The sequence below is a fragment of the Phalangium opilio genome, unplaced genomic scaffold, assembly GCF_054372755.1.
Source record: "Phalangium opilio isolate 3A_F unplaced genomic scaffold, DU_Popi_V2 ptg000063l_1, whole genome shotgun sequence".
Lineage (NCBI taxonomy): Eukaryota > Metazoa > Arthropoda > Arachnida > Opiliones > Phalangiidae > Phalangium > Phalangium opilio.
Window position 1 is genome coordinate 7,260,074 of NW_028324180.1, and position 144,179 is coordinate 7,404,252.

Consider the following 144,179-nt stretch of genomic DNA (forward strand, 5'->3'; position numbering starts at 1 on the left):
TGCAACATTTGAAGATTTTCGGCGACAAAGCTTTGCTGTTGGACGAAAATAAAAGGAAGGGGAAATTTGCAGCCAGGAGCAAAGAATGCGTTTTCATCGGCTATTCTGAAGTCTCGAAGGCCTATCGACTATGGTTCCGTCCGAGAAGCAAATTTACCGAAGTCGAAATGTCAAGTTCCTGGGAGAATTTAATAAACAAGGCGGATATGATGATTTCGTCACTCCAGAAGTCAACCTAAAATACGGAAGCAAAGCTAAAGGCGAAATCGAAGTCCCGGCCACTACACACGCTGTAAAACCGCCAGGAAGAGAAGAATTCAAAGAAGTCAAAAAGGAGTTCAAAGATGAAACCCCGGAAGAACCTAATGCCCAGGAAAACGAGGACGTCTTCGAAGAACCCTCAGAAACCCTCGTTCTGAAGAAAGGTCCTGGCAGACCGAAGTAAATAAGAACTGGAGCACCCGGACGACCGAAGAAAAGGTTCAACATGATTCCGAACGCCTCAGATGAGTCTACTGAAGAGGCTACTGACGAGCAAGAAACCCTGTCCGATGAGTCAGCAAACCTAGCCATCTTATCAGAACCTTTGTCCTTGAAGCAAGCCCTGGCTTCTCCGTACGCAAACGATTGGAAGAAAGCAGTAACGGAAGAGTTCGTTTCGCTTATCAAGTGCGAAACCTGGGACATCGTTGAATGTCCGGTAAACCAGAAGGTCCTTGGAAATCGTCTCGTCTTCCGAACGAAATACTTACCCAGCGGAGAAGTAGAGAAGAGGAAAGCCAGGCTCGTAGCGAAAGGTTTTGCCCAGAGACCGACTACCAAGAGACATTCGCACCCGTCATTAGATCCAGCTCCATAAGACTGCTTATGGCCCTTGCTGTGGAAATCGGTTTGGAAGTCCACCAAATGGATGTCGTCACGGCTTATCTTAATGGCGAACTCGAGGAGGAAATATATATGGTCGTCCCGGAAGGATTAACAGAATCCCTCGAAGAAATCGTCAAGTCAACCCGGTTCGACAAGTCTATCATTGCCAGAGCAAAGAAATGGGCCAGCGACCTGGAAGAAGAGGGACATAAAGTCTGTCGCATCAAGAAATCCCTCTACGGCTTAAAACAATCGGGCCGCCAATGGTACAAGAAGTTACATCAAAGACTTTCGGAAATTGGAATGACACCATTGAAGAGCGACCCCTGCTTATACGTTTTACGAGTCGCGGAAGATGTTATGATCATTGGAGTCTATGTAGATGATCTGATCCTTGCAAGCAACAACCCGGATTGGATGACTGATGTAAAGCTTGAACTTGGGAGAAAATTCGATATGAAGGACCTGGGGCCAATCCATCACTGTCTCGGAATGGAATTTCACCAAGATCTAAAACAAAATACCATCCGGATTTCCCAAGCGAAATATGCAGAAACGGTCCTGGAACGTTTCAACATGCAAGATTCCAAAACAATAGCGACTCCAATGGATGCCAACAACAAGTTGCAAAGTCCAGAACACCCAGTAGCAGAAGAGATCAGTCGTATCCCGTATCAATCTCTGGTCGGCTCTCTCATGTACCTGGTAGTGTCATCACGACCGGATATGGCGTATTCAGTCAGCGCATTGAGCCAGTTCAACACAAGTTATGACGAAACTCATTGGATTGCCGGGAAAAGAGTTCTGAGATACCTGAAGGGAACTCTTCATCATGGGTTGCTTTATCGGAAGACCGGATTGCCAATCCAGGGTTTCGTTGATGCAGACTACGGAGGCTGTCCGAAAGATAGGAAGTCATTTACTGGATATGTCTTCAAACTAGCCGGCGCTGCAGTATCCTGGGAAGCCCGGAAACAGCGAACTGTTGCCTTGTCCAGTACAGAAGCAGAATATATGGCAATGTCCGACGCAACCAAAGAAGCCATATATCTCAAAGGACTTCTCAACGAACTTGGAGTATCAGTTCCGGCGATCGAGCTGTACAACGACAACCAGGGTGCCCAGAAACTCGTTCAGAATCCTGTTTTCCATGCCAGAACGAAGCACATTGATATCCGGCACCACTTCATTCGAGACACCTACGACCAGGGACATATAGCCTTGCGGTATCAACCAACAGAGGAAATGCCAGCTGACATCTGTACGAAGAGCCTGTTCCGTCCGAAGCATCTCCTCTGCGTCAAAGCCCTTGGACTGGAAATAATTAAATGACCACCCCCTGGATAGAAGATTGAAACCACCGATATTAAGAGGGACTGTTGTAAATTAGAGATAATACCGGTTGTTTTTTATCTATATCCAGATTCTATTTTCTATACTTATGTTTTTTATGCATCGCGGTCATTCTTGTAATCTTTATTTTTTATCGCGATGCCTTAACTATATAACCGGATAACATTCCGATAACGTTTGTCAGTTCTCAAAGTCAGTTCACAGTTGATCAGTTCCCAGTTATCGGTTGTTAGTAGCGTTCCCGGAAATTAACTTAAATGTTTTAATTAACTTAATAAAGAGTTTATAACCAGTTAATCCCAGAGTCGTTCTTGCGTCAAATAACAACAGTGCTGAATTGCAGAGGTATTTGAAAGCAGATGTGGTGCCACCCCACACTGACATAATGCAATGGTGGAAGGTAACGTGGGTGTGACTTACTAATGACCATTAGTCAATGTTAAACCATTCAACCACTTACTGGTCCATGAGATTGAGTACCAGTAGGTTGGAAAGATGGCCAGGGATTTTCTTGCTATACAGGGGTCATCTGTACCTCCGGAGAGAATCTTTTCCGAAGGAAGTGATTTGGTACGAGCAAAGCGTTGCTCCTTGAAGCCGGAAACTATTTGTGCGGCGATGTGTCTGAAGGAATGGTGGACGACGATTGACCAGGCGGCAATCTAGTCTAAATCACTACTTCGTTTCATTTTGTTTTGTTACGCCTTCTTAATAAAGATGTCATAAATTGAGTGGTTGTGAAAAGTTCTTATCGTATGCGAAGATTTATCGAAACACAATTAGTCTTGACTAATTAACTATAGAGTTCATGTTTAAGTAGAAAGTGTGTACAAAATTAGTATCTAAAACTACAAAACCGCTACCTGTTACATAAAAAAAATATCTGAGCATAGATCGGTCAGATACCACAAGGGTGTTGACTAACATCCTTCTTATCAGATCGGATTTTATAACTGAAAGTGAATATGACTTTCAATGAACTGTTGACAATTTTACGGAACAGATATCGCTATCAGATGTCATAAATGATGAAACAGATCAAAATTTTAAGCACTAGACACAATCTCAACTATTTCAGTTTTCAATGTACATTGAACTTTTGGAAAATATTTGAATGTTTTATAAAATTATGAGAGTATGCAATATTGCACGTCGCAATCCAGAATGGTCTAAGAAGCCTTCGAAAATCTATGCAACTTTGGTTTTGTTGTATCAGGGGTGGTCCCGACTCGGACACATTCTCAACTATTTCAGTTTTCAATAAACATTGAACTTTAGGAAAATATTTCAATGTTACATAATATTAAGAAGGTATGCAATACTGCCCGTAACACTCAAGAATGGTCTAAGAAGCCTCCGAAAATCTTTGCAACTTTGGTTTTTTCCTATCAGTGGTGGTCCCGACTCGGACACATTTTCAACTATTTCGGTTTACAATGTACATTGATCTTTTGCAAAATATTTATGTGTTATATAAAATTAAGAGGAATACAGTTACAGATACATATATTGCACGTCGCGCTCAAGAATGGTCCAAGAAGCCTTCGAAAAACTATGCAACTTTAGTTTTGTTCTATCAGAGATGGTAACGACTCGGACACATTCTCAACTATTTCAGTTTTCAATAAATATTGAACTTTTGGAAAATATTTCAATGTTATACAAAATTAAGAGGGTATGCAATATTGCACGTCGCACTCAAGAATGGTCTAAGAAGCGTTTGAAAATCTATGCAACTTTGGTTATGTTAAGTCAAAGGTGGTCCCGACTCGGAAACACTCTCAACTTTTTCAGTTTTCACTTAACATTAAAATTTTGGAAAATATTTGAATTGTATATAAAATTAAGAGGGTATGCAATAATGCACGTCGCACTCAAGAATGGTCTAGGAAGCCTTCAAAAACCTATGCAACTTTGGTTTTGTTGTATCAGAGGTGGTCTCGACTCGGAAACATTCTCAACTATTTCAGTTTTCAATAAACATTGAACTTTTGGAAAATATTTTAATGTTATATAAAATTAAGAGGGTATGCAATATTGCACGTCTCACTCAAGAATGGTCTAAGAAGCCTTCGAAAATCTATGCAACTTTAGTTTTGTTCTATCAGAGATAAAACGACTCGGACACACTCTCTACTATTTCAGTTTTCAATGTACATTGAACTATTGGAAAGTATTTGAATGTTATATAAAATTATATACCAGGACCGTCCTTAATAATTAGTCCTAAATGACACAAAACCTGGGAAACATCTCGAAAATGATTTAAATTATTACATTGTTCAGCTTAGCATTGAAAGTTGAATATCTTAAATCTGGAACATACGATCTTCATTTAGTTTAAATATGTTAATAGCCTTATAAAACATTGTCAGAAACCATCTAGCGTATACCAGGACCGTCCTTTATAATAAGTCATAAATGAAACGAAACCTGGGAAACATCTCGAAAATGATTTAAATTATTACATTGTTCATTTTAGCTTTGAAAGTCGAATATCTTAAATCTGGCACATACGATCTTCATTTAGTTTAAATATGTAATTAGCCTTATAAAACACTATCAGACACCATCTAACGTATACCAGGACCGTCCTTTATAATTAGTCATAAATGAAACGAAACCTGGGAAACATGTCGAAAATGATTTAAATTATTACATTGGTCAAATTAGCTTTGAAAGTTGAATATCTTAAATCTGGCACATACGATCTTCATTTAGTTTAAATATGTTAATAGCCCTATAAAATACTATGATAAACCATCTAGCGTATAGCGTGAACTTCCATATAAATTAGTCATAAATGAAACAAAACCTGGGAAACATCTCGAAAATGATTTAAATTATTATATGGTTCAACTGAGCTTTGAAAGTTGAATATCTTAAATCTGGCCCATACGATCTTCATTTAGTTTAAATATGTAATTAGCCTTATAAAATACTATGATAAACCATCTAGCGTATAGCGTGAACTTCCATATAAATTAGTCATAAATGAAAGGAAACCTGAGAAGAATCTCGAAAATGATTTAAATTATTACATTGTTCATTTTAGCTTTGAAAGTTGAATATCTTAAATCTGGCACATACGATCTTCATTTAGTTGAAATATGTAATTAGCCTTATAAAACACTATCAGAAACCATCTAACGTATACCAGGACCGTCCTTTATAATAAGTCATAAATGAAACGAAACCTGGGAAACATCTCGAAAATGATTTAAATTATTACATTGTTCAGCTTAGCATTGAAAGTTGAATATCTTAAATCTAGCACATGCGATCTTCATTTAGTTTAAATATGTTATTAGCCCTATAAAACGGTATCAGAAAACATCTAGCGTACACCAGGACCGTCCTTAACAATAAGTTATAAATGAAACAAAACCTGGGAAACATCTCGAAAATGATTTAAATTATTACATTGTTCAACTTAGCTTTGAAAGTTGAATATCTTAAATCTGGCACATACGATCTTCATTTAGTTGAAATATGTAATTAGCCTTATAAAACACTATCAGACACCATCTAACGTTTACCAGGACCGTACTTTATAGTTAGTCATAAATGAAACGAAACCTGGGAAACATCTCGAAAATGATTTAAATTATTATATTGTTCAACTTAGCTTTGAAAGTTGAATATCTTAAATCTGGCACGTACGATCTTCATTTAGTTTAAATATGTTAATAGCCCTATAAAATACTATGATAAACCATCTAGCGCATAGCGTGAACTTCCATATAAATTAGTCATAAATGAAACAAAACCTGGGAAACATCTCGAAAATGATTTAAATTATTATATGGTTCAACTTAGCTTTGAAAGTTGAATATACGATCTTCATTTAGTTTAAATATGTAATTAGCCTTATAGAACACTATCAGAAACCGTCTAGCGTATACTGGGAACGGCCTTTTAAACTAGTCATAAATGAAACGAAACCTGGGAAACATCTCGAACATGATTTTAATTATTACATTGTTCAACTTAGCTTTGAAAGTTGAATATCTTAAATCTGGCTTATACGATCTTCATTTAGTTTAAATATGTAATTAGCCTTATAAAACCACTATCAGAAACCGTCTAGCGTATACCATGAACTTCCATATAAATTAGTCATATGTGAAAGGAAACCTGAGGAGAGTCTCGAAAATGATTTAAATTATTACATTGTCCAACTTAGCTTTGAAAGTTGAATATCTTAAATCTGGCATATACGATCTTCATTTAAATTAAATATGTAATTAGCCTTATAGAACACTATCAGAAACCGTCTAGCGTATACTGGGAACGGCTTTTTAAACTAGTCATAAATGAAACGAAACCTGGGAAACATCTCGAAAATGATTTAAATTATTACATTGTTCAGCTTAGCATTGAAAGTTGAATATCTTAAATCTAGCACATGCGATCTTCATTTAGTTTAAATATGTTATTAGCCCTATAAAACGGTATCAGAAAACATCTAGCGTACACCAGGACCGTCCTTAACAATAAGTTATAAATGAAACAAAACCTGGGAAACATCTCGAAAATGATTTAAATTATTACATTGTTCAACTTAGCTTTGAAAGTTGAATATCTTAAATCTGGCACATACGATCTTCATTTAGTTGAAATATGTAATTAGCCTTATAAAACACTATCAGACACCATCTAACGTTTACCAGGACCGTACTTTATAGTTAGTCATAAATGAAACAAAACCTGGGAAACATCTCGAAAATGATTTAAATTATTACATTGTTCAACTTAGCTTTGAAAGTTGAATATCTTAAATCTGGCACATACGATCTTCATTTAGTTGAAATATGTAATTAGCCTTATAAAACACTATCAGACACCATCTAACGTTTACCAGGACCGTACTTTATAGTTAGTCATAAATGAAACGAAACCTGGGAAACATCTCGAAAATGATTTAAATTATTATATTTTTCAACTTAGCTTTGAAAGTTGAATATCTTAAATCTGGCACATACGATCTTCATTTAGTTTAAATATGTTAATAGCCCTATAAAATACTATGATAAACCATCTAGCGTAAAGCGTGAACTTCCATATAAATTAGTCATATGTGAAAGGAAACCTGAGGAGAATCTCGAAAATGATTTAAATTATTACATTGTCCAACTTAGCTTTGAAAGTTGAATATCTTAAATCTGGCACATACGATCTTCATTTAAATTAAATATGTAATTAGCCTTATAGAACACTATCAGAAACCGTCTAGCGTATACTGGGAACGGCTTTTTAAACTAGTCATAAATGAAACGAAACCTGGGAAACATCTCGAAAATGATTTAAATTATTACATTGTTCAACTTAGCTTTGAAAGTTGAATATCTTAAATCTGGCACATACGATCTTCATTTAGTTTAAATATGTAATTAGCCTTATAAAATACTATGATAAACCATCTAGCGTATAGCGTGAACTTCCATATAAATTAGTCATAAATGAAACAAAACCTGGGAAACATCTCGAAAATGATTTAAATTATTACATTGTTCATTTTAGCTTTGAAAGTTGAATATCTTAAATCTGGCACATACGATCTTCATTTAAATTAAATATGTAATTAGCCTTATAGAACACTATCAGAAACCGTCTAGCGTATACTGGGAACGGCTTTTTAAACTAGTCATAAATGAAACGAAACCTGGGAAACATCTCGAAAATGATTTAAATTATTACATTGTTCAACTTAGCTTTGAAAGTTGAATATCTTAAATCTGGCACATACGATCTTCATTTAGTTTAAATATGTAATTAGCCTTATAAAATACTATGATAAACCATCTAGCGTATAGCGTGAACTTCCATATAAATTAGTCATAAATGAAACAAAACCTGGGAAACATCTCGAAAATGATTTAAATTATTACATTGTTCATTTTAGCTTTGAAAGTTGAATATCTTAAATCTGGCACATACGATCTTCATTTAAATTAAATATGTAATTAGCCTTATAGAGCACTATCAGAAACCGTCTAGCGTATACTGGGAACGGCTTTTTAAACTAGTCATAAATGAAACGAAACCTGGGAAACATCTCGAAAATGATTTAAATTATTACATTGTTCAACTTAGCTTTGAAAGTTGAATATCTTAAATCTGGCACATACGATCTTCATTTAGTTGAAATATGTAATTAGCCTTATAAAACACTATCAGACACCATCTAACGTTTACCAGGACCGTACTTTATAGTTAGTCATAAATGAAACGAAACCTGGGAAACATCTCGAAAATGATTTAAATTATTACATTGTTCAACTTAGCTTTGAAAGTTGAATATCTTAAATCTGGCACATACGATCTTCATTTAGTTGAAATATGTAATTAGCCTTATAAAACACTATCAGACACCATCTAACGTTTACCAGGACCGTACTTTATAGTTAGTCATAAATGAAACGAAACCTGGGAAACATCTCGAAAATGATTTAAATTATTATATTTTTCAACTTAGCTTTGAAAGTTGAATATCTTAAATCTGGCACATACGATCTCCATTTAGTTTAAATATGTTAATAGCCCTATAAAATACTATGATAAACCATCTAGCGTAAAGCGTGAACTTCCATATAAATTAGTCATATGTGAAAGGAAACCTGAGGAGAATCTCGAAAATGATTTAAATTATTACATTGTCCAACTTAGCTTTGAAAGTTGAATATCTTAAATCTGGCACATACGATCTTCATTTAAATTAAATATGTAATTAGCCTTATAGAACACTATCAGAAACCATCTAACGTATACCAGGACCGTCCTTTATAATAAGTCATAAATGAAACGAAACCTGGGAAACATCTCGAAAATGATTTAAATTATTACATTGTTCAGCTTAGCATTGAAAGTTGAATATCTTAAATCTAGCACATGCGATCTTCATTTAGTTTAAATATGTTATTAGCCCTATAAAACGGTATCAGAAAACATCTAGCGTACACCAGGACCGTCCTTAACAATAAGTTATAAATGAAACAAAACCTGGGAAACATCTCGAAAATGATTTAAATTATTACATTGTTCAACTTAGCTTTGAAAGTTGAATATCTTAAATCTGGCACATACGATCTTCATTTAGTTGAAATATGTAATTAGCCTTATAAAACACTATCAGACACCATCTAACGTTTACCAGGACCGTACTTTATAGTTAGTCATAAATGAAACGAAACCTGGGAAACATCTCGAAAATGATTTAAATTATTATATTGTTCAACTTAGCTTTGAAAGTTGAATATCTTAAATCTGGCACGTACGATCTTCATTTAGTTTAAATATGTTAATAGCCCTATAAAATACTATGATAAACCATCTAGCGCATAGCGTGAACTTCCATATAAATTAGTCATAAATGAAACAAAACCTGGGAAACATCTCGAAAATGATTTAAATTATTATATGGTTCAACTTAGCTTTGAAAGTTGAATATACGATCTTCATTTAGTTTAAATATGTAATTAGCCTTATAGAACACTATCAGAAACCGTCTAGCGTATACTGGGAACGGCCTTTTAAACTAGTCATAAATGAAACGAAACCTGGGAAACATCTCGAACATGATTTTAATTATTACATTGTTCAACTTAGCTTTGAAAGTTGAATATCTTAAATCTGGCACATACGATCTTCATTTAGTTTAAATATGTAATTAGCCTTATAAAACCACTATCAGAAACCGTCTAGCGTATACCATGAACTTCCATATAAATTAGTCATATGTGAAAGGAAACCTGAGGAGAATCTCGAAAATGATTTAAATTATTACATTGTCCAACTTAGCTTTGAAAGTTGAATATCTTAAATCTGGCATATACGATCTTCATTTAAATTAAATATGTAATTAGCCTTATAGAACACTATCAGAAACCGTCTAGCGTATACTGGGAACGGCTTTTTAAACTAGTCATAAATGAAACGAAACCTGGGAAACATCTCGAAAATGATTTAAATTATTACATTGTTCAGCTTAGCATTGAAAGTTGAATATCTTAAATCTAGCACATGCGATCTTCATTTAGTTTAAATATGTTATTAGCCCTATAAAACGGTATCAGAAAACATCTAGCGTACACCAGGACCGTCCTTAACAATAAGTTATAAATGAAACAAAACCTGGGAAACATCTCGAAAATGATTTAAATTATTACATTGTTCAACTTAGCTTTGAAAGTTGAATATCTTAAATCTGGCACATACGATCTTCATTTAGTTGAAATATGTAATTAGCCTTATAAAACACTATCAGACACCATCTAACGTTTACCAGGACCGTACTTTATAGTTAGTCATAAATGAAACAAAACCTGGGAAACATCTCGAAAATGATTTAAATTATTACATTGTTCAACTTAGCTTTGAAAGTTGAATATCTTAAATCTGGCACATACGATCTTCATTTAGTTGAAATATGTAATTAGCCTTATAAAACACTATCAGACACCATCTAACGTTTACCAGGACCGTACTTTATAGTTAGTCATAAATGAAACGAAACCTGGGAAACATCTCGAAAATGATTTAAATTATTATATTTTTCAACTTAGCTTTGAAAGTTGAATATCTTAAATCTGGCACATACGATCTTCATTTAGTTTAAATATGTTAATAGCCCTATAAAATACTATGATAAACCATCTAGCGTAAAGCGTGAACTTCCATATAAATTAGTCATATGTGAAAGGAAACCTGAGGAGAATCTCGAAAATGATTTAAATTATTACATTGTCCAACTTAGCTTTGAAAGTTGAATATCTTAAATCTGGCACATACGATCTTCATTTAAATTAAATATGTAATTAGCCTTATAGAACACTATCAGAAACCGTCTAGCGTATACTGGGAACGGCTTTTTAAACTAGTCATAAATGAAACGAAACCTGGGAAACATCTCGAAAATGATTTAAATTATTACATTGTTCAACTTAGCTTTGAAAGTTGAATATCTTAAATCTGGCACATACGATCTTCATTTAGTTTAAATATGTAATTAGCCTTATAAAATACTATGATAAACCATCTAGCGTATAGCGTGAACTTCCATATAAATTAGTCATAAATGAAACAAAACCTGGGAAACATCTCGAAAATGATTTAAATTATTACATTGTTCATTTTAGCTTTGAAAGTTGAATATCTTAAATCTGGCACATACGATCTTCATTTAAATTAAATATGTAATTAGCCTTATAGAGCACTATCAGAAACCGTCTAGCGTATACTGGGAACGGCTTTTTAAACTAGTCATAAATGAAACGAAACCTGGGAAACATCTCGAAAATGATTTAAATTATTACATTGTTCAACTTAGCTTTGAAAGTTGAATATCTTAAATCTGGCACATACGATCTTCATTTAGTTGAAATATGTAATTAGCCTTATAAAACACTATCAGACACCATCTAACGTTTACCAGGACCGTACTTTATAGTTAGTCATAAATGAAACGAAACCTGGGAAACATCTCGAAAATGATTTAAATTATTACATTGTTCAACTTAGCTTTGAAAGTTGAATATCTTAAATCTGGCACATACGATCTTCATTTAGTTGAAATATGTAATTAGCCTTATAAAACACTATCAGACACCATCTAACGTTTACCAGGACCGTACTTTATAGTTAGTCATAAATGAAACGAAACCTGGGAAACATCTCGAAAATGATTTAAATTATTATATTTTTCAACTTAGCTTTGAAAGTTGAATATCTTAAATCTGGCACATACGATCTCCATTTAGTTTAAATATGTTAATAGCCCTATAAAATACTATGATAAACCATCTAGCGTAAAGCGTGAACTTCCATATAAATTAGTCATATGTGAAAGGAAACCTGAGGAGAATCTCGAAAATGATTTAAATTATTACATTGTCCAACTTAGCTTTGAAAGTTGAATATCTTAAATCTGGCACATACGATCTTCATTTAAATTAAATATGTAATTAGCCTTATAGAACACTATCAGAAACCATCTAACGTATACCAGGACCGTCCTTTATAATAAGTCATAAATGAAACGAAACCTGGGAAACATCTCGAAAATGATTTAAATTATTACATTGTTCAGCTTAGCATTGAAAGTTGAATATCTTAAATCTAGCACATGCGATCTTCATTTAGTTTAAATATGTTATTAGCCCTATAAAACGGTATCAGAAAACATCTAGCGTACACCAGGACCGTCCTTAACAATAAGTTATAAATGAAACAAAACCTGGGAAACATCTCGAAAATGATTTAAATTATTACATTGTTCAACTTAGCTTTGAAAGTTGAATATCTTAAATCTGGCACATACGATCTTCATTTAGTTGAAATATGTAATTAGCCTTATAAAACACTATCAGACACCATCTAACGTTTACCAGGACCGTACTTTATAGTTAGTCATAAATGAAACGAAACCTGGGAAACATCTCGAAAATGATTTAAATTATTATATTGTTCAACTTAGCTTTGAAAGTTGAATATCTTAAATCTGGCACGTACGATCTTCATTTAGTTTAAATATGTTAATAGCCCTATAAAATACTATGATAAACCATCTAGCGCATAGCGTGAACTTCCATATAAATTAGTCATAAATGAAACAAAACCTGGGAAACATCTCGAAAATGATTTAAATTATTATATGGTTCAACTTAGCTTTGAAAGTTGAATATACGATCTTCATTTAGTTTAAATATGTAATTAGCCTTATAGAACACTATCAGAAACCGTCTAGCGTATACTGGGAACGGCCTTTTAAACTAGTCATAAATGAAACGAAACCTGGGAAACATCTCGAACATGATTTTAATTATTACATTGTTCAACTTAGCTTTGAAAGTTGAATATCTTAAAGCTGGCACATACGATCTTCATTTAGTTTAAATATGTAATTAGCCTTATAAAACCACTATCAGAAACCGTCTAGCGTATACCATGAACTTCCATATAAATTAGTCATATGTGAAAGGAAACCTGAGGAGAATCTCGAAAATGATTTAAATTATTACATTGTCCAACTTAGCTTTGAAAGTTGAATATCTTAAATCTGGCATATACGATCTTCATTTAAATTAAATATGTAATTAGCCTTATAGAACACTATCAGAAACCGTCTAGCGTATACTGGGAACGGCTTTTTAAACTAGTCATAAATGAAACGAAACCTGGGAAACATCTCGAAAATGATTTAAATTATTACATTGTTCAGCTTAGCATTGAAAGTTGAATATCTTAAATCTAGCACATGCGATCTTCATTTAGTTTAAATATGTTATTAGCCCTATAAAACGGTATCAGAAAACATCTAGCGTACACCAGGACCGTCCTTAACAATAAGTTATAAATGAAACAAAACCTGGGAAACATCTCGAAAATGATTTAAATTATTACATTGTTCAACTTAGCTTTGAAAGTTGAATATCTTAAATCTGGCACATACGATCTTCATTTAGTTGAAATATGTAATTAGCCTTATAAAACACTATCAGACACCATCTAACGTTTACCAGGACCGTACTTTATAGTTAGTCATAAATGAAACAAAACCTGGGAAACATCTCGAAAATGATTTAAATTATTACATTGTTCAACTTAGCTTTGAAAGTTGAATATCTTAAATCTGGCACATACGATCTTCATTTAGTTGAAATATGTAATTAGCCTTATAAAACACTATCAGACACCATCTAACGTTTACCAGGACCGTACTTTATAGTTAGTCATAAATGAAACGAAACCTGGGAAACATCTCGAAAATGATTTAAATTATTATATTTTTCAACTTAGCTTTGAAAGTTGAATATCTTAAATCTGGCTCATACGATCTTCATTTAGTTTAAATATGTTAATAGCCCTATAAAATACTATGATAAACCATCTAGCGTAAAGCGTGAACTTCCATATAAATTAGTCATATGTGAAAGGAAACCTGAGGAGAATCTCGAAAATGATTTAAATTATTACATTGTCCAACTTAGCTTTGAAAGTTGAATATCTTAAATCTGGCACATACGATCTTCATTTAAATTAAATATGTAATTAGCCTTATAGAACACTATCAGAAACCGTCTAGCGTATACTGGGAACGGCTTTTTAAACTAGTCATAAATGAAACGAAACCTGGGAAACATCTCGAAAATGATTTAAATTATTACATTGTTCAACTTAGCTTTGAAAGTTGAATATCTTAAATCTGGCACATACGATCTTCATTTAGTTGAAATATGTAATTAGCCTTATAAAACACTATCAGACACCATCTAACGTTTACCAGGACCGTACTTTATAGTTAGTCATAAATGAAACGAAACCTGGGAAACATCTCGAAAATGATTTAAATTATTACATTGTTCAACTTAGCTTTGAAAGTTGAATATCTTAAATCTGGCACATACGATCTTCATTTAGTTGAAATATGTAATTAGCCTTATAAAACACTATCAGACACCATCTAACGTTTACCAGGACCGTACTTTATAGTTAGTCATAAATGAAACGAAACCTGGGAAACATCTCGAAAATGATTTAAATTATTATATTTTTCAACTTAGCTTTGAAAGTTGAATATCTTAAATCTGGCACATACGATCTCCATTTAGTTTAAATATGTTAATAGCCCTATAAAATACTATGATAAACCATCTAGCGTAAAGCGTGAACTTCCATATAAATTAGTCATATGTGAAAGGAAACCTGAGGAGAATCTCGAAAATGATTTAAATTATTACATTGTCCAACTTAGCTTTGAAAGTTGAATATCTTAAATCTGGCACATACGATCTTCATTTAAATTAAATATGTAATTAGCCTTATAGAACACTATCAGAAACCGTCTAGCGTATACTGGGAACGGCTTTTTAAACTAGTCATAAATGAAACGAAACCTGGGAAACATCTCGAAAATGATTTAAATTATTACATTGTTCAACTTAGCTTTGAAAGTTGAATATCTTAAATCTGGCACATACGATCTTCATTTAGTTTAAATATGTAATTAGCCTTATAAAATACTATGATAAACCATCTAGCGTATAGCGTGAACTTCCATATAAATTAGTCATAAATGAAACAAAACCTGGGAAACATCTCGAAAATGATTTAAATTATTACATTGTTCATTTTAGCTTTGAAAGTTGAATATCTTAAATCTGGCACATACGATCTTCATTTAAATTAAATATGTAATTAGCCTAATAGAGCACTATCAGAAACCATCTAACGTTTACCAGGACCGTACTTTATAGTTAGTCATAAATGAAACGAAACCTGGGAAACATATCGAAAATGATTTAAATTATTATATTGTTCAACTTAGCTTTGAAAGTTGAATATCTTAAATCTGGCACATACGATCTTCATTTAGTTTAAATATGTTAATAGCCCAATAAAATACTATTATAAACCATCTAGCGTATAGCGTGAACTTCCATATAAATTAGTCATAAATGAAACAAAACCTGGGAAACATCTCGAAAATGATTTAAATTACTATATGGTTCAACTTAGCTTTGAAAGTTGAATATACGATCTTCATTTAGTTTAAATATGTAATTAGCCTTATAGAACACTATCAGAAACCGTCTAGCGTATACTGGGAACGGCCTTTTAAACTAGTCATAAATGAAACGAAACCTGGGAAACATCTCGAACATGATTTTAATTATTACATTGTTCAACTTAGCTTTGAAAGTTGAATATCTTAAATCTGGCACATACGATCTTCATTTAGTTGAAATATGTAATTAGCCTTATAAAACACTATCAGACACCATCTAACGTTTACCAGGACCGTACTTTATAGTTAGTCATAAATGAAACGAAACCTGGGAAACATCTCGAAAATGATTTAAATTATTATATTGTTCAACTTAGCTTTGAAAGTTGAATATCTTAAATCTGGCACGTACGATCTTCATTTAGTTTAAATATGTTAATAGCCCTATAAAATACTATGATAAACCATCTAGCGTATAGCGTGAACTTCCATATAAATTAGTCATAAATGAAACAAAACCTGGGAAACATCTCGAAAATGATTTAAATTATTATATGGTTCAACTTAGCTTTGAAAGTTGAATATACGATCTTCATTTAGTTTAAATATGTAATTAGCCTTATAGAACACTATCAGAAACCGTCTAGCGTATACTGGGAACGGCCTTTTAAACTAGTCATAAATGAAACGAAACCTGGGAAACATCTCGAACATGATTTTAATTATTACATTGTTCAACTTAGCTTTGAAAGTTGAATATCTTAAATCTGGCACATACGATCTTCATTTAGTTGAAATATGTAATTAGCCTTATAAAACACTATCAGACACCATCTAACGTTTACCAGGACCGTACTTTATAGTTAGTCATAAATGAAACAAAACCTGGGAAACATCTCGAAAATGATTTAAATTATTACATTGTCCAACTTAGCTTTGAAAGTTGAATATCTTAAATCTGGCACATACGATCTTCATTTAAATTAAATATGTAATTAGCCTTATAGAATACTATCAGAAACCGTCTAGCGTATACTGGGAACGGCTTTTTAAACTAGTCATAAATGAAACGAAACCTGGGAAACATCTCGAAAATGATTTAAATTATTACATTGTTCAACTTAGCTTTGAAAGTTGAATATCTTAAATCTGGCACATACGATCTTCATTTAGTTGAAATATGTAATTAGCCTTATAAAACACTATCAGACACCATCTAACGTTTACCAGGACCGTACTTTATAGTTAGTCATAAATGAAACGAAACCTGGGAAACATCTCGAAAATGATTTAAATTATTACATTGTTCAACTTAGCTTTGAAAGTTGAATATCTTAAATCTGGCACATACGATCTTCATTTAGTTGAAATATGTAATTAGCCTTATAAAACACTATCAGACACCATCTAACGTTTACCAGGACCGTACTTTATAGTTAGTCATAAATGAAACGAAACCTGGGAAACATCTCGAAAATGATTTAAATTATTATATTTTTCAACTTAGCTTTGAAAGTTGAATATCTTAAATCTGGCACATACGATCTCCATTTAGTTTAAATATGTTAATAGCCCTATAAAATACTATGATAAACCATCTAGCGTAAAGCGTGAACTTCCATATAAATTAGTCATATGTGAAAGGAAACCTGAGGAGAATCTCGAAAATGATTTAAATTATTACATTGTCCAACTTAGCTTTGAAAGTTGAATATCTTAAATCTGGCACATACGATCTTCATTTAAATTAAATATGTAATTAGCCTTATAGAACACTATCAGAAACCGTCTAGCGTATACTGGGAACGGCTTTTTAAACTAGTCATAAATGAAACGAAACCTGGGAAACATCTCGAAAATGATTTAAATTATTACATTGTTCAACTTAGCTTTGAAAGTTGAATATCTTAAATCTGGCACATACGATCTTCATTTAGTTTAAATATGTAATTAGCCTTATAAAATACTATGATAAACCATCTAGCGTATAGCGTGAACTTCCATATAAATTAGTCATAAATGAAACAAAACCTGGGAAACATCTCGAAAATGATTTAAATTATTACATTGTTCATTTTAGCTTTGAAAGTTGAATATCTTAAATCTGGCACATACGATCTTCATTTAAATTAAATATGTAATTAGCCTAATAGAGCACTATCAGAAACCATCTAACGTTTACCAGGACCGTACTTTATAGTTAGTCATAAATGAAACGAAACCTGGGAAACATATCGAAAATGATTTAAATTATTATATTGTTCAACTTAGCTTTGAAAGTTGAAGATCTTAAATCTGGCACATACGATCTTCATTTAGTTTAAATATGTTAATAGCCCAATAAAATACTATTATAAACCATCTAGCGTATAGCGTGAACTTCCATATAAATTAGTCATAAATGAAACAAAACCTGGGAAACATCTCGAAAATGATTTAAATTACTATATGGTTCAACTTAGCTTTGAAAGTTGAATATACGATCTTCATTTAGTTTAAATATGTAATTAGCCTTATAGAACACTATCAGAAACCGTCTAGCGTATACTGGGAACGGCCTTTTAAACTAGTCATAAATGAAACGAAACCTGGGAAACATCTCGAACATGATTTTAATTATTACATTGTTCAACTTAGCTTTGAAAGTTGAATATCTTAAATCTGGCACATACGATCTTCATTTAGTTGAAATATGTAATTAGCCTTATAAAACACTATCAGACACCATCTAACGTTTACCAGGACCGTACTTTATAGTTAGTCATAAATGAAACGAAACCTGGGAAACATCTCGAAAATGATTTAAATTATTATATTGTTCAACTTAGCTTTGAAAGTTGAATATCTTAAATCTGGCACGTACGATCTTCATTTAGTTTAAATATGTTAATAGCCCTATAAAATACTATGATAAACCATCTAGCGTATAGCGTGAACTTCCATATAAATTAGTCATAAATGAAACAAAACCTGGGAAACATCTCGAAAATGATTTAAATTATTATATGGTTCAACTTAGCTTTGAAAGTTGAATATACGATCTTCATTTAGTTTAAATATGTAATTAGCCTTATAGAACACTATCAGAAACCGTCTAGCGTATACTGGGAACGGCCTTTTAAACTAGTCATAAATGAAACGAAACCTGGGAAACATCTCGAACATGATTTTAATTATTACATTGTTCAACTTAGCTTTGAAAGTTGAATATCTTAAATCTGGCACATACGATCTTCATTTAGTTGAAATATGTAATTAGCCTTATAAAACACTATCAGACACCATCTAACGTTTACCAGGACCGTACTTTATAGTTAGTCATAAATGAAACAAAACCTGGGAAACATCTCGAAAATGATTTAAATTATTACATTGTCCAACTTAGCTTTGAAAGTTGAATATCTTAAATCTGGCACATACGATCTTCATTTAAATTAAATATGTAATTAGCCTTATAGAATACTATCAGAAACCGTCTAGCGTATACTGGGAACGGCTTTTTAAACTAGTCATAAATGAAACGAAACCTGGGAAACATCTCGAAAATGATTTAAATTATTACATTGTTCAACTTAGCTTTGAAAGTTGAATATCTTAAATCTGGCACATACGATCTTCATTTAGTTTAAATATGTAATTAGCCTTATAAAATACTATGATAAACCATCTAGCGTATAGCGTGAACTTCCATATAAATTAGTCATAAATGAAACAAAACCTGGGAAACATCTCGAAAATGATTTAAATTATTACATTGTTCATTTTAGCTTTGAAAGTTGAATATCTTAAATCTGGCACATACGATCTTCATTTAAATTAAATATGTAATTAGCCTAATAGAGCACTATCAGAAACCATCTAACGTTTACCAGGACCGTACTTTATAGTTAGTCATAAATGAAACGAAACCTGGGAAACATCTCGAAAATGATTTAAATTATTATATTGTTCAACTTAGCTTTGAAAGTTGAATATCTTAAATCTGGCACATACGATCTTCATTTAGTTTAAATATGTTAATAGCCCAATAAAATACTATGATAAACCATCTAGCGTATAGCGTGAACTTCCATATAAATTAGTCATAAATGAAACAAAACCTGGGAAACATCTCGAAAATGATTTAAATTATTATATGGTTCAACTTAGCTTTGAAAGTTGAACATACGATCTTCATTTAGTTTAAATATGTAATTAGCCTTATAGAACACTATCAGAAACCGTCTAGCGTATACTGGGAACGGCCTTTTAAACTAGTCATAAATGAAACGAAACCTGGGAAACATCTCGAACATGATTTTAATTATTACATTGTTCAACTTAGCTTTGAAAGTTGAATATCTTAAATCTGGCACATACGATCTTCATTTAGTTGAAATATGTAATTAGCCTTATAAAACACTATCAGACACCATCTAACGTTTACCAGGACCGTACTTTATAGTTAGTCATAAATGAAACGAAACCTGGGAAACATCTCGAAAATGATTTAAATTATTATATTGTTCAACTTAGCTTTGAAAGTTGAATATCTTAAATCTGGCACGTACGATCTTCATTTAGTTTAAATATGTTAATAGCCCTATAAAATACTATGATAAACCATCTAGCGTATAGCGTGAACTTCCATATAAATTAGTCATAAATGAAACAAAACCTGGGAAACATCTCGAAAATGATTTAAATTATTATATGGTTCAACTTAGCTTTGAAAGTTGAATATACGATCTTCATTTAGTTTAAATATGTAATTAGCCTTATAGAACACTATCAGAAACCGTCTAGCGTATACTGGGAACGGCCTTTTAAACTAGTCATAAATGAAACGAAACCTGGGAAACATCTCGAACATGATTTTAATTATTACATTGTTCAACTTAGCTTTGAAAGTTGAATATCTTAAATCTGGCACATACGATCTTCATTTAGTTGAAATATGTAATTAGCCTTATAAAACACTATCAGACACCATCTAACGTTTACCAGGACCGTACTTTATAGTTAGTCATAAATGAAACAAAACCTGGGAAACATCTCGAAAATGATTTAAATTATTACATTGTCCAACTTAGCTTTGAAAGTTGAATATCTTAAATCTGGCACATACGATCTTCATTTAAATTAAATATGTAATTAGCCTTATAGAATACTATCAGAAACCGTCTAGCGTATACTGGGAACGGCTTTTTAAACTAGTCATAAATGAAACGAAACCTGGGAAACATCTCGAAAATGATTTAAATTATTACATTGTTCAACTTAGCTTTGAAAGTTGAATATCTTAAATCTGGCACATACGATCTTCATTTAGTTTAAATATGTAATTAGCCTTATAAAATACTATGATAAACCATCTAGCGTATAGCGTGAACTTCCATATAAATTAGTCATAAATGAAACAAAACCTGGGAAACATCTCGAAAATGATTTAAATTATTACATTGTTCATTTTAGCTTTGAAAGTTGAATATCTTAAATCTGGCACATACGATCTTCATTTAAATTAAATATGTAATTAGCCTAATAGAGCACTATCAGAAACCATCTAACGTTTACCAGGACCGTACTTTATAGTTAGTCATAAATGAAACGAAACCTGGGAAACATCTCGAAAATGATTTAAATTATTATATTGTTCAACTTAGCTTTGAAAGTTGAATATCTTAAATCTGGCACATACGATCTTCATTTAGTTTAAATATGTTAATAGCCCAATAAAATACTATGATAAACCATCTAGCGTATAGCGTGAACTTCCATATAAATTAGTCATAAATGAAACAAAACCTGGGAAACATCTCGAAAATGATTTAAATTATTATATGGTTCAACTTAGCTTTGAAAGTTGAACATACGATCTTCATTTAGTTTAAATATGTAATTAGCCTTATAGAACACTATCAGAAACCGTCTAGCGTATACTGGGAACGGCCTTTTAAACTAGTCATAAATGAAACGAAACCTGGGAAACATCTCGAACATGATTTTAATTATTACATTGTTCAACTTAGCTTTGAAAGTTGAATATCTTAAATCTGGCACATACGATCTTCATTTAGTTGAAATATGTAATTAGCCTTATAAAACACTATCAGACACCATCTAACGTTTACCAGGACCGTACTTTATAGTTAGTCATAAATGAAACAAAACCTGGGAAACATCTCGAAAATGATTTAAATTATTACATTGTTCAACTTAGCTTTGAAAGTTGAATATCTTAAATCTGGCACATACGATCTTCATTTAGTTGAAATATGTAATTAGCCTTATAAAACACTATCAGACACCATCTAACGTTTACCAGGACCGTACTTTATAGTTAGTCATAAATGAAACGAAACCTGGGAAACATCTCGAAAATGATTTAAATTATTATATTTTTCAACTTAGCTTTGAAAGTTGAATATCTTAAATCTGGCACATACGATCTTCATTTAGTTTAAATATGTTAATAGCCCTATAAAATACTATGATAAACCATCTAGCGTAAAGCGTGAACTTCCATATAAATTAGTTATATGTGAAAGGAAACCTGAGGAGAATCTCGAAAATGATTTAAATTATTACATTGTCCAACTTAGCTTTGAAAGTTGAATATATTAAATCTGGCACATACGATCTTCATTTAAATTAAATATGTAATTAGCCATATAGAACACTATCAGAAACCGTCTAGCGTATACTGGGAACGGCTTTTTAAACTAGTCATAAATGAAACGAAACCAGGGAAACATCTCGAAAATGATTTAAATTATTACATTGTTCAACTTAGCTTTGAAAGTTGAATATCTTAAATCTGGCACATACGATCTTCATTTAGTTTAAATATGTAATTAGCCTTATAAAATACTATGATAAACCATCTAGCGTATAGCGTGAACTTCCATATAAATTAGTCATAAATGAAACAAAACCTGGGAAACATCTCGAAAATGATTTAAATTATTACATTGTTCATTTTAGCTTTGAAAGTTGAATATCTTAAATCTGGCACATACGATCTTCATTTAAATTAAATATGTAATTAGCCTTATAGAGCACTATCAGAAACCGTCTAGCGTATACTGGGAACGGCTTTTTAAACTAGTCATAAATGAAACGAAACCTGGGAAACATCTCGAAAATGATTTAAATTATTACATTGTTCAACTTAGCTTTGAAAGTTGAATATCTTAAATCTGGCACATACGATCTTCATTTAGTTGAAATATGTAATTAGCCTTATAAAACACTATCACACACCATCTAACGTTTACCAGGACCGTACTTTATAGTTAGTCATAAATGAAACGAAACCTGGGAAACATCTCGAAAATGATTTAAATTATTATATTGTTCAACTTAGCTTTGAAAGTTGAATATCTTAAATCTGGCACATACGATCTTCATTTAAATTAAATATGTAATTAGCCTTATAGAACACTATCAGAAACCGTCTAGCGTATACTGGGAACGGCTTTTTAAACTAGTCATAAATCAAACGAAACCTGGGAAACATCTCGAAAATGATTTAAATTATTACATTGTTCAACTTAGCTTTGAAAGTTGAATATCTTAAATCTGGCACATACGATCTTCATTTAAGTTAAATATGTAATTAGCCTTATAGAACACTATCAGAAACCGTCTAGCGTATACTGGGAACGGCTTTTTAAACTAGTCATAAATGAAACGAAACCTGGGAAACATCTCGAAAATGATTTAAATTATTACATTGTTCAACTTAGCTTTGAAAGTTGAATATCTTAAATCTGGCATATACGATCTTCATTTAGTTGAAATATGTAATTAGCCTTATAAAACACTATCAGACACCATCTAACGTTTACCAGGACCGTACTTTATAGTTAGTCATAAATGAAACGAAACCTGGGAAACATCTCGAAAATGATTTAAATTATTACATTGTTCAACTTAGCTTTGAAAGTTGAATATCTTAAATCTGGCACATACGATCTTCATTTAGTTGAAATATGTAATTAGCCTTATAAAACACTATCAGACACCATCTAACGTTTACCAGGACCGTACTTTATAGTTAGTCATAAATGAAACGAAACCTGGGAAACATCTCGAAAATGATTTAAATTATTATATTTTACAACTTAGCTTTGAAAGTTGAATATCTTAAATCTGGCACATACGATCTTCATTTAGTTTAAATATGTTAATAGCCCTATAAAATACTATGATAAACCATCTAGCGTAAAGCGTGAACTTCCATATAAATTAGTTATATGTGAAAGGAAACCTGAGGAGAATCTCGAAAATGATTTAAATTATTACATTGTCCAACTTAGCTTTGAAAGTTGAATATATTAAATCTGGCACATACGATCTTCATTTAAATTAAATATGTAATTAGCCATATAGAACACTATCAGAAACCGTCTAGCGTATACTGGGAACGGCTTTTTAAACTAGTCATAAATGAAACGAAACCTGGGAAACATCTCGAAAATGATTTAAATTATTACATTGTTCAACTTAGCTTTGAAAGTTGAATATCTTAAATCTGGCACATACGATCTTCATTTAGTTTAAATATGTAATTAGCCTTATAAAATACTATGATAAACCATCTAGCGTATAGCGTGAACTTCCATATAAATTAGTCATAAATGAAACAAAACCTGGGAAACATCTCGAAAATGATTTAAATTATTACATTGTTCATTTTAGCTTTGAAAGTTGAATATCTTAAATCTGGCACATACGATCTTCATTTAAATTAAATATGTAATTAGCCTTATAGAGCACTATCAGAAACCGTCTAGCGTATACTGGGAACGGCTTTTTAAACTAGTCATAAATGAAACGAAACCTGGGAAACATCTCGAAAATGATTTAAATTATTACATTGTTCAACTTAGCTTTGAAAGTTGAATATCTTAAATCTGGCACATACGATCTTCATTTAGTTGAAATATGTAATTAGCCTTATAAAACACTATCACACACCATCTAACGTTTACCAGGACCGTACTTTATAGTTAGTCATAAATGAAACGAAACCTGGGAAACATCTCGAAAATGATTTAAATTATTATATTGTTCAACTTAGCTTTGAAAGTTGAATATCTTAAATCTGGCACATACGATCTTCATTTAAATTAAATATGTAATTAGCCTTATAGAACACTATCAGAAACCGTCTAGCGTATACTGGGAACGGCTTTTTAAACTAGTCATAAATCAAACGAAACCTGGGAAACATCTCGAAAATGATTTAAATTATTACATTGTTCAACTTAGCTTTGAAAGTTGAATATCTTAAATCTGGCACATACGATCTTCATTTAAGTTAAATATGTAATTAGCCTTATAGAACACTATCAGAAACCGTCTAGCGTATACTGGGAACGGCTTTTTAAACTAGTCATAAATGAAACGAAACCTGGGAAACATCTCGAAAATGATTTAAATTATTACATTGTTCAACTTAGCTTTGAAAGTTGAATATCTTAAATCTGGCATATACGATCTTCATTTAGTTGAAATATGTAATTAGCCTTATAAAACACTATCAGACACCATCTAACGTTTACCAGGACCGTACTTTATAGTTAGTCATAAATGAAACGAAACCTGGGAAACATCTCGAAAATGATTTAAATTATTATATTTTTCAACTTAGCTTTGAAAGTTGAATATCTTAAATCTGGCACATACGATCTTCATTTAGTTTAAATATGTTAATAGCCCTATAAAATACTATGATAAACCATCTAGCGTAAAGCGTGAACTTCCATATAAATTAGTCATATGTGAAAGGAAACCTGAGGAGAATCTCGAAAATGATTTAAATTATTACATTGTCCAACTTAGCTTTGAAAGTTGAATATCTTAAATCTGGCACATACGATCTTCATTTAAATTAAATATGTAATTAGCCTTATAGAACACTATCAGAAACCGTCTAGCGTATACTGGGAACGGCTTTTTAAACTAGTCATAAATCAAACGAAACCTGGGAAACATCTCGAAAATGATTTAAATTATTACATTGTTCAACTTAGCTTTGAAAGTTGAATATCTTAAATCTGGCACATACGATCTTCATTTAAGTTAAATATGTAATTAGCCTTATAGAACACTATCAGAAACCGTCTAGCGTATACTGGGAACGGCTTTTTAAACTAGTCATAAATGAAACGAAACCTGGGAAACATCTCGAAAATGATTTAAATTATTACATTGTTCAACTTAGCTTTGAAAGTTGAATATCTTAAATCTGGCACATACGATCTTCATTTAGTTGAAATATGTAATTAGCCTTATAAAACACTATCAGACACCATCTAACGTTTACCAGGACCGTACTTTATAGTTAGTCATAAATGAAACGAAACCTGGGAAACATCTCGAAAATGATTTAAATTATTATATTTTTCAACTTAGCTTTGAAAGTTGAATATCTTAAATCTGGCACATACGATCTTCATTTAGTTTAAATATGTTAATAGCCCTATAAAATACTATGATAAACCATCTAGCGTAAAGCGTGAACTTCCATATAAATTAGTCATATGTGAAAGGAAACCTGAGGAGAATCTCGAAAATGATTTAAATTATTACATTGTCCAACTTAGCTTTGAAAGTTGAATATCTTAAATCTGGCACATACGATCTTCATTTAAATTAAATATGTAATTAGCCTTATAGAACACTATCAGAAACCGTCTAGCGTATACTGGGAACGGCTTTTTAAAGTAGTCATAAATGAAACGAAACCTGGGAAACATCTCGAAAATGATTTAAATTATTACATTGTTCAGCTTAGCATTGAAAGTTGAATATCTTAAATCTAGCACATGCGATCTTCATTTAGTTTAAATATGTTATTAGCCCTATAAAACGGTATCAGAAAACATCTAGCGTACACCAGGACCGTCCTTAACAATAAGTTATAAATGAAACAAAACCTGGGAAACATCTCGAAAATGATTTAAATTATTACATTGTTCAACTTAGCTTTGAAAGTTGAATATCTTAAATCTGGCACATACGATCTTCATTTAGTTGAAATATGTAATTAGCCTTATAAAACACTATCAGACACCATCTAACGTTTACCAGGACCGTACTTTATAGTTAGTCATAAATGAAACGAAACCTGGGAAACATCTCGAAAATGATTTAAATTATTATATTTTTCAACTTAGCTTTGAAAGTTGAATATCTTAAATCTGGCACATACGATCTTCATTTAAATTAAATATGTAATTAGCCATATAGAACACTATCAGAAACCGTCTAGCGTATACTGGGAACGGCTTTTTAAACTAGTCATAAATGAAACGAAACCTGGGAAACATCTCGAAAATGATTTAAATTATTACATTGTTCAACTTAGCTTTGAAAGTTGAATATCTTAAATCTGGCACATACGATCTTCATTTAGTTTAAATATGTAATTAGCCTTATAAAATACTATGATAAACCATCTAGCGTATAGCGTGAACTTCCATATAAATTAGTCATAAATGAAACAAAACCTGGGAAACATCTCGAAAATGATTTAAATTATTACATTGTTCATTTTAGCTTTGAAAGTTGAATATCTTAAATCTGGCACATACGATCTTCATTTAAATTAAATATGTAATTAGCCTTATAGAGCACTATCAGAAACCGTCTAGCGTATACTGGGAACGGCTTTTTAAACTAGTCATAAATGAAACGAAACCTGGGAAACATCTCGAAAATGATTTAAATTATTACATTGTTCAACTTAGCTTTGAAAGTTGAATATCTTAAATCTGGCACATACGATCTTCATTTAGTTGAAATATGTAATTAGCCTTATAAAACACTATCACACACCATCTAACGTTTACCAGGACCGTACTTTATAGTTAGTCATAAATGAAACGAAACCTGGGAAACATCTCGAAAATGATTTAAATTATTATATTGTTCAACTTAGCTTTGAAAGTTGAATATCTTAAATCTGGCACATACGATCTTCATTTAAATTAAATATGTAATTAGCCTTATAGAACACTATCAGAAACCGTCTAGCGTATACTGGGAACGGCTTTTTAAACTAGTCATAAATCAAACGAAACCTGGGAAACATCTCGAAAATGATTTAAATTATTACATTGTTCAACTTAGCTTTGAAAGTTGAATATCTTAAATCTGGCACATACGATCTTCATTTAAGTTAAATATGTAATTAGCCTTATAGAACACTATCAGAAACCGTCTAGCGTATACTGGGAACGGCTTTTTAAACTAGTCATAAATGAAACGAAACCTGGGAAACATCTCGAAAATGATTTAAATTATTACATTGTTCAACTTAGCTTTGAAAGTTGAATATCTTAAATCTGGCATATACGATCTTCATTTAGTTGAAATATGTAATTAGCCTTATAAAACACTATCAGACACCATCTAACGTTTACCAGGACCGTACTTTATAGTTAGTCATAAATGAAACGAAACCTGGGAAACATCTCGAAAATGATTTAAATTATTATATTTTTCAACTTAGCTTTGAAAGTTGAATATCTTAAATCTGGCACATACGATCTTCATTTAGTTTAAATATGTTAATAGCCCTATAAAATACTATGATAAACCATCTAGCGTAAAGCGTGAACTTCCATATAAATTAGTCATATGTGAAAGGAAACCTGAGGAGAATCTCGAAAATGATTTAAATTATTACATTGTCCAACTTAGCTTTGAAAGTTGAATATCTTAAATCTGGCACATACGATCTTCATTTAAATTAAATATGTAATTAGCCTTATAGAACACTATCAGAAACCGTCTAGCGTATACTGGGAACGGCTTTTTAAACTAGTCATAAATCAAACGAAACCTGGGAAACATCTCGAAAATGATTTAAATTATTACATTGTTCAACTTAGCTTTGAAAGTTGAATATCTTAAATCTGGCACATACGATCTTCATTTAAGTTAAATATGTAATTAGCCTTATAGAACACTATCAGAAACCGTCTAGCGTATACTGGGAACGGCTTTTTAAACTAGTCATAAATGAAACGAAACCTGGGAAACATCTCGAAAATGATTTAAATTATTACATTGTTCAACTTAGCTTTGAAAGTTGAATATCTTAAATCTGGCACATACGATCTTCATTTAGTTGAAATATGTAATTAGCCTTATAAAACACTATCAGACACCATCTAACGTTTACCAGGACCGTACTTTATAGTTAGTCATAAATGAAACGAAACCTGGGAAACATCTCGAAAATGATTTAAATTATTATATTTTTCAACTTAGCTTTGAAAGTTGAATATCTTAAATCTGGCACATACGATCTTCATTTAGTTTAAATATGTTAATAGCCCTATAAAATACTATGATAAACCATCTAGCGTAAAGCGTGAACTTCCATATAAATTAGTCATATGTGAAAGGAAACCTGAGGAGAATCTCGAAAATGATTTAAATTATTACATTGTCCAACTTAGCTTTGAAAGTTGAATATCTTAAATCTGGCACATACGATCTTCATTTAAATTAAATATGTAATTAGCCTTATAGAACACTATCAGAAACCGTCTAGCGTATACTGGGAACGGCTTTTTAAAGTAGTCATAAATGAAACGAAACCTGGGAAACATCTCGAAAATGATTTAAATTATTACATTGTTCAGCTTAGCATTGAAAGTTGAATATCTTAAATCTAGCACATGCGATCTTCATTTAGTTTAAATATGTTATTAGCCCTATAAAACGGTATCAGAAAACATCTAGCGTACACCAGGACCGTCCTTAACAATAAGTTATAAATGAAACAAAACCTGGGAAACATCTCGAAAATGATTTAAATTATTACATTGTTCAACTTAGCTTTGAAAGTTGAATATCTTAAATCTGGCACATACGATCTTCATTTAGTTGAAATATGTAATTAGCCTTATAAAACACTATCAGACACCATCTAACGTTTACCAGGACCGTACTTTATAGTTAGTCATAAATGAAACGAAACCTGGGAAACATCTCGAAAATGATTTAAATTATTATATTTTTCAACTTAGCTTTGAAAGTTGAATATCTTAAATCTGGCACATACGATCTTCATTTAGTTTAAATATGTTAATAGCCCTATAAAATACTATGATAAACCATCTAGCGTAAAGCGTGAACTTCCATATAAATTAGTCATATGTGAAAGGAAACCTGAGGAGAATCTCGAAAATGATTTAAATTATTACATTGTCCAACTTAGCTTTGAAAGTTGAATATCTTAAATCTGGCACATACGATCTTCATTTAAATTAAATGTGTAATTAGCCTTATAGAACACTATCAGAAACCGTCTAGCGTATACTGGGAACGGCTTTTTAAACTAGTCATAAATGAAACGAAACCTGGGAAACATCTCGAAAATGATTTAAATTATTACATTGTTCAACTTAGCTTTGAAAGTTGAATATCTTAAATCTGGCACATACGATCTTCATTTAGTTTAAATATGTAATTAGCCTTATAAAATACTATGATAAACCATCTAGCGTATAGCGTGAACTTCCATATAAATTAGTCATAAATGAAACAAAACCTGGGAAACATCTCGAAAATGATTTAAATTATTACATTGTTCATTTTAGCTTTGAAAGTTGAATATCTTAAATCTGGCACATACGATCTTCATTTAAATTAAATATGTAATTAGCCTTATAGAGCACTATCAGAAACCATCTAACGTTTACCAGGACCGTACTTTATAGTTAGTCATAAATGAAACGAAACCTGGGAAACATCTCGAAAATGATTTAAATTATTATATTGTTCAACTTAGCTTTGAAAGTTGAATATCTTAAATCTGGCACATACGATCTTCATTTAGTTTAAATATGTTAATAGCCCAATAAAATACTATGATAAACCATCTAGCGTATAGCGTGAACTTCCATATAAATTAGTCATAAATGAAACAAAACCTGGGAAACATCTCGAAAATGATTTAAATTATTATATGATTCAACTTAGCTTTGAAAGTTGAATATACGATCTTCATTTAGTTTAAATATGTAATTAGCCTTATAGAACACTATCAGAAACCGTCTAGCGTATACTGGGAACGGCCTTTTAAACTAGTCATAAATGAAACGAAACCTGGGAAACATCTCGAACATGATTTTAATTATTACATTGTTCAACTTAGCTTTGAAAGTTGAATATCTTAAATCTGGCACATACGATCTTCATTTAGTTTAAATATGTAATTAGCCTTATAAAACACTATCAGAAACCGTCTAGCGTATACCATGAACTTCCATATAAATTAGTCATAAATGAAACAAAACCTGGGAAACATCTCGAAAATGATTTAAATTATTACATTGTTCATTTTAGCATTGAAAGTTGAATATCTTAAATCTGGCACATACGATCTTCATTTAAATTAAATATGTAATTAGCCTTATAGAGCACTATCAGAAACCGTCTAGCGTATACTGGGAACGGCTTTTTAAACTAGTCATAAATGAAACGAAACCTGGGAAACATCTCGAAAATGATTTAAATTATTACATTGTTCAACTTAGCTTTGAAAGTTGAATATCTTAAATCTGGCACATACGATCTTCATTTAGTTGAAATATGTAATTAGCCTTATAAAACACTATCAGACACCATCTAACGTTTACCAGGACCGTACTTTATAGTTAGTCATAAATGAAACGAAACCTGGGAAACATCTCGAAAATGATTTAAATTATTATATTGTTCAACTTAGCTTTGAAAGTTGAATATCTTAAATCTGGCACATACGATCTTCATTTAGTTTAAATATGTTAATAGCCCTATAAAATACTATGATAAACCATCTAGCGTTTAGCGTGAACTTCCATATAAATTAGTCATAAATGTAACAAAACCTGGGAAACATCTCGAAAATGATTTAAATTATTACATTGTTCATTTTAGCTTTGAAAGTTGAATATCTTAAATCTGGCACATACGATCTTCATTTAAATTAAATATGTAATTAGCCTTATAGAACACTATCAGAAACCGTCTAGCGTATACTGGGAACGGCTTTTTAAACTAGTCATAAATGAAACGAAACCTGGGAAACATCTCGAAAATGATTTAAATTATTACATTGTTCAACTTAGCTTTGAAAGTTGAATATCTTAAATCTGGCACATACGATCTTCATTTAAGTTAAATATGTAATTAGCCTTATAGAACACTATCAGAAACCGTCTAGCGTATACTGGGAACGGCTTTTTAAACTAGTCATAAATGAAACGAAACCTGGGAAACATCTCGAAAATGAATTAAATTATTACATTGTTCAGCTTAGCATTGAAAGTTGAATATCTTAAATCTAGCACATGCGATCTTCATTTAGTTTAAATATGTTATTAGCCCTATAAAACGGTATCAGAAAACATCTAGCGTACACCAGGACCGTCCTTAACAATAAGTTATAAATGAAACAAAACCTGGGAAACATCTCGAAAATGATTTAAATTATTACATTGTTCAACTTAGCTTTGAAAGTTGAATATCTTAAATCTGGCACATACGATCTTCATTTAGTTGAAATATGTAATTAGCCTTATAAAACACTATCAGACACCATCTAACGTTTACCAGGACCGCACTTTATAGTTAGTCATAAATGAAACGAAACCTGGGAAACATCTCGAAAATGATTTAAATTATTATATTTTTCAACTTAGCTTTGAAAGTTGAATATCTTAAATCTGGCACATACGATCTTCATTTAGTTTAAATATGTTAATAGCCCTATAAAATACTATGATAAACCATCTAGCGTAAAGCGTGAACTTCCATATAAATTAGTCATATGTGAAAGGAAACCTGAGGAGAATCTCGAAAATGATTTAAATTATTACATTGTCCAACTTAGCTTTGAAAGTTGAATATCTTAAATCTGGCACATACGATCTTCATTTAAATTAAATATGTAATTAGCCATATAGAACACTATCAGAAACCGTCTAGCGTATACTGGGAACGGCTTTTTAAACTAGTCATAAATGAAACGAAACCTGGGAAACATCTCGAAAATGATTTAAATTATTACATTGTTCAACTTAGCTTTGAAAGTTGAATATCTTAAATCTGGCACATACGATCTTCATTTAGTTTAAATATGTAATTAGCCTTATAAAATACTATGATAAACCATCTAGCGTATAGCGTGAACTTCCATATAAATTAGTCATAAATGAAACAAAACCTGGGAAACATCTCGAAAATGATTTAAATTATTACATTGTTCATTTTAGCTTTGAAAGTTGAATATCTTAAATCTGGCACATACGATCTTCATTTAAATTAAATATGTAATTAGCCTTATAGAGCACTATCAGAAACCGTCTAGCGTATACTGGGAACGGCTTTTTAAACTAGTCATAAATGAAACGAAACCTGGGAAACATCTCGAAAATGATTTAAATTATTACATTGTTCAACTTAGCTTTGAAAGTTGAATATCTTAAATCTGGCACATACGATCTTCATTTAGTTGAAATATGTAATTAGCCTTATAAAACACTATCAGACACCATCTAACGTTTACCAGGACCGTACTTTATAGTTAGTCATAAATGAAACGAAACCTGGGAAACATCTCGAAAATGATTTAAATTATTATATTGTTCAACTTAGCTTTGAAAGTTGAATATCTTAAATCTGGCACATACGATCTTCATTTAGTTTAAATATGTTAATAGCCCAATAAAATACTATGATAAACCATCTAGCGTATAGCGTGAACTTCCATATAAATTAGTCATAAATGAAACAAAACCTGGGAAACATCTCGAAAATGATTTAAATTATTATATGATTCAACTTAGCTTTGAAAGTTGAATATACGATCTTCATTTAGTTTAAATATGTAATTAGCCTTATAGAACACTATCAGAAACCGTCTAGCGTATACTGGGAACGGCCTTTTAAACTAGTCATAAATGAAACGAAACCTGGGAAACATCTCGAACATGATTTTAATTATTACATTGTTCAACTTAGCTTTGAAAGTTGAATATCTTAAATCTGGCACATACGATCTTCATTTAGTTTAAATATGTAATTAGCCTTATAAAACACTATCAGAAACCGTCTAGCGTATACCATGAACTTCCATATAAATTAGTCATAAATGAAACAAAACCTGGGAAACATCTCGAAAATGATTTAAATTATTACATTGTTCATTTTAGCATTGAAAGTTGAATATCTTAAATCTGGCACATACGATCTTCATTTAAATTAAATATGTAATTAGCCTTATAGAGCACTATCAGAAACCGTCTAGCGTATACTGGGAACGGCTTTTTAAACTAGTCATAAATGAAACGAAACCTGGGAAACATCTCGAAAATGATTTAAATTATTACATTGTTCAACTTAGCTTTGAAAGTTGAATATCTTAAATCTGGCACATACGATCTTCATTTAGTTGAAATATGTAATTAGCCTTATAAAACACTATCAGACACCATCTAACGTTTACCAGGACCGTACTTTATAGTTAGTCATAAATGAAACGAAACCTGGGAAACATCTCGAAAATGATTTAAATTATTATATTGTTCAACTTAGCTTTGAAAGTTGAATATCTTAAATCTGGCACATACGATCTTCATTTAGTTTAAATATGTTAATAGCCCTATAAAATACTATGATAAACCATCTAGCGTTTAGCGTGAACTTCCATATAAATTAGTCATAAATGTAACAAAACCTGGGAAACATCTCGAAAATGATTTAAATTATTACATTGTTCATTTTAGCTTTGAAAGTTGAATATCTTAAATCTGGCACATACGATCTTCATTTAAATTAAATATGTAATTAGCCTTATAGAACACTATCAGAAACCGTCTAGCGTATACTGGGAACGGCTTTTTAAACTAGTCATAAATGAAACGAAACCTGGGAAACATCTCGAAAATGATTTAAATTATTACATTGTTCAACTTAGCTTTGAAAGTTGAATATCTTAAATCTGGCACATACGATCTTCATTTAAGTTAAATATGTAATTAGCCTTATAGAACACTATCAGAAACCGTCTAGCGTATACTGGGAACGGCTTTTTAAACTAGTCATAAATGAAACGAAACCTGGGAAACATCTCGAAAATGAATTAAATTATTACATTGTTCAGCTTAGCATTGAAAGTTGAATATCTTAAATCTAGCACATGCGATCTTCATTTAGTTTAAATATGTTATTAGCCCTATAAAACGGTATCAGAAAACATCTAGCGTACACCAGGACCGTCCTTAACAATAAGTTATAAATGAAACAAAACCTGGGAAACATCTCGAAAATGATTTAAATTATTACATTGTTCAACTTAGCTTTGAAAGTTGAATATCTTAAATCTGGCACATACGATCTTCATTTAGTTGAAATATGTAATTAGCCTTATAAAACACTATCAGACACCATCTAACGTTTACCAGGACCGCACTTTATAGTTAGTCATAAATGAAACGAAACCTGGGAAACATCTCGAAAATGATTTAAATTATTATATTTTTCAACTTAGCTTTGAAAGTTGAATATCTTAAATCTGGCACATACGATCTTCATTTAGTTTAAATATGTTAATAGCCCTATAAAATACTATGATAAACCATCTAGCGTAAAGCGTGAACTTCCATATAAATTAGTCATATGTGAAAGGAAACCTGAGGAGAATCTCGAAAATGATTTAAATTATTACATTGTCCAACTTAGCTTTGAAAGTTGAATATCTTAAATCTGGCACATACGATCTTCATTTAAATTAAATATGTAATTAGCCATATAGAACACTATCAGAAACCGTCTAGCGTATACTGGGAACGGCTTTTTAAACTAGTCATAAATGAAACGAAACCTGGGAAACATCTCGAAAATGATTTAAATTATTACATTGTTCAACTTAGCTTTGAAAGTTGAATATCTTAAATCTGGCACATACGATCTTCATTTAGTTTAAATATGTAATTAGCCTTATAAAATACTATGATAAACCATCTAGCGTATAGCGTGAACTTCCATATAAATTAGTCATAAATGAAACAAAACCTGGGAAACATCTCGAAAATGATTTAAATTATTACATTGTTCATTTTAGCTTTGAAAGTTGAATATCTTAAATCTGGCACATACGATCTTCATTTAAATTAAATATGTAATTAGCCTTATAGAGCACTATCAGAAACCGTCTAGCGTATACTGGGAACGGCTTTTTAAACTAGTCATAAATGAAACGAAACCTGGGAAACATCTCGAAAATGATTTAAATTATTACATTGTTCAACTTAGCTTTGAAAGTTGAATATCTTAAATCTGGCACATACGATCTTCATTTAGTTGAAATATGTAATTAGCCTTATAAAACACTATCAGACACCATCTAACGTTTACCAGGACCGTACTTTATAGTTAGTCATAAATGAAACGAAACCTGGGAAACATCTCGAAAATGATTTAAATTATTATATTGTTCAACTTAGCTTTGAAAGTTGAATATCTTAAATCTGGCACATACGATCTTCATTTAGTTTAAATATGTTAATAGCCCAATAAAATACTATGATAAACCATCTAGCGTATAGCGTGAACTTCCATATAAATTAGTCATAAATGAAACAAAACCTGGGAAACATCTCGAAAATGATTTAAATTATTATATGATTCAACTTAGCTTTGAAAGTTGAATATACGATCTTCATTTAGTTTAAATATGTAATTAGCCTTATAGAACACTATCAGAAACCGTCTAGCGTATACTGGGAACGGCCTTTTAAACTAGTCATAAATGAAACGAAACCTGGGAAACATCTCGAACATGATTTTAATTATTACATTGTTCAACTTAGCTTTGAAAGTTGAATATCTTAAATCTGGCACATACGATCTTCATTTAGTTTAAATATGTAATTAGCCTTATAAAACACTATCAGAAACCGTCTAGCGTATACCATGAACTTCCATATAAATTAGTCATAAATGAAACAAAACCTGGGAAACATCTCGAAAATGATTTAAATTATTACATTGTTCATTTTAGCATTGAAAGTTGAATATCTTAAATCTGGCACATACGATCTTCATTTAAATTAAATATGTAATTAGCCTTATAGAGCACTATCAGAAACCGTCTAGCGTATACTGGGAACGGCTTTTTAAACTAGTCATAAATGAAACGAAACCTGGGAAACATCTCGAAAATGATTTAAATTATTACATTGTTCAACTTAGCTTTGAAAGTTGAATATCTTAAATCTGGCACATACGATCTTCATTTAGTTGAAATATGTAATTAGCCTTATAAAACACTATCAGACACCATCTAACGTTTACCAGGACCGTACTTTATAGTTAGTCATAAATGAAACGAAACCTGGGAAACATCTCGAAAATGATTTAAATTATTATATTGTTCAACTTAGCTTTGAAAGTTGAATATCTTAAATCTGGCACATACGATCTTCATTTAGTTTAAATATGTTAATAGCCCAATAAAATACTATGATAAACCATCTAGCGTATAGCGTGAACTTCCATATAAATTAGTCATAAATGAAACAAAACCTGGGAAACATCTCGAAAATGATTTAAATTATTATATTTTTCAACTTAGCTTTGAAAGTTGAATATCTTAAATCTAGCACATACGATCTTCATTTAGTTTAAATATGTTAATAGCCCTATAAAATACTATGATAAACCATCTAGCGTAAAGCGTGAACTTCCATATAAATTAGTCATATGTGAAAGGAAACCTGAGGAGAATCTCGAAAATGATTTAAATTATTACATTGTCCAACTTAGCTTTGAAAGTTGAATATCTTAAATCTGGCACATACGATCTTCATTTAAATTAAATATGTAATTAGCCTTATAGAACACTATCAGAAACCGTCTAGCGTATACTGGGAACGGCTTTTCAAACTAGTCATAAATGAAACGAAACCTGGGAAACATCTCGAAAATGATTTAAATTATTACATTGTTCAACTTAGCTTTGAAAGTTGAATATCTTAAATCTGGCACATACGATCTTCATTTAGTTTAAATATGTAATTAGCCTTATAAAATACTATGATAAACCATCTAGCGTATAGCGTGAACTTCCATATAAATTAGTCATAAATGAAACAAAACCTGGGAAACATCTCGAAAATGATTTAAATTATTACATTGTTCATTTTAGCTTTGAAAGTTGAATATCTTAAATCTGGCACATACGATCTTCATTTAAATTAAATATGTAATTAGCCTTATAGAGCACTATCAGAAACCATCTAACGTTTACCAGGACCGTACTTTATAGTTAGTCATAAATGAAACGAAACCTGGGAAACATCTCGAAAATGATTTAAATTATTATATTGTTCAACTTAGCTTTGAAAGTTGAATATCTTAAATCTGGCACATACGATCTTCATTTAGTTTAAATATGTTAATAGCCCAATAAAATACTATGATAAACCATCTAGCGTATAGCGTGAACTTCCATATAAATTAGTCATAAATGAAACAAAACCTGGGAAACATCTCGAAAATGATTTAAATTATTATATGATTCAACTTAGCTTTGAAAGTTGAATATACGATCTTCATTTAGTTTAAATATGTAATTAGCCTTATAGAACACTATCAGAAACCGTCTAGCGTATACTGGGAACGGCCTTTTAAACTAGTCATAAATGAAACGAAACCTGGGAAACATCTCGAACATGATTTTAATTATTACATTGTTCAACTTAGCTTTGAAAGTTGAATATCTTAAATCTGGCACATACGATCTTCATTTAGTTTAAATATGTAATTAGCCTTATAAAACACTATCAGAAACCGTCTATCGTATACCATGAACTTCCATATAAATTAGTCATAAATGAAACAAAACCTGGGAAACATCTCGAAAATGATTTAAATTATTACATTGTTCATTTTAGCATTGAAAGTTGAATATCTTAAATCTGGCACATACGATCTTCATTTAAATTAAATATGTAATTAGCCTTATAGAGCACTATCAGAAACCGTCTAGCGTATACTGGGAACGGCTTTTTAAACTAGTCATAAATGAAACGAAACCTGGGAAACATCTCGAAAATGATTTAAATTATTACATTGTTCAACTTAGCTTTGAAAGTTGAATATCTTAAATCTGGCACATACGATCTTCATTTAGTTGAAATATGTAATTAGCCTTATAAAACACTATCAGACACCATCTAACGTTTACCAGGACCGTACTTTATAGTTAGTCATAAATGAAACGAAACCTGGGAAACATCTCGAAAATGATTTAAATTATTATATTGTTCAACTTAGCTTTGAAAGTTGAATATCTTAAATCTGGCACATACGATCTTCATTTAGTTCAAATATGTTAATAGCCCAATAAAATACTATGATAAACCATCTAGCGTATAGCGTGAACTTCCATATAAATTAGTCATAAATGAAACAAAACCTGGGAAACATCTCGAAAATGATTTAAATTATTATATGATTCAACTTAGCTTTGAAAGTTGAATATACGATCTTCATTTAGTTTAAATATGTAATTAGCCTTATAGAACACTATCAGAAACCGTCTAGCGTATACTGGGAACGGCCTTTTAAACTAGTCATAAATGAAACGAAACCTGGGAAACATCTCGAACATGATTTTAAATTATTACATTGTTCAACTTAGCTTTGAAAGTTGAATATCTTAAATCTGGCACATACGATCTTCATTTAAATTAAATATGTAATTAGCCTTATAGAACACTATCAGAAACCGTCTAGCGTATACTGGGAACGGCTTTTTAAACTAGTCATAAATGAAACGAAACCTGGGAAACATCTCGAAAATGATTTAAATTATTACATTGTTCAGCTTAGCATTGAAAGTTGAATATCTTAAATCTAGCACATGCGATCTTCATTTAGTTTAAATATGTTATTAGCCCTATAAAACGGTATCAGAAAACATCTAGCGTACACCAGGACCGTCCTTAACAATAAGTTATAAATGAAACAAAACCTGGGAAACATCTCGAAAATGATTTAAATTATTACATTGTTCAACTTAGCTTTGAAAGTTGAATATCTTAAATCTGGCACATACGATCTTCAATTAGTTTAAATATGTAATTAGCCTTATAAAATACTATGATAAACCATCTAGCGTATAGCGTGAACTTCCATATAAATTAGTCATAAATGAAACAAAACCTGGGAATCATCTCGAAAATGATTTAAATTATTACATTGTTCATTTTAGCTTTGAAAGTTGAATATCTTAAATCTGGCACATACGATCTTCATTTAAATTAAATATGTAATTAGCCTTATAGAACACTATCAGAAACCGTCTAGCGTATACTGGGAACGGCTTTTTAAACTAGTCATAAATGAAACGAAACCTGGGAAACATCTCGAAAATGATTTAAATTATTACATTGTTCAGCTTAGCATTGAAAGTTGAATATCTTAAATCTAGCACATGCGATCTTCATTTAGTTTAAATATGTTATTAGCCCTATAAAACGGTATCAGAAAACATCTAGCGTACACCAGGACCGTCCTTAACAATAAGTTATAAATGAAACAAAACCTGGGAAACATCTCGAAAATGATTTAAATTATTACATTGTTCAACTTAGCTTTGAAAGTTGAATATCTTAAATCTGGCACATACGATCTTCATTTAGTTGAAATATGTAATTAGCCTTATAAAACACTATCAGACACCATCTAACGTTTACCAGGACCGTACTTTATAGTTAGTCATAAATGAAACGAAACCTGGGAAACATCTCGAAAATGATTTAAATTATTATATTTTTCAACTTAGCTTTGAAAGTTGAATATCTTAAATCTGGCACATACGATCTTCATTTAGTTTAAATATGTTAATAGCCCTATAAAATACTATGATAAACCATCTAGCGTAAAGCGTGAACTTCCATATAAATTAGTCATATGTGAAAGGAAACCTGAGGAGAATCTCGAAAATGATTTAAATTATTACATTGTCCAACTTAGCTTTGAAAGTTGAATATCTTAAATCTGGCACATACGATCTTCATTTAAATTAAATATGTAATTAGCCTTATAGAACACTATCAGAAACCGTCTAGCGTATACTGGGAACGGCTTTTTAAACTAGTCATAAATGAAACGAAACCTGGGAAACATCTCGAAAATGATTTAAATTATTACATTGTTCAACTTAGCTTTGAAAGTTGAATATCTTAAATCTGGCACATACGATCTTCAATTAGTTTAAATATGTAATTAGCCTTATAAAATACTATGATAAACCATCTAGCGTATAGCGTGAACTTCCATATAAATTAGTCATAAATGAAACAAAACCTGGGAAACATCTCGAAAATGATTTAAATTATTACATTGTTCATTTTAGCTTTGAAAGTTGAATATCTTAAATCTGGCACATACGATCTTCATTTAAATTAAATATGTAATTAGCCTTATAGAACACTATCAGAAACCGTCTAGCGTATACTGGGAACGGCTTTTTAAACTAGTCATAAATGAAACGAAACCTGGGAAACATCTCGAAAATGATTTAAATTATTACATTGTTCAACTTAGCTTTGAAAGTTGAATATCTTAAATCTGGCACATACGATCTTCATTTAGTTGAAATATGTAATTAGCCTTATAAAACACTATCAGACACCATCTAACGTTTACCAGGACCGTACTTTAAAGTTAGTCATAAATGAAACGAAACCTGGGAAACATCTCGAAAATGATTTAAATTATTATATTGTTCAACTTAGCTTTGAAAGTTGAATATCTTAAATCTGGCACATACGATCTTCATTTAGTTTAAATATGTTAATAGCCCAATAAAATACTATGATAAACCATCTAGCGTATAGCGTGAACTTCCATATAAATTAGTCATAAATGAAACAAAACCTGGGAAACATCTCGAAAATGATTTAAATTATAATATGATTCAACTTAGCTTTGAAAGTTGAATATACGATCTTCATTTAGTTTAAATATGTAATTAGCCTTATAGAACACTATCAGAAACCGTCTAGCGTATACTGGGAACGGCTTTTTAAACTAGTCATAAATGAAACGAAACCTGGGAAACATCTCGAAAATGATTTAAATTATTACATTGTTCAACTTAGCTTTGAAAGTTGAATATCTTAAATCTGGCACATACGATCTTCATTTAGTTGAAATATGTAATTAGCCTTATAAAACACTATCAGACACCATCTAACGTTTACCAGGACCGTACTTTATAGTTAGTCATAAATGAAACGAAACCTGGGAAACATCTCGAAAATGATTTAAATTATTACATTGTTCAGCTTAGCATTGAAAGTTGAATATCTTAAATCTAGCACATGCGATCTTCATTTAGTTTAAATATGTTATTAGCCCTATAAAACGGTATCAGAAAACATCTAGCGTACACCAGGACCGTCCTTAACAATAAGTTATAAATGAAACAAAACCTGGGAAACATCTCGAAAATGATTTAAATTATTACATTGTTCAACTTAGCTTTGAAAGTTGAATATCTTAAATCTGGCACATACGATCTTCAATTAGTTTAAATATGTAATTAGCCTTATAAAATACTATGATAAACCATCTAGCGTATAGCGTGAACTTCCATATAAATTAGTCATAAATGAAACAAAACCTGGGAATCATCTCGAAAATGATTTAAATTATTACATTGTTCATTTTAGCTTTGAAAGTTGAATATCTTAAATCTGGCACATACGATCTTCATTTAAATTAAATATGTAATTAGCCTTATAGAACACTATCAGAAACCGTCTAGCGTATACTGGGAACGGCTTTTTAAACTAGTCATAAATGAAACGAAACCTGGGAAACATCTCGAAAATGATTTAAATTATTACATTGTTCAGCTTAGCATTGAAAGTTGAATATCTTAAATCTAGCACATGCGATCTTCATTTAGTTTAAATATGTTATTAGCCCTATAAAACGGTATCAGAAAACATCTAGCGTACACCAGGACCGTCCTTAACAATAAGTTATAAATGAAACAAAACCTGGGAAACATCTCGAAAATGATTTAAATTATTACATTGTTCAACTTAGCTTTGAAAGTTGAATATCTTAAATCTGGCACATACGATCTTCATTTAGTTGAAATATGTAATTAGCCTTATAAAACACTATCAGACACCATCTAACGTTTACCAGGACCGTACTTTATAATTAGTCATAAATGAAACGAAACCTGGGAAACATCTCGAAAATGATTTAAATTATTATATTTTTCAACTTAGCTTTGAAAGTTGAATATCTTAAATCTGGCACATACGATCTTCATTTAGTTTAAATATGTTAATAGCCCTATAAAATACTATGATAAACCATCTAGCGTAAAGCGTGAACTTCCATATAAATTAGTCATATGTGAAAGGAAACCTGAGGAGAATCTCGAAAATGATTTAAATTATTACATTGTCCAACTTAGCTTTGAAAGTTGAATATCTTAAATCTGGCACATACGATCTTCATTTAAATTAAATATGTAATTAGCCTTATAGAACACTATCAGAAACCGTCTATGGTATACTGGGAACGGCTTTTTAAACTAGTCATAAATGAAACGAAACCTGGGAAACATCTCGAAAATGATTTAAATTATTACATTGTTCAACTTAGCTTTGAAAGTTGAATATCTTAAATCTGGCACATACGATCTTCATTTAGTTTAAATATGTTAATAGCCCAATAAAATACTATGATAAACCATCTAGCGTATAGCGTGAACTTCCATATAAATTAGTCATAAATGAAACAAAACCTGGGAAACATCTCGAAAATGATTTAAATTATTATATGATTCAACTTAGCTTTGAAAGTTGAATATACGATCTTCATTTAGTTTAAATATGTAATTAGCCTTATAGAACACTATCAGAAACCGTCTAGCGTATACTGGGAACGGCCTTTTAAACTAGTCATAAATGAAACGAAACCTGGGAAACATCTCGAACATGATTTTAATTATTACATTGTTCAACTTAGCTTTGAAAGTTGAATATCTTAAATCTGGCACATACGATCTTCATTTAGTTTAAATATGTAATTAGCCTTATAAAACACTATCAGAAACCGTCTATCGTATACCATGAACTTCCATATAAATTAGTCATAAATGAAACAAAACCTGGGAAACATCTCGAAAATGATTTAAATTATAACATTGTTCATTTTAGCATTGAAAGTTGAATATCTTAAATCTGGCACATACGATCTTCATTTAAATTAAATATGTAATTAGCCTTATAGAGCACTATCAGAAACCGTCTAGCGTATACTGGGAACGGCTTTTTAAACTAGTCATAAATGAAACGAAACCTGGGAAACATATCGAAAATGATTTAAATTATTACATTGTTCAACTTAGCTTTGAAAGTTGAATATCTTAAATCTGGCACATACGATCTTCATTTAGTTGAAATATGTAATTAGCCTTATAAAACACTATCAGACACCATCTAACGTTTACCAGGACCGTACTTTATAGTTAGTCATAAATGAAACGAAACCTGGGAAACATCTCGAAAATGATTTAAATTATTATATTGTTCAACTTAGCTTTGAAAGTTGAATATCTTAAATCTGGCACATACGATCTTCATTTAGTTCAAATATGTTAATAGCCCAATAAAATACTATGATAAACCATCTAGCGTATAGCGTGAACTTCCATATAAATTAGTCATAAATGAAACAAAACCTGGGAAACATCTCGAAAATGATTTTAATTATTATATGATTCAACTTAGCTTTGAAAGTTGAATATACGATCTTCATTTAGTTTAAATATGTAATTAGCCTTATAGAACACTATCAGAAACCGTCTAGCGTATACTGGGAACGGCCTTTTAAACTAGTCATAAATGAAACGAAACCTGGGAAACATCTCGAACATGATTTTAAATTATTACATTGTTCAACTTAGCTTTGAAAGTTGAATATCTTAAATCTGGCACATACGATCTTCATTTAAATTAAATATGTAATTAGCCTTATAGAACACTATCAGAAACCGTCTAGCGTATACTGGGAACGGCTTTTTAAACTAGTCATAAATGAAACGAAACCTGGGAAACATCTCGAAAATGATTTAAATTATTACATTGTTCAGCTTAGCATTGAAAGTTGAATATCTTAAATCTAGCACATGCGATCTTCATTTAGTTTAAATATGTTATTAGCCCTATAAAACGGTATCAGAAAACATCTAGCGTACACCAGGACCGTCCTTAACAATAAGTTATAAATGAAACAAAACCTGGGAAACATCTCGAAAATGATTTAAATTATTACATTGTTCAACTTAGCTTTGAAAGTTGAATATCTTAAATCTGGCACATACGATCTTCAATTAGTTTAAATATGTAATTAGCCTTATAAAATACTATGATAAACCATCTAGCGTATAGCGTGAACTTCCATATAAATTAGTCATAAATGAAACAAAACCTGGGAATCATCTCGAAAATGATTTAAATTATTACATTGTTCATTTTAGCTTTGAAAGTTGAATATCTTAAATCTGGCACATACGATCTTCATTTAAATTAAATATGTAATTAGCCTTATAGAACACTATCAGAAACCGTCTAGCGTATACTGGGAACGGCTTTTTAAACTAGTCATAAATGAAACGAAACCTGGGAAACATCTCGAAAATGATTTAAATTATTACATTGTTCAGCTTAGCATTGAAAGTTGAATATCTTAAATCTAGCACATGCGATCTTCATTTAGTTTAAATATGTTATTAGCCCTATAAAACGGTATCAGAAAACATCTAGCGTACACCAGGACCGTCCTTAACAATAAGTTATAAATGAAACAAAACCTGGGAAACATCTCGAAAATGATTTAAATTATTACATTGTTCAACTTAGCTTTGAAAGTTGAATATCTTAAATCTGGCACATACGATCTTCATTTAGTTGAAATATGTAATTAGCCTTATAAAACACTATCAGACACCATCTAACGTTTACCAGGACCGTACTTTATAGTTAGTCATAAATGAAATGAAACCTGGGAAACATCTCGAAAATGATTTAAATTATTATATTTTTCAACTTAGCTTTGAAAGTTGAATATCTTAAATCTGGCACATACGATCTTCATTTAGTTTAAATATGTTAATAGCCCTATAAAATACTATGATAAACCATCTAGCGTAAAGCGTGAACTTCCATATAAATTAGTCATATGTGAAAGGAAACCTGAGGAGAATCTCGAAAATGATTTAAATTATTACATTGTCCAACTTAGCTTTGAAAGTTGAATATCTTAAATCTGGCACATACGATCTTCATTTAAATTAAATATGTAATTAGCCTTATAGAACACTATCAGAAACCGTCTAGCGTATACTGGGAACGGCTTTTTAAACTAGTCATAAATGAAACGAAACCTGGGAAACATCTCGAAAATGATTTAAATTATTACATTGTTCAACTTAGCTTTGAAAGTTGAATATCTTAAATCTGGCACATACGATCTTCAATTAGTTTAAATATGTAATTAGCCTTATAAAATACTATGATAAACCATCTAGCGTATAGCGTGAACTTCCATATAAATTAGTCATAAATGAAACAAAACCTGGGAAACATCTCGAAAATGATTTAAATTATTACATTGTTCATTTTAGCTTTGAAAGTTGAATATCTTAAATCTGGCACATACGATCTTCATTTAAATTAAATATGTAATTAGCCTTATAGAACACTATCAGAAACCGTCTAGCGTATACTGGGAACGGCTTTTTAAACTAGTCATAAATGAAACGAAACCTGGGAAACATCTCGAAAATGATTTAAATTATTACATTGTTCAACTTAGCTTTGAAAGTTGAATATCTTAAATCTGGCACATACGATCTTCATTTAGTTGAAATATGTAATTAGCCTTATAAAACACTATCAGACACCATCTAACGTTTACCAGGACCGTACTTTAAAGTTAGTCATAAATGAAACGAAACCTGGGAAACATCTCGAAAATGATTTAAATTATTATATTGTTCAACTTAGCTTTGAAAGTTGAATATCTTAAATCTGGCACATACGATCTTCATTTAGTTTAAATATGTTAATAGCCCAATAAAATACTATGATAAACCATCTAGCGTATAGCGTGAACTTCCATATAAATTAGTCATAAATGAAACAAAACCTGGGAAACATCTCGAAAATGATTTAAATTATAATATGATTCAACTTAGCTTTGAAAGTTGAATATACGATCTTCATTTAGTTTAAATATGTAATTAGCCTTATAGAACACTATCAGAAACCGTCTAGCGTATACTGGGAACGGCTTTTTAAACTAGTCATAAATGAAACGAAACCTGGGAAACATCTCGAAAATGATTTAAATTATTACATTGTTCAACTTAGCTTTGAAAGTTGAATATCTTAAATCTGGCACATACGATCTTCATTTAGTTGAAATATGTAATTAGCCTTATAAAACACTATCAGACACCATCTAACGTTTACCAGGACCGTACTTTATAGTTAGTCATAAATGAAACGAAACCTGGGAAACATCTCGAAAATGATTTAAATTATTACATTGTTCAGCTTAGCATTGAAAGTTGAATATCTTAAATCTAGCACATGCGATCTTCATTTAGTTTAAATATGTTATTAGCCCTATAAAACGGTATCAGAAAACATCTAGCGTACACCAGGACCGTCCTTAACAATAAGTTATAAATGAAACAAAACCTGGGAAACATCTCGAAAATGATTTAAATTATTACATTGTTCAACTTAGCTTTGAAAGTTGAATATCTTAAATCTGGCACATACGATCTTCAATTAGTTTAAATATGTAATTAGCCTTATAAAATACTATGATAAACCATCTAGCGTATAGCGTGAACTTCCATATAAATTAGTCATAAATGAAACAAAACCTGGGAATCATCTCGAAAATGATTTAAATTATTACATTGTTCATTTTAGCTTTGAAAGTTGAATATCTTAAATCTGGCACATACGATCTTCATTTAAATTAAATATGTAATTAGCCTTATAGAACACTATCAGAAACCGTCTAGCGTATACTGGGAACGGCTTTTTAAACTAGTCATAAATGAAACGAAACCTGGGAAACATCTCGAAAATGATTTAAATTATTACATTGTTCAGCTTAGCATTGAAAGTTGAATATCTTAAATCTAGCACATGCGATCTTCATTTAGTTTAAATATGTTATTAGCCCTATAAAACGGTATCAGAAAACATCTAGCGTACACCAGGACCGTCCTTAACAATAAGTTATAAATGAAACAAAACCTGGGAAACATCTCGAAAATGATTTAAATTATTACATTGTTCAACTTAGCTTTGAAAGTTGAATATCTTAAATCTGGCACATACGATCTTCATTTAGTTGAAATATGTAATTAGCCTTATAAAACACTATCAGACACCATCTAACGTTTACCAGGACCGTACTTTATAATTAGTCATAAATGAAACGAAACCTGGGAAACATCTCGAAAATGATTTAAATTATTATATTTTTCAACTTAGCTTTGAAAGTTGAATATCTTAAATCTGGCACATACGATCTTCATTTAGTTTAAATATGTTAATAGCCCTATAAAATACTATGATAAACCATCTAGCGTAAAGCGTGAACTTCCATATAAATTAGTCATATGTGAAAGGAAACCTGAGGAGAATCTCGAAAATGATTTAAATTATTACATTGTCCAACTTAGCTTTGAAAGTTGAATATCTTAAATCTGGCACATACGATCTTCATTTAAATTAAATATGTAATTAGCCTTATAGAACACTATCAGAAACCGTCTATGGTATACTGGGAACGGCTTTTTAAACTAGTCATAAATGAAACGAAACCTGGGAAACATCTCGAAAATGATTTAAATTATTACATTGTTCAACTTAGCTTTGAAAGTTGAATATCTTAAATCTGGCACATACGATCTTCATTTAGTTTAAATATGTTAATAGCCCAATAAAATACTATGATAAACCATCTAGCGTATAGCGTGAACTTCCATATAAATTAGTCATAAATGAAACAAAACCTGGGAAACATCTCGAAAATGATTTAAATTATTATATGATTCAACTTAGCTTTGAAAGTTGAATATACGATCTTCATTTAGTTTAAATATGTAATTAGCCTTATAGAACACTATCAGAAACCGTCTAGCGTATACTGGGAACGGCCTTTTAAACTAGTCATAAATGAAACGAAACCTGGGAAACATCTCGAACATGATTTTAATTATTACATTGTTCAACTTAGCTTTGAAAGTTGAATATCTTAAATCTGGCACATACGATCTTCATTTAGTTTAAATATGTAATTAGCCTTATAAAACACTATCAGAAACCGTCTATCGTATACCATGAACTTCCATATAAATTAGTCATAAATGAAACAAAACCTGGGAAACATCTCGAAAATGATTTAAATTATTACATTGTTCATTTTAGCATTGAAAGTTGAATATCTTAAATCTGGCACATACGATCTTCATTTAAATTAAATATGTAATTAGCCTTATAGAGCACTATCAGAAACCGTCTAGCGTATACTGGGAACGGCTTTTTAAACTAGTCATAAATGAAACGAAACCTGGGAAACATATCGAAAATGATTTAAATTATTACATTGTTCAACTTAGCTTTGAAAGTTGAATATCTTAAATCTGGCACATACGATCTTCATTTAGTTGAAATATGTAATTAGCCTTATAAAACACTATCAGACACCATCTAACGTTTACCAGGACCGTACTTTATAGTTAGTCATAAATGAAACGAAACCTGGGAAACATCTCGAAAATGATTTAAATTATTATATTGTTCAACTTAGCTTTGAAAGTTGAATATCTTAAATCTGGCACATACGATCTTCATTTAGTTCAAATATGTTAATAGCCCAATAAAATACTATGATAAACCATCTAGCGTATAGCGTGAACTTCCATATAAATTAGTCATAAATGAAACAAAACCTGGGAAACATCTCGAAAATGATTTAAATTATTATATGATTCAACTTAGCTTTGAAAGTTGAATATACGATCTTCATTTAGTTTAAATATGTAATTAGCCTTATAGAACACTATCAGAAACCGTCTAGCGTATACTGGGAACGGCCTTTTAAACTAGTCATAAATGAAACGAAACCTGGGAAACATCTCGAACATGATTTTAAATTATTACATTGTTCAACTTAGCTTTGAAAGTTGAATATCTTAAATCTGGCACATACGATCTTCATTTAAATTAAATATGTAATTAGCCTTATAGAACACTATCAGAAACCGTCTAGCGTATACTGGGAACGGCTTTTTAAACTAGTCATAAATGAAACGAAACCTGGGAAACATCTCGAAAATGATTTAAATTATTACATTGTTCAGCTTAGCATTGAAAGTTGAATATCTTAAATCTAGCACATGCGATCTTCATTTAGTTTAAATATGTTATTAGCCCTATAAAACGGTATCAGAAAACATCTAGCGTACACCAGGACCGTCCTTAACAATAAGTTATAAATGAAACAAAACCTGGGAAACATCTCGAAAATGATTTAAATTATTACATTGTTCAACTTAGCTTTGAAAGTTGAATATCTTAAATCTGGCACATACGATCTTCAATTAGTTTAAATATGTAATTAGCCTTATAAAATACTATGATAAACCATCTAGCGTATAGCGTGAACTTCCATATAAATTAGTCATAAATGAAACAAAACCTGGGAATCATCTCGAAAATGATTTAAATTATTACATTGTTCATTTTAGCTTTGAAAGTTGAATATCTTAAATCTGGCACATACGATCTTCATTTAAATTAAATATGTAATTAGCCTTATAGAACACTATCAGAAACCGTCTAGCGTATACTGGGAACGGCTTTTTAAACTAGTCATAAATGAAACGAAACCTGGGAAACATCTCGAAAATGATTTAAATTATTACATTGTTCAGCTTAGCATTGAAAGTTGAATATCTTAAATCTAGCACATGCGATCTTCATTTAGTTTAAATATGTTATTAGCCCTATAAAACGGTATCAGAAAACATCTAGCGTACACCAGGACCGTCCTTAACAATAAGTTATAAATGAAACAAAACCTGGGAAACATCTCGAAAATGATTTAAATTATTACATTGTTCAACTTAGCTTTGAAAGTTGAATATCTTAAATCTGGCACATACGATCTTCATTTAGTTGAAATATGTAATTAGCCTTATAAAACACTATCAGACACCATCTAACGTTTACCAGGACCGTACTTTATAGTTAGTCATAAATGAAACGAAACCTGGGAAACATCTCGAAAATGATTTAAATTATTATATTTTTCAACTTAGCTTTGAAAGTTGAATATCTTAAATCTGGCACATACGATCTTCATTTAGTTTAAATATGTTAATAGCCCTATAAAATACTATGATAAACCATCTAGCGTAAAGCGTGAACTTCCATATAAATTAGTCATATGTGAAAGGAAACCTGAGGAGAATCTCGAAAATGATTTAAATTATTACATTGTCCAACTTAGCTTTGAAAGTTGAATATCTTAAATCTGGCACATACGATCTTCATTTAAATTAAATATGTAATTAGCCTTATAGAACACTATCAGAAACCGTCTAGCGTATACTGGGAACGGCTTTTTAAACTAGTCATAAATGAAACGAAACCTGGGAAACATCTCGAAAATGATTTAAATTATTACATTGTTCAACTTAGCTTTGAAAGTTGAATATCTTAAATCTGGCACATACGATCTTCAATTAGTTTAAATATGTAATTAGCCTTATAAAATACTATGATAAACCATCTAGCGTATAGCGTGAACTTCCATATAAATTAGTCATAAATGAAACAAAACCTGGGAAACATCTCGAAAATGATTTAAATTATTACATTGTTCATTTTAGCTTTGAAAGTTGAATATCTTAAATCTGGCACATACGATCTTCATTTAAATTAAATATGTAATTAGCCTTATAGAACACTATCAGAAACCGTCTAGCGTATACTGGGAACGGCTTTTTAAACTAGTCATAAATGAAACGAAACCTGGGAAACATCTCGAAAATGATTTAAATTATTACATTGTTCAACTTAGCTTTGAAAGTTGAATATCTTAAATCTGGCACATACGATCTTCATTTAGTTGAAATATGTAATTAGCCTTATAAAACACTATCAGACACCATCTAACGTTTACCAGGACCGTACTTTAAAGTTAGTCATAAATGAAACGAAACCTGGGAAACATCTCGAAAATGATTTAAATTATTATATTGTTCAACTTAGCTTTGAAAGTTGAATATCTTAAATCTGGCACATACGATCTTCATTTAGTTTAAATATGTTAATAGCCCAATAAAATACTATGATAAACCATCTAGCGTATAGCGTGAACTTCCATATAAATTAGTCATAAATGAAACAAAACCTGGGAAACATCTCGAAAATGATTTAAATTATAATATGATTCAACTTAGCTTTGAAAGTTGAATATACGATCTTCATTTAGTTTAAATATGTAATTAGCCTTATAGAACACTATCAGAAACCGTCTAGCGTATACTGGGAACGGCTTTTTAAACTAGTCATAAATGAAACGAAACCTGGGAAACATCTCGAAAATGATTTAAATTATTACATTGTTCAACTTAGCTTTGAAAGTTGAATATCTTAAATCTGGCACATACGATCTTCATTTAGTTGAAATATGTAATTAGCCTTATAAAACACTATCAGACACCATCTAACGTTTACCAGGACCGTACTTTATAGTTAGTCATAAATGAAACGAAACCTGGGAAACATCTCGAAAATGATTTAAATTATTATATTGTTCAACTTAGCTTTGAAAGTTGAATATCTTAAATCTGGCACATACGATCTTCATTTAGTTTAAATATGTTAATAGCCCAATAAAATACTATGATAAACCATCTAGCGTATAGCGTGAACTTCCATATAAATTAGTCATAAATGAAACAAAACCTGGGAAACATCTCGAAAATGATTTAAATTATTATATGATTCAACTTAGCTTTGAAAGTTGAATATACGATCTTCATTTAGTTTAAATATGTAATTAGCCTTATAGAACACTATCAGAAACCGTCTAGCGTATACTGGGAACGGCCTTTTAAACTAGTCATAAATGAAACGAAACCTGGGAAACATCTCGAACATGATTTTAAATTATTACATTGTTCAACTTAGCTTTGAAAGTTGAATATCTTAAATCTGGCACATACGATCTTCATTTAAATTAAATATGTAATTAGCCTTATAGAACACTATCAGAAACCGTCTAGCGTATACTGGGAACGGCTTTTTAAACTAGTCATAAATGAAACGAAACCTGGGAAACATCTCGAAAATGATTTAAATTATTACATTGTTCAGCTTAGCATTGAAAGTTGAATATCTTAAATCTAGCACATGCGATCTTCATTTAGTTTAAATATGTTATTAGCCCTATAAAACGGTATCAGAAAACATCTAGCGTACACCAGGACCGTCCTTAACAATAAGTTATAAATGAAACAAAACCTGGGAAACATCTCGAAAATGATTTAAATTATTACATTGTTCAACTTAGCTTTGAAAGTTGAATATCTTAAATCTGGCACATACGATCTTCAATTAGTTTAAATATGTAATTAGCCTTATAAAATACTATGATAAACCATCTAGCGTATAGCGTGAACTTCCATATAAATTAGTCATAAATGAAACAAAACCTGGGAAACATCTCGAAAATGATTTAAATTATTACATTGTTCATTTTAGCTTTGAAAGTTGAATATCTTAAATCTGGCACATACGATCTTCATTTAAATTAAATATGTAATTAGCCTTATAGAACACTATCAGAAACCGTCTAGCGTATACTGGGAACGGCTTTTTAAACTAGTCATAAATGAAACGAAACCTGGGAAACATCTCGAAAATGATTTAAATTATTACATTGTTCAACTTAGCTTTGAAAGTTGAATATCTTAAATCTGGCACATACGATCTTCATTTAGTTGAAATATGTAATTAGCCTTATAAAACACTATCAGACACCATCTAACGTTTACCAGGACCGTACTTTAAAGTTAGTCATAAATGAAACGAAACCTGGGAAACATCTCGAAAATGATTTAAATTATTATATTGTTCAACTTAGCTTTGAAAGTTGAATATCTTAAATCTGGCACATACGATCTTCATTTAGTTTAAATATGTTAATAGCCCAATAAAATACTATGATAAACCATCTAGCGTATAGCGTGAACTTCCATATAAATTAGTCATAAATGAAACAAAACCTGGGAAACATCTCGAAAATGATTTAAATTATAATATGATTCAACTTAGCTTTGAAAGTTGAATATACGATCTTCATTTAGTTTAAATATGTAATTAGCCTTATAGAACACTATCAGAAACCGTCTAGCGTATACTGGGAACGGCCTTTTAAACTAGTCATAAATGAAACGAAACCTGGGAAACATCTCGAACATGATTTTAATTATTACATTGTTCAACTTAGCTTTGAAAGTTGAATATCTTAAATCTGGCACATACGATCTTCAATTAGTTTAAATATGTAATTAGCCTTATAAAATACTATGATAAACCATCTAGCGTATAGCGTGAACTTCCATATAAATTAGTCATAAATGAAACAAAACCTGGGAAACATCTCGAAAATGATTTAAATTATTACATTGTTCATTTTAGCTTTGAAAGTTGAATATCTTAAATCAGGCACATACGATCTTCATTTAAATTAAATATGTAATTAGCCTTATAGAACACTATCAGAAACCGCCTAGCGTATACTGGGAACGGCTTTTTAAACTAGTCATAAATGAAACGAAACCTGGGAAACATCTTGAAAATGATTTAAATTATTACATTGTTCAACTTAGCTTTGAAAGTTGAATATCTTAAATCTGGCACATACGATCTTCATTTAGTTGAAATATGTAATTAGCCTTATAAAACACTATCAGACACCATCTAACGTTTACCAGGACCGTACTTTATAGTTAGTCATAAATGAAACGAAACCTGGGAAACATCTCGAAAATGATTTAAATTATTATATTGTTCAACTTAGCTTTGAAAGTTGAATATCTTAAATCTGGCACATACGATCTTCATTTAGTTTAAATATGTTAATAGCCCAATAAAATACTATGATAAACCATCTAGCGTATAGCGTGAACTTCCATACAAATTAGTCATAAATGAAACAAAACCTGGGAAACATCTCGAAAATGATTTAAATTATTATATGATTCAACTTAGCTTTGAAAGTTGAATATACGATCTTCATTTAGTTTAAATATGTAATTAGCCTTATAGAACACTATCAAAAACCATTCTAGCGTATACTGGGAACGGCTTTTTAAACTAGTCATAAATGAAACGAAACCTGGGAAACATCTCGAAAATGATTTAAATTATTACATTGTTCAACTTAGCTTTGAAAGTTGAATATCTTAAATCTGGCACATACGATCTTCATTTAGTTTAAATATGTAATTAGCCTTATAAAACACTATCAGAAACCATCTAGCGTATACCATGAACTTCCATATAAATTAGTCATAAATGAAACGAAACCTGGGAAACATCTCGAACATGATTTTAATTATTACATTGTTCAACTTAGCTTTGAAAGTTGAATATCTTAAATCTGGCACATACGATCTTCATTTAGTTTAAATATGTAATTAGCCTTATAAAACACTATCAGAAACCATCTAGCGTATACCATGAACTTCCATATAAATTAGTCATAAATGAAACGAAACCTGGGAAACATCTCGAAAATGATTTAAATTATTACATTGTTCAACTTAGCTTTGAAAGTTGAATATCTTAAATCTGGCACATACGATCTTCATTTAAATTAAATATGTAATTAGCCTTATAGAACACTATCAGAAACCGTCTAGCTTATACTGGGAACGGCTTTTTATACTAGTCATAAATGAAACGAAACCTGGGAAACATCTCGAAAATGATTTAAATTATTACATTGTTCAGCTTAGCATTGAAAGTTGAATATCTTAAATCTAGCACATGCGATCTTCATTTAGTTTAAATATGTTATTAGCCCTATAAAACGGTATCAGAAAACATCTAGCGTACACCAGGACCGTCCTCAACAATAAGTTATAAATGAAACAAAACCTGGGAAACATCTCGAAAATGATTTAAATTATTACATTGTTCAACTTAGCTTTGAAAGTTGAATATCTTAAATCTGGCACATACGATCTTCAATTAGTTTAAATATGTAATTAGCCTTATAAAATACTATGATAAACCATCTAGCGTATAGCGTGAACTTCCATATAAATTAGTCATAAATGAAACAAAACCTGGGAAACATCTCGAAAATGATTTAAATTATTACATTGTTCATTTTAGCTTTGAAAGTTGAATATCTTAAATCTGGCACATACGATCTTCATTTAAATTAAATATGTAATTAGCCTTATAGAACACTATCAGAAACCGTCTAGCGTATACTGGGAACGGCTTTTTAAACTAGTCATAAATGAAACGAAACCTGGGAAACATCTCGAAAATGATTTAAATTATTACATTGTTCAACTTAGCTTTGAAAGTTGAATATCTTAAATCTGGCACATACGATCTTCATTTAGTTGAAATATGTAATTAGCCTTATAAAACACTATCAGACACCATCTAACGTTTACCAGGACCGTACTTTATAGTTAGTCATAAATGAAACGAAACCTGGGAAACATCTCGAAAATGATTTAAATTATTATATTGTTCAACTTAGCGTTGAAAGTTGAATATCTTAAATCTGGCACATACGATCTTCATTTAGTTTAAATATGTTAATAGCCCAATAAAATACTATGATAAACCATCTAGCGTATAGCGTGAACTTCCATATAAATTAGTCATAAATGAAACAAAACCTGGGAAACATCTCGAAAATGATTTAAATTATTATATGATTCAACTTAGCTTTGAAAGTTGAATATACGATCTTCATTTAGTTTAAATATGTAATTAGCCTTATAGAACACTATCAGAAACCGTCTAGCGTATACTGGGAACGGCTTTTTAAACTAGTCATAAATGAAACGAAACCTGGGAAATATCTCGAAAATGATTTAAATTATTACATTGTTCAACTTAGCTTTGAAAGTTGAATATCTTAAATCTGGCACATACGATCTTCATTTAAATTAAATATGTAATTAGCCTTATAGAACACTATCAGAAACCGTCTAGCGTATACTGGGAACGGCTTTTTAAACTAGTCATAAATGAAACGAAACCTGGGAAACATCTCGAAAATGATTTAAATTATTACATTGTTCAGCTTAGCATTGAAAGTTGAATATCTTAAATCTAGCACATGCGATCTTCATTTAGTTTAAATATGTTATTAGCCCTATAAAACGGTATCAGAAAACATCTAGCGTACACCAGGACCGTCCTTAACAATAAGTTATAAATGAAACAAAACCTGGGAAACATCTCGAAAATGATTTAAATTATTACATTGTTCAACTTAGCTTTGAAAGTTGAATATCTTAAATCTGGCACATACGATCTTCAGTTAGTTTAAATATGTAATTAGCCTTATAAAATACTATGATAAACCATCTAGCGTATAGCGTGAACTTCCATATAAATTAGTCATAAATGAAACAAAACCTGGGAAACATCTCGAAAATGATTTAAATTATTACATTGTTCAACTTAGCTTTGAAAGTTGAATATCTTAAATCTGGCACATACGATCTTCATTTAGTTGAAATATGTAATTAGCCTTATAAAACACTATCAGACACCATCTAACGTTTACCAGGACCGTACTTTATAGTTAGTCATAAATGAAACGAAACCTGGGAAACATCTCGAAAATGATTTAAATTATTATATTGTTCAACTTAGCTTTGAAAGTTGAATATCTTAAATCTGGCACATACGATCTTCATTTAGTTCAAATATGTTAATAGCCCAATAAAATACTATGATAAACCATCTAGCGTATAGCGTGAACTTCCATATAAATTAGTCATAAATGAAACAAAACCTGGGAAACATCTCGAAAATGATTTAAATTATTATATGATTCAACTTAGCTTTGAAAGTTGAATATACGATCTTCATTTAGTTTAAATATGTAATTAGCCTTATAGAACACTATCAGAAACCGTCTAGCGTATACTGGGAACGGCCTTTTAAACTAGTCATAAATGAAACGAAACCTGGGAAACATCTCGAACATGATTTTAAATTATTACATTGTTCAACTTAGCTTTGAAAGTTGAATATCTTAAATCTGGCACATACGATCTTCATTTAAATTAAATATGTAATTAGCCTTATAGAACACTATCAGAAACCGTCTAGCGTATACTGGGAACGGCTTTTTAAACTAGTCATAAATGAAACGAAACCTGGGAAACATCTCGAAAATGATTTAAATTATTACATTGTTCAGCTTAGCATTGAAAGTTGAATATCTTAAATCTAGCACATGCGATCTTCATTTAGTTTAAATATGTTATTAGCCCTATAAAACGGTATCAGAAAACATCTAGCGTACACCAGGACCGTCCTTAACAATAAGTTATAAATGAAACAAAACCTGGGAAACATCTCGAAAATGATTTAAATTATTACATTGTTCAACTTAGCTTTGAAAGTTGAATATCTTAAATCTGGCACATACGATCTTCAATTAGTTTAAATATGTAATTAGCCTTATAAAATACTATGATAAACCATCTAGCGTATAGCGTGAACTTCCATATAAATTAGTCATAAATGAAACAAAACCTGGGAATCATCTCGAAAATGATTTAAATTATTACATTGTTCATTTTAGCTTTGAAAGTTGAATATCTTAAATCTGGCACATACGATCTTCATTTAAATTAAATATGTAATTAGCCTTATAGAACACTATCAGAAACCGTCTAGCGTATACTGGGAACGGCTTTTTAAACTAGTCATAAATGAAACGAAACCTGGGAAACATCTCGAAAATGATTTAAATTATTACATTGTTCAGCTTAGCATTGAAAGTTGAATATCTTAAATCTAGCACATGCGATCTTCATTTAGTTTAAATATGTTATTAGCCCTATAAAACGGTATCAGAAAACATCTAGCGTACACCAGGACCGTCCTTAACAATAAGTTATAAATGAAACAAAACCTGGGAAACATCTCGAAAATGATTTAAATTATTACATTGTTCAACTTAGCTTTGAAAGTTGAATATCTTAAATCTGGCACATACGATCTTCATTTAGTTGAAATATGTAATTAGCCTTATAAAACACTATCAGACACCATCTAACGTTTACCAGGACCGTACTTTATAGTTAGTCATAAATGAAACGAAACCTGGGAAACATCTCGAAAATGATTTAAATTATTATATTTTTCAACTTAGCTTTGAAAGTTGAATATCTTAAATCTGGCACATACGATCTTCATTTAGTTTAAATATGTTAATAGCCCTATAAAATACTATGATAAACCATCTAGCGTAAAGCGTGAACTTCCATATAAATTAGTCATATGTGAAAGGAAACCTGAGGAGAATCTCGAAAATGATCTAAATTATTACATTGTCCAACTTAGCTTTGAAAGTTGAATATCTTAAATCTGGCACATACGATCTTCATTTAAATTAAATATGTAATTAGCCTTATAGAACACTATCAGAAACCGTCTAGCGTATACTGGGAACGGCTTTTTAAACTAGTCATAAATGAAACGAAACCTGGGAAACATCTCGAAAATGATTTAAATTATTACATTGTTCAACTTAGCTTTGAAAGTTGAATATCTTAAATCTGGCACATACGATCTTCAATTAGTTTAAATATGTAATTAGCCTTATAAAATACTATGATAAACCATCTAGCGTATAGCGTGAACTTCCATATAAATTAGTCATAAATGAAACAAAACCTGGGAAACATCTCGAAAATGATTTAAATTATTACATTGTTCATTTTAGCTCTGAAAGTTGAATATCTTAAATCTGGCACATACGATCTTCATTTAAATTAAATATGTAATTAGCCTTATAGAACACTATCAGAAACCGTCTAGCGTATACTGGGAACGGCTTTTTAAACTAGTCATAAATGAAACGAAACCTGGGAAACATCTCGAAAATGATTTAAATTATTACATTGTTCAACTTAGCTTTGAAAGTTGAATATCTTAAATCTGGCACATACGATCTTCATTTAGTTGAAATATGTAATTAGCCTTATAAAACACTATCAGACACCATCTAACGTTTACCAGGACCGTACTTTAAAGTTAGTCATAAATGAAACGAAACCTGGGAAACATCTCGAAAATGATTTAAATTATTATATTGTTCAACTTAGCTTTGAAAGTTGAATATCTTAAATCTGGCACATACGATCTTCATTTAGTTTAAATATGTTAATAGCCCAATAAAATACTATGATAAACCATCTAGCGTATAGCGTGAACTTCCATATAAATTAGTCATAAATGAAACAAAACCTGGGAAACATCTCGAAAATGATTTAAATTATAATATGATTCAACTTAGCTTTGAAAGTTGAATATACGATCTTCATTTAGTTTAAATATGTAATTAGCCTTATAGAACACTATCAGAAACCGTCTAGCGTATACTGGGAACGGCTTTTTAAACTAGTCATAAATGAAACGAAACCTGGGAAACATCTCGAAAATGATTTAAATTATTACATTGTTCAACTTAGCTTTGAAAGTTGAATATCTTAAATCTGGCACATACGATCTTCATTTAGTTGAAATATGTAATTAGCCTTATAAAACACTATCAGACACCATCTAACGTTTACCAGGACCGTACTTTATAGTTAGTCATAAATGAAACGAAACCTGGGAAACATCTCGAAAATGATTTAAATTATTATATTGTTCAACTTAGCTTTGAAAGTTGAATATCTTAAATCTGGCACATACGATCTTCATTTAGTTTAAATATGTTAATAGCCCAATAAAATACTATGATAAACCATCTAGCGTATAGCGTGAACTTCCATATAAATTAGTCATAAATGAAACAAAACCTGGGAAACATCTCGAAAATGATTTAAATTATTATATGATTCAACTTAGCTTTGAAAGTTGAATATACGATCTTCATTTAGTTTAAATATGTAATTAGCCTTATAGAACACTATCAGAAACCGTCTAGCGTATACTGGGAACGGCCTTTTAAACTAGTCATAAATGAAACGAAACCTGGGAAACATCTCGAACATGACTTTAAATTATTACATTGTTCAACTTAGCTTTGAAAGTTGAATATCTTAAATCTGGCACATACGATCTTCATTTAAATTAAATATGTAATTAGCCTTATAGAACACTATCAGAAACCGTCTAGCGTATACTGGGAACGGCTTTTTAAACTAGTCATAAATGAAACGAAACCTGGGAAACATCTCGAAAATGATTTAAATTATTACATTGTTCAGCTTAGCATTGAAAGTTGAATATCTTAAATCTAGCACATGCGATCTTCATTTAGTTTAAATATGTTATTAGCCCTATAAAACGGTATCAGAAAACATCTAGCGTACACCAGGACCGTCCTTAACAATAAGTTATAAATGAAACAAAACCTGGGAAACATTTCGAAAATGATTTAAATTATTACATTGTTCAACTTAGCTTTGAAAGTTGAATATCTTAAATCTGGCACATACGATCTTCAATTAGTTTAAATATGTAATTAGCCTTATAAAATACTATGATAAACCATCTAGCGTATAGCGTGAACTTCCATATAAATTAGTCATAAATGAAACAAAACCTGGGAATCATCTCGAAAATGATTTAAATTATTACATTGTTCATTTTAGCTTTGAAAGTTGAATATCTTAAATCTGGCACATACGATCTTCATTTAAATTAAATATGTAATTAGCCTTATAGAACACTATCAGAAACCGTCTAGCGTATACTGGGAACGGCTTTTTAAACTAGTCATAAATGAAACGAAACCTGGGAAACATCTCGAAAATGATTTAAATTATTACATTGTTCAGCTTAGCATTGAAAGTTGAATATCTTAAATCTAGCACATGCGATCTTCATTTAGTTTAAATATGTTATTAGCCCTATAAAACGGTATCAGAAAACATCTAGCGTACACCAGGACCGTCCTTAACAATAAGTTATAAATGAAACAAAACCTGGGAAACATCTCGAAAATGATTTAAATTATTACATTGTTCAACTTAGCTTTGAAAGTTGAATATCTTAAATCTGGCACATACGATCTTCAATTAGTTTAAATATGTAATTAGCCTTATAAAATACTATGATAAACCATCTAGCGTATAGCGTGAACTTCCATATAAATTAGTCATAAATGAAACAAAACCTGGGAATCATCTCGAAAATGATTTAAATTATTACATTGTTCATTTTAGCTTTGAAAGTTGAATATCTTAAATCTGGCACATACGATCTTCATTTAAATTAAATATGTAATTAGCCTTATAGAACACTATCAGAAACCGTCTAGCGTATACTGGGAACGGCTTTTTAAACTAGTCATAAATGAAACGAAACCTGGGAAACATCTCGAAAATGATTTAAATTATTACATTGTTCAGCTTAGCATTGAAAGTTGAATATCTTAAATCTAGCACATGCGATCTTCATTTAGTTTAAATATGTTATTAGCCCTATAAAACGGTATCAGAAAACATCTAGCGTACACCAGGACCGTCCTTAACAATAAGTTATAAATGAAACAAAACCTGGGAAACATCTCGAAAATGATTTAAATTATTACATTGTTCAACTTAGCTTTGAAAGTTGAATATCTTAAATCTGGCACATACGATCTTCATTTAGTTGAAATATGTAATTAGCCTTATAAAACACTATCAGACACCATCTAACGTTTACCAGGACCGTACTTTATAGTTAGTCATAAATGAAACGAAACCTGGGAAACATCTCGAAAATGATTTAAATTATTATATTTTTCAACTTAGCTTTGAAAGTTGAATATCTTAAATCTGGCACATACGATCTTCATTTAGTTTAAATATGTTAATAGCCCTATAAAATACTATGATAAACCATCTAGCGTAAAGCGTGAACTTCCATATAAATTAGTCATATGTGAAAGGAAACCTGAGGAGAATCTCGAAAATGATTTAAATTATTACATTGTCCAACTTAGCTTTGAAAGTTGAATATCTTAAATCTGGCACATACGATCTTCATTTAAATTAAATATGTAATTAGCCTTATAGAACACTATCAGAAACCGTCTAGCGTATACTGGGAACGGCTTTTTAAACTAGTCATAAATGAAACGAAACCTGGGAAACATCTCGAAAATGATTTAAATTATTACATTGTTCAACTTAGCTTTGAAAGTTGAATATCTTAAATCTGGCACATACGATCTTCAATTAGTTTAAATATGTAATTAGCCTTATAAAATACTATGATAAACCATCTAGCGTATAGCGTGAACTTCCATATAACTTAGTCATAAATGAAACAAAACCTGGGAAACATCTCGAAAATGATTTAAATTATTACATTGTTCATTTTAGCTCTGAAAGTTGAATATCTTAAATCTGGCACATACGATCTTCATTTAAATTAAATATGTAATTAGCCTTATAGAACACTATCAGAAACCGTCTAGCGTATACTGGGAACGGCTTTTTAAACTAGTCATAAATGAAACGAAACCTGGGAAACATCTCGAAAATGATTTAAATTATTACATTGTTCAACTTAGCTTTGAAAGTTGAATATCTTAAATCTGGCACATACGATCTTCATTTAGTTGAAATATGTAATTAGCCTTATAAAACACTATCAGACACCATCTAACGTTTACCAGGACCGTACTTTAAAGTTAGTCATAAATGAAACGAAACCTGGGAAACATCTCGAAAATGATTTAAATTATTATATTGTTCAACTTAGCTTTGAAAGTTGAATATCTTAAATCTGGCACATACGATCTTCATTTAGTTTAAATATGTTAATAGCCCAATAAAATACTATGATAAACCATCTAGCGTATAGCGTGAACTTCCATATAAATTAGTCATAAATGAAACAAAACCTGGGAAACATCTCGAAAATGATTTAAATTATAATATGATTCAACTTAGCTTTGAAAGTTGAATATACGATCTTCATTTAGTTTAAATATGTAATTAGCCTTATAGAACACTATCAGAAACCGTCTAGCGTATACTGGGAACGGCTTTTTAAACTAGTCATAAATGAAACGAAACCTGGGAAACATCTCGAAAATGATTTAAATTATTACATTGTTCAACTTAGCTTTGAAAGTTGAATATCTTAAATCTGGCACATACGATCTTCATTTAGTTGAAATATGTAATTAGCCTTATAAAACACTATCAGACACCATCTAACGTTTACCAGGACCGTACTTTATAGTTAGTCATAAATGAAACGAAACCTGGGAAACATCTCGAAAATGATTTAAATTATTATATTGTTCAACTTAGCTTTGAAAGTTGAATATCTTAAATCTGGCACATACGATCTTCATTTAGTTTAAATATGTTAATAGCCCAATAAAATACTATGATAAACCATCTAGCGTATAGCGTGAACTTCCATATAAATTAGTCATAAATGAAACAAAACCTGGGAAACATCTCGAAAATGATTTAAATTATTATATGATTCAACTTAGCTTTGAAAGTTGAATATACGATCTTCATTTAGTTTAAATATGTAATTAGCCTTATAGAACACTATCAGAAACCGTCTAGCGTATACTGGGAACGGCCTTTTAAACTAGTCATAAATGAAACGAAACCTGGGAAACATCTCGAACATGACTTTAAATTATTACATTGTTCAACTTAGCTTTGAAAGTTGAATATCTTAAATCTGGCACATACGATCTTCATTTAAATTAAATATGTAATTAGCCTTATAGAACACTATCAGAAACCGTCTAGCGTATACTGGGAACGGCTTTTTAAACTAGTCATAAATGAAACGAAACCTGGGAAACATCTCGAAAATGATTTAAATTATTACATTGTTCAGCTTAGCATTGAAAGTTGAATATCTTAAATCTAGCACATGCGATCTTCATTTAGTTTAAATATGTTATTAGCCCTATAAAACGGTATCAGAAAACATCTAGCGTACACCAGGACCGTCCTTAACAATAAGTTATAAATGAAACAAAACCTGGGAAACATTTCGAAAATGATTTAAATTATTACATTGTTCAACTTAGCTTTGAAAGTTGAATATCTTAAATCTGGCACATACGATCTTCAATTAGTTTAAATATGTAATTAGCCTTATAAAATACTATGATAAACCATCTAGCGTATAGCGTGAACTTCCATATAAATTAGTCATAAATGAAACAAAACCTGGGAATCATCTCGAAAATGATTTAAATTATTACATTGTTCATTTTAGCTTTGAAAGTTGAATATCTTAAATCTGGCACATACGATCTTCATTTAAATTAAATATGTAATTAGCCTTATAGAACACTATCAGAAACCGTCTAGCGTATACTGGGAACGGCTTTTTAAACTAGTCATAAATGAAACGAAACCTGGGAAACATCTCGAAAATGATTTAAATTATTACATTGTTCAGCTTAGCATTGAAAGTTGAATATCTTAAATCTAGCACATGCGATCTTCATTTAGTTTAAATATGTTATTAGCCCTATAAAACGGTATCAGAAAACATCTAGCGTACACCAGGACCGTCCTTAACAATAAGTTATAAATGAAACAAAACCTGGGAAACATCTCGAAAATGATTTAAATTATTACATTGTTCAACTTAGCTTTGAAAGTTGAATATCTTAAATCTGGCACATACGATCTTCATTTAGTTGAAATATGTAATTAGCCTTATAAAACACTATCAGACACCATCTAACGTTTACCAGGACCGTACTTTAAAGTTAGTCATAAATGAAACGAAACCTGGGAAACATCTCGAAAATGATTTAATTATTATATTGTTCAACTTAGCTTTGAAAGTTGAATATCATAAATCTGGCACATACGATCTTCATTTAGTTTAAATATGTTAATAGCCCAATAAAATACTATGATAAACCATCTAGCGTATAGCGTGAACTTCCATATAAATTAGTCATAAATGAAACAAAACCTGGGAAACATCTCGAAAATGATTTAAATTATTACATTGTTCAACTTAGCTTTGAAAGTTGAATATCTTAAATCTGGCACATACGATCTTCATTTAGTTGAAATATGTAATTAGCCTTATAAAACACTATCAGACACCATCTAACGTTTACCAGGACCGTACTTTATAGTTAGTCATAAATGAAACGAAACCTGGGAAACATCTCGAAAATGATTTAAATTATTATATTGTTCAACTTAGCTTTGAAAGTTGAATATCTTAAATCTGGCACATACGATCTTCATTTAGTTCAAATATGTTAATAGCCCAATAAAATACTATGATAAACCATCTAGCGTATAGCGTGAACTTCCATATAAATTAGTCATAAATGAAACAAAACCTGGGAAACATCTCGAAAATGATTTAAAATATTATATGATTCAACTTAGCTTTGAAAGTTGAATATACGATCTTCATTTAGTTTAAATATGTAATTAGCCTTATAGAACACTATCAGAAACCGTCTAGCGTATACTGGGAACGGCCTTTTAAACTAGTCATAAATGAAACGAAACCTGGGAAACATCTCGAACATGATTTTAAATTATTACATTGTTCAACTTAGCTTTGAAAGTTGAATATCTTAAATCTGGCACATACGATCTTCATTTAAATTAAATATGTAATTAGCCTTATAGAACACTATCAGAAACCGTCTAGCGTATACTGGGAACGGCTTTTTAAACTAGTCATAAATGAAACGAAACCTGGGAAACATCTCGAAAATGATTTAAATTATTACATTGTTCAGCTTAGCATTGAAAGTTGAATATCTTAAATCTAGCACATGCGATCTTCATTTAGTTTAAATATGTTATTAGCCCTATAAAACGGTATCAGAAAACATCTAGCGTACACCAGGACCGTCCTTAACAATAAGTTATAAATGAAACAAAACCTGGGAAACATTTCGAAAATGATTTAAATTATTACATTGTTCAACTTAGCTTTGAAAGTTGAATATCTTAAATCTGGCACATACGATCTTCAATTAGTTTAAATATGTAATTAGCCTTATAAAATACTATGATAAACCATCTAGCGTATAGCGTGAACTTCCATATAAATTAGTCATAAATGAAACAAAACCTGGGAATCATCTCGAAAATGATTTAAATTATTACATTGTTCATTTTAGCTTTGAAAGTTGAATATCTTAAATCTGGCACATACGATCTTCATTTAAATTAAATATGTAATTAGCCTTATAGAACACTATCAGAAACCGTCTAGCGTATACTGGGAACGGCTTTTTAAACTAGTCATAAATGAAACGAAACCTGGGAAACATCTCGAAAATGATTTAAATTATTACATTGTTCAGCTTAGCATTGAAAGTTGAATATCTTAAATCTAGCACATGCGATCTTCATTTAGTTTAAATATGTTATTAGCCCTATAAAACGGTATCAGAAAACATCTAGCGTACACCAGGACCGTCCTTAACAATAAGTTATAAATGAAACAAAACCTGGGAAACATCTCGAAAATGATTTAAATTATTACATTGTTCAACTTAGCTTTGAAAGTTGAATATCTTAAATCTGGCACATACGATCTTCATTTAGTTGAAATATGTAATTAGCCTTATAAAACACTATCAGACACCATCTAACGTTTACCAGGACCGTACTTTAAAGTTAGTCATAAATGAAACGAAACCTGGGAAACATCTCGAAAATGATTTAAATTATTATATTGTTCAACTTAGCTTTGAAAGTTGAATATCATAAATCTGGCACATACGATCTTCATTTAGTTTAAATATGTTAATAGCCCAATAAAATACTATGATAAACCATCTAGCGTATAGCGTGAACTTCCATATAAATTAGTCATAAATGAAACAAAACCTGGGAAACATCTCGAAAATGATTTAAATTATTACATTGTTCAACTTAGCTTTGAAAGTTGAATATCTTAAATCTGGCACATACGATCTTCATTTAGTTGAAATATGTAATTAGCCTTATAAAACACTATCAGACACCATCTAACGTTTACCAGGACCGTACTTTATAGTTAGTCATAAATGAAACGAAACCTGGGAAACATCTCGAAAATGATTTAAATTATTATATTGTTCAACTTAGCTTTGAAAGTTGAATATCTTAAATCTGGCACATACGATCTTCATTTAGTTCAAATATGTTAATAGCCCAATAAAATACTATGATAAACCATCTAGCGTATAGCGTGAACTTCCATATAAATTAGTCATAAATGAAACAAAACCTGGGAAACATCTCGAAAATGATTTAAAATATTATATGATTCAACTTAGCTTTGAAAGTTGAATATACGATCTTCATTTAGTTTAAATATGTAATTAGCCTTATAGAACACTATCAGAAACCGTCTAGCGTATACTGGGAACGGCCTTTTAAACTAGTCATAAATGAAACGAAACCTGGGAAACATCTCGAACATGATTTTAAATTATTACATTGTTCAACTTAGCTTTGAAAGTTGAATATCTTAAATCTGGCACATACGATCTTCATTTAAATTAAATATGTAATTAGCCTTATAGAACACTATCAGAAACCGTCTAGCGTATACTGGGAACGGCTTTTTAAACTAGTCATAAATGAAACGAAACCTGGGAAACATCTCGAAAATGATTTAAATTATTACATTGTTCAGCTTAGCATTGAAAGTTGAATATCTTAAATCTAGCACATGCGATCTTCATTTAGTTTAAATATGTTATTAGCCCTATAAAACGGTATCAGAAAACATCTAGCGTACACCAGGACCGTCCTTAACAATAAGTTATAAATGAAACAAAACCTGGGAAACATCTCGAAAATGATTTAAATTATTACATTGTTCAACTTAGCTTTGAAAGTTGAATATCTTAAATCTGGCACATACGATCTTCATTTAGTTGAAATATGTAATTAGCCTTATAAAACACTATCAGACACCATCTAACGTTTACCAGGACCGTACTTTATAGTTAGTCATAAATGAAACGAAACCTGGGAAACATCTCGAAAATGATTTAAATTATTATATTTTTCAACTTAGCTTTGAAAGTTGAATATCTTAAATCTGGCACATACGATCTTCATTTAGTTTAAATATGTTAATAGCCCTATAAAATACTATGATAAACCATCTAGCGTAAAGCGTGAACTTCCATATAAATTAGTCATATGTGAAAGGAAACCTGAGGAGAATCTCGAAAATGATTTAAATTATTACATTGTCCAACTTAGCTTTGAAAGTTGAATATCTTAAATCTGGCACATACGATCTTCATTTAAATTAAATATGTAATTAGCCTTATAGAACACTATGAGAAACCGTCTAGCGTATACTGGGAACGGCTTTTTAAACTAGTCATAAATGAAACGAAACCTGGGAAACATCTCGAAAATGATTTAAATTATTACATTGTTCAACTTAGCTTTGAAAGTTGAATATCTTAAATCTGGCACATACGATCTTCAATTAGTTTAAATATGTAATTAGCCTTATAAAATACTATGATAAACCATCTAGCGTATAGCGTGAACTTCCATATAAATTAGTCATAAATGAAACAAAACCTGGGAAACATCTCGAAAATGATTTAAATTATTACATTGTTCATTTTAGCTTTGAAAGTTGAATATCTTAAATCTGGCACATACGATCTTCATTTAAATTAAATATGTAATTAGCCTTATAGAACACTATCAGAAACCGTCTAGCGTATACTGGGAACGGCTTTTTAAACTAGTCATAAATGAAACGAAACCTGGGAAACATCTCGAAAATGATTTAAATTATTACATTGTTCAACTTAGCTTTGAAAGTTGAATATCTTAAATCTGGCACATACGATCTTCATTTAGTTGAAATATGTAATTAGCCTTATAAAACACTATCAGACACCATCTAACGTTTACCAGGACCGTACTTTAAAGTTAGTCATAAATGAAACGAAACCTGGGAAACATCTCGAAAATGATTTAAATTATTATATTGTTCAACTTAGCTTTGAAAGTTGAATATCTTAAATCTGGCACATACGATCTTCATTTAGTTTAAATATGTTAATAGCCCAATAAAATACTATGATAAACCATCTAGCGTATAGCGTGAACTTCCATATAAATTAGTCATAAATGAAACAAAACCTGGGAAACATCTCGAAAATGATTTAAATTATAATATGATTCAACTTAGCTTTGAAAGTTGAATATACGATCTTCATTTAGTTTAAATATGTAATTAGCCTTATAGAACACTATCAGAAACCGTCTAGCGTATACTGGGAACGGCTTTTTAAACTAGTCATAAATGAAACGAAACCTGGGAAACATCTCGAAAATGATTTAAATTATTACATTGTTCAACTTAGCTTTGAAAGTTGAATATCTTAAATCTGGCACATACGATCTTCATTTATTTTAAATATGTTAATAGCCCAATAAAATACTATGATAAACCATCTAGCGTATAGCGTGAACTTCCATATAAATTAGTCATAAATGAAACAAAACCTGGGAAACATCTCGAAAATGATTTAAATTATTATATGATTCAACTTAGCTTTGAAAGTTGAATATACGATCTTCATTTAGTTTAAATATGTAATTAGCCTTATAGAACACTATCAGAAACCGTCTAGCGTATACTGGGAACGGCCTTTTAAACTAGTCATAAATGAAACGAAACCTGGGAAACATCTCGAACATGACTTTAAATTATTACATTGTTCAACTTAGCTTTGAAAGTTGAATATCTTAAATCTGGCACATACGATCTTCATTTAAATTAAATATGTAATTAGCCTTATAGAACACTATCAGAAACCGTCTAGCGTATACTGGGAACGGCTTTTTAAACTAGTCATAAATGAAACGAAACCTGGGAAACATCTCGAAAATGATTTAAATTATTACATTGTTCAGCTTAGCATTGAAAGTTGAATATCTTAAATCTAGCACATGCGATCTTCATTTAGTTTAAATATGTTATTAGCCCTATAAAACGGTATCAGAAAACATCTAGCGTACACCAGGACCGTCCTTAACAATAAGTTATAAATGAAACAAAACCTGGGAAACATCTCGAAAATGATTTAAATTATTACATTGTTCAACTTAGCTTTGAAAGTTGAATATCTTAAATCTGGCACATACGATCTTCAATTAGTTTAAATATGTAATTAGCCTTATAAAATACTATGATAAACCATCTAGCGTATAGCGTGAACTTCCATATAAATTAGTCATAAATGAAACGAAACCTGGGAAACATCTCGAAAATGATTTAAATTATTACATTGTTCAACTTAGCTTTGAAAGTTGAATATCTTAAATCTGGCACATACGATCTTCATTTAGTTGAAATATGTAATTAGCCTTATAAAACACTATCAGACACCATCTAACGTTTACCAGGACCGTACTTTAAAGTTAGTCATAAATGAAACGAAACCTGGGAAACATCTCGAAAATGATTTAAATTATTATATTGTTCAACTTAGCTTTGAAAGTTGAATATCATAAATCTGGCACATACGATCTTCATTTAGTTTAAATATGTTAATAGCCCAATAAAATACTATGATAAACCATCTAGCGTATAGCGTGAACTTCCATATAAATTAGTCATAAATGAAACAAAACCTGGGAAACATCTCGAAAATGATTTAAATTATAATATGATTCAACTTAGCTTTGAAAGTTGAATATACGATCTTCATTTAGTTTAAATATGTAATTAGCCTTATAGAACACTATCAGAAACCGTCTAGCGTATACTGGGAACGGCCTTTTAAACTAGTCATAAATGAAACGAAACCTGGGAAACATCTCGAACATGATTTTAATTATTACATTGTTCAACTTAGCTTTGAAAGTTGAATATCTTAAATCTGGCACATACGATCTTCAATTAGTTTAAATATGTAATTAGCCTTATAAAATACTATGATAAACCATCTAGCGTATAGCGTGAACTTCCATATAAATTAGTCATAAATGAAACAAAACCTGGGAAACATCTCGAAAATGATTTAAATTATTACATTGTTCATTTTAGCTTTGAAAGTTGAATATCTTAAATCAGGCACATACGATCTTCATTTAAATTAAATATGTAATTAGCCTTATAGAACACTATCAGAAACCGCCTAGCGTATACTGGGAACGGCTTTTTAAACTAGTCATAAATGAAACGAAACCTGGGAAACATCTTGAAAATGATTTAAATTATTACATTGTTCAACTTAGCTTTGAAAGTTGAATATCTTAAATCTGGCACATACGATCTTCATTTAGTTGAAATATGTAATTAGCCTTATAAAACACTATCAGACACCATCTAACGTTTACCAGGACCGTACTTTATAGTTAGTCATAAATGAAACGAAACCTGGGAAACATCTCGAAAATGATTTAAATTATTATATTGTTCAACTTAGCTTTGAAAGTTGAATATCTTAAATCTGGCACATACGATCTTCATTTAGTTTAAATATGTTAATAGCCCAATAAAATACTATGATAAACCATCTAGCGTATAGCGTGAACTTCCATACAAATTAGTCATAAATGAAACAAAACCTGGGAAACATCTCGAAAATGATTTAAATTATTATATGATTCAACTTAGCTTTGAAAGTTGAATATACGATCTTCATTTTGTTTAAATATGTAATTAGCCTTATAGAACACTATCAAAAACCATTCTAGCGTATACTGGGAACGGCTTTTTAAACTAGTCATAAATGAAACGAAACCTGGGAAACATCTCGAAAATGATTTAAATTATTACATTGTTCAGCTTAGCATTGAAAGTTGAATATCTTAAATCTAGCACATGCGATCTTCATTTAGTTTAAATATGTTATTAGCCCTATAAAACGGTATCAGAAAACATCTAGCGTACACCAGGACCGTCCTAAACAATAAGTTATAAATGAAACAAAACCTGGGAAACATCTCGAAAATGATTTAAATTATTACATTGTTCAACTTAGCTTTGAAAGTTGAATATCTTAAATCTGGCACATACGATCTTCAATTAGTTTAAATATGTAATTAGCCTTATAAAATACTATGATAAACCATCTAGCGTATAGCGTGAACTTCCATATAAATTAGTCATAAATGAAACAAAACCTGGGAAACATCTCGAAAATGATTTAAATTATTACATTGTTCATTTTAGCTTTGAAAGTTGAATATCTTAAATCTGGCACATACGATCTTCATTTAAATTAAATATGTAATTAGCCTTATAGAACACTATCAGAAACCGTCTAGCGTATACTGGGAACGGCTTTTTAAACTAGTCATAAATGAAACGAAACCTGGGAAACATCTCGAAAATGATTTAAATTATTACATTGTTCAACTTAGCTTTGAAAGTTGAATATCTTAAATCTGGCACATACGATCTTCATTTAGTTGAAATATGTAATTAGCCTTATAAAACACTATCAGACACCATCTAACGTTTACCAGGACCGTACTTTATAGTTAGTCATAAATGAAACGAAACCTGGGAAACATCTCGAAAATGATTTAAATTATTATATTGTTCAACTTAGCTTTGAAAGTTGAATATCTTAAATCTGGCACATACGATCTTCATTTAGTTTAAATATGTTAATAGCCCAATAAAATACTATGATAAACCATCTAGCGTATAGCGTGAACTTCCATATAAATTAGTCATAAATGAAACAAAACCTGGGAGACATCTCGAAAATGATTTAAATTATTATATGATTCAACTTAGCTTTGAAAGTTGAATATACGATCTTCATTTAGTTTAAATATGTAATTAGCCTTATAGAACACTATCAGAAACCGTCTAGCGTATACTGGGAACGGCTTTTTAAACTAGTCATAAATGAAACGAAACCTGGGAAACATCTCGAAAATGATTTAAATTATTACATTGTTCAACTTAGCTTTGAAAGTTGAATATCTTAAATCTGGCACATACGATCTTCAGTTAGTTTAAATATGTAATTAGCCTTATAAAATACTATGATAAACCATCTAGCGTATAGCGTGAACTTCCATATAAATTAGTCATAAATGAAACAAAACCTGGGAAACATCTCGAAAATGATTTAAATTATTACATTGTTCATTTTAGCTTTGAAAGTTGAATATCTTAAATCTGGCACATACGATCTTCATTTAAATTAAATATGTAATTAGCCTTATAGAACACTATCAGAAACCGTCTAGCGTATACTGGGAACGGCTTTTTAAACTAGTCATAAATGAAACGAAACCTGGGAAACATCTCGAAAATGATTTAAATTATTACATTGTTCAACTTAGCTTTGAAAGTTGAATATCTTAAATCTGGCACATACGATCTTCATTTAGTTGAAATATGTAATTAGCCTTATAAAACACTATCAGACACCATCTAACGTTTACCAGGACCGTACTTTATAGTTAGTCATAAATGAAACGAAACCTGGGAAACATCTCGAAAATGATTTAAATTATTATATTGTTCAACTTAGCTTTGAAAGTTGAATATCTTAAATCTGGCCCATACGATCTTCATTTAGTTTAAATATGTTAATAGCCCAATAAAATACTATGAAAAACCATCTAGCGTATAGCGTGAACTTCCAGATAAATTGGTCATAAATGATACAAAACCTGGGAAACAACTCGAAAATGATTTAAATTATTATATGATTCAACTTAGCTTTGAAAGTTGAATATACGATCTTCATTTAGTTTAAATATGTAATTAGCCTTAAAGAACACTATCAGAAACCGTCTAGCGTATACTGGGAACGGCCTTTTAAACTAGTCATAAATGAAACGAAACCTGGGAAACATCTCGAACATGATTTTAATTATTACATTGTTCAACTTAGCTTTGAAAGTTGAATATCTTAAATCTGGCACATACGATCTTCATTTAGTTTAAATATGTAATTAGCCTTATAAAACACTATCAGAAACCGTCTAGCGTATACCATGAACTTCCATATAAATTAGTCATAAATGAAACAAAACCTGGGAAACATCTCGAAAATGATTTAAATTATTACATTGTTCATTTTAGCTTTGAAAGTTGAATATCTTAAATCTGGCACATACGATCTTCATTTAAATTAAATATGTAATTAGCCTTATAGAACACTATCAGAAACCGTCTAGCGTATACTGGGAACGGCTTTTTAAACTAGTCATAAATGAAACGAAACCTGGGAAACATCTCGAAAATGATTTAAATTATTACATTGTTCAACTTAGCTTTGAAAGTTGAATATCTTAAATCTGGCACATACGATCTTCATTTAAATTAAATATGTAATTAGCCTTATAGAACACTATCAGAAACCGTCTAGCTTATACTGGGAACGGCTTTTTATACTAGTCATAAATGAAACGAAACCTGGGAAACATCTCGAAAATGATTTAAATTATTACATTGTTCAGCTTAGCATTGAAAGTTGAATATCTTAAATCTAGCACATGCGATCTTCATTTAGTTTAAATATGTTATTAGCCCTATAAAACGGTATCAGAAAACATCTAGCGTACACCAGGACCGTCCTAAACAATAGTTATAAATGAAACAAAACCTGGGAAACATCTCGAAAATGATTTAAATTATTACATTGTTCAACTTAGCTTTGAAAGTTGAATATCTTAAATCTGGCACATACGATCTTCAATTAGTTTAAATATGTAATTAGCCTTATAAAATACTATGATAAACCATCTAGCGTATAGCGTGAACTTCCATATAAATTAGTCATAAATGAAACAAAACCTGGGAAACATCTCGAAAATGATTTAAATTATTACATTGTTCATTTTAGCTTTGAAAGTTGAATATCTTAAATCTGGCACATACGATCTTCATTTAAATTAAATATGTAATTAGCCTTATAGAACACTATCAGAAACCGTCTAGCGTATACTGGGAACGGCTTTTTAAACTAGTCATAAATGAAACGAAACCTGGGAAACATCTCGAAAATGATTTAAATTATTACATTGTTCAACTTAGCTTTGAAAGTTGAATATCTTAAATCTGGCACATACGATCTTCATTTAGTTGAAATATGTAATTAGCCTTATAAAACACTATCAGACACCATCTAACGTTTACCAGGACCGTACTTTATAGTTAGTCATAAATGAAACGAAACCTGGGAAACATCTCGAAAATGATTTAAATTATTATATTGTTCAACTTAGCTTTGAAAGTTGAATATCTTAAATCTGGCACATACGATATTCATTTAGTTTAAATATGTTAATAGCCCAATAAAATACTATGATAAACCATCTAGCGTATAGCGTGAACTTCCATATAAATTAGTCATAAATGAAACAAAACCTGGGAAACATCTCGAAAATGATTTAAATTATTATATGATTCAACTTAGCTTTGAAAGTTGAATATACGATCTTCATTTAGTTTAAATATGTAATTAGCCTTATAGAACACTATCAGAAACCGTCTAGCGTATACTGGGAACGGCTTTTTAAACTAGTCATAAATGAAACGAAACCTGGGAAACATCTCGAAAATGATTTAAATTATTACATTGTTCAACTTAGCTTTGAAAGTTGAATATCTTATATCTGGCACATACGATCTTCATTTAAATTAAATATGTAATTAGCCTTATAGAACACTATCAGAAACCGTCTAGCGTATACTGGGAACGGCTTTTTAAACTAGTCATAAATGAAACGAAACCTGGGAAACATCTCGAAAATGATTTAAATTATTACATTGTTCAGCTTAGCATTGAAAGTTGAATATCTTAAATCTAGCACATGCGATCTTCATTTAGTTTAAATATGTTATTAGCCCTATAAAACGGTATCAGAAAACATCTAGCGTACACCAGGACCGTCCTTAACAATAAGTTATAAATGAAACAAAACCTGGGAAACATCTCGAAAATGATTTAAATTATTACATTGTTCAACTTAGCTTTGAAAGTTGAATATCTTAAATCTGGCACATACGATCTTCAATTAGTTTAAATATGTAATTAGCCTTATAAAATACTATGATAAACCATCTAGCGTATAGCGTGAACTTCCATATAAATTAGTCATAAATGAAACAAAACCTGGGAAACATCTCGAAAATGATTTAAATTATTACATTGTTCATTTTAGCTTTGAAAGTTGAATATCTTAAATCTGGCACATACGATCTTCATTTAAATTAAATATGTAATTAGCCTTATAGAACACTATCAGAAACCGTCTAGCGTATACTGGGAACGGCTTTTTAAACTAGTCATAAATGAAACGAAACCTGGGAAACATCTCGAAAATGATTTAAATTATTACATTGTTCAACTTAGCTTTGAAAGTTGAATATCTTAAATCTGGCACATACGATCTTCATTTAGTTGAAATATGTAATTAGCCTTATAAAACACTATCAGACACCATCTAACGTTTACCAGGACCGTATTTTATAGTTAGTCATAAATGAAACGAAACCTGGGAAACATCTCGAAAATGATTTAAATTATTATATTGTTCAACTTAGCTTTGAAAGTTGAATATCTTAAATCTGGCCCATACGATCTTCATTTAGTTTAAATATGTTAATAGCCCAATAAAATACTATGAAAAACCATCTAGCGTATAGCGTGAACTTCCAGATAAATTAGTCATAAATGATACAAAACCTGGGAAACAACTCGAAAATGATTTAAATTATTATATGATTCAACTTAGCTTTGAAAGTTGAATATACGATCTTCATTTAGTTTAAATATGTAATTAGCCTTATAGAACACTATCAGAAACCGTCTAGCGTATACTGGGAACGGCCTTTTAAACTAGTCATAAATGAAACGAAACCTGGGAAACATCTCGAACATGATTTTAATTATTACATTGTTCAACTTAGCTTTGAAAGTTGAATATCTTAAATCTGGCACATACGATCTTCATTTAGTTTAAATATGTAATTAGCCTTATAAAACACTATCAGAGACCGTCTAGCGTATACCATGAACTTCCATATAAATTAGTCATAAATGAAACAAAACCTGGGAAACATCTCGAAAATGATTTAAATTATTACATTGTTCATTTTAGCTTTGAAAGTTGAATATCTTAAATCTGGCACATACGATCTTCATTTAAATTAAATATGTAATTTGCCTTATAGAACACTATCAGAAACCGTCTAGCGTATACTGGGAACGGCTTTTTAAACTAGTCATAAATGAAACGAAACCTGGGAAACATCTCGAAAATGATTTAAATTATTACATTGTTCAACTTAGCTTTGAAAGTTGAATATCTTAAATCTGGCACATACGATCTTCATTTAGTTGAAATATGTAATTAGCCTTATAAAACACTATCAGACACCATCTAACGTTTACCAGGACCGTACTTTATAGTTAGTCATAAATGAAACGAAACCTGGGAAACATCTCGAAAATGATTTAAATTATTATATTGTTCAACTTAGCTTTGAAAGTTGAATATCTTAAATCTGGCCCATACGATCTTCATTTAGTTTAAATATGTTAATAGCCCAATAAAATACTATGAAAAACCATCTAGCGTATAGCGTGAACTTCCAGGTAAATTAGTCATAAATGATACAAAACCTGGGAAACAACTCGAAAATGATTTAAATTATTATATGATTCAACTTAGCTTTGAAAGTTGAATATACGATCTTCATTTAGTTTAAATATGTAATTAGCCTTATAGAACACTATCAGAAACCGTCTAGCGTATACTGGGAACGGCCTTTTAAACTAGTCATAAATGAAACGAAACCTGGGAAACATCTCGAACATGATTTTAATTATTACATTGTTCAACTTAGCTTTGAAAGTTGAATATCTTAAATCTGGCACATACGATCTTCATTTAGTTTCAATATGTAATTAGCCTTATAAAACACTATCAGAAACCGTCTAGCGTATACCATGAACTTCCATATAAATTAGTCATAAATGAAACAAAACCTGGGAAACATCTCGAACATGATTTAAATTATTACATTGTTCATTTTAGCATTGAAAGTTGAATATCTTAAATCTGGCACATACGATCTTCATTTAAATTAAATATGTAATTGGCCTTATAGAGCACTATCAGAAACCGTCTAGCGTATACTGGGAACGGCTTTTTAAACTAGTCATAAATGAAACGAAACCTGGGAAACATCTCGAAAATGATTTAAATTATTACATTGTTCAACTTAGCTTTGAAAGTTGAATATCTTAAATCTGGCACATACGATCTTCATTTAGTTGAAATATGTAATTAGCCTTATAAAACACTATCAGACACCATCTAACGTTTACCAGGACCGTACTTTATAGTTAGTCATAAATGAAACGAAACCTGGGAAACATCTCGAAAATGATTTAAATTATTATATTGTTCAACTTAGCTTTGAAAGTTGAATATCTTAAATCTGGCACATACGATCTTCATTTAGTTTAAATATGTTAATAGCCCAATAAAATACTATGATAAACCATCTAGCGTATAGCGTGAACTTCCATATAAATTAGTCATAAATGAAACAAAACCTGGGAAACATCTCGAAAATGATTTAAATTATTATATGATTCAACTTAGCTTTGAAAGTTGAATATACGATCTTCATTTAGTTTAAATATGTAATTAGCCTTATAGAACACTATCAGAAACCGTCTAGCGTATACTGGGAACGGCTTTTTAAACTAGTCATAAATGAAACGAAACCTGGGAAACATCTCGAAAATGATTTAAATTATTACATTGTTCAACTTAGCTTTGAAAGTTGAATATCTTAAATCTGGCACATACGATCTTCATTTAAATTAAATATGTAATTAGCCTTATAGAACACTATCAGAAACCGTCTAGCGTATACTGGGAACGGCTTTTTAAACTAGTCATAAATGAAACGAAACCTGGGAAACATCTCGAAAATGATTTAAATTATTACATTGTTCAGCTTAGCATTGAAAGTTGAATATCTTAAATCTAGCACATGCGATCTTCATTTAGTTTAAATATGTTATTAGCCCTATAAAACGGTATCAGAAAACATCTAGCGTACACCAGGACCGTCCTTAACAATAAGTTATAAATGAAACAAAACCTGGGAAACATCTCGAAAATGATTTAAATTATTACATTGTTCAACTTAGCTTTGAAAGTTGAATATCTTAAATCTGGCACATACGATCTTCAATTAGTTTAAATATGTAATTAGCCTTATAAAATACTATGATAAACCATCTAGCGTATAGCGTGAACTTCCATATAAATTAGTCATAAATGAAACAAAACCTGGGAAACATCTCGAAAATGATTTAAATTATTACATTGTTCATTTTAGCTTTGAAAGTTGAATATCTTAAATCTGGCACATACGATCTTCATTTAAATTAAATATGTAATTAGCCTTATAGAACACTATCAGAAACCGTCTAGCGTATACTGGGAACGGCTTTTTAAACTAGTCATAAATGAAACGAAACCTGGGAAACATCTCGAAAATGATTTAAATTATTACATTGTTCAACTTAGCTTTGAAAGTTGAATATCTTAAATCTGGCACATACGATCTTCATTTAGTTGAAATATGTAATTAGCCTTATAAAACACTATCAGACACCATCTAACGTTTACCAGGACCGTACTTTATAGTTAGTCATAAATGAAACGAAACCTGGGAAACATCTCGAAAATGATTTAAATTATTATATTGTTCAACTTAGCTTTGAAAGTTGAATATCTTAAATCTGGCCCATACGATCTTCATTTAGTTTAAATATGTTAATAGCCCAATAAAATACTATGAAAAACCATCTAGCGTATAGCGTGAACTTCCAGATAAATTAGTCATAAATGATACAAAACCTGGGAAACAACTCGAAAATGATTTAAATTATTATATGATTCAACTTAGCTTTGAAAGTTGAATATACGATCTTCATTTAGTTTAAATATGTAATTAGCCTTATAGAACACTATCAGAAACCGTCTAGCGTATACTGGGAACGGCCTTTTAAACTAGTCATAAATGAAACGAAACCTGGGAAACATCTCGAACATGATTTTAATTATTACATTGTTCAACTTAGCTTTGAAAGTTGAATATCTTAAATCTGGCACATACGATCTTCATTTAGTTTAAATATGTAATTAGCCTTATAAAACACTATCAGAAACCGTCTAGCGTATACCATGAACTTCCATATAAATTAGTCATAAATGAAACAAAACCTGGGAAACATCTCGAACATGATTTAAATTATTACATTGTTCATTTTAGCATTGAAAGTTGAATATCTTAAATCTGGCACATACGATCTTCATTTAAATTAAATATGTAATTAGCCTTATAGAGCACTATCAGAAACCGTCTAGCGTATACTGGGAACGGCTTTTTAAACTAGTCATAAATGAAACGAAACCTGGGAAACATCTCGAAAATGATTTAAATTATTACATTGTTCAACTTAGCTTTGAAAGTTGAATATCTTAAATCTGGCACATACGATCTTCATTTAGTTGAAATATGTAATTAGCCTTATAAAACACTATCAGACACCATCTAACGTTTACCAGGACCGTACTTTATAGTTAGTCATAAATGAAACGAAACCTGGGAAACATCTCGAAAATGATTTAAATTATTATATTGTTCAACTTAGCTTTGAAAGTTGAATATCTTAAATCTGGCACATACGATCTTCATTTAGTTTAAATATGTTAATAGCCCAATAAAATACTATGATAAACCATCTAGCGTATAGCGTGAACTTCCATATAAATTAGTCATAAATGAAACAAAACCTGGGAAACATCTCGAAAATGATTTAAATTATTATATGATTCAACTTAGCTTTGAAAGTTGAATATACGATCTTCATTTAGTTTAAATATGTAATTAGCCTTATAGAACACTATCAGAAACCGTCTAGCGTATACTGGGAACGGCCTTTTAAACTAGTCATAAATGAAACGAAACCTGGGAAACATCTCGAACATGATTTTAAATTATTACATTGTTCAACTTAGCTTTGAAAGTTGAATATCTTAAATCTGGCACATACGATCTTCATTTAAATTAAATATGTAATTAGCCTTATAGAACACTATCAGAAACCGTCTAGCGTATACTGGGAACGGCTTTTTAAACTAGTCATAAATGAAACGAAACCTGGGAAACATCTCGAAAATGATTTAAATTATTACATTGTTCAGCTTAGCATTGAAAGTTGAATATCTTAAATCTAGCACATGCGATCTTCATTTAGTTTAAATATTTTATTAGCCCTATAAACCGGTATCAGAAAACATCTAGCGTACACCAGGACCGTCCTTAACAATAAGTTATAAATGAAACAAAACCTGGGAAACATCTCGAAAATGATTTAAATTATTACATTGTTCAACTTAGCTTTGAAAGTTGAATATCTTAAATCTGGCACATACGATCTTCAATTAGTTTAAATATGTAATTAGCCTTATAAAATACTATGATAAACCATCTAGCGTATAGCGTGAACTTCCATATAAATTAGTCATAAATGAAACAAAACCTGGGAAACATCTCGAAAATGATTTAAATTATTACATTGTTCATTTTAGCTTTGAAAGTTGAATATCTTAAATCAGGCACATACGATCTTCATTTAAATTAAATATGTAATTAGCCTTATAGAACACTATCAGAAACCGCCTAGCGTATACTGGGAACGGCTTTTTAAACTAGTCATAAATGAAACGAAACCTGGGAAACATCTTGAAAATGATTTAAATTATTACATTGTTCAACTTAGCTTTGAAAGTTGAATATCTTAAATCTGGCACATACGATCTTCATTTAGTTGAAATATGTAATTAGCCTTATAAAACACTATCAGACACCATCTAACGTTTACCAGGACCGTACTTTATAGTTAGTCATAAATGAAACGAAACCTGGGAAACATCTCGAAAATGATTTAAATTATTATATTGTTCAACTTAGCTTTGAAAGTTGAATATCTTAAATCTGGCACATACGATCTTCATTTAGTTTAAATATGTTAATAGCCCAATAAAATACTATGATAAACCATCTAGCGTATAGCGTGAACTTCCATATAAATTAGTCATAAATGAAACAAAACCTGGGAAACATCTCGAAAATGATTTAAATTATTATATGATTCAACTTAGCTTTGAAAGTTGAATATACGATCTTCATTTAGTTTAAATATGTAATTAGCCTTATAGAACACTATCAGAAACCGTCTAGCGTATACTGGGAACAGCCTTTTAAACTAGTCATAAATGAAACGAAACCTGGGAAACATCTCGAACATGATTTTAAATTATTACATTGTTCAACTTAGCTTTGAAAGTTGAATATCTTAAATCTGGCACATACGATCTTCATTTAAATTAAATATGTAATTAGCCTTATAGAACACTATCAGAAACCGTCTAGCGTATACTGGGAACGGCTTTTTAAACTAGTCATAAATGAAACGAAGCCTGGGAAACATCTCGAAAATGATTTAAATTATTACATTGTTCAGCTTAGCATTGAAAGTTGAATATCTTAAATCTAGCACATGCGATCTTCATTTAGTTTAAATATGTTATTAGCCCTATAAACCGGTATCAGAAAACATCTAGCGTACACCAGGACCGTCCTTAACAATAAGTTATAAATGAAACAAAACCTGGGAAACATCTCGAAAATGATTTAAATTATTACATTGTTCAACTTAGCTTTGAAAGTTGAATATCTTAAATCTGGCGCATACGATCTTCAATTAGTTTAAATATGTAATTAGCCTTATAAAATACTATGATAAACCATCTAGCGTATAGCGTGAACTTCCATATAAATTAGTCATAAATGAAACAAAACCTGGGAAACATCTCGAAAATGATTTAAATTATTACATTGTTCATTTTAGCTTTGAAAGTTGAATATCTTAAATCAGGCACATACGATCTTCATTTAAATTAAATATGTAATTAGCCTTATTGAACACTATCAGAAACCGCCTAGCGTATACTGGGAACGGCTTTTTAAACTAGTCATAAATGAAACGAAACCTGGGAAACATCTTGAAAATGATTTAAATTATTACATTGTTCAACTTAGCTTTGAAAGTTGAATATCTTAAATCTGGCACATACGATCTTCATTTAGTTGAAATATGTTATTAGCCCTATAAAACGGTATCAGAAAACATCTAGCGTACACCAGGGCCGTCCTTAACAATAAGTTATAAATGAAACAAAACCTGGGAAACATCTCGAAAATGATTTAAATTATTACATTGTTCAACTTAGCTTTGAAAGTTGAATATCTTAAATCTGGCACATACGATATTCATTTAGTTTAAATATGTTAATAGCCCAATAAAATACTATGATAAACCATCTAGCGTATAGCGTGAACTTCCATATAAATTAGTCATAAATGAAACAAAACCTGGGAAACATCTCGAAAATGATTTAAATTATTATATGATTCAACTTAGCTTTGAAAGTTGAATATACGATCTTCATTTAGTTTAAATATGTAATTAGCCTTATAGAACACTATCAGAAACCGTCTAGCGTATACTGGGAACGGCCTTTTAAACTAGTCATAAATGAAACGAAACCTGGGAAACATCTCGAACATGATTTTAATTATTACATTGTTCAACTTAGCTTTGAAAGTTGAATATCTTAAATCTGGCACATACGATCTTCATTTAGTTTAAATATGTAATTAGCCTTATAAAACACTATCAGAAACCGTCTAGCGTATACCATGAACTTCCATATAAATTAGTCATAAATGAAACAAAACCTGGGAAACATCTCGAAAATGATTTAAATTATTACATTGTTCATTTTAGCTTTGAAAGTTGAATATCTTAAATCTGGCACATACGATCTTCATTTAAATTAAATATGTAATTTGCCTTATAGAACACTATCAGAAACCGTCTAGCGTATACTGGGAACGGCTTTTTAAACTAGTCATAAATGAAACGAAACCTGGGAAACATCTCGAAAATGATTTAAATTATTACATTGTTCAACTTAGCTTTGAAAGTTGAATATCTTAAATCTGGCACATACGATCTTCATTTAGTTGAAATATGTAATTAGCCTTATAAAACACTATCAGACACCATCTAACGTTTACCAGGACCGTACTTTATAGTTAGTCATAAATGAAACGAAACCTGGGAAACATCTCGAAAATGATTTAAATTATTATAGTGTTCAACTTAGCTTTGAAAGTTGAATATCTTAAATCTGGCACATACGATCTTCATTTAGTTTAAATATGTTAATAGCCCAATAAAATACTATGATAAACCATCTAGCGTATAGCGTGAACTTCCATATAAATTAGTCATAAATAAAACAAAACCTGGGAAACATCTCGAAAATGATTTAAATTATTATATGATTCAACTTAGCTTTGAAAGTTGAATATACGATCTTCATTTAGTTTAAATATGTAATTAGCCTTATAGAACACTATCAGAAACCGTCTAGCGTATACTGGGAACGGCTTTTTAAACTAGTCATAAATGAAACGAAACCTGGGAAACATCTCGAAAATGATTTAAATTATTACATTGTTCAACTTAGCTTTGAAAGTTGAATATCTTAAATCTGGCACATACGATCTTCATTTAAATTAAATATGTAATTAGCCTTATAGAACACTATCAGAAACCGTCTAGCGTATACTGGGAACGGCTTTTTAAACTAGTCATAAATGAAACGAAACCTGGGAAACATCTCGAAAATGATTTAAATTATTACATTGTTCAACTTAGCTTTGAAAGTTGAATATCTTAAATCTGGCACATACGATCTTCATTTAAATTAAATATGTAATTAGCCTTATAGAACACTATCAGAAACCGTCTAGCTTATACTGGGAACGGCTTTTTAAACTAGTCATAAATGAAACGAAACCTGGGAAACATCTCGAAAATGATTTAAATTATTACATTGTTCAGCTTAGCATTGAAAGTTGAATATCTTAAATCTAGCACATGCGATCTTCATTTAGTTTAAATATGTTATTAGCCCTATAAAACGGTATCAGAAAACATCTAGCGTACACCAGGACCGTCCTTAACAATAAGTTATAAATGAAACAAAACCTGGGAAACATCTCGAAAATGATTTAAATTATTACATTGTTCAACTTAGCTTTGAAAGTTGAATATCTTAAATCTGGCACATACGATCTTCAATTAGTTTAAATATGTAATTAGCCTTATAAAATACTATGATAAACCATCTAGCGTATAGCGTGAACTTCCATATAAATTAGTCATAAATGAAACAAAACCTGGGAAACATCTCGAAAATGATTTAAATTATTACATTGTTCATTTTAGCTTTGAAAGTTGAATATCTTAAATCTGGCACATACGATCTTCATTTAAATTAAATATGTAATTAGCCTTATAGAGCACTATCAGAAACCGTCTAGCGTATACTGGGAACGGCTTTTTAAACTAGTCATAAATGAAACGAAACCTGGGAAACATCTCGAAAATGATTTAAATTATTACATTGTTCAACTTAGCTTTGAAAGTTGAATATCTTAAATCTGGCACATACGATCTTCATTTAGTTGAAATATGTAATTAGCCTTATAAAACACCATCAGACACCATCTAACGTTTACCAGGACCGTACTTTATAGTTAGTCATAAATGAAACGAAACCTGGGAAACATCTCGAAAATGATTTAAATTATTATATTGTTCAACTTAGCTTTGAAAGTTGAATATCTTAAATCTGGCACATACGATCTTCATTTAGTTTAAATATGTTAATAGCCCAATAAAATACTATGATAAACCATCTAGCGTATAGCGTGAACTTCCATATAAATTAGTCATAAATGAAACAAAACCTGGGAAACATCTCGAAAATGATTTAAATTATTATATGATTCAACTTAGCTTTGAAAGTTGAATATACGATCTTCATTTAGTTTAAATATGTAATTAGCCTTATAGAACACTATCAGAAACCGTCTAGCGTATACTGGGAACGGCCTTTTAAACTAGTCATAAATGAAACGAAACCTGGGAAACATCTCGAACATGATTTTAAATTATTGCATTGTTCAACTTAGCTTTGAAAGTTGAATATCTTAAATCTGGCACATACGATCTTCATTTAAATTAAATATGTAATTAGCCTTATAGAACACTATCAGAAACCGTCTAGCGTATACTGGGAACGGCTTTTTAAACTAGTCATAAATGAAACGAAACCTGGGAAACATCTCGAAAATGATTTAAATTATTACATTGTTCAGCTTAGCATTGAAAGTTGAATATCTTAAATCTAGCACATGCGATCTTCATTTAGTTTAAATATGTTATTAGCCCTATAAACCGGTATCAGAAAACATCTAGCGTACACCAGGACCGTCCTTAACAATAAGTTATAAATGAAACAAAACCTGGGAAACATCTCGAAAATGATTTAAATTATTACATTGTTCAACTTAGCTTTGAAAGTTGAATATCTTAAATCTGGCACATACGATCTTCATTTAGTTTAAATATGTAATTAGCCTTATAAAACACTATCAGAAACCGTCTAGCGTATACCATGAACTTCCATATAAATTAGTCATAAATGAAACAAAACCTGGGAAACATCTCGAAAATGATTTAAATTATTACATTGTTCATTTTAGCTTTGAAAGTTGAATATCTTAAATCAGGCACATACGATCTTCATTTAAATTAAATATGTAATTAGCCTTATAGAACACTATCAGAAACCGCCTAGCGTATACTGGGAACGGCTTTTTAAACTAGTCATAAATGAAACGAAACCTGGGAAACATCTTGAAAATGATTTAAATTATTACATTGTTCAACTTAGCTTTGAAAGTTGAATATCTTAAATCTGGCACATACGATCTTCATTTAGTTGAAATATGTAATTAGCCTTATAAAACACTATCAGACACCATCTAACGTTTACCAGGACCGTACTTTATAGTTAGTCATAAATGAAACGAAACCTGGGAAACATCTCGAAAATGATTTAAATTATTATATTGTTCAACTTAGCTTTGAAAGTTGAATATCTTAAATCTGGCACATACGATCTTCATTTAGTTTAAATATGTTAATAGCCCAATAAAATACTATGATAAACCATCTAGCGTATAGCGTGAACTTCCATATAAATTAGTCATAAATGAAACAAAACCTGGGAAACATCTCGAAAATGATTTAAATTATTATATGATTCAACTTAGCTTTGAAAGTTGAATATACGATCTTCATTTAGTTTAAATATGTAATTAGCCTTATAGAACACTATCAGAAACCGTCTAGCGTATACTGGGAACGGCCTTTTAAACTAGTCATAAATGAAACGAAACCTGGGAAACATCTCGAACATGATTTTAAATTATTACATTGTTCAACTTAGCTTTGAAAGTTGAATATCGTAAATCTGGCACATACGATCTTCATTTAAATTAAATATGTAATTAGCCTTATAGAACACTATCAGAAACCGTCTAGCGTATACTGGGAACGGCTTTTTAAACTAGTCATAAATGAAACGAAACCTGGGAAACATCTCGAAAATGATTTAAATTATTACATTGTTCAGCTTAGCATTGAAAGTTGAATATCTTAAATCTAGCACATGCGATCTTCATTTAGTTTAAATATGTTATTAGCCCTATAAACCGGTATCAGAAAACATCTAGCGTACACCAGGACCGTCCTTAACAATAAGTTATAAATGAAACAAAACCTGGGAAACATCTCGAAAATGATTTAAATTATTACATTGTTCAACTTAGCTTTGAAAGTTGAATATCTTAAATCTGGCACATACGATCTTCAATTAGTTTAAATATGTAATTAGCCTTATAAAATACTATGATAAACCATCTAGCGTATAGCGTGAACTTCCATATAAATTAGTCATAAATGAAACAAAACCTGGGAAACATCTCGAAAATGATTTAAATTATTACATTGTTCATTTTAGCTTTGAAAGTTGAATATCTTAAATCAGGCACATACGATCTTCATTTAAATTAAATATGTAATTAGCCTTATAGAACACTATCAGAAACCGCCTAGCGTATACTGGGAACGGCTTTTTAAACTAGTCATAAATGAAACGAAACCTGGGAAACATCTTGAAAATGATTTAAATTATTACATTGTTCAACTTAGCTTTGAAAGTTGAATATCTTAAATCTGGCACATACGATCTTCATTTAGTTGAAATATGTAATTAGCCTTATAAAACACTATCAGACACCATCTAACGTTTACCAGGACCGTACTTTATAGTTAGTCATAAATGAAACGAAACCTGGGAAACATCTCGAAAATGATTTAAATTATTATATTGTTCAACTTAGCTTTGAAAGTTGAATATCTTAAATCTGGCACATACGATCTTCATTTAGTTTAAATATGTTAATAGCCCAATAAAATACTATGAAAAACCATCTAGCGTATAGCGTGAACTTCCAGATAAATTAGTCATAAATGATACAAAACCTGGGAAACAACTCGAAAATGATTTAAATTATTATATGATTCAACTTAGCTTTGAAAGTTGAATATACGATCTTCATTTAGTTTATATATGTAATTAGCCTTATAGAACACTATCAGAAACCGTCTAGCGTATACTGGGAACGGCCTTTTAAACTAGTCATAAATGAAACGAAACCTGGGAAACATCTCGAACATGATTTTAATTATTACATTGTTCAACTTAGCTTTGAAAGTTGAATATCTTAAATCTGGCACATACGATCTTCATTTAGTTTAAATATGTAATTAGCCTTATAAAACACTATCAGAAACCGTCTAGCGTATACCATGAACTTCCATATAAATTAGTCATAAATGAAACAAAACCTGGGAAACATCTCGAACATGATTTAAATTATTACATTGTTCATTTTAGCATTGAAAGTTGAATATCTTAAATCTGGCACATACGATCTTCATTTAAATTAAATATGTAATTAGCCTTATAGAGCACTATCAGAAACCGTCTAGCGTATACTGGGAACGGCTTTTTAAACTAGTCATAAATGAAACGAAACCTGGGAAACATCTCGAAAATGATTTAAATTATTACATTGTTCAACTTAGCTTTGAAAGTTGAATATCTTAAATCTGGCACATACGATCTTCATTTAGTTGAAATATGTAATTAGCCTTATAAAACACTATCAGACACCATCTAACGTTTACCAGGACCGTACTTTATAGTTAGTCATAAATGAAACGAAACCTGGGAAACATCTCGAAAATGATTTAAATTATTATATTGTTCAACTTAGCTTTGAAAGTTGAATATCTTAAATCTGGCACATACGATCTTCATTTAGTTTAAATATGTTAATAGCCCAATAAAATACTATGATAAACCATCTAGCGTATAGCGTGAACTTCCATATAAATTAGTCATAAATGAAACAAAACCTGGGAAACATCTCGAAAATGATTTAAATTATTACATTGTTCATTTTAGCTTTGAAAGTTGAATATCTTAAATCAGGCACATACGATCTTCATTTAAATTAAATATGTAATTAGCCTTATAGAACACTATCAGAAACCGCCTAGCGTATACTGGGAACGGCTTTTTAAACTAGTCATAAATGAAACGAAACCTGGGAAACATCTTGAAAATGATTTAAATTATTACATTGTTCAACTTAGCATTGAAAGTTGAATATCTTAAATCTAGCACATGCGATCTTCATTTAGTTTAAATATGTTATTAGCCCTATAAACCGGTATCAGAAAACATCTAGCGTACACCAGGACCGTCCTTAACAATAAGTTATAAATGAAACAAAACCTGGGAAACATCTCGAAAATGATTTAAATTATTACATTGTTCAACTTAGCTTTGAAAGTTGAATATCTTAAATCTGGCACATACGATCTTCAATTAGTTTAAATATGTAATTAGCCTTATAAAATACTATGATAAACCATCTAGCGTATATCGTGAACTTCCATATAAATTAGTCATAAATGAAACAAAACCTGGGAAACATCTCGAAAATGATTTAAATTATTATATGATTCAACTTAGCTTTGAAAGTTGAATATACGATCTTCATTTAGTTTAAATATGTAATTAGCCTTATAGAACACTATCAGAAACCGTCTAGCGTATACTGGGAACGGCCTTTTAAACTAGTCATAAATGAAACGAAACCTGGGAAACATCTCGAACATGATTTTAAATTATTACATTGTTCAACTTAGCTTTGAAAGTTGAATATCTTAAATCTGGCACATACGATCTTCATTTAAATTAAATATGTAATTAGCCTTATAGAACACTATCAGAAACCGTCTAGCGTATACTGGGAACGGCTTTTTAAACTAGTCATAAATGAAACGAAACCTGGGAAACATCTCGAAAATGATTTAAATTATTACATTGTTCAGCTTAGCATTGAAAGTTGAATATCTTAAATCTAGCACATGCGATCTTCATTTAGTTTAAATATGTTATTAGCCCTATAAACCGGTATCAGAAAACATCTAGCGTACACCAGGACCGTCCTTAACAATAAGTTATAAATGAAACAAAACCTGGGAAACATCTCGAAAATGATTTAAATTATTACATTGTTCAACTTAGCTTTGAAAGTTGAATATCTTAAATCTGGCACATACGATCTTCAATTAGTTTAAATATGTAATTAGCCTTATAAAATACTATGATAAACCATCTAGCGTATAGCGTGAACTTCCATATAAATTAGTCATAAATGAAACAAAACCTGGGAAACATCTCGAAAATGATTTAAATTATTACATTGTTCATTTTAGCTTTGAAAGTTGAATATCTTAAATCTGGCACATACGATCTTCATTTAAATTAAATATGTAATTAGCCTTATAGAACACTATCAGAAACCGCCTAGCGTATACTGGGAACGGCTTTTTAAACTAGTCATAAATGAAACGAAACCTGGGAAACATCTCGAAAATGATTTAAATTATTACATTGTTCAACTTAGCTTTGAAAGTTGAATATCTTAAATCTGGCACATACGATCTTCATTTAGTTGAAATATGTAATTAGCCTTATAAAACACTATCAGACACCATCTAACGTTTACCAGGACCGTATTTTATAGTTAGTCATAAATGAAACGAAACCTGGGAAACATCTCGAAAATGATTTAAATTATTATATTGTTCAACTTAGCTTTGAAAGTTGAATATCTTAAATCTGGCCCATACGATCTTCATTTAGTTTAAATATGTTAATAGCCCAATAAAATACTATGAAAAACCATCTAGCGTATAGCGTGAACTTCCAGATAAATTAGTCATAAATGATACAAAACCTGGGAAACAACTCGAAAATGATTTAAATTATTATATGATTCAACTTAGCTTTGAAAGTTGAATATACGATCTTCATTTAGTTTAAATATGTAATTAGCCTTATAGAACACTATCAGAAACCGTCTAGCGTATACTGGGAACGGCCTTTTAAACTAGTCATAAATGAAACGAAACCTGGGAAACTTCTCGAACATGATTTTAATTATTACATTGTTCAACTTAGCTTTGAAAGTTGAATATCTTAAATCTGGCACATACGATCTTCATTTAGTTTAAATATGTAATTAGCCTTATAAAACACTATCAGAAACCGTCTAGCGTATACCATGAACTTCCATATAAATTAGTCATAAATGAAACAAAACCTGGGAAACATCTCGAAAATGATTTAAATTATTACATTGTTCATTTTAGCTTTGAAAGTTGAATATCTTAAATCTGGCACATACGATCTTCATTTAAATTAAATATGTAATTTGCCTTATAGAACACTATCAGAAACCGTCTAGCGTATACTGGGAACGGCTTTTTAAACTAGTCATAAATGAAACGAAACCTGGGAAACATCTCGAAAATGATTTAAATTATTACATTGTTCAACTTAGCTTTGAAAGTTGAATATCTTAAATCTGGCACATACGATCTTCATTTAGTTGAAATATGTAATTAGCCTTATAAAACACTATCAGACACCATCTAACGTTTACCAGGACCGTACTTTATAGTTAGTCATAAATGAAACGAAACCTGGGAAACATCTCGAAAATGATTTAAATTATTATATTGTTCAACTTAGCTTTGAAAGTTGAATATCTTAAATCTGGCCCATACGATCTTCATTTAGTTTAAATATGTTAATAGCCCAATAAAATACTATGAAAAACCATCTAGCGTATAGCGTGAACTTCCAGATAAATTAGTCATAAATGATACAAAACCTGGGAAACAACTCGAAAATGATTTAAATTATTATATGATTCAACTTAGCTTTGAAAGTTGAATATACGATCTTCATTTAGTTTAAATATGTAATTAGCCTTATAGAACACTATCAGAAACCGTCTAGCGTATACTGGGAACGGCCTTTTAAACTAGTCATAAATGAAACGAAACCTGGGAAACATCTCGAACATGATTTTAATTATTACATTGTTCAACTTAGCTTTGAAAGTTGAATATCTTAAATCTGGCACATACGATCTTCATTTAGTTTAAATATGTAATTAGCCTTATAAAACACTATCAGAAACCGTCTAGCGTATACCATGAACTTCCATATAAATTAGTCATAAATGAAACAAAACCTGGGAAACATCTCGAACATGATTTAAATTATTACATTGTTCATTTTAGCATTGAAAGTTGAATATCTTAAATCTGGCACATACGATCTTCATTTAAATTAAATATGTAATTGGCCTTATAGAGCACTATCAGAAACCGTCTAGCGTATACTGGGAACGGCTTTTTAAACTAGTCATAAATGAAACGAAACCTGGGAAACATCTCGAAAATGATTTAAATTATTACATTGTTCAACTTAGCTTTGAAAGTTGAATATCTTAAATCTTTCACATACGATCTTCATTTAGTTGAAATATGTAATTAGCCTTATAAAACACTATCAGACACCATCTAACGTTTACCAGGACCGTACTTTATAGTTAGTCATAAATGAAACGAAACCTGGGAAACATCTCGAAAATGATTTAAATTATTATAGTGTTCAACTTAGCTTTGAAAGTTGAATATCTTAAATCTGGCACATACGATCTTCATTTAGTTTAAATATGTTAATAGCCCAATAAAATACTATGATAAACCATCTAGCGTATAGCGTGAACTTCCATATAAATTAGTCATAAATAAAACAAATCCTGGGAAACATCTCGAAAATGATTTAAATTATTATATGATTCAACTTAGCTTTGAAAGTTGAATATACGATCTTCATTTAGTTTAAATATGTAATTAGCCTTATAGAACACTATCAGAAACCGTCTAGCGTATACTGGGAACGGCCTTTTAAACTAGTCATAAATGAAACGAAACCTGGGAAACATCTCGAAAATGATTTAAATTATTACATTGTTCAACTTAGCTTTGAAAGTTGAATATCTTAAATCTGGCACATACGATCTTCATTTAAATTAAATATGTAATTAGCCTTATAGAACACTATCAGAAACCGTCTAGCGTATACTGGGAACGGCTTTTTAAACTAGTCATAAATGAAACGAAACCTGGGAAACATCTCGAAAATGATTTAAATTATTACATTGTTCAACTTAGCTTTGAAAGTTGAATATCTTAAATCTGGCACATACGATCTTCATTTAAATTAAATATGTAATTAGCCTTATAGAACACTATCAGAAACCGTCTAGCGTATACTGGGAACGGCTTTTTAAACTAGTCATAAATGAAACGAAACCTGGGAAACATCTCGAAAATGATTTAAATTATTACATTGTTCAACTTAGCTTTGAAAGTTGAATATCTTAAATCTGGCACATACGATCTTCATTTAAATTAAATATGTAATTAGCCTTATAGAACACTATCAGAAACCGTCTAGCTTATACTGGGAACGGCTTTTTAAACTAGTCATAAATGAAACGAAACCTGGGAAACATCTCGAAAATGATTTAAATTATTACATTGTTCAGCTTAGCATTGAAAGTTGAATATCTTAAATTTAGCACATGCGATCTTCATTTAGTTTAAATATGTTATTAGCCCTATAAAACGGTATCAGAAAACATCTAGCGTACACCAGAACCGTCCTTAACAATAAGTTATAAATGAAACAAAACCTGGGAAACATCTCGAAAATGATTTAAATTATTACATTGTTCAACTTAGCTTTGAAAGTTGAATATCTTAAATCTGGCACATACGATCTTCAATTAGTTTAAATATGTAATTAGCCTTATAAAATACTATGATAAACCATCTAGCGTATAGCGTGAACTTCCATATAAATTAGTCATAAATGAAACAAAACCTGGGAAACATCTCGAAAATGATTTAAATTATTACATTGTTCATTTTAGCTTTGAAAGTTGAATATCTTAAATCTGGCACATACGATCTTCATTTAAATTAAATATGTAATTAGCCTTATAGAACACTATCAGAAACCGTCTAGCGTATACTGGGAACGGCTTTTTAAACTAGTCATAAATGAAACGAAACCTGGGAAACATCTCGAAAATGATTTAAATTATTACATTGTTCAACTTAGCTTTGAAAGTTGAATATCTTAAATCTGGCACATACGATCTTCATTTAGTTTAAATATGTAATTAGCCTTATAAAACACTATCAGAAACCGTCTAGCGTATACCATGAACTTCCATATAAATTAGTCATAAATGAAACAAAACCTGGGAAACATCTCGAACATGATTTAAATTATTACATTGTTCATTTTAGCATTGAAAGTTGAATATCTTAAATCTGGCACATACGATCTTCATTTAAATTAAATATGTAATTGGCCTTATAGAGCACTATCAGAAACCGTCTAGCGTATACTGGGAACGGCTTTTTAAACTAGTCATAAATGAAACGAAACCTGGGAAACATCTCGAAAATGATTTAAATTATTACATTGTTCAACTTAGCTTTGAAAGTTGAATATCTTAAATCTGGCACATACGATCTTCATTTAGTTGAAATATGTAATTAGCCTTATAAAACACTATCAGACACCATCTAACGTTTACCAGGACCGTACTTTATAGTTAGTCATAAATGAAACGAAACCTGGGAAACATCTCGAAAATGATTTAAATTATTATAGTGTTCAACTTAGCTTTGAAAGTTGAATATCTTAAATCTGGCACATACGATCTTCATTTAGTTTAAATATGTTAATAGCCCAATAAAATACTATGATAAACCATCTAGCGTATAGCGTGAACTTCCATATAAATTAGTCATAAATAAAACAAAACCTGGGAAACATCTCGAAAATGATTTAAATTATTATATGATTCAACTTAGCTTTGAAAGTTGAATATACGATCTTCATTTAGTTTAAATATGTAATTAGCCTTATAGAACACTATCAGAAACCGTCTAGCGTATACTGGGAACGGCTTTTTAAACTAGTCATAAATGAAACGAAACCTGGGAAACATCTCGAAAATGATTTAAATTATTACATTGTTCAACTTAGCTTTGAAAGTTGAATATCTTAAATCTGGCACATACGATCTTCATTTAAATTAAATATGTAATTAGCCTTATAGAACACTATCAGAAACCGTCTAGCGTATACTGGGAACGGCTTTTTAAACTAGTCATAAATGAAACGAAACCTGGGAAACATCTCGAAAATGATTTAAATTATTACATTGTTCAACTTAGCTTTGAAAGTTGAATATCTTAAATCTGGCACATACGATCTTCATTTAAATTAAATATGTAATTAGCCTTATAGAACACTATCAGAAACCGTCTAGCTTATACTGGGAACGGCTTTTTAAACTAGTCATAAATGAAACGAAACCTGGGAAACATCTCGAAAATGATTTAAATTATTACATTGTTCAGCTTAGCATTGAAAGTTGAATATCTTAAATCTAGCACATGCGATCTTCATTTAGTTTAAATATGTTATTAGCCCTATAAAACGGTATCAGAAAACATCTAGCGTACACCAGGACCGTCCTTAACAATAAGTTATAAATGAAACAAAACCTGGGAAACATCTCGAAAATGATTTAAATTATTACATTGTTCATTTTAGCTTTGAAAGTTGAATATCTTAAATCTGGCACATACGATCTTCATTTAAATTAAATATGTAATTAGCCTTATAGAACACTATCAGAAACCGCCTAGCGTATACTGGGAACGGCTTTTTAAACTAGTCATAAATGAAACGAAACCTGGGAAACATCTCGAAAATGATTTAAATTATTACATTGTTCAACTTAGCTTTGAAAGTTGAATATCTTAAATCTGGCACATACGATCTTCATTTAGTTGAAATATGTAATTAGCCTTATAAAACACTATCAGACACCATCTAACGTTTACCAGGACCGTATTTTATAGTTAGTCATAAATGAAACGAAACCTGGGAAACATCTCGAAAATGATTTAAATTATTATATTGTTCAACTTAGCTTTGAAAGTTGAATATCTTAAATCTGGCCCATACGATCTTCATTTAGTTTAAATATGTTAATAGCCCAATAAAATACTATGAAAAACCATCTAGCGTATAGCGTGAACTTCCAGATAAATTAGTCATAAATGATACAAAACCTGGGAAACAACTCGAAAATGATTTAAATTATTATATGATTCAACTTAGCTTTGAAAGTTGAATATACGATCTTCATTTAGTTTAAATATGTAATTAGCCTTATAGAACACTATCAGAAACCGTCTAGCGTATACTGGGAACGGCCTTTTAAACTAGTCATAAATGAAACGAAACCTGGGAAACATCTCGAACATGATTTTAATTATTACATTGTTCAACTTAGCTTTGAAAGTTGAATATCTTAAATCTGGCACATACGATCTTCATTTAGTTTAAATATGTAATTAGCCTTATAAAACACTATCAGAAACCGTCTAGCGTATACCATGAACTTCCATATAAATTAGTCATAAATGAAACAAAACCTGGGAAACATCTCGAAAATGATTTAAATTATTACATTGTTCATTTTAGCTTTGAAAGTTGAATATCTTAAATCTGGCACATACGATCTTCATTTAAATTAAATATGTAATTTGCCTTATAGAACACTATCAGAAACCGTCTAGCGTATACTGGGAACGGCTTTTTAAACTAGTCATAAATGAAACGAAACCTGGGAAACATCTCGAAAATGATTTAAATTATTACATTGTTCAACTTAGCTTTGAAAGTTGAATATCTTAAATCTGGCACATACGATCTTCATTTAGTTGAAATATGTAATTAGCCTTATAAAACACTATCAGACACCATCTAACGTTTACCAGGACCGTACTTTATAGTTAGTCATAAATGAAACGAAACCTGGGAAACATCTCGAAAATGATTTAAATTATTATATTGTTCAACTTAGCTTTGAAAGTTGAATATCTTAAATCTGGCCCATACGATCTTCATTTAGTTTAAATATGTTAATAGCCCAATAAAATACTATGAAAAACCATCTAGCGTATAGCGTGAACTTCCAGATAAATTAGTCATAAATGATACAAAACCTGGGAAACAACTCGAAAATGATTTAAATTATTATATGATTCAACTTAGCTTTGAAAGTTGAATATACGATCTTCATTTAGTTTAAATATGTAATTAGCCTTATAGAACACTATCAGAAACCGTCTAGCGTATACTGGGAACGGCCTTTTAAACTAGTCATAAATGAAACGAAACCTGGGAAACATCTCGAACATGATTTTAATTATTACATTGTTCAACTTAGCTTTGAAAGTTGAATATCTTAAATCTGGCACATACGATCTTCATTTAGTTTAAATATGTAATTAGCCTTATAAAACACTATCAGAAACCGTCTAGCGTATACCATGAACTTCCATATAAATTAGTCATAAATGAAACAAAACCTGGGAAACATCTCGAACATGATTTAAATTATTACATTGTTCATTTTAGCATTGAAAGTTGAATATCTTAAATCTGGCACATACGATCTTCATTTAAATTAAATATGTAATTGGCCTTATAGAGCACTATCAGAAACCGTCTAGCGTATACTGGGAACGGCTTTTTAAACTAGTCATAAATGAAACGAAACCTGGGAAACATCTCGAAAATGATTTAAATTATTACATTGTTCAACTTAGCTTTGAAAGTTGAATATCTTAAATCTGGCACATACGATCTTCATTTAGTTGAAATATGTAATTAGCCTTATAAAACACTATCAGACACCATCTAACGTTTACCAGGACCGTACTTTATAGTTAGTCATAAATGAAACGAAACCTGGGAAACATCTCGAAAATGATTTAAATTATTATAGTGTTCAACTTAGCTTTGAAAGTTGAATATCTTAAATCTGGCACATACGATCTTCATTTAGTTTAAATATGTTAATAGCCCAATAAAATACTATGATAAACCATCTAGCGTATAGCGTGAACTTCCATATAAATTAGTCATAAATAAAACAAAACCTGGGAAACATCTCGAAAATGATTTAAATTATTATATGATTCAACTTAGCTTTGAAAGTTGAATATACGATCTTCATTTAGTTTAAATATGTAATTAGCCTTATAGAACACTATCAGAAACCGTCTAGCGTATACTGGGAACGGCTTTTTAAACTAGTCATAAATGAAACGAAACCTGGGAAACATCTCGAAAATGATTTAAATTATTACATTGTTCAACTTAGCTTTGAAAGTTGAATATCTTAAATCTGGCACATACGATCTTCATTTAAATTAAATATGTAATTAGCCTTATAGAACACTATCAGAAACCGTCTAGCGTATACTGGGAACGGCTTTTTAAACTAGTCATAAATGAAACGAAACCTGGGAAACATCTCGAAAATGATTTAAATTATTACATTGTTCAACTTAGCTTTGAAAGTTGAATATCTTAAATCTGGCACATACGATCTTCATTTAAATTAAATATGTAATTAGCCTTATAGAACACTATCAGAAACCGTCTAGCGTATACTGGGAACGGCTTTTTAAACTAGTCATAAATGAAACGAAACCTGGGAAACATCTCGAAAATGATTTAAATTATTACATTGTTCAACTTAGCTTTGAAAGTTGAATATCTTAAATCTGGCACATACGATCTTCATTTAAATTAAATATGTAATTAGCCTTATAGAACACTATCAGAAACCGTCTAGCTTATACTGGGAACGGCTTTTTAAACTAGTCATAAATGAAACGAAACCTGGGAAACATCTCGAAAATGATTTAAATTATTACATTGTTCAGCTTAGCATTGAAAGTTGAATATCTTAAATTTAGCACATGCGATCTTCATTTAGTTTAAATATGTTATTAGCCCTATAAAACGGTATCAGAAAACATCTAGCGTACACCAGAACCGTCCTTAACAATAAGTTATAAATGAAACAAAACCTGGGAAACATCTCGAAAATGATTTAAATTATTACATTGTTCAACTTAGCTTTGAAAGTTGAATATCTTAAATCTGGCACATACGATCTTCAATTAGTTTAAATATGTAATTAGCCTTATAAAATACTATGATAAACCATCTAGCGTATAGCGTGAACTTCCATATAAATTAGTCATAAATGAAACAAAACCTGGGAAACATCTCGAAAATGATTTAAATTATTACATTGTTCATTTTAGCTTTGAAAGTTGAATATCTTAAATCTGGCACATACGATCTTCATTTAAATTAAATATGTAATTAGCCTTATAGAACACTATCAGAAACCGTCTAGCGTATACTGGGAACGGCTTTTTAAACTAGTCATAAATGAAACGAAACCTGGGAAACATCTCGAAAATGATTTAAATTATTACATTGTTCAACTTAGCTTTGAAAGTTGAATATCTTAAATCTGGCACATACGATCTTCATTTAGTTTAAATATGTAATTAGCCTTATAAAACACTATCAGAAACCGTCTAGCGTATACCATGAACTTCCATATAAATTAGTCATAAATGAAACAAAACCTGGGAAACATCTCGAACATGATTTAAATTATTACATTGTTCATTTTAGCATTGAAAGTTGAATATCTTAAATCTGGCACATACGATCTTCATTTAAATTAAATATGTAATTGGCCTTATAGAGCACTATCAGAAACCGTCTAGCGTATACTGGGAACGGCTTTTTAAACTAGTCATAAATGAAACGAAACCTGGGAAACATCTCGAAAATGATTTAAATTATTACATTGTTCAACTTAGCTTTGAAAGTTGAATATCTTAAATCTGGCACATACGATCTTCATTTAGTTGAAATATGTAATTAGCCTTATAAAACACTATCAGACACCATCTAACGTTTACCAGGACCGTACTTTATAGTTAGTCATAAATGAAACGAAACCTGGGAAACATCTCGAAAATGATTTAAATTATTATAGTGTTCAACTTAGCTTTGAAAGTTGAATATCTTAAATCTGGCACATACGATCTTCATTTAGTTTAAATATGTTAATAGCCCAATAAAATACTATGATAAACCATCTAGCGTATAGCGTGAACTTCCATATAAATTAGTCATAAATAAAACAAAACCTGGGAAACATCTCGAAAATGATTTAAATTATTATATGATTCAACTTAGCTTTGAAAGTTGAATATACGATCTTCATTTAGTTTAAATATGTAATTAGCCTTATAGAACACTATCAGAAACCGTCTAGCGTATACTGGGAACGGCTTTTTAAACTAGTCATAAATGAAACGAAACCTGGGAAACATCTCGAAAATGATTTAAATTATTACATTGTTCAACTTAGCTTTGAAAGTTGAATATCTTAAATCTGGCACATACGATCTTCATTTAAATTAAATATGTAATTAGCCTTATAGAACACTATCAGAAACCGTCTAGCGTATACTGGGAACGGCTTTTTAAACTAGTCATAAATGAAACGAAACCTGGGAAACATCTCGAAAATGATTTAAATTATTACATTGTTCAACTTAGCTTTGAAAGTTGAATATCTTAAATCTGGCACATACGATCTTCATTTAAATTAAATATGTAATTAGCCTTATAGAACACTATCAGAAACCGTCTAGCTTATACTGGGAACGGCTTTTTAAACTAGTCATAAATGAAACGAAACCTGGGAAACATCTCGAAAATGATTTAAATTATTACATTGTTCAGCTTAGCATTGAAAGTTGAATATCTTAAATCTAGCACATGCGATCTTCATTTAGTTTAAATATGTTATTAGCCCTATAAAACGGTATCAGAAAACATCTAGCGTACACCAGGACCGTCCTTAACAATAAGTTATAAATGAAACAAAACCTGGGAAACATCTCGAAAATGATTTAAATTATTACATTGTTCAACTTAGCTTTGAAAGTTGAATATCTTAAATCTGGCACATACGATCTTCAATTAGTTTAAATATGTAATTAGCCTTATAAAATACTATGATAAACCATCTAGCGTATAGCGTGAACTTCCATATAAATTAGTCATAAATGAAACAAAACCTGGGAAACATCTCGAAAATGATTTAAATTATTACATTGTTCATTTTAGCTTTGAAAGTTGAATATCTTAAATCTGGCACATACGATCTTCATTTAAATTAAATATGTAATTAGCCTTATAGAACACTATCAGAAACCGTCTAGCGTATACTGGGAACGGCTTTTTAAACTAGTCATAAATGAAACGAAACCTGGGAAACATCTCGAAAATGATTTAAATTATTACATTGTTCAACTTAGCTTTGAAAGTTGAATATCTTAAATCTGGCACATACGATCTTCATTTAGTTGAAATATGTAATTAGCCTTATAAAACACTATCAGACACCATCTAACGTTTACCAGGACCGTACTTTATAGTTAGTCATAAATGAAACGAAACCTGGGAAACATCTCGAAAATGATTTAAATTATTATATTGTTCAACTTAGCTTTGAAAGTTGAATATCTTAAATCTGGCCCATACGATCTTCATTTAGTTTAAATATGTTAATAGCCCAATAAAATACTATGAAAAACCATCTAGCGTATAGCGTGAACTTCCAGATAAATTAGTCATAAATGATACAAAACCTGGGAAACAACTCGAAAATGATTTAAATTATTATATGATTCAACTTAGCTTTGAAAGTTGAATATACGATCTTCATTTAGTTTAAATATGTAATTAGCCTTATAGAACACTATCAGAAACCGTCTAGCGTATACTGGGAACGGCCTTTTAAACTAGTCATAAATGAAACGAAACCTGGGAAACATCTCGAACATGATTTTAATTATTACATTGTTCAACTTAGCTTTGAAAGTTGAATATCTTAAATCTGGCACATACGATCTTCATTTAGTTTAAATATGTAATTAGCCTTATAAAACACTATCAGAAACCGTCTAGCGTATACCATGAACTTCCATATAAATTAGTCATAAATGAAACAAAACCTGGGAAACATCTCGAACATGATTTAAATTATTACATTGTTCATTTTAGCATTGAAAGTTGAATATCTTAAATCTGGCACATACGATCTTCATTTAAATTAAATATGTAATTAGCCTTATAGAGCACTATCAGAAACCGTCTAGCGTATACTGGGAACGGCTTTTTAAACTAGTCATAAATGAAACGAAACCTGGGAAACATCTCGAAAATGATTTAAATTATTACATTGTTCAACTTAGCTTTGAAAGTTGAATATCTTAAATCTGGCACATACGATCTTCATTTAGTTGAAATATGTAATTAGCCTTATAAAACACTATCAGACACCATCTAACGTTTACCAGGACCGTACTTTATAGTTAGTCATAAATGAAACGAAACCTGGGAAACATCTCGAAAATGATTTAAATTATTATATTGTTCAACTTAGCTTTGAAAGTTGAATATCTTAAATCTGGCACATACGATCTTCATTTAGTTTAAATATGTTAATAGCCCAATAAAATACTATGATAAACCATCTAGCGTATAGCGTGAACTTCCATATAAATTAGTCATAAATGAAACAAAACCTGGGAAACATCTCGAAAATGATTTAAATTATTATATGATTCAACTTAGCTTTGAAAGTTGAATATACGATCTTCATTTAGTTTAAATATGTAATTAGCCTTATAGAACACTATCAGAAACCGTCTAGCGTATACTGGGAACGGCCTTTTAAACTAGTCATAAATGAAACGAAACCTGGGAAACATCTCGAACATGATTTTAAATTATTGCATTGTTCAACTTAGCTTTGAAAGTTGAATATCTTAAATCTGGCACATACGATCTTCATTTAAATTAAATATGTAATTAGCCTTATAGAACACTATCAGAAACCGTCTAGCGTATACTGGGAACGGCTTTTTAAACTAGTCATAAATGAAACGAAACCTGGGAAACATCTCGAAAATGATTTAAATTATTACATTGTTCAGCTTAGCATTGAAAGTTGAATATCTTAAATCTAGCACATGCGATCTTCATTTAGTTTAAATATGTTATTAGCCCTATAAACCGGTATCAGAAAACATCTAGCGTACACCAGGACCGTCCTTAACAATAAGTTATAAATGAAACAAAACCTGGGAAACATCTCGAAAATGATTTAAATTATTACATTGTTCAACTTAGCTTTGAAAGTTGAATATCTTAAATCTGGCACATACGATCTTCAATTAGTTTAAATATGTAATTAGCCTTATAAAATACTATGATAAACCATCTAGCGTATAGCGTGAACTTCCATATAAATTAGTCATAAATGAAACAAAACCTGGGAAACATCTCGAAAATGATTTAAATTATTACATTGTTCATTTTAGCTTTGAAAGTTGAATATCTTAAATCAGGCACATACGATCTTCATTTAAATTAAATATGTAATTAGCCTTATAGAACACTATCAGAAACCGCCTAGCGTATACTGGGAACGGCTTTTTAAACTAGTCATAAATGAAACGAAACCTGGGAAACATCTTGAAAATGATTTAAATTATTACATTGTTCAACTTAGCTTTGAAAGTTGAATATCTTAAATCTGGCACATACGATCTTCATTTAGTTGAAATATGTAATTAGCCTTATAAAACACTATCAGACACCATCTAACGTTTACCAGGACCGTACTTTATAGTTAGTCATAAATGAAACGAAACCTGGGAAACATCTCGAAAATGATTTAAATTATTATATTGTTCAACTTAGCTTTGAAAGTTGAATATCTTAAATCTGGCACATACGATCTTCATTTAGTTTAAATATGTTAATAGCCCAATAAAATACTATGATAAACCATCTATTGTATAGCGTGAACTTCCATATAAATTAGTCATAAATGAAACAAAACCTGGGAAACATCTCGAAAATGATTTAAATTATTATATGATTCAACTTAGCTTTGAAAGTTGAATATACGATCTTCATTTAGTTTAAATATGTAATTGGCCTTATAGAACACTATCAGAAACCGTCTAGCGTATACTGGGAACGGCCTTTTAAACTAGTCATAAATGAAACGAAACCTGGGAAACATCTCGAACATGATTTTAAATTATTACATTGTTCAACTTAGCTTTGAAAGTTGAATATCGTAAATCTGGCACATACGATCTTCATTTAAATTAAATATGTAATTAGCCTTATAGAACACTATCAGAAACCGTCTAGCGTATACTGGGAACGGCTTTTTAAACTAGTCATAAATGAAACGAAACCTGGGAAACATCTCGAAAATGATTTAAATTATTACATTGTTCAGCTTAGCATTGAAAGTTGAATATCTTAAATCTAGCACATGCGATCTTCATTTAGTTTAAATATGTTATTAGCCCTATAAACCGGTATCAGAAAACATCTAGCGTACACCAGGACCGTCCTTAACAATAAGTTATAAATGAAACAAAACCTGGGAAACATCTCGAAAATGATTTAAATTATTACATTGTTCAACTTAGCTTTGAAAGTTGAATATCTTAAATCTGGCACATACGATCTTCAATTAGTTTAAATATGTAATTAGCCTTATAAAATACTATGATAAACCATCTAGCGTATAGCGTGAACTTCCATATAAATTAGTCATAAATGAAACAAAACCTGGGAAACATCTCGAAAATGATTTAAATTATTACATTGTTCATTTTAGCTTTGAAAGTTGAATATCTTAAATCAGGCACATACGATCTTCATTTAAATTAAATATGTAATTAGCCTTATAGAACACTATCAGAAACCGCCTAGCGTATACTGGGAACGGCTTTTTAAACTAGTCATAAATGAAACGAAACCTGGGAAACATCTTGAAAATGATTTAAATTATTACATTGTTCAACTTAGCTTTGAAAGTTGAATATCTTAAATCTGGCACATACGATCTTCATTTAGTTGAAATATGTAATTAGCCTTATAAAACACTATCAGACACCATCTAACGTTTACCAGGACCGTACTTTATAGTTAGTCATAAATGAAACGAAACCTGGGAAACATCTCGAAAATGATTTAAATTATTATATTGTTCAACTTAGCTTTGAAAGTTGAATATCTTAAATCTGGCACATACGATCTTCATTTAGTTTAAATATGTTAATAGCCCAATAAAATACTATGAAAAACCATCTAGCGTATAGCGTGAACTTCCAGATAAATTAGTCATAAATGATACAAAACCTGGGAAACAACTCGAAAATGATTTAAATTATTATATGATTCAACTTAGCTTTGAAAGTTGAATATACGATCTTCATTTAGTTTAAATATGTAATTAGCCTTATAGAACACTATCAGAAACCGTCTAGCGTATACTGGGAACGGCCTTTTAAACTAGTCATAAATGAAACGAAACCTGGGAAACATCTCGAACATGATTTTAATTATTACATTGTTCAACTTAGCTTTGAAAGTTGAATATCTTAAATCTGGCACATACGATCTTCATTTAGTTTAAATATGTAATTAGCCTTATAAAACACTATCAGAAACCGTCTAGCGTATACCATGAACTTCCATATAAATTAGTCATAAATGAAACAAAACCTGGGAAACATCTCGAACATGATTTAAATTATTACATTGTTCATTTTAGCATTGAAAGTTGAATATCTTAAATCTGGCACATACGATCTTCATTTAAATTAAATATGTAATTAGCCTTATAGAGCACTATCAGAAACCGTCTAGCGTATACTGGGAACGGCTTTTTAAACTAGTCATAAATGAAACGAAACCTGGGAAACATCTCGAAAATGATTTAAATTATTACATTGTTCAACTTAGCTTTGAAAGTTGAATATCTTAAATCTGGCACATACGATCTTCATTTAGTTGAAATATGTAATTAGCCTTATAAAACACTATCAGACACCATCTAACGTTTACCAGGACCGTACTTTATAGTTAGTCATAAATGAAACGAAACCTGGGAAACATCTCGAAAATGATTTAAATTATTATATTGTTCAACTTAGCTTTGAAAGTTGAATATCTTAAATCTGGCACATACGATCTTCATTTAGTTTAAATATGTTAATAGCCCAATAAAATACTATGATAAACCATCTAGCGTATAGCGTGAACTTCCATATAAATTAGTCATAAATGAAACAAAACCTGGGAAACATCTCGAAAATGATTTAAATTATTATATGATTCAACTTAGCTTTGAAAGTTGAATATACGATCTTCATTTAGTTTAAATATGTAATTAGCCTTATAGAACACTATCAGAAACCGTCTAGCGTATACTGGGAACGGCCTTTTAAACTAGTCATAAATGAAACGAAACCTGGGAAACATCTCGAACATGATTTTAAATTATTACATTGTTCAACTTAGCTTTGAAAGTTGAATATCTTAAATCTGGCACATACGATCTTCATTTAAATTAAATATGTAATTAGCCTTATAGAACACTATCAGAAACCGTCTAGCGTATACTGGGAACGGCTTTTTAAACTAGTCATAAATGAAACGAAACCTGGGAAACATCTCGAAAATGATTTAAATTATTACATTGTTCAGCTTAGCATTGAAAGTTGAATATCTTAAATCTAGCACATGCGATCTTCATTTAGTTTAAATATGTTATTAGCCCTATAAACCGGTATCAGAAAACATCTAGCGTACACCAGGACCGTCCTTAACAATAAGTTATAAATGAAACAAAACCTGGGAAACATCTCGAAAATGATTTAAATTATTACATTGTTCAACTTAGCTTTGAAAGTTGAATATCTTAAATCTGGCACATACGATCTTCAATTAGTTTAAATATGTAATTAGCCTTATAAAATACTATGATAAACCATCTAGCGTATAGCGTGAACTTCCATATAAATTAGTCATAAATGAAACAAAACCTGGGAAACATCTCGAAAATGATTTAAATTATTACATTGTTCATTTTAGCTTTGAAAGTTGAATATCTTAAATCAGGCACATACGATCTTCATTTAAATTAAATATGTAATTTGCCTTATAGAACACTATCAGAAACCGCCTAGCGTATACTGGGAACGGCTTTTTAAACTAGTCATAAATGAAACGAAACCTGGGAAACATCTTGAAAATGATTTAAATTATTACATTGTTCAACTTAGCTTTGAAAGTTGAATATCTTAAATCTGGCACATACGATCTTCATTTAGTTGAAATATGTAATTAGCCTTATAAAACACTATCAGACACCATCTAACGTTTACCAGGACCGTACTTTATAGTTAGTCATAAATGAAACGAAACCTGGGAAACATCTCGAAAATGATTTAAATTATTATATTGTTCAACTTAGCTTTGAAAGTTGAATATCTTAAATCTGGCACATACGATCTTCATTTAGTTTAAATATGTTAATAGCCCAATAAAATACTATGATAAACCATCTAGCGTATAGCGTGAACTTCCATATAAATTAGTCATAAATGAAACAAAACCTGGGAAACATCTCGAAAATGATTTAAATTATTATATGATTCAACTTAGCTTTGAAAGTTGAATATACGATCTTCATTTAGTTTAAATATGTAATTAGCCTTATAGAACACTATCAGAAACCGTCTAGCGTATACTGGGAACGGCCTTTTAAACTAGTCATAAATGAAACGAAACCTGGGAAACATCTCGAACATGATTTTAAATTATTACATTGTTCAACTTAGCTTTGAAAGTTGAATATCTTAAATCTGGCACATACGATCTTCATTTAAATTAAATATGTAATTAGCCTTATAGAACACTATCAGAAACCGTCTAGCGTATACTGGGAACGGCTTTTTAAACTAGTCATAAATGAAACGAAACCTGGGAAACATCTCGAAAATGATTTAAATTATTACATTGTTCAGCTTAGCATTGAAAGTTGAATATCTTAAATCTAGCACATGCGATCTTCATTTAGTTTAAATATGTTATTAGCCCTATAAACCGGTATCAGAAAACATCTAGCGTACACCAGGACCGTCCTTAACAATAAGTTATAAATGAAACAAAACCTGGGAAACATCTCGAAAATGATTTAAATTATTACATTGTTCAACTTAGCTTTGAAAGTTGAATATCTTAAATCTGGCACATACGATCTTCAATTAGTTTAAATATGTAATTAGCCTTATAAAATACTATGATAAACCATCTAGCGTATAGCGTGAACTTCCATATAAATTAGTCATAAATGAAACAAAACCTGGGAAACATCTCGAAAATGATTTAAATTATTACATTGTTCATTTTAGCTTTGAAAGTTGAATATCTTAAATCTGGCACATACGATCTTCATTTAAATTAAATATGTAATTAGCCTTATAGAACACTATCAGAAACCGTCTAGCGTATACTGGGAACGGCTTTTTAAACTAGTCATAAATGAAACGAAACCTGGGAAACATCTCGAAAATGATTTAAATTATTACATTGTTCAGCTTAGCATTGAAAGTTGAATATCTTAAATCTAGCACATGCGATCTTCATTTAGTTTAAATATGTTATTAGCCCTATAAACCGGTATCCGAAAACATCTAGCGTACACCAGGACCGTCCTTAACAATAAGTTATAAATGAAACAAAACCTGGGAAACATCTCGAAAATGATTTAAATTATTACATTGTTCAACTTAGCTTTGAAAGTTGAATATCTTAAATCTGGCACATACGATCTTCAATTAGTTTAAATATGTAATTAGCCTTATAAAATACTATGATAAACCATCTAGCGTATAGCGTGAACTTCCATATAAATTAGTCATAAATGAAACAAAACCTGGGAAACATCTCGAAAATGATTTAAATTATTACATTGTTCATTTTAGCTTTGAAAGTTGAATATCTTAAATCAGGCACATACGATCTTCATTTAAATTAAATATGTAATTAGCCTTATAGAACACTATCAGAAACCGCCTAGCGTATACTGGGAACGGCTTTTTAAACTAGTCATAAATGAAACGAAACCTGGGAAACATCTTGAAAATGATTTAAATTATTACATTGTTCAACTTAGCTTTGAAAGTTGAATATCTTAAATCTGGCACATACGATCTTCATTTAGTTGAAATATGTAATTAGCCTTATAAAACACTATCAGACACCATCTAACGTTTACCAGGACCGTACTTTATAGTTAGTCATAAATGAAACGAAACCTGGGAAACATCTCGAAAATGATTTAAATTATTATATTGTTCAACTTAGCTTTGAAAGTTGAATATCTTAAATCTGGCACATACGATCTTCATTTAGTTTAAATATGTTAATAGCCCAATAAAATACTATGATAAACCATCTAGCGTATAGCGTGAACTTCCATATAAATTAGTCATAAATGAAACAAAACCTGGGAAACATCTCGAAAATGATTTAAATTATTATATGATTCAACTTAGCTTTGAAAGTTGAATATACGATCTTCATTTAGTTTAAATATGTAATTAGCCTTATAGAACACTATCAGAAACCGTCTAGCGTATACTGGGAACGGCCTTTTAAACTAGTCATAAATGAAACGAAACCTGGGAAACATCTCGAACATGATTTTAAATTATTACATTGTTCAACTTAGCTTTGAAAGTTGAATATCGTAAATCTGGCACATACGATCTTCATTTAAATTAAATATGTAATTAGCCTTATAGAACACTATCAGAAACCGTCTAGCGTATACTGGGAACGGCTTTTTAAACTAGTCATAAATGAAACGAAACCTGGGAAACATCTCGAAAATGATTTAAATTATTACATTGTTCAGCTTAGCATTGAAAGTTGAATATCTTAAATCTAGCACATGCGATCTTCATTTAGTTTAAATATGTTATTAGCCCTATAAACCGGTATCAGAAAACATCTAGCGTACACCAGGACCGTCCTTAACAATAAGTTATAAATGAAACAAAACCTGGGAAACATCTCGAAAATGATTTAAATTATTACATTGTTCAACTTAGCTTTGAAAGTTGAATATCTTAAATCTGGCACATACGATCTTCAATTAGTTTAAATATGTAATTAGCCTTATAAAATACTATGATAAACCATCTAGCGTATAGCGTGAACTTCCATATAAATTAGTCATAAATGAAACAAAACCTGGGAAACATCTCGAAAATGATTTAAATTATTACATTGTTCATTTTAGCTTTGAAAGTTGAATATCTTAAATCAGGCACATACGATCTTCATTTAAATTAAATATGTAATTAGCCTTATAGAACACTATCAGAAACCGCCTAGCGTATACTGGGAACGGCTTTTTAAACTAGTCATAAATGAAACGAAACCTGGGAAACATCTTGAAAATGATTTAAATTATTACATTGTTCAACTTAGCTTTGAAAGTTGAATATCTTAAATCTGGCACATACGATCTTCATTTAGTTGAAATATGTAATTAGCCTTATAAAACACTATCAGACACCATCTAACGTTTACCAGGACCGTACTTTATAGTTAGTCATAAATGAAACGAAACCTGGGAAACATCTCGAAAATGATTTAAATTATTATATTGTTCAACTTAGCTTTGAAAGTTGAATATCTTAAATCTGGCACATACGATCTTCATTTAGTTTAAATATGTTAATAGCCCAATAAAATACTATGATAAACCATCTAGCGTATAGCGTGAACTTCCATATAAATTAGTCATAAATGAAACAAAACCTGGGAAACATCTCGAAAATGATTTAAATTATTATATGATTCAACTTAGCTTTGAAAGTTGAATATACGATCTTCATTTAGTTTAAATATGTAATTAGCCTTATAGAACACTATCAGAAACCGTCTAGCGTATACTGGGAACGGCCTTTTAAACTAGTCATAAATGAAACGAAACCTGGGAAACATCTCGAACATGATTTTAAATTATTACATTGTTCAACTTAGCTTTGAAAGTTGAATATCGTAAATCTGGCACATACGATCTTCATTTAAATTAAATATGTAATTAGCCTTATAGAACACTATCAGAAACCGTCTAGCGTATACTGGGAACGGCTTTTTAAACTAGTCATAAATGAAACGAAACCTGGGAAACATCTCGAAAATGATTTAAATTATTACATTGTTCAGCTTAGCATTGAAAGTTGAATATCTTAAATCTAGCACATGCGATCTTCATTTAGTTTAAATATGTTATTAGCCCTATAAACCGGTATCAGAAAACATCTAGCGTACACCAGGACCGTCCTTAACAATAAGTTATAAATGAAACAAAACCTGGGAAACATCTCGAAAATGATTTAAATTATTACATTGTTCAACTTAGCTTTGAAAGTTGAATATCTTAAATCTGGCACATACGATCTTCAATTAGTTTAAATATGTAATTAGCCTTATAAAATACTATGATAAACCATCTAGCGTATAGCGTGAACTTCCATATAAATTAGTCATAAATGAAACAAAACCTGGGAAACATCTCGAAAATGATTTAAATTATTACATTGTTCATTTTAGCTTTGAAAGTTGAATATCTTAAATCAGGCACATACGATCTTCATTTAAATTAAATATGTAATTAGCCTTATAGAACACTATCAGAAACCGCCTAGCGTATACTGGGAACGGCTTTTTAAACTAGTCATAAATGAAACGAAACCTGGGAAACATCTTGAAAATGATTTAAATTATTACATTGTTCAACTTAGCTTTGAAAGTTGAATATCTTAAATCTGGCACATACGATCTTCATTTAGTTGAAATATGTAATTAGCCTTATAAAACACTATCAGACACCATCTAACGTTTACCAGGACCGTACTTTATAGTTAGTCATAAATGAAACGAAACCTGGGAAACATCTCGAAAATGATTTAAATTATTATATTGTTCAACTTAGCTTTGAAAGTTGAATATCTTAAATCTGGCACATACGATCTTCATTTAGTTTAAATATGTTAATAGCCCAATAAAATACTATGATAAACCATCTAGCGTATAGCGTGAACTTCCATATAAATTAGTCATAAATGAAACAAAACCTGGGAAACATCTCGAAAATGATTTAAATTATTATATGATTCAACTTAGCTTTGAAAGTTGAATATACGATCTTCATTTAGTTTAAATATGTAATTAGCCTTATAGAACACTATCAGAAACCGTCTAGCGTATACTGGGAACGGCCTTTTAAACTAGTCATAAATGAAACGAAACCTGGGAAACATCTCGAACATGATTTTAAATTATTACATTGTTCAACTTAGCTTTGAAAGTTGAATATCGTAAATCTGGCACATACGATCTTCATTTAATTTAAATATGTAATTAGCCTTATAGAACACTATCAGAAACCGTCTAGCGTATACTGGGAACGGCTTTTTAAACTAGTCATAAATGAAACGAAACCTGGGAAACATCTCGAAAATGATTTAAATTATTACATTGTTCAGCTTAGCATTGAAAGTTGAATATCTTAAATCTAGCACATGCGATCTTCATTTAGTTTAAATATGTTATTAGCCCTATAAACCGGTATCAGAAAACATCTAGCGTACACCAGGACCGTCCTTAACAATAAGTTATAAATGAAACAAAACCTGGGAAACATCTCGAAAATGATTTAAATTATTACATTGTTCAACTTAGCTTTGAAAGTTGAATATCTTAAATCTGGCACATACGATCTTCAATTAGTTTAAATATGTAATTAGCCTTATAAAATACTATGATAAACCATCTAGCGTATAGCGTGAACTTCCATATAAATTAGTCATAAATGAAACAAAACCTGGGAAACATCTCGAAAATGATTTAAATTATTACATTGTTCATTTTAGCTTTGAAAGTTGAATATCTTAAATCAGGCACATACGATCTTCATTTAAATTAAATATGTAATTAGCCTTATAGAACACTATCAGAAACCGCCTAGCGTATACTGGGAACGGCTTTTTAAACTAGTCATAAATGAAACGAAACCTGGGAAACATCTTGAAAATGATTTAAATTATTACATTGTTCAACTTAGCTTTGAAAGTTGAATATCTTAAATCTGGCACATACGATCTTCATTTAGTTGAAATATGTAATTAGCCTTATAAAACACTATCAGACACCATCTAACGTTTACCAGGACCGTACTTTATAGTTAGTCATAAATGAAACGAAACCTGGGAAACATCTCGAAAATGATTTAAATTATTATATTGTTCAACTTAGCTTTGAAAGTTGAATATCTTAAATCTGGCACATACGATCTTCATTTAGTTTAAATATGTTAATAGCCCAATAAAATACTATGATAAACCATCTAGCGTATAGCGTGAACTTCCATATAAATTAGTCATAAATGAAACAAAACCTGGGAAACATCTCGAAAATGATTTAAATTATTATATGATTCAACTTAGCTTTGAAAGTTGAATATACGATCTTCATTTAGTTTAAATATGTAATTAGCCTTATAGAACACTATCAGAAACCGTCTAGCGTATACTGGGAACGGCCTTTTAAACTAGTCATAAATGAAACGAAACCTGGGAAACATCTCGAACATGATTTTAAATTATTACATTGTTCAACTTAGCTTTGAAAGTTGAATATCTTAAATCTGGCACATACGATCTTCATTTAAATTAAATATGTAATTAGCCTTATAGAACACTATCAGAAACCGTCTAGCGTATACTGGGAACGGCTTTTTAAACTAGTCATAAATGAAACGAAACCTGGGAAACATCTCGAAAATGATTTAAATTATTACATTGTTCAACTTAGCTTTGAAAGTTGAATATCTTAAATCTGGCACATACGATCTTCAATTAGTTTAAATATGTAATTAGCCTTATAAAATACTATGATAAACCATCTAGCGTATAGCGTGAACTTCCATATAAATTAGTCATAAATGAAACAAAACCTGGGAAACATCTCGAAAATGATTTAAATTATTACATTGTTCATTTTAGCTTTGAAAGTTGAATATCTTAAATCAGGCACATACGATCTTCATTTAAATTAAATATGTAATTAGCCTTATAGAACACTATCAGAAACCGCCTAGCGTATACTGGGAACGGCTTTTTAAACTAGTCATAAATGAAACGAAACCTGGGAAACATCTTGAAAATGATTTAAATTATTACATTGTTCAACTTAGCTTTGAAAGTTGAATATCTTAAATCTGGCACATACGATCTTCATTTAGTTGAAATATGTAATTAGCCTTATAAAACACTATCAGACACCATCTAACGTTTACCAGGACCGTACTTTATAGTTAGTCATAAATGAAACGAAACCTGGGAAACATCTCGAAAATGATTTAAATTATTATATTGTTCAACTTAGCTTTGAAAGTTGAATATCTTAAATCTGGCACATACGATCTTCATTTAGTTTAAATATGTTAATAGCCCAATAAAATACTATGATAAACCATCTAGCGTATAGCGTGAACTTCCATATAAATTAGTCATAAATGAAACAAAACCTGGGAAACATCTCGAAAATGATTTAAATTATTATATGATTCAACTTAGCTTTGAAAGTTGAATATACGATCTTCATTTAGTTTAAATATGTAATTAGCCTTATAGAACACTATCAGAAACCGTCTAGCGTATACTGGGAACGGCCTTTTAAACTAGCCATAAATGAAACGAAACCTGGGAAACATCTCGAACATGATTTTAAATTATTACATTGTTCAACTTAGCTTTGAAAGTTGAATATCGTAAATCTGGCACATACGATCTTCATTTAAATTAAATATGTAATTAGCCTTATAGAACACTATCAGAAACAGTCTAGCGTATACTGGGAACGGCTTTTTAAACTAGTCATAAATGAAACGAAACCTGGGAAACATCTCGAAAATGATTTAAATTATTACATTGTTCAGCTTAGCATTGAAAGTTGAATATCTTAAATCTAGCACATGCGATCTTCATTTAGTTTAAATATGTTATTAGCCCTATAAACCGGTATCAGAAAACATCTAGCGTACACCAGGACCGTCCTTAACAATAAGTTATAAATGAAACAAAACCTGGGAAACATCTCGAAAATGATTTAAATTATTACATTGTTCAACTTAGCTTTGAAAGTTGAATATCTTAAATCTGGCACATACGATCTTCAATTAGTTTAAATATGTAATTAGCCTTATAAAATACTATGATAAACCATCTAGCGTATAGCGTGAACTTCCATATAAATTAGTCATAAATGAAACAAAACCTGGGAAACATCTCGAAAATGATTTAAATTATTACATTGTTCATTTTAGCTTTGAAAGTTGAATATCTTAAATCAGGCACATACGATCTTCATTTAAATTAAATATGTAATTAGCCTTATAGAACACTATCAGAAACCGCCTAGCGTATACTGGGAACGGCTTTTTAAACTAGTCATAAATGAAACGAAACCTGGGAAACATCTTGAAAATGATTTAAATTATTACATTGTTCAACTTAGCTTTGAAAGTTGAATATCTTAAATCTGGCACATACGATCTTCATTTAGTTGAAATATGTAATTAGCCTTATAAAACACTATCAGACACCATCTAACGTTTACCTGGACCGTACTTTATAGTTAGTCATAAATGAAACGAAACCTGGGAAACATCTCGAAAATGATTTAAATTATTATATTGTTCAACTTAGCTTTGAAAGTTGAATATCTTAAATCTGGCACATACGATCTTCATTTAGTTTAAATATGTTAATAGCCCAATAAAATACTATGATAAACCATCTAGCGTATAGCGTGAACTTCCATATAAATTAGTCATAAATGAAACAAAACCTGGGAAACATCTCGAAAATGATTTAAATTATTATATGATTCAACTTAGCTTTGAAAGTTGAATATCTTAAATCTGGCACATACGATCTTCATTTAAATTAAATATGTAATTAGCCTTATAGAACACTATCAGAAACCGTCTAGCGTATACTGGGAACGGCTTTTTAAACTAGTCATAAATGAAACGAAACCTGGGAAACATCTCGAAAATGATTTAAATTATTACATTGTTCAACTTAGCTTTGAAAGTTGAATATCTTAAATCTGGCACATACGATCTTCAATTAGTTTAAATATGTAATTAGCCTTATAAAATACTATGATAAACCATCTAGCGTATAGCGTGAACTTCCATATAAATTAGTCATAAATGAAACAAAACCTGGGAAACATCTCGAAAATGATTTAAATTATTACATTGTTCATTTTAGCTTTGAAAGTTGAATATCTTAAATCAGGCACATACGATCTTCATTTAAATTAAATATGTAATTAGCCTTATAGAACACTATCAGAAACCGCCTAGCGTATACTGGGAACGGCTTTTTAAACTAGTCATAAATGAAACGAAACCTGGGAAACATCTTGAAAATGATTTAAATTATTACATTGTTCAACTTAGCTTTGAAAGTTGAATATCTTAAATCTGGCACATACGATCTTCATTTAGTTGAAATATGTAATTAGCCTTATAAAACACTATCAGACACCATCTAACGTTTACCAGGACCGTACTTTATAGTTAGTCATAAATGAAACGAAACCTGGGAAACATCTCGAAAATGATTTAAATTATTATATTGTTCAACTTAGCTTTGAAAGTTGAATATCTTAAATCTGGCACATACGATCTTCATTTAGTTTAAATATGTTAATAGCCCAATAAAATACTATGATAAACCATCTAGCGTATAGCGTGAACTTCCATATAAATTAGTCATAAATGAAACAAAACCTGGGAAACATCTCGAAAATGATTTAAATTATTATATGATTCAACTTAGCTTTGAAAGTTGAATATACGATCTTCATTTAGTTTAAATATGTAATTAGCCTTATAGAACACTATCAGAAACCGTCTAGCGTATACTGGGAACGGCCTTTTAAACTAGCCATAAATGAAACGAAACCTGGGAAACATCTCGAACATGATTTTAAATTATTACATTGTTCAACTTAGCTTTGAAAGTTGAATATCGTAAATCTGGCACATACGATCTTCATTTAAATTAAATATGTAATTAGCCTTATAGAACACTATCAGAAACAGTCTAGCGTATACTGGGAACGGCTTTTTAAACTAGTCATAAATGAAACGAAACCTGGGAAACATCTCGAAAATGATTTAAATTATTACATTGTTCAGCTTAGCATTGAAAGTTGAATATCTTAAATCTAGCACATGCGATCTTCATTTAGTTTAAATATGTTATTAGCCCTATAAACCGGTATCAGAAAACATCTAGCGTACACCAGGACCGTCCTTAACAATAAGTTATAAATGAAACAAAACCTGGGAAACATCTCGAAAATGATTTAAATTATTACATTGTTCAACTTAGCTTTGAAAGTTGAATATCTTAAATCTGGCACATACGATCTTCAATTAGTTTAAATATGTAATTAGCCTTATAAAATACTATGATAAACCATCTAGCGTATAGCGTGAACTTCCATATAAATTAGTCATAAATGAAACAAAACCTGGGAAACATCTCGAAAATGATTTAAATTATTACATTGTTCATTTTAGCTTTGAAAGTTGAATATCTTAAATCAGGCACATACGATCTTCATTTAAATTAAATATGTAATTAGCCTTATAGAACACTATCAGAAACCGCCTAGCGTATACTGGGAACGGCTTTTTAAACTAGTCATAAATGAAACGAAACCTGGGAAACATCTTGAAAATGATTTAAATTATTACATTGTTCAACTTAGCTTTGAAAGTTGAATATCTTAAATCTGGCACATACGATCTTCATTTAGTTGAAATATGTAATTAGCCTTATAAAACACTATCAGACACCATCTAACGTTTACCTGGACCGTACTTTATAGTTAGTCATAAATGAAACGAAACCTGGGAAACATCTCGAAAATGATTTAAATTATTATATTGTTCAACTTAGCTTTGAAAGTTGAATATCTTAAATCTGGCACATACGATCTTCATTTAGTTTAAATATGTTAATAGCCCAATAAAATACTATGATAAACCATCTAGCGTATAGCGTGAACTTCCATATAAATTAGTCATAAATGAAACAAAACCTGGGAAACATCTCGAAAATGATTTAAATTATTATATGATTCAACTTAGCTTTGAAAGTTGAATATACGATCTTCATTTAGTTTAAATATGTAATTAGCCTTATAGAACACTATCAGAAACCGTCTAGCGTATACTGGGAACCTGGGAACGGCCTTTTAAACTAGTCATAAATGAAACGAAACCTGGGAAACATCTCGAACATGATTTTAATTATTACATTGTTCAACTTAGCTTTGAAAGTTGAATATCTTAAATCTGGCACATACGATCTTCATTTAGTTTAAATATGTAATTAGCCTTATAAAACACTATCAGAAACCGTCTAGCGTATACCATGAACTTCCATATAAATTAGTCATAAATGAAACAAAACCTGGGAAACATCTCGAAAATGATTTAAATTATTACATTGTTCATTTTAGCTTTGAAAGTTGAATATCTTAAATCTGGCACATACGATCTTCATTTAAATTAAATATGTAATTAGCCTTATAGAACACTATCAGAAACCGTCTAGCGTATACTGGGAACGGCTTTTTAAACTAGTCATAAATGAAACGAAACCTGGGAAACATCTCGAAAATGATTTAAATTATTACATTGTTCAACTTAGCTTTGAAAGTTGAATATCTTAAATCTGGCACATACGATCTTCATTTAAATTAAATATGTAATTAGCCTTATAGAACACTATCAGAAACCGTCTAGCTTATACTGGGAACGGCTTTTTATACTAGTCATAAATGAAACGAAACCTGGGAAACATCTCGAAAATGATTTAAATTATTACATTGTTCAGCTTAGCATTGAAAGTTGAATATCTTAAATCTAGCACATGCGATCTTCATTTAGTTTAAATATGTTATTAGCCCTATAAAACGGTATCAGAAAACATCTAGCGTACACCAGGACCGTCCTAAACAATAAGTTATAAATGAAACAAAACCTGGGAAACATCTCGAAAATGATTTAAATTATTACATTGTTTAACTTAGCTTTGAAAGTTGAATATCTTAAATCTGGCACATACGATCTTCAATTAGTTTAAATATGTAATTAGCCTTATAAAATACTATGATAAACCATCTAGCGTATAGCGTGAACTTCCATATAAATTAGTCATAAATGAAACAAAACCTGGGAAACATCTCGAAAATGATTTAAATTATTACATTGTTCAACTTAGCTTTGAAAGTTGAATATCTTAAATCTGGCACATACGATCTTCATTTAGTTGAAATATGTAATTAGCCTTATAAAACACTATCAGACACCATCTAACGTTTACCAGGACCGTACTTTATGGTTAGTCATAAATGAAACGAAACCTGGGAAACATCTCGAAAATGATTTAAATTATTATATTGTTCAACTTAGCTTTGAAAGTTGAATATCTTAAATCTGGCACATACGATCTTCATTTAGTTTAAATATGTTAATAGCCCAATAAAATACTATGATAAACCATCTAGCGTATAGCGTGAACTTCCATATAAATTAGTCATAAATGAAACAAAACCTGGGAAACATCTCGAAAATGATTTAAATTATTATATGATTCAACTTAGCTTTGAAAGTTGAATATACGATCTTCATTTAGTTTAAATATGTAATTAGCCTTATAGAACACTATCAGAAACCGTCTAGCGTATACTGGGAACGGCCTTTTAAACTAGTCATAAATGAAACGAAACCTGGGAAACATCTCGAACATGATTTTAAATTATTACATTGTTCAACTTAGCTTTGAAAGTTGAATATCTTAAATCTAGCACATGCGATCTTCATTTAGTTTAAATATGTTATTAGCCCTATAAACCGGTATCAGAAAACATCTAGCGTACACCAGGACCGTCCTTAACAATAAGTTATAAATGAAACAAAACCTGGGAAACATCTCGAAAATGATTTAAATTATTACATTGTTCAACTTAGCTTTGAAAGTTGAATATCTTAAATCTGGCACATACGATCTTCAATTAGTTTAAATATGTAATTAGCCTTGTAAAATACTATGATAAACCATCTAGCGTATAGCGTGAACTTCCATATAAATTAGTCATAAATGAAACAAAACCTGGGAAACATCTCGAAAATGATTTAAATTATTACATTGTTCATTTTAGCTTTGAAAGTTGAATATCTTAAATCAGGCACATACGATCTTCATTTAAATTAAATATGTTTTAGCCTTATAGAACACTATCAGAAACCGCCTAGCGTATACTGGGAACGGCTTTTTAAACTAGTCATAAATGAAACGAAACCTGGGAAACATCTTGAAAATGATTTAAATTATTACATTGTTCAACTTAGCTTTGAAAGTTGAATATCTTAAATCTGGCACATACGATCTTCATTTAGTTGAAATATGTAATTAGCCTTATAAAACACTATCAGACACCATCTAACGTTTACCATGACCGTACTTTATAGTTAGTCATAAATGAAACGAAACCTGGGAAACATCTCGAAAATGATTTAAATTATTATATTGTTCAACTTAGCTTTGAAAGTTGAATATCTTAAATCTGGCACATACGATCTTCATTTAGTTTAAATATGTTAATAGCCCAATAAAATACTATGATAAACCATCTAGCGTATAGCGTGAACTTCCATATAAATTAGTCATAAATGAAACAAAACCTGGGAAACATCTCGAAAATGATTTAAATTATTATATGATTCAACTTAGCTTTGAAAGTTGAATATACGATCTTCATTTAGTTTAAATATGTAATTAGCCTTATAGAACACTATCAGAAACCGTCTAGCGTATACTGGGAACGGCTTTTTAAACTAGTCATAAATGAAACGAAACCTGGGAAACATCTCGAAAATGATTTAAATTATTACATTGTTCAACTTAGCTTTGAAAGTTGAATATCTTAAATCTGGCACATACGATCTTCATTTAGTTGAAATATGTAATTAGCCTTATAAAACACTATCAGACACCATCTAACGTTTACCTGGACGGTACTTTATAGTTAGTCATAAATGAAACGAAACCTGGGAAACATCTCGAAAATGATTTAAATTATTATATTGTTCAACTTAGCTTTGAAAGTTGAATATCTTAAATCTGGCACATACGATCTTCATTTAGTTTAAATATGTTAATAGCCCAATAAAATACTATGATAAACCATCTAGCGTATAGCGTGAACTTCCATATAAATTAGTCATAAATGAAACAAAACCTGGGAAACATCTCGAAAATGATTTAAATTATTACATTGTTCATTTTAGCTTTGAAAGTTGAATATCTTAAATCTGGCACATACGATCTTCATTTAAATTAAATATGTAATTAGCCTTATAGAACACTATCAGAAACCGTCTAGCGTATACTGGGAACGGCTTTTAAACTAGTCATAAATGAAACGAAACCTGGGAAACATCTCGAAAATGATTTAAATTATTACATTGTTCAACTTAGCTTTGAAAGTTGAATATCTTAAATCTGGCACATACGATCTTCATTTAAATTAAATATGTAATTAGCCTTATAGAACACTATCAGAAACCGTCTAGCTTATACTGGGAACGGCTTTTTATACTAGTCATAAATGAAACGAAACCTGGGAAACATCTCGAAAATGATTTAAATTATTACATTGTTCAGCTTAGCATTGAAAGTTGAATATCTTAAATCTAGCACATGCGATCTTCATTTAGTTTAAATATGTTATTAGCCCTATAAAACGGTATCAGAAAACATCTAGCGTACACCAGGACCGTCCTAAACAATAAGTTATAAATGAAACAAAACCTGGGAAACATCTCGAAAATGATTTAAATTATTACATTGTTCAACTTAGCTTTGAAAGTTGAATATCTTAAATCTGGCACATACGATCTTCAATTAGTTTAAATATGTAATTAGCCTTATAAAATACTATGATAAACCATCTAGCGTATAGCGTGAACTTCCATATAAATTTGTCATAAATGAAACAAAACCTGGGAAACATCTCGAAAATGATTTAAATTATTACATTGTTCATTTTAGCTTTGAAAGTTGAATATCTTAAATCTGGCACATACGATCTTCATTTAAATTAAATATGTAATTAGCCTTATAGAACACTATCAGAAACCGTCTAGCGTATACTGGGAACGGCTTTTTAAACTAGTCATAAATGAAACGAAACCTGGGAAACATCTCGAAAATGATTTAAATTATTACATTGTTCAACTTAGCTTTGAAAGTTGAATATCTTAAATCTGGCACATACGATCTTCATTTAGTTGAAATATGTAATTAGCCTTATAAAACACTATCAGACACCATCTAACGTTTACCAGGACCGTACTTTATAGTTAGTCATAAATGAAACGAAACCTGGGAAACATCTCGAAAATGATTTAAATTATTATATTGTTCAACTTAGCTTTGAAAGTTGAATATCTTAAATCTGGCACATACGATCTTCATTTAGTTTAAATATGTTAATAGCCCAATAAAATACTATGAAAAACCATCTAGCGTATAGCGTGAACTTCCATATAAATTAGTCATAAATGAAACGAAACCTGGGAAACATCTCGAAAATGATTTAAATTATTACATTGTTCAACTTAGCTTTGAAAGTTGAATATCTTAAATCTGGCACATACGATCTTCATTTAAATTAAATATGTAATTAGCCTTATAGAACACTATCAGAAACCGTCTAGCGTATACTGGGAACGGCTTTTTATACTAGTCATAAATGAAACGAAACCTGGGAAACATCTCGAAAATGATTTAAATTATTACATTGTTCAGCTTAGCATTGAAAGTTGAATATCTTAAATCTAGCACATGCGATCTTCATTTAGTTTAAATATGTTATTAGCCCTATAAAACGGTATCAGAAAACATCTAGCGTACACCAGGACCGTCCTAAACAATAAGTTATAAATGAAACGAAACCTGGGAAACATCTCAAAAATGATTTAAATTATTACATTGTTCAACTTAGCTTTGAAAGTTGAATATCTTAAATCTGGCACATACGATCTTCATTTAGTTGAAATATGTAATTAGCCTTATAAAACACTATCAGACACCATCTAACGTTTACCAGGACCGTACTTTATAGTTAGTCATAAATGAAACGAAACCTGGGAAACATCTCGAAAATGATTTAAATTATTATATTGTTCAACTTAGCTTTGAAAGTTGAATATCTTAAATCTGGCACATACGATCTTCAATTAGTTTAAATATGTAATTAGCCTTATAAAATACTATGATAAACCATCTAGCGTATAGCGTGAACTTCCATATAAATTAGTCATAAATGAAACAAAACCTGGGAAACATCTCGAAAATGATTTAAATTATTACATTGTTCATTTTAGCTTTGAAAGTTGAATATCTTAAAACTGGCACATACGATCTTCATTTAAATTAAATATGTAATTAGCCTTATAGAACACTATCAGAAACCGTCTAGCGTATACTGGGAACGGCTTTTTAAACTAGTCATAAATGAAACGAAACCTGGGAAACATCTCGAAAATGATTTAAATTATTACATTGTTCAACTTAGCTTTGAAAGTTGAATATCTTAAATCTGGCACATACGATCTTCATTTAGTTGAAATATGTAATTAGCCTTATAAAACACTATCAGACACCATCTAACGTTTACCAGGACCGTACTTTATAGTTAGTCATAAATGAAACGAAACCTGGGAAACATCTCGAAAATGATTTAAATTATTATATTGTTCAACTTAGCTTTGAAAGTTGAATATCTTAAATCTGGCACATACGATCTTCAATTAGTTTAAATATGTAATTAGCCTTGTAAAATACTATGATAAACCATCTAGCGTATAGCGTGAACTTCCATATAAATTAGTCATAAATGAAACAAAACCTGGGAAACATCTCGAAAATGATTTAAATTATTACATTGTTCATTTTAGCTTTGAAAGTTGAATATCTTAAATCAGGCACATACGATCTTCATTTAAATTAAATATGTTTTAGCCTTATAGAACACTATCAGAAACCGCCTAGCGTATACTGGGAACGGCTTTTTAAACTAGTCATAAATGAAACGAAACCTGGGAAACATCTCGAAAATGATTTAAATTATTACATTGTTCAACTTAGCTTTGAAAGTTGAATATCTTAAATCTGGCACATACGATCTTCATTTAGTTGAAATATGTAATTAGCCTTATAAAACACTATCAGACACCATCTAACGTTTACCTGGACGGTACTTTATAGTTAGTCATAAATGAAACGAAACCTGGGAAACATCTCGAAAATGATTTAAATTATTATATTGTTCAACTTAGCTTTGAAAGTTGAATATCTTAAATCTGGCACATACGATCTTCATTTAGTTTAAATATGTTAATAGCCCAATAAAATACTATGATAAACCATCTAGCGTATAGCGTGAACTTCCATATAAATTAGTCATAAATGAAACAAAACCTGGGAAACATCTCGAAAATGATTTAAATTATTATATGATTCAACTTAGCTTTGAAAGTTGAATATACGATCTTCATTTAGTTTAAATATGTAATTAGCCTTATAGAACACTATCAGAAACCGTCTAGCGTATACTGGGAACGGCTTTTTAAACTAGTCATAAATGAAACGAAACCTGGGAAACATCTCGAAAATGATTTAAATTATTACATTGTTCAACTTAGCTTTGAAAGTTGAATATCTTAAATCTGGCACATACGATCTTCATTTAGTTGAAATATGTAATTAGCCTTATAAAACACTATCAGACACCATCTAACGTTTACCTGGACGGTACTTTATAGTTAGTCATAAATGAAACGAAACCTGGGAAACATCTCGAAAATGATTTAAATTATTATATTGTTCAACTTAGCTTTGAAAGTTGAATATCTTAAATCTGGCACATACGATCTTCATTTAGTTTAAATATGTTAATAGCCCAATAAAATACTATGATAATCCATCTAGCGTATAGCGTGAACTTCCATATAAATTAGTCATAAATGAAACAAAACCTGGGAAACATCTCGAAAATGATTTAAATTATTATATGATTCAACTTAGCTTTGAAAGTTGAATATACGATCTTCATTTAGTTTAAATATGTAATTAGCCTTATAGAACACTATCAGAAACCGTCTAGCGTATACTGGGAACCTGGGAACGGCCTTTTAAACTAGTCATAAATGAAACGAAACCTGGGAAACATCTCGAACATGATTTTAATTATTACATTGTTCAACTTAGCTTTGAAAGTTGAATATCTTAAATCTGGCACATACGATCTTCATTTAGTTTAAATATGTAATTAGCCTTATAAAACACTATCAGAAACCGTCTAGCGTATACCATGAACTTCCATATAAATTAGTCATAAATGAAACAAAACCTGGGAAACATCTCGAAAATAATTTAAATTATTACATTGTTCATTTTAGCTTTGAAAGTTGAATATCTTAAATCTGGCACATACGATCTTCATTTAAATTAAATATGTAATTAGCCTTATAGAACACTATCAGAAACCGTCTAGCGTATACTGGGAACGGCTTTTTAAACTAGTCATAAATGAAACGAAACCTGGGAAACATCTCGAAAATGATTTAAATTATTACATTGTTCAACTTAGCTTTGAAAGTTGAATATCTTAAATCTGGCACATACGATCTTCATTTAAATTAAATATGTAATTAGCCTTATAGAACACTATCAGAAACCGTCTAGCTTATACTGGGAACGGCTTTTTATACTAGTCATAAATGAAACGAAACCTGGGAAACATCTCGAAAATGATTTAAATTATTACATTGTTCAGCTTAGCATTGAAAGTTGAATATCTTAAATCTAGCACATGCGATCTTCATTTAGTTTAAATATGTTATTAGCCCTATAAAACGGTATCAGAAAACATCTAGCGTACACCAGGACCGTCCTTAACAATAAGTTATAAATGAAACAAAACCTGGGAAACATCTCGGAAATGATTTAAATTATTACATTGTTCAACTTAGCTTTGAAAGTTGAATATCTTAAATCTGGCACATACGATCTTCAATTAGTTTAAATATGTAATTAGCCTTATAAAATACTATGATAAACCATCTAGCGTATAGCGTGAACTTCCATATAAATTAGTCATAAATGAAACAAAACCTGGGAAACATCTCGAAAATGATTTAAATTATTACATTGTTCATTTTAGCTTTGAAAGTTGAATATCTTAAATCTGGCACATACGATCTTCATTTAAATTAAATATGTAATTAGCCTTATAGAACACTATCAGAAACCGTCTAGCGTATACTGGGAACGGCTTTTTAAACTAGTCATAAATGAAACGAAACCTGGGAAACATCTCGAAAATGATTTAAATTATTACATTGTTCAACTTAGCTTTGAAAGTTGAATATCTTAAATCTGGCACATACGATCTTCATTTAGTTGAAATATGTAATTAGCCTTATAAAACACTATCAGACACCATCTAACGTTTACCAGGACCGTATTTTATAGTTAGTCATAAATGAAACGAAACCTGGGAAACATCTCGAAAATGATTTAAATTATTATATTGTTCAACTTAGCTTTGAAAGTTGAATATCTTAAATCTGGCCCATACGATCTTCATTTAGTTTAAATATGTTAATAGCCCAATAAAATACTATGAAAAACCATCTAGCGTATAGCGTGAACTTCCAGATAAATTAGTCATAAATGATACAAAACCTGGGAAACAACTCGAAAATGATTTAAATTATTATATGATTCAACTTAGCTTTGAAAGTTGAATATACGATCTTCATTTAGTTTAAATATGTAATTAGCCTTATAGAACACTATCAGAAACCGTCTAGCGTATACTGGGAACGGCCTTTTAAACTAGTCATAAATGAAACGAAACCTGGGAAACATCTCGAACATGATTTTAATTATTACATTGTTCAACTTAGCTTTGAAAGTTGAATATCTTAAATCTGGCACATACGATCTTCATTTAGTTTAAATATGTAATTAGCCTTATAAAACACTATCAGAAACCGTCTAGCGTATACCATGAACTTCCATATAAATTAGTCATAAATGAAACAAAACCTGGGAAACATCTCGAAAATAATTTAAATTATTACATTGTTCATTTTAGCTTTGAAAGTTGAATATCTTAAATCTGGCACATACGATCTTCATTTAAATTAAATATGTAATTAGCCTTATAGAACACTATCAGAAACCGTCTAGCGTATACTGGGAACGGCTTTTTAAACTAGTCATAAATGAAACGAAACCTGGGAAACATCTCGAAAATGATTTAAATTATTACATTGTTCAACTTAGCTTTGAAAGTTGAATATCTTAAATCTGGCACATACGATCTTCATTTAAATTAAATATGTAATTAGCCTTATAGAACACTATCAGAAACCGTCTAGCTTATACTGGGGACGGCTTTTTATACTAGTCATAAATGAAACGAAACCTGGGAAACATCTCGAAAATGATTTAAATTATTACATTGTTCAGCTTAGCATTGAAAGTTGAATATCTTAAATCTAGCACATGCGATCTTCATTTAGTTTAAATATGTTATTAGCCCTATAAAACGGTATCAGAAAACATCTAGCGTACACCAGGACCGTCCTTAACAATAAGTTATAAATGAAACAAAACCTGGGAAACATCTCGGAAATGATTTAAATTATTACATTGTTCAACTTAGCTTTGAAAGTTGAATATCTTAAATCTGGCACATACGATCTTCAATTAGTTTAAATATGTAATTAGCCTTATAAAATACTATGATAAACCATCTAGCGTATAGCGTGAACTTCCATATAAATTAGTCATAAATGAAACAAAACCTGGGAAACATCTCGAAAATGATTTAAATTATTACATTGTTCATTTTAGCTTTGAAAGTTGAATATCTTAAATCTGGCACATACGATCTTCATTTAAATTAAATATGTAATTAGCCTTATAGAACACTATCAGAAACCGTCTAGCGTATACTGGGAACGGCTTTTTAAACTAGTCATAAATGAAACGAAACCTGGGAAACATCTCGAAAATGATTTAAATTATTACATTGTTCAACTTAGCTTTGAAAGTTGAATATCTTAAATCTGGCACATACGATCTTCATTTAGTTGAAATATGTAATTAGCCTTATAAAACACTATCAGACACCATCTAACGTTTACCAGGACCGTATTTTATAGTTAGTCATAAATGAAACGAAACCTGGGAAACATCTCGAAAATGATTTAAATTATTATATTGTTCAACTTAGCTTTGAAAGTTGAATATCTTAAATCTGGCCCATACGATCTTCATTTAGTTTAAATATGTTAATAGCCCAATAAAATACTATGAAAAACCATCTAGCGTATAGCGTGAACTTCCAGATAAATTAGTCATAAATGATACAAAACCTGGGAAACAACTCGAAAATGATTTAAATTATTATATGATTCAACTTAGCTTTGAAAGTTGAATATACGATCTTCATTTAGTTTAAATATGTAATTAGCCTTATAGAACACTATCAGAAACCGTCTAGCGTATACTGGGAACGGCCTTTTAAACTAGTCATAAATGAAACGAAACCTGGGAAACATCTCGAACATGATTTTAATTATTACATTGTTCAACTTAGCTTTGAAAGTTGAATATCTTAAATCTGGCACATACGATCTTCATTTAGTTTAAATATGTAATTAGCCTTATAAAACACTATCAGAAACCGTCTAGCGTATACCATGAACTTCCATATAAATTAGTCATAAATGAAACAAAACCTGGGAAACATCTCGAAAATGATTTAAATTATTACATTGTTCATTTTAGCTTTGAAAGTTGAATATCTTAAATCTGGCACATACGATCTTCATTTAAATTAAATATGTAATTAGCCTTATAGAACACTATCAGAAACCGTCTAGCGTATACTGGGAACGGCTTTTTAAACTAGTCATAAATGAAACGAAACCTGGGAAACATCTCGAAAATGATTTAAATTATTACATTGTTCAACTTAGCTTTGAAAGTTGAATATCTTAAATCTGGCACATACGATCTTCATTTAAATTAAATATGTAATTAGCCTTATAGAACACTATCAGAAACCGTCTAGCTTATACTGGGAACGGCTTTTTATACTAGTCATAAATGAAACGAAACCTGGGAAACATCTCGAAAATGATTTAAATTATTACATTGTTCAGCTTAGCATTGAAAGTTGAATATCTTAAATCTAGCACATGCGATCTTCATTTAGTTTAAATATGTTATTAGCCCTATAAAACGGTATCAGAAAACATCTAGCGTACACCAGGACCGTCCTAAACAATAAGTTATAAATGAAACAAAACCTGGGAAACATCTCGAAAATGATTTAAATTATTACATTGTTCAACTTAGCTTTGAAAGTTGAATATCTTAAATCTGGCACATACGATCTTCAATTAGTTTAAATATGTAATTAGCCTTATAAAATACTATGATAAACCATCTAGCGTATAGCGTGAACTTCCATATAAATTAGTCATAAATGAAACAAAACCTGGGAAACATCTCGAAAATGATTTAAATTATTACATTGTTCATTTTAGCTTTGAAAGTTGAATATCTTAAATCTGGCACATACGATCTTCATTTAAATTAAATATGTAATTAGCCTTATAGAACACTATCAGAAACCGTCTAGCGTATACTGGGAACGGCCTTTTAAACTAGTCATAAATGAAACGAAACCTGGGAAACATCTCGAACATGATTTTAATTATTACATTGTTCAACTTAGCTTTGAAAGTTGAATATCTTAAATCTGGCACATACGATCTTCATTTAGTTTAAATATGTAATTAGCCTTATAAAACACTATCAGAAACCGTCTAGCGTATACCATGAACTTCCATATAAATTAGTCATAAATGAAACAAAACCTGGGAAACATCTCGAAAATGATTTAAATTATTACATTGTTCATTTTAGCTTTGAGAGTTGAATATCTTAAATCTGGCACATACGATCTTCATTTAAATTAAATATGTAATTAGCCTTATAGAACACTATCAGAAACCGTCTAGCGTATACTGGGAACGGCTTTTTAAACTAGTCATAAATGAAACGAAACCTGGGAAACATCTCGAAAATGATTTAAATTATTACATTGTTCAGCTAAGCATTGAAAGTTGAATATCTTAAATCTAGCACATGCGATCTTCATTTAGTTTAAATATGTTATTAGCCCTATAAAACGGTATCAGAAAACATCTAGCGTACACCAGGACCGTCCTTAACAATAAGTTATAAATGAAACAAAACCTGGGAAACATCTCGAAAATGATTTAAATTATTACATTGTTCAACTTAGCTTTGAAAGTTGAATATCTTAAATCTGGCACATACGATCTTCAATTAGTTTAAATATGTAATTAGCCTTATAAAATACTATGATAAACCATCTAGCGTATAGCGTGAACTTCCATATAAATTAGTCATAAATGAAACAAAACCTGGGAAACATCTCGAAAATGATTTAAATTATTACATTGTTCATTTTAGCTTTGAAAGTTGAATATCTTAAATCTGGCACATACGATCTTCATTTAAATTAAATATGTAATTAGCCTTATAGAACACTATCAGAAACCGTCTAGCGTATACTGGGAACGGCTTTTTAAACTAGTCATAAATGAAACGAAACCTGGGAAACATCTCGAAAATGATTTAAATTATTACATTGTTCAACTTAGCTTTGAAAGTTGAATATCTTAAATCTGGCACATACGATCTTCATTTAGTTGAAATATGTAATTAGCCTTATAAAACACTATCAGACACCATCTAACGTTTACCAGGACCGTATTTTATAGTTAGTCATAAATGAAACGAAACCTGGGAAACATCTCGAAAATGATTTAAATTATTATATTGTTCAACTTAGCTTTGAAAGTTGAATATCTTAAATCTGGCCCATACGATCTTCATTTAGTTTAAATATGTTAATAGCCCAATAAAATACTATGAAAAACCATCTAGCGTATAGCGTGAACTTCCAGATAAATTAGTCATAAATGATACAAAACCTGGGAAACAACTCGAAAATGATTTAAATTATTATATGATTCAACTTAGCTTTGAAAGTTGAATATACGATCTTCATTTAGTTTAAATATGTAATTAGCCTTATAGAACACTATCAGAAACCGTCTAGCGTATACTGGGAACGGCCTTTTAAACTAGTCATAAATGAAACGAAACCTGGGAAACATCTCGAACATGATTTTAATTATTACATTGTTCAACTTAGCTTTGAAAGTTGAATATCTTAAATCTGGCACATACGATCTTCATTTAGTTTAAATATGTAATTAGCCTTATAAAACACTATCAGAAACCGTGTAGCGTATACCATGAACTTCCATATAAATTAGTCATAAATGAAACAAAACCTGGGAAACATCTCGAAAATGATTTAAATTATTACATTGTTCATTTTAGCTTTGAAAGTTGAATATCTTAAATCTGGCACATACGATCTTCTTTTAAATTAAATATGTAATTAGCCTTATAGAACACTATCAGAAACCGTCTAGCGTATACTGGGAACGGCTTTTTAAACTAGTCATAAATGAAACGAAACCTGGGAAACATCTCGAAAATGATTTAAATTATTACATTGTTCAACTTAGCTTTGAAAGTTGAATATCTTAAATCTGGCACATACGATCTTCATTTAGTTGAAATATGTAATTAGCCTTATAAAACACTATCAGACACCATCTAACGTTTACCAGGACCGTACTTTATAGTTCGTCATAAATGAAACGAAACCTGGGAAACATCTCGAAAATGAATTAAATTATTATATTGTTCAACTTAGCTTTGAAAGTTGAATATCTTAAATCTGGCAAATACGATCTTCATTTAGTTTAAATATGTTAATAGCCCAATAAAATACTATGAAAAACCATCTAGCGTATAGCGTGAACTTCCAGATAAATTAGTCATAAATGATACAAAACCTGGGAAACAACTCGAAAATGATTTAAATTATTATATGATTCAACTTAGCTTTGAAAGTTGAATATACGATCTTCATTTAGTTTAAATATGTAATTAGCCTTATAGAACACTATCAGAAACCGTCTAGCGTATACTGGGAACGGCCTTTTAAACTAGTCATAAATGAAACGAAACCTGGGAAACATCTCGAACATGATTTTAATTATTACATTGTTCAACTTAGCTTTGAAAGTTGAATATCTTAAATCTGGCACATACGATCTTCATTTAGTTTAAATATGTAATTAGCCTTATAAAACACTATCAGAAACCGTCTAGCGTATACCATGAACTTCCATATAAATTAGTCATAAATGAAACAAAACCTGGGAAACATCTCGAAAATGATTTAAATTATTACATTGTTCATTTTAGCTTTGAAAGTTGAATATCTTAAATCTGGCACATACGATCTTCATTTAAATTAAATATGTAATTAGCCTTATAGAACACTATCAGAAACCGTCTAGCGTATACTGGGAACGGCTTTTTAAACTAGTCATAAATGAAACGAAACCTGGGAAACATCTCGAAAATGATTTAAATTATGACATTGTTCAACTTAGCTTTGAAAGTTGAATATCTTAAATCTGGCACATACGATCTTCATTTAGTTGAAATATGTAATTAGCCTTATAAAACACTATCAGACACCATCTAACGTTTACCAGGACCGTACTTTATAGTTAGTCATAAATGAAACGAAACCTGGGAAACATCTCGAAAATGATTTAAATTATTACATTGTTCAACTTAGCTTTGAAAGTTGAATATCTTAAATCTGGCAAATACGATCTTCATTTAAATTAAATATGTAATTAGCCTTATAGAACACTATCAGAAACCGTCTAGCGTATACTGGGAACGGCTTTTTAAACTAGTCATAAATGAAACGAAACCTGGGAAACATCTCGAAAATGATTTAAATTATTACATTGTTCAGCTTAGCATTGAAAGTTGAATATCTTAAATCTAGCACATGCGATCTTCATTTAGTTTAAATATGTTATTAGCCCTATAAAACGGTATCAGAAAACATCTAGCGTACACCAGGACCGTCCTTAACAATAAGTTATAAATGAAACAAAACCTGGGAAACATCTCGAAAATGATTTAAATTATTACATTGTTCAACTTAGCTTTGAAAGTTGAATATCTTAAATCTGGCACATACGATCTTCAGTTAGTTTAAATATGTAATTAGCCTTATAAAATACTATGATAAACCATCTAGCGTATAGCGTGAACTTCCATATAAATTAGTCATAAATGAAACAAAACCTGGGAAACATCTCGAAAATGATTTAAATTATTACATTGTTCATTTTAGCTTTGAAAGTTGAATATCTTAAATCTGGCACATACGATCTTCATTTAAATTAAATATGTAATTAGCCTTATAGAACACTATCAGAAACCGTCTAGCGTATACTGGGAACGGCTTTTTAAACTAGTCATAAATGAAACGAAACCTGGGAAACATCTCGAAAATGATTTAAATTATTACATTGTTCAACTTAGCTTTGAAAGTTGAATATCTAAAATCTGGCACATACGATCTTCATTTAGTTGAAATATGTAATTAGCCTTATAAAACACTATCAGACACCATCTAACGTTTACCAGGACCGTATTTTATAGTTAGTCATAAATGAAACGAAACCTGGGAAACATCTCGAAAATGATTTAAATTATTATATTGTTCAACTTAGCTTTGAAAGTTGAATATCTTAAATCTGGCCCATACGATCTTCATTTAGTTTAAATATGTTAATAGCCCAATAAAATACTATGAAAAACCATCTAGCGTATAGCGTGAACTTCCAGATAAATTAGTCATAAATGATACAAAACCTGGGAAACAACTCGAAAATGATTTAAATTATTATATGATTCAACTTAGCTTTGAAAGTTGAATATACGATCTTCATTTAGTTTAAATATGTAATTAGCCTTATAGAACACTATCAGAAACCGTCTAGCGTATACTGGGAACGGCCTTTTAAACTAGTCATAAATGAAACGAAACCTGGGAAACATCTCGAACATGATTTTAATTATTACATTGTTCAACTTAGCTTTGAAAGTTGAATATCTTAAATCTGGCACATACGATCTTCATTTAGTTTAAATATGTAATTAGCCTTATAAAACACTATCAGAAACCGTCTAGCGTATACCATGAACTTCCATATAAATTAGTCATAAATGAAACAAAACCTGGGAAACATCTCGAAAATGATTTAAATTATTACATTGTTCATTTTAGCTTTGAAAGTTGAATATCTTAAATCTGGCACATACGATCTTCATTTAAATTAAATATGTAATTAGCCTTATAGAACACTATCAGAAACCGTCTAGCGTATACTGGGAACGGCTTTTTAAACTAGTCATAAATGAAACGAAACCTGGGAAACATCTCGAAAATGATTTAAATTATTACATTGTTCAACTTAGCTTTGAAAGTTGAATATCTTAAATCTGGCACATACGATCTTCATTTAAATTAAATATGTAATTAGCCTTATAGAACACTATCAGAAACCGTCTAGCTTATACTGGGAACGGCTTTTTATACTAGTCATAAATGAAACGAAACCTGGGAAACATCTCGAAAATGATTTAAATTATTACATTGTTCAGCTTAGCATTGAAAGTTGAATATCTTAAATCTAGCACATGCGATCTTCATTTAGTTTAAATATGTTATTAGCCCTATAAAACGGTATCAGAAAACATCTAGCGTACACCAGGACCGTCCTTAACAATAAGTTATAAATGAAACAAAACCTGGGAAACATCTCGAAAATGATTTAAATTATTACATTGTTCAACTTAGCTTTGAAAGTTGAATATCTTAAATCTGGCACATACGATCTTCAATTAGTTTAAATATGTAATTAGCCTTATAAAACACTATCAGACACCATCTAACGTTTACCAGGACCGTATTTTATAGTTAGTCATAAATGAAACGAAACCTGGGAAACATCTCGAAAATGATTTAAATTATTATATTGTTCAACTTAGCTTTGAAAGTTGAATATCTTAAATCTGGCCCATACGATCTTCATTTAGTTTAAATATGTTAATAGCCCAATAAAATACTATGAAAAACCATCTAGCGTATAGCGTGAACTTCCAGATAAATTAGTCATAAATGATACAAAACCTGGGAAACAACTCGAAAATGATTTAAATTATTATATGATTCAACTTAGCTTTGAAAGTTGAATATACGATCTTCATTTAGTTTAAATATGTAATTAGCCTTATAGAACACTATCAGAAACCGTCTAGCGTATACTGGGAACGGCCTTTTAAACTAGTCATAAATGAAACGAAACCTGGGAAACATCTCGAACATGATTTTAATTATTACATTGTTCAACTTAGCTTTGAAAGTTGAATATCTTAAATCTGGCACATACGATCTTCATTTAGTTTAAATATGTAATTAGCCTTATAAAACACTATCAGAAACCGTCTAGCGTATACCATGAACTTCCATATAAATTAGTCATAAATGAAACAAAACCTGGGAAACATCTCGAAAATGATTTAAATTATTACATTGTTCATTTTAGCTTTGAAAGTTGAATATCTTAAATCTGGCACATACGATCTTCATTTAAATTAAATATGTAATTAGCCTTATAGAACACTATCAGAAACCGTCTAGCGTATACTGGGAACGGCTTTTTAAACTAGTCATAAATGAAACGAAACCTGGGAAACATCTCGAAAATGATTTAAATTATTACATTGTTCAACTTAGCTTTGAAAGTTGAATATCTTAAATCTGGCACATACGATCTTCATTTAAATTAAATATGTAATTAGCCTTATAGAACACTATCAGAAACCGTCTAGCTTATACTGGGAACGGCTTTTTATACTAGTCATAAATGAAACGAAACCTGGGAAACATCTCGAAAATGATTTAAATTATTACATTGTTCAGCTTAGCATTGAAAGTTGAATATCTTAAATCTAGCACATGCGATCTTCATTTAGTTTAAATATGTTATTAGCCCTATAAAACGGTATCAGAAAACATCTAGCGTACACCAGGACCGTCCTTAACAATAAGTTATAAATGAAACAAAACCTGGGAAACATCTCGAAAATGATTTAAATTATTACATTGTTCAACTTAGCTTTGAAAGTTGAATATCTTAAATCTGGCACATACGATCTTCAATTAGTTTAAATATGTAATTAGCCTTATAAAATACTATGATAAACCATCTAGCGTATAGCGTGAACTTCCATATAAATTAGTCATAAATGAAACAAAACCTGGGAAACATCTCGAAAATGATTTAAATTATTACATTGTTCATTTTAGCTTTGAAAGTTGAATATCTTAAATCTGGCACATACGATCTTCATTTAAATTAAATATGTAATTAGCCTTATAGAACACTATCAGAAACCGTCTAGCGTATACTGGGAACGGCTTTTTAAACTAGTCATAAATGAAACGAAACCTGGGAAACATCTCGAAAATGATTTAAATTATTACATTGTTCAACTTAGCTTTGAAAGTTGAATATCTTAAATCTGGCACATACGATCTTCATTTAGTTGAAATATGTAATTAGCCTTATAAAACACTATCAGACACCATCTAACGTTTACCAGGACCGTATTTTATAGTTAGTCATAAATGAAACGAAACCTGGGAAACATCTCGAAAATGATTTAAATTATTATATTGTTCAACTTAGCTTTGAAAGTTGAATATCTTAAATCTGGCCCATACGATCTTCATTTAGTTTAAATATGTTAATAGCCCAATAAAATACTATGAAAAACCATCTAGCGTATAGCGTGAACTTCCAGATAAATTAGTCATAAATGATACAAAACCTGGGAAACAACTCGAAAATGATTTAAATTATTATATGATTCAACTTAGCTTTGAAAGTTGAATATACGATCTTCATTTAGTTTAAATATGTAATTAGCCTTATAGAACACTATCAGAAACCGTCTAGCGTATACTGGGAACGGCCTTTTAAACTAGTCATAAATGAAACGAAACCTGGGAAACATCTCGAACATGATTTTAATTATTACATTGTTCAACTTAGCTTTGAAAGTTGAATATCTTAAATCTGGCACATACGATCTTCATTTAGTTTAAATATGTAATTAGCCTTATAAAACACTATCAGAAACCGTCTAGCGTATACCATGAACTTCCATATAAATTAGTCATAAATGAAACAAAACCTGGGAAACATCTCGAAAATGATTTAAATTATTACATTGTTCATTTTAGCTTTGAAAGTTGAATATCTTAAATCTGGCACATACGATCTTCATTTAAATTAAATATGTAATTAGCCTTATAGAACACTATCAGAAACCGTCTAGCGTATACTGGGAACGGCTTTTTAAACTAGTCATAAATGAAACGAAACCTGGGAAACATCTCGAAAATGATTTAAATTATTACATTGTTCAACTTAGCTTTGAAAGTTGAATATCTTAAATCTGGCACATACGATCTTCATTTAAATTAAATATGTAATTAGCCTTATAGAACACTATCAGAAACCGTCTAGCTTATACTGGGAACGGCTTTTTATACTAGTCATAAATGAAACGAAACCTGGGAAACATCTCGAAAATGATTTAAATTATTACATTGTTCAGCTTAGCATTGAAAGTTGAATATCTTAAATCTAGCACATGCGATCTTCATTTAGTTTAAATATGTTATTAGCCCTATAAAACGGTATCAGAAAACATCTAGCGTACACCAGGACCGTCCTTAACAATAAGTTATAAATGAAACAAAACCTGGGAAACATCTCGAAAATGATTTAAATTATTACATTGTTCAACTTAGCTTTGAAAGTTGAATATCTTAAATCTGGCACATACGATCTTCAATTAGTTTAAATATGTAATTAGCCTTATAAAATACTATGATAAACCATCTAGCGTATAGCGTGAACTTCCATATAAATTAGTCATAAATGAAACAAAACCTGGGAAACATCTCGAAAATGATTTAAATTATTACATTGTTCATTTTAGCTTTGAAAGTTGAATATCTTAAATCTGGCACATACGATCTTCATTTAAATTAAATATGTAATTAGCCTTATAGAACACTATCAGAAACCGTCTAGCGTATACTGGGAACGGCTTTTTAAACTAGTCATAAATGAAACGAAACCTGGGAAACATCTCGAAAATGATTTAAATTATTACATTGTTCAACTTAGCTTTGAAAGTTGAATATCTTAAATCTGGCACATACGATCTTCATTTAGTTGAAATATGTAATTAGCCTTATAAAACACTATCAGACACCATCTAACGTTTACCAGGACCGTATTTTATAGTTAGTCATAAATGAAACGAAACCTGGGAAACATCTCGAAAATGATTTAAATTATTATATTGTTCAACTTAGCTTTGAAAGTTGAATATCTTAAATCTGGCCCATACGATCTTCATTTAGTTTAAATATGTTAATAGCCCAATAAAATACTATGAAAAACCATCTAGCGTATAGCGTGAACTTCCAGATAAATTAGTCATAAATGATACAAAACCTGGGAAACAACTCGAAAATGATTTAAATTATTATATGATTCAACTTAGCTTTGAAAGTTGAATATACGATCTTCATTTAGTTTAAATATGTAATTAGCCTTATAGAACACTATCAGAAACCGTCTAGCGTATACTGGGAACGGCCTTTTAAACTAGTCATAAATGAAACGAAACCTGGGAAACATCTCGAACATGATTTTAATTATTACATTGTTCAACTTAGCTTTGAAAGTTGAATATCTTAAATCTGGCACATACGATCTTCATTTAGTTTAAATATGTAATTAGCCTTATAAAACACTATCAGAAACCGTCTAGCGTATACCATGAACTTCCATATAAATTAGTCATAAATGAAACAAAACCTGGGAAACATCTCGAAAATGATTTAAATTATTACATTGTTCATTTTAGCTTTGAAAGTTGAATATCTTAAATCTGGCACATACGATCTTCATTTAAATTAAATATGTAATTAGCCTTATAGAACACTATCAGAAACCGTCTAGCGTATACTGGGAACGGCTTTTTAAACTAGTCATAAATGAAACGAAACCTGGGAAACATCTCGAAAATGATTTAAATTATTACATTGTTCAACTTAGCTTTGAAAGTTGAATATCTTAAATCTGGCACATACGATCTTCATTTAAATTAAATATGTAATTAGCCTTATAGAACACTATCAGAAACCGTCTAGCTTATACTGGGAACGGCTTTTTATACTAGTCATAAATGAAACGAAACCTGGGAAACATCTCGAAAATGATTTAAATTATTACATTGTTCAGCTTAGCATTGAAAGTTGAATATCTTAAATCTAGCACATGCGATCTTCATTTAGTTTAAATATGTTATTAGCCCTATAAAACGGTATCAGAAAACATCTAGCGTACACCAGGACCGTCCTAAACAATAAGTTATAAATGAAACAAAACCTGGGAAACATCTCGAAAATGATTTAAATTATTACATTGTTCAACTTAGCTTTGAAAGTTGAATATCTTAAATCTGGCACATACGATCTTCAATTAGTTTAAATATGTAATTAGCCTTATAAAATACTATGATAAACCATCTAGCGTATAGCGTGAACTTCCATATAAATTAGTCATAAATGAAACAAAACCTGGGAAACATCTCGAAAATGATTTAAATTATTACATTGTTCATTTTAGCTTTGAAAGTTGAATATCTTAAATCTGGCACATACGATCTTCATTTAAATTAAATATGTAATTAGCCTTATAGAACACTATCAGAAACCGTCTAGCGTATACTGGGAACGGCCTTTTAAACTAGTCATAAATGAAACGAAACCTGGGAAACATCTCGAACATGATTTTAATTATTACATTGTTCAACTTAGCTTTGAAAGTTGAATATCTTAAATCTGGCACATACGATCTTCATTTAGTTTAAATATGTAATTAGCCTTATAAAACACTATCAGAAACCGTCTAGCGTATACCATGAACTTCCATATAAATTAGTCATAAATGAAACAAAACCTGGGAAACATCTCGAAAATGATTTAAATTATTACATTGTTCATTTTAGCTTTGAAAGTTGAATATCTTAAATCTGGCACATACGATCTTCATTTAAATTAAATATGTAATTAGCCTTATAGAACACTATCAGAAACCGTCTAGCGTATACTGGGAACGGCTTTTTAAACTAGTCATAAATGAAACGAAACCTGGGAAACATCTCGAAAATGATTTAAATTATTACATTGTTCAGCTTAGCATTGAAAGTTGAATATCTTAAATCTAGCACATGCGATCTTCATTTAGTTTAAATATGTTATTAGCCCTATAAAACGGTATCAGAAAACATCTAGCGTACACCAGGACCGTCCTTAACAATAAGTTATAAATGAAACAAAACCTGGGAAACATCTCGAAAATGATTTAAATTATTACATTGTTCAACTTAGCTTTGAAAGTTGAATATCTTAAATCTGGCACATACGATCTTCAATTAGTTTAAATATGTAATTAGCCTTATAAAATACTATGATAAACCATCTAGCGTATAGCGTGAACTTCCATATAAATTAGTCATAAATGAAACAAAACCTGGGAAACATCTCGAAAATGATTTAAATTATTACATTGTTCATTTTAGCTTTGAAAGTTGAATATCTTAAATCTGGCACATACGATCTTCATTTAAATTAAATATGTAATTAGCCTTATAGAACACTATCAGAAACCGTCTAGCGTATACTGGGAACGGCTTTTTAAACTAGTCATAAATGAAACGAAACCTGGGAAACATCTCGAAAATGATTTAAATTATTACATTGTTCAACTTAGCTTTGAAAGTTGAATATCTTAAATCTGGCACATACGATCTTCATTTAGTTGAAATATGTAATTAGCCTTATAAAACACTATCAGACACCATCTAACGTTTACCAGGACCGTATTTTATAGTTAGTCATAAATGAAACGAAACCTGGGAAACATCTCGAAAATGATTTAAATTATTATATTGTTCAACTTAGCTTTGAAAGTTGAATATCTTAAATCTGGCCCATACGATCTTCATTTAGTTTAAATATGTTAATAGCCCAATAAAATACTATGAAAAACCATCTAGCGTATAGCGTGAACTTCCAGATAAATTAGTCATAAATGATACAAAACCTGGGAAACAACTCGAAAATGATTTAAATTATTATATGATTCAACTTAGCTTTGAAAGTTGAATATACGATCTTCATTTAGTTTAAATATGTAATTAGCCTTATAGAACACTATCAGAAACCGTCTAGCGTATACTGGGAACGGCCTTTTAAACTAGTCATAAATGAAACGAAACCTGGGAAACATCTCGAACATGATTTTAATTATTACATTGTTCAACTTAGCTTTGAAAGTTGAATATCTTAAATCTGGCACATACGATCTTCATTTAGTTTAAATATGTAATTAGCCTTATAAAACACTATCAGAAACCGTGTAGCGTATACCATGAACTTCCATATAAATTAGTCATAAATGAAACAAAACCTGGGAAACATCTCGAAAATGATTTAAATTATTACATTGTTCATTTTAGCTTTGAAAGTTGAATATCTTAAATCTGGCACATACGATCTTCTTTTCAATTAAATATGTAATTAGCCTTATAGAACACTATCAGAAACCGTCTAGCGTATACTGGGAACGGCTTTTTAAACTAGTCATAAATGAAACGAAACCTGGGAAACATCTCGAAAATGATTTAAATTATTACATTGTTCAACTTAGCTTTGAAAGTTGAATATCTTAAATCTGGCACATACGATCTTCATTTAGTTGAAATATGTAATTAGCCTTATAAAACACTATCAGACACCATCTAACGTTTACCAGGACCGTACTTTATAGTTCGTCATAAATGAAACGAAACCTGGGAAACATCTCGAAAATGAATTAAATTATTATATTGTTCAACTTAGCTTTGAAAGTTGAATATCTTAAATCTGGCAAATACGATCTTCATTTAGTTTAAATATGTTAATAGCCCAATAAAATACTATGAAAAACCATCTAGCGTATAGCGTGAACTTCCAGATAAATTAGTCATAAATGATACAAAACCTGGGAAACAACTCGAAAATGATTTAAATTATTATATGATTCAACTTAGCTTTGAAAGTTGAATATACGATCTTCATTTAGTTTAAATATGTAATTAGCCTTATAGAACACTATCAGAAACCGTCTAGCGTATACTGGGAACGGCCTTTTAAACTAGTCATAAATGAAACGAAACCTGGGAAACATCTCGAACATGATTTTAATTATTACATTGTTCAACTTAGCTTTGAAAGTTGAATATCTTAAATCTGGCACATACGATCTTCATTTAGTTTAAATATGTA